General features: G+C 44.4%; 2 protein-coding genes across 2 annotated transcripts; one reads left to right on the top strand and one right to left on the bottom strand.

Moving 5' to 3' along the window:
- Positions 1 to 25,015: 25,015 nt before the first annotated feature.
- On the top strand, positions 25,016 to 96,957 carry CHPF (chondroitin polymerizing factor). The gene is made up of 4 exons (XM_089660624.1): positions 25,016 to 26,705; positions 73,745 to 74,309; positions 84,284 to 84,466; positions 92,826 to 96,957. The coding sequence occupies exons 1-4, from the start codon at positions 26,416 to 26,418 to the stop codon at positions 94,083 to 94,085; spliced, it is 2,298 nt and encodes a 765-aa protein (XP_089516750.1). The 5' UTR covers positions 25,016 to 26,415; the 3' UTR covers positions 94,086 to 96,957.
- Positions 96,958 to 111,019: 14,062 nt separating this feature from the next.
- LOC149437770 (uncharacterized) lies at positions 111,020 to 127,899 on the bottom strand. The gene is made up of 2 exons (XM_089660623.1): positions 127,285 to 127,899; positions 111,020 to 113,261 (listed from the first exon to the last, which is right to left on the bottom strand). Exons 1-2 carry the CDS (start codon positions 127,836 to 127,838, stop codon positions 112,538 to 112,540), a joined length of 1,278 nt encoding a protein of 425 aa, XP_089516749.1. The 5' UTR covers positions 127,839 to 127,899; the 3' UTR covers positions 111,020 to 112,537.
- Between the last annotated feature and the right edge of the window lie 16,280 nt (positions 127,900 to 144,179).

Here is a 144,179-nt window from a genome sequence, read left to right as displayed (position 1 = left end):
TACGTTACGGCGCTGCATTACTTTAACTGACAATTGCACGGTCATGCAACGCTGCACCCAAATGAAATGTACATCCTTTTTTCCCACGAATTGAGCTTTCTTTCGGTGGTATTTGATCGCCTCTGCGGTTTTTATTTTTTGCTGTATAACAAAAAAAAAAATTTTTTTGACTTTTTGCTATTAAACATGTCCAGTAAAAAAAATGTAAAAAAGTTTAAAAATCAAATTTCGTCATAAATTTAAGCCACAATGTATTCTGCTACGTCTCTGCTAAAAAAAAATCCCAATACGTGTAAATTAATTGGTTTATGTGAAAGTTATAGCGTTTGCAAATGGCGGTATAGATACTGGGATTTTTAATTTTTTTTTTAATTTTTACTAGTAATGGTGGTGATCAGCGACTTCTAGCGGGACTGCGGTGGGCATTCTGACACTGGGGGAACTGACTTGGTGTCACTGACTTCCCCAGTGACACCAATATAGTGATCAGTGCTAAAACAAAAGCACTGACACTGTACTAATGGCACTGAGCAGGAAGGGGTTAACATGAGGGGCGATCAAAGGGTTAACTGTGTGCTGTTATACTTGTGTCTGTGTCCCTGTGCTTCATTGTAAGGAAAAAATGTCACCAACACACCGAGGATCACCAATATGGGTCCAAAGGTTTTAATAAATGATCACATAGTTACAGCAAGGCAACGTTTCGGATGTGACATGCCTGATCAAGGGGTCCTGCGAGACTCCGAAACGTTGCCTTGCTGTAACTATGTGATTGTTTAATAAAATCTTTGGACCCATATTGGTGATCCTCGGTGTGCTGGTGACATTTTTTCCTTGCTGATTTTGTTCGGTTCCAACCGACGGTCGCTGCAGCACCCACTTATATACACAGCCATTTTTAAACGCAGGAACGTGTGCGTTTGGAATGTACACTTGTACTTCATTGTAAGCACACTGCTTTGCATGGCTGTGCTATGCACGGCCATGCAAAGCAGTGTTCACGAGCTAACAGGGAGGAGAACTGTTTGGTTTACAAACAGTCCTCCTCCCCATCGGAGATGCTCGGCAATCACCGGCAAGCAATCAGCTGTGGCTGCGAACAGCGGCGCTGGTACGGCGTGTGCGCCCCCTACCTGGGAATGCAAAATCATGTATATATATGTGATTTTGCGCACCCGTACTGCCCTGTAGCAATGTTTCTGCTATAGGGCAGGTGGAAGTGGTTATACAGTAACGCCTGGAACACACTACTAGGTTTTTCTTTTTTTTCGTTCAACCCAGCGGGCTGAACTGACAGCTCAGGAGGAGCCGCTAACTATCTGATGTTTGTACAGCGATCTGCCCCATTGTGCTATTGTGCTGACGGGGGTGCTGTCACCAGAACACTCCGGTCAGCGCGCTCAGCCATTGGCTCAGATTGCTGATCAGGAGCTGATTGGCAGACCTTTTTTCGTTCATGCCCTGTTCTTCCCTGGTTTCTGTCGGACCGGCTGCTGTACACACAGGCCGAATGTCGGCTGGTTTCTACTGAACAGTCTGATCTCGCCCGCCATTCTGCCCGTGTGTACCAGGGTTCAGTGTAAGTGTTTAGGATCCTAGGGAATCATTAATGTGTGAATCATTTGTAAAGATTTGCTGACTTGTGTCTTTCCTGTTCTTATCACCTTGTTGATTTCAATATACAGCCCCATAAAAAAGAATACTTTGGTATTTACTACATAACCGTATCAATAACCTTCTTTGTATTTATGGCTATGATGACAAGATCGACCAAATGATTATTTCCACAATAAAAAGGATTAGTACTGGCACCGTGCAATCTAAAAAGCAAAAGCTGTTCGTCTAAGAGCCCTTTCACACCACGTACAGCGGGATGCACTCCAAAATCCAGACTATCCTTTGGGCATAGTTCACACCACTGCAGTGCAGTAAGAAACAAATACAATAAGACTTCACTTCCGCAACATCTCCAAGATACACCCGCTGTTAACCACCGAAACCACTAAGGCCGGCCATACATGGGTTGAAATTCGACCGATTTTTCATCCGAAAATCGGACCTAAAAATGCTCTGTTAGTGGGTCAATGGCACTGACCAATTCTTGTGGGTCCTCCCCTTTTCAGTGATCGGGCATCTTGGAAAATTCGTGAAAAACGACCGATTTTCGACTCAATGATGGTCAAATCGTACGATCATTTTTCCGAAAAAAATATGCGCCGTGACCTGGAAGTTTCGCCTGTTATATTGGGTGAACTTTATTATTTGGTCGGTCGATTTTTGAAATCATTGATGGCACCATTGGATTACTGAGCGAACGACAATTTTGATTTTTGGATGAAAAATCGTTCGGAATTCGAACCATGTAGGGCCTGCTTAAGTAACTTATTCCCTCCCTTGTTATATCTCTTGACTATTGTAACTCCCTCCTCATTGGCTGACCTCATCGCAGGCTATCCCCTCTTCAGTCTATCATGAATGCTGCTGCCAGACTCATCCACCTTACTAACTGTTCTGTATCTGCCATCCCTCTCTGCCAATCCCTCTACTGACCTTCACTCAGTGTCCTCCACCCCTCTCTGCCAATCCCTCCACTGACCTCCACTCAGTGTCCGCCATCCCTCTCTGCCAATCCCTCCACTCAGTGTCCGCCATCCCTCTCTGCCAATCCCTCCACTGACCTCCACTCAGTGTCCGCCATCCCTCTCTGCCAATCCCTCCACTCCGTGTCCTCCACCCCTCTCTGCCAATCCCTCCACTGACCTCCACTCAGTGTCCGCCATCCCTCTCTGCCAATCCCTCCACTGACCTCCACTCAGTGTCTGCCATCCCTCTCTGCCAATCCCTCCACTGACCTCCACTCAGTGTCCGCCATCCCTCTCTGCCAATCCCTCCACTGACCTCCACTCAGTGTCCGCCATCCCTCTCTGCCAATCCCTCCACTCAGTGTCCGCCATCCCTCTCTGCCAATCCCTCCACTGAACTCCACTCAGTATCCGCCATCCCTCTCTGCCAATCCCTCCACTCCGTGTCCTCCACCCCTCTCTGCCAATCCCTCCACTGACCTCCACTCAGTGTCCGCCATCCCTCTCTGCCAATCCCTCCACTGACCTCCACTCAGTGTCTGCCATCCCTCTCTGCCAATCCCTCCACTGACCTCCACTCAGTGTCCGCCATCCCTCTCTGCCAATCCCTCCACTGACCTCCACTCCGTGTCCTCCACCCCTCTCTGCCAATCCCTCCACTGACCTCCACTCAGTGTCTGCCATCCCTCTCTGCCAATCCCTCCACTGACCTCCACTCAGTGTCCGCCATTCCTCTCTGCCAATCCCTTCACTTACCTCCACTCAGTGCCCTCCATCCCTCTCTGCCAATCCCTCCACTGACCTCCACTCAGTGTCCGCCATCACTCTTTGTCAATCCCTCCACTGACCTCCACTCAGTGTCCACCATCCCTCTCTGCCAATCCCTCCACTCAGTGCCCTCCATCCCTCTCTGCCAATCCCTCCACTGACCTCCACTCAGTGTCCGCCATCCCTCTCTGCCAATCCCTCCACTGACCTCCACTCAGTGTCCGCCATCCCTCTCTGCCAATCCTTCCACTGACCTCCACTCAGTGCCCTCCATCCCTCTCTGCCAATCCCTTCACTGACCTCCACTCAGTGCCCTCCATCCCTCTCTGCCAATCCCTCCACTGACCTCCACTCAGTGTCCGCCATCCCTCTCTGCCAATCCCTCCACTCAGTGTCCGCCATCCCTCTCTGCCAATCCCTTCACTGACCTCCACTCAGTGCCCTCCATCCCTCTCTGCCAATCCCTCCACTGACCTCCACTCAGTGTCCGCCATCACTCTCTGTCAATCCCTCCACTGACCTCCACTCAGTGTCCGCCATCCCTCTCTGCCAATCCCTCCACTGACCTCCACTCAGTGTCCGCCATCCCTCTGTGCCAATCCTTCCACTGACCTCCACTCAGTGCCCTCCATCCCTCTCTGCCAATCCCTTCACTGACCTCCACTCAGTGCCTTCCATCCCTCTCTGCCAATCCCTCCACTGACCTCCACTCAGTGTCCGCCATCACTCTCTGTCAATCCCTCCACTGACCTCCACTCAGTGTCCGCCATCCCTCTCTCCCAATCCCTCCACTGACCTCCACTCAGTGTCCGCCATCCCTCTCTGCCAATCCCTCCACTGACCTCCACTCAGTGTCCGCCATTCCTCTCTGCCAATCCCTTCACTTACCTCCACTCAGTGCCCTCCATTCCTCTCTGCCAATCCCTCCACTGACCTCCACTCAGTGTCCGCCATCACTCTCTGTCAATCCCTCCACTGACCTCCACTCAGTGTCCGCCATCCCTCTCTGCCAATCCCTCCACTAACCTCCACTCAGTGCCCTCCATCCCTCTCTGCCAATCCCTCCACTGACCTCCACTCAGTGTCCGCCATCACTCTCTGTCAATCCCTCCACTGACCTCCACTCAGTGTCCGCCATCCCTCTCTGCCAATCCTTCCACTGACCTCCACTCAATGCCCTCCATCCCTCTCTGCCAATCCCTTCACCGACCTCCACTCAGTGCCCTCCATCCCTCTCTGCCAATCCCTCCACTGACCTCCACTCAGTGTCCGCCATCATTCTCTGTCAATCCCTCCACTGACCTCCACTCAGTGTCCGCCATCCCTCTCTGCCAATCCCTCCACTCAGTGTCCGCCATCCCTCTCTGCCAATCCCTCCACTGAACTCCACTCAGTGTCCGCCATCCCTCTCTGCCAATCCCTCCACTGACCTCCACTCAGTGTCTGCCATCCCTCTCTGCCAATCCCTCCACTGACCTCCACTCAGTGTCCGCCATCCCTCTCTGCCAATCCCTCCACTGACCTCCACTCCGTGTCCTCCACCCCTCTCTGCCAATCCCTCCACTGACCTCCACTTAGTGTCTGCCATCCCTCTCTGCCAATCCCTCCACTGACCTCCACTCAGTGTCCGCCATTCCTCTCTGCCAATCCCTTCACTTACCTCCACTCAGTGCCCTCCATCCCTCTCTGCCAATCCCTCCACTGACCTCCACTCAGTGCCCGCCATCCCTCTCTGCCAATCCCTCCACTGACCTCCACTCAGTGTCCGCCATCCCTCTCTGCCAATCCTTCCACTGACCTCCACTCAGTGCCCTCCATCCCTCTCTGCCAATCCCTTCACTGACCTCCACTCAGTGCCCTCCATCCCTCTCTGCCAATCCCTCCACTGACCTCCACTCAGTGTCCGCCATCACTCTCTGCTAATCCCTCCACTGACCTCCACTCAGTGTCCGCCATCCCTCTCTGCCAATCCCTCCACTGACCTCCACTCAGTGTCCGCCATCCCTCTCTGCCAATCCCTCCACTGACCTCCACTCAGTGTCCGCCATCCCTCTCTGCCAATCCCTCCACTGACCTCCACTCAGTGTCCGCCATCCCTCTCTGCCAATCCCTCCACTGACCTCCACTCAGTGTCCGCCATCCCTCTCTGCCAATCCCTCCACTGACCTCCACTCAGTGTCCACCATCCCTCTCTGCCAATCCCTCCACTGACCTCCACTCAGTGCCCTCCATCCCTCTCTGCCAATCCCTCCACTGACCTCCACTCAGTGTCCGCCATCCCTCTCTGCCAATCCCTCCACTGACCTCCACTCAGTGCCCTCCATCCCTCTCTGCCAATCCCTCCACTGACCTCCACTCAGTGCCCTCCATCCCACTCTGCCAATCCCTCCACTGGCTTCCCATTGCCTAACGGATAAAATTCAAAACACTAACAATAACATATAAAGCCATTTATAACTCTGCCCCAAATTACATCACCGATCTCATCTCCAAATATCACCCAAACCGTCCTCTCCACTTCTTCTTCTGCTCTCTAGCTCCCTTGATTCCTCCTCCCATGTTCGTCTCCAGAACTTCTCCAGAGCCTCCCCTACGCCCTTTAACTCTCTACCCCCAATCTATCAGACTATCGCCTACTCTGTTCACTTTTTGGAGATCTCTGAAAACCTATCTCTTCAGGGAAGCCTATCCTGCCCTCAGCTAATAACAAAATCTTCTATTCCTTCTACCAGTCCATCCCCCACAGTTACTACCTTTTCTACCACTAGCACGTCCCTCTTAGATTGTAAGCTCCAAGGAGCAGGGCCCTCCTATCCCTCTTGTATTGAACTGTATTGTTGCTGTATTATTATTATTATTATACAGGATTTATAAAGAGCTAAAAGGTTTGCTCAGCGCTTTACATTATATTGTCTCCCTTTATTTTGTAAAGTGCTGAGCAAACTGTTGGCACTATATAAATCCTGTATAATAATAATAATATAGAGCATGCTGCATTTTCCCATACCACAAACAAGCAAATACATGTGCAAACGCAATGAAACGCATCACAGTGTACATAGAAGCCCAAGAAAAGGAAGGAGAAGGAAGTGACCTCAAAGGAAAAATGCTAATAGAAAAATGTGCGTCAACTGCATGCAAACGCACACCAACGGTATGTAAATGCGCATAAAAATGCACAGCAAAAGCACTCAGATGTGCAGTAAAAAATGCAGTAAATATGCAGTTTCTAATGAGCCCTTAAGCTGACATTGCCCATGGTTGGCAGTGTGGAGCGGTGAGTGGGCACACAATACAGAGCCCTGAGACCAGTTAGAAAACTGGAAAGAAGTGCTTACTGAAATCCATCAAAGCTGGATTCTCCTCAATAAGCAGAGCGGCCACTGACCCCTCAATGCAGGAAAGTCAGCGCTCAAGAATGCAGTGGTGAGATTCAACGGTTCTCTTTGGCATTTTGTGCAAGCATGCACAGCATATTTACACACAACAGAATACTTCTGACACCCTAAGGCCATGAAGAGAACAAGGACAGCCTTCAGGGCAGTATTAAACCCAAAAGCAAACATTTATTATATTGCAGCTTACCAATTCTCAGATGTGGTGGCTGCATTAGTTTTTTTTGTTTTGTTTTTAGGCTTGCTTTCTTTCTTTTATTTTCAACTGGTGATCTGGTCAATAAGTCTGTTGTTTTTCAACAGAACAAGTTGTCCTGTAAATGTAGCAGTTTAGAGTGTTGAGACAAACCATTTATCACTGACAGGGGTGTTTACAATGATCAGCATTTATTTATTCATTTAAAATCTTTATCCCAAAAGGAAAAAAAAACTTCCTTTTGTAACTGCAGTATGTGCTAGAGTTTGGCTTCAACTTGTTAAAGTATCTAAATCTGCTAGTACGTCTAACACTCTCCTCCCCCCCTGACTAACAATGCTGTTGTCCAAATGTGCCCCCTGTGCTCCTTCATCCAGAATGGGGGCGCTCTAATACAGGAGGTGTGTTACTGGGCAAATCACCAGGTAAAAACAGATGGTAAAAAGCCTAAAAAAAAGAAAACTAATGCAGCCACCACATCTAAAGATTGGTGAGCAGTAACATAATACATTTTTGGTTTTGGGTTTAATACCGCTTTAAGCTCACCTTTTCACATAAAATGAAAGGTCAACTAATACCCACTGTACTTGCCTCCATGGCAGATGAACTGTCAGTGCCCAGGCAGTGGGTTTGAAACCCCTGCTCTTCTTCCCTGTCTATCCTTAGGGCTTCTGAGACCAATCAGAGCAATTACAATTCAGAATCAGGAAGGTGGGGGGGGGGTTATTGTAGGAGAGACATGGCATGCTCATACAGTGGGGCAAAAAAGTATTTAGTCAGCCACCAATTGTGCAAGTTCTCCCACTTAAGAAGATGAGAGAGGCCTGTAATTGGCATCATAGGTAGACCTCAACTATGAGAGACAAAATGAGAAAAAAAAATCCAGGCAATCACATTGGCTGATTTGGAAAGAATTTATTTGCAAATTATGGTGGAAAATAAGTATTTGGTCAATATCAAAAGTTCATCTCAATACTTTGTTATATATCCTTTGTTGGCAATGACAGAGGTCAGACGTTTCCTGTAAGTCTTCACAAGGTTGGCACACACTGTTGCTGGTATGTTGGCCCATTCCTCCATGCAGATCTCCTCTAGAGCAGTGATGTTTTGTTTTCGCTGGGCAACACGGACTTTCAACTCCCTCCAAAGGTGTTCTATGGGGTTGAGATCTGGAGACTGGCTAGGCCACTCCAGGACCTTGAAATGCTTCTTACGAAGCCACTCCTTCGTTGCCCGGGTGGTATGTTTCGGATCATTGTCATGTTGGAAGACCCAGCCACGTTTCATCTTCAATGCCCTTGCTGATGGAAGGAGGTTTGCACTCAAAATCTCACGATACATGGCCCCATTCATTCTGTCCTGTACATGGATCAGTCATCCTGGTCCCTTTGCGGAGAAACAGCCCCAAAGCATGATGTTGCCACCCCCACGCTTCACAGTAGGTATGGTGTTCTTTGGATGCTACTCAGCATTCTCTCTCCTCCAAACAGGACGAGTTGTGTTTCTACCAAACAGTTCTATTTTGGTTTCATCTGACCATATGACATTCTCCCAATCCTCTTCTGGATCATCCAAATGCTCTCTAGCAAACTTCAGACGGGCCCGGACATGTACTGGCTTAAGCAGGGGGACACGTCTGGCACTGCAGGATCTGAGTCCCTGGCGGCGTAGTGTGTTACTGATGGTAGCCTTTGTTACGTTGGTCCCAGCTCTCTGCAGGTCATTCACTAGGTCCCCCCGTGTGGTCCTGGGATTTTTGCTCACCGTTCTTGTGATCATTTTGACCCCACGGGGTGAGATCTTGCGTGGAGCCTCAGATCGAGGGAGATTATCAGTGGTCTTGTATGTCTTCCATTTTCTAATTATTGCTCCCACAGTTGATTTGTTCACACCAAGCTGCTTGCCTATTGCAGATTCAGTCTTCCCAGCCTGGTGCAGGTCTACAATTTTGTTTCTGGTGTCCTTCGACAGCTCTTCGGTCGTCACCATAGTGGAGTTTGGAGTGTGACTGTTTGAGGTTGTGGACAGGTGTCTTTTATACTGATAACAAGTTCAAACAGGTGCCATTGATACAGGTAATGAGTGCAGGACAGAGGAGCCTCTTAAAGAAGAAGGTACAGGTCTGTGAGAGCCAGAAATCTTGCTTGTTTGTAGGTGACCAAATACTTATTTTCCACCATAATTTGCAAATAAATTCTTTCCAAATCAGCCAATGTGATTGTCTGGATTTTATTTCTCATTTTGTCTCTCATAGTTGAAATATACCTATCATGCCAATTACAGGCCTCTCTCATCTTTTTAAGTGGGAGAACTTGCACAATTGGTGGCTGACTAAATACTTTTTTGCCCCACTGTACTTTTCTAAATGTTAGGCTTAGCTATGCTTTAACTCAACAAATTCCCTTCTTTTGCTCTCAGCCTTCTCAAGATCTCCTAATTCCATTTTTTTGCTGCTGGGATCTAACTTCCTGTTAGAGCAGCGGTTCTCAACCTGGGGGTCGCGACCCCTTTGGGGGTCGAACGACCATTTCCCAGGGGTCGCCTAAGACCATCGGAAAACACATATTTCCGTTGGTCTTAGGAACCGAGACACCGCTCCTGTCTCAGGCGATCTGTGGGCGGGATGATATGCTGCCCCTGTCACCTGGCCACACCTCCGGGATCGCTCAACAGCTCCGCCTCCTCGCCGCTGATTGGCCACCGGAACTGTAGCTCAGGAGAGGCACACAGGCGGCCAATCACCGGCGAGGATGTGGAGCTTGGAGAGGAGGAGCCGAGTGGCAGCGCGGAGATCGAAGAAGATCGAGGGAGCTGCAGGAGCAAGTGAAGAGGAGAGCGGCCAGAGAAGGAAGACAGCTGACAGGTAAGTGCAAATTTTGCTGCTGCAGCCAGGTATGCTGGCTGTAGATGGGAGAGGGAGAGAGCGAGCCCAGGCTGGAGCAGGGGTCAGCAAGGTAAGTATCATTGGTGTCAGTGGGAGGGATAGTGCCCCATCATTGGTGTCACTAATACCAACGATGGGGCACTATCCTCCCCCCACTGACACCAACGATGGGGCACTATTCCTCCCCCCACTGACACCAACGATGGGGCACTATTCCTCCCCCCACTGACACCAACGATGGGGCACTATTCCTCCCACTGACACCAATGATGGGGCACTATTCCTCCCACTGATACCAATGATGGGGGCACTATTCCTCCCACTGACACCAATGATGGGGCACAATTCCTCCCACTGACACCAATGATGGGGCGCTATTCCTCCCACTGACACCAATGATGGGACACTATTCCTCCCACTGATACCAATGATGGGGCACTATTCCTCCCACTGATACCAATGATGGGACACTATTCCTCCCACTGATACCAATGATGGGGCACTATTCCTCCCACTGATACCAATGATGGGGCACTATTCCTCCCACTGATACCAATGATGGGGCACTATTCCTCCCACTGATACCAATGATGGGGCACTATTCCTCCCACTGACACCAATGATGGGACACTATTCCTCCCACTGACACCAATGATGGGGCACCATTCCTCCCACTGATACCAATGATGGGGCACTATTCCTCCCAATGACACCCACAATGGGGCACTATTCCTCCCACTGACACCCACAATGGGGCACTATTCCTCCCACTGACACCAATGATGGGACACTATTCCTCCCACTGACACCAACGATGGGGCACTATTCATCCCACTGACACCAACGATGGGACACTATTCATCCCACTGACACCAATGATGGGGCACTATTCCCCCCACTGATACCAACGATGGGGCACTATTCATCCCACTGATACCAACGATGGGACACTATTCATCCCACTGACATCAGTGATGGGGTGCTAGTCCTCCCACTGCAAAATTATAGTTATGAAGTAGCAACGAAAATAATTTTATGGTTGGGGGTCACCACAACATGAGGAACTGTATTAAGGGGTCGCGGCATTAGAAAGGTTGAGAACCACTGTGTTAGAGGGTTGCCACATTCATTCTCCAAAGTCCTACTGTATATAGGAACGTAGCCACCCTCCCTTGCTGGCTCCCAAGATTAATTATGAACAAAGGACTATGGGATTTGTAGTGTACTTAGAGCAGTGCACACGACTGCAACTAACATGCACAGAGGCTAAATTGTTAGCACTTCCCCTGGCAGTACTAGGGTCGTTGGTTCAAATCCCAGCCACGGCACCTCCTGCCTGGAGTTTGCATGTTCTCCCTGTGCCTACGTGGGTTTCCTCTGGGTACTCCCGCACTCCAAAGACATGCTGGTAGGTTAATTGGATCCTGTCTAAATTGGCCTTTGTATATGAATGTGAGTTAGGGACCTTAGATTGTACACCCCTTGAGGGTTAGGGACTGATGTGAATGTACAATATATATGTAAAGGGAAGCGTAAATTGCCAGCGCTATTTAAGTACCATAAATAATAAATAAACATGCACTGCTTGTTACAAATAAGCGGAAAAGTGGGGGGATAGGAGAGGTTTGGGAGCTCAAGGAGTAAGAGGGTGTTGGTACCTGTTTTGGCCACTAGGCAGTGACCTTTCTATAGTGAGTTACGTGAGGTGGTGGGAGGAGTTCAGGCATGAAGTTGACAGAACAGGAATGGGAGTCCGAAGTTGGCCCCCATGGGACTTGGTGGGGCCTATTCTACAGAAATGTAGTGTTCCCAATAATTGGTATTCCCCAGCTGGGAAGCTGGAGAGGCTCTGGTACCCTGGATAGGAAGGAGTTGGGGGACAGAACCTTGATGGCCCGACCTGGGAAAGTGCCGATGACTGCTGCCATATTGGTGAGAAGCTGTATGCCCTGCAGGAGATCCCTATAAAGTTATGAAAGTAAAGCTTTAAAAATGGATTGGCTTCCCCTCTGCTTACTAGTGATGGGCCAAACACCCCATCTGTTCGGTTTGAGATCGAACATTCGAACCTACCAAAATATCGACCGTGAACTTCAATCAGGAACAGTTCACTAAGGGATATCTTACCGCATCTGAGTACGTGATGATACCGCACAGCTACTAACTGGGTTATATTATTAAGTCATGCAGTTTTGTAGTAATGAAACATTCTTTCATGTTTCAGCTGTCAGAGGGGTTCGGCATTGCCTGGAAATTAAAAAAATTAAAGAAAAAAATGGTATGGATTTTGAGGGGAACCCCCATGCCAAAATTTTTAAAAAAATGGCGTGGGGGTCCCCCCAAAATTCATACCGGACCCTTATCTGAGCATTCAGCCCAGCAGGTCAGGCTAGCTGCTCACTTGCCCCCCCCCCCCCACCCCTGTACCATTGAACCATATTAGGAGGCCACATGCCCTCAACATGGGGGAGGTGCTTTGTGGCTGGGGTGCCCCCCCCAAAGCACATTGTCCCTATGTTGGTGGGGACAATGGCCTCTTCCCCACAACCGTGGCCGGTGGTTGTGGGGGTCTGTGGGCAAGAGGCTTAGCGGAATCTGGAAGTCACTTTAACAAGGGGGCCCCCAGATCCTGCTCCCCCCATATGAACAAATATGGAGTACATGGTACCGCTACTCATTCACAATAAAAACTGTAGGGTAAGAATGACAGTAGACAGTCTTTGACAAGTCCTTTATTAAAAACAAAAATAAAAAAAAATTTCCCCAAAGTAGATCCAACATCAATCACGATGTCCGCCACCGCAGCCGTACCAAAAAAAGGGAAAAAAAACGCTCCGCTCTAGACAATGGCTTTCGCCATCTGACAGCTGCGCCGGGATGACAGTTCTTAAATAGTGTGATGATGTCGTAAGGGGGCGGGGTCACCCCATCCCCTTGCAACGTCATCATGTGCTGTGATTGGCCAAAGCACAGGTCAGGTGTAGTGCTTTGGCCAATCACAATGCACAAGAACACATGAAAGGCCCATGTTCGACTAGAACAGGAGTAGGCAACCTGAGAGCCGCAGGACTACAAGTTCCATCATGCCTCTGCAAGTCAGAGCTTTAACTATCAGTTTTGTAATCTTTGCAATGCGTCATGGGAAATGTAGTTCCACAACAGCTAGAGAGCCACAGGTTGCCTACCCCTAGACTAGAACATGAAGCCCACCACTACATCTCACTACTGCTGACCTATCCTAGTAACTTGTACCTGCTTCCCCTGGGAGGTATGCAGGGTGAAGTGCTGGGCACGGTAATTTACCACTTGCCCTCCGGTAGATTTACCCCCCTCATGACCTTTTACTTTTTGATATAAAACAAATCCAATAAAAAAAATAATTTCTTCATACGCACGTTCCCAATCAGTGTATATTGATTGGTTTGGCATGAAAGTTATAGCGTCTACAAAAGGCAGTATACTGGAATTTTCATTTATTTTATTATTAGTATGGTGGCAATCAGCTGCTTATAGGAGGACTGCGATAGTACGGTGGGCATTCTGACACTAACTGACGCTGGGTGGGAACTGACTAACTGCCACTCACTTCTCCAGTGACACTTATATAGTGATCAGTACTAATAAAAAGCATTAACACTGTACTAATGATACTGGGTAGGAAGGGATTAACATCTGGGGCGATCAAAGGGTTAACTGTGTGTTGGAGAATGATCGAACTGTGCAACGTGTAGTGTATTACTAGGGAATGTGCTGGTCTTTATCCCATTTGCAGAGAGATAAATACTGGCACTTTCCTACTGAAAGAAAAGAGATCTGTGTTGTTTACATTCACAGACCTCTCTCTTGTCATGTGCTCTGTCGATTGCCATAAATCGCTGGTGATTGACACCTACAGGAGCCAGTGACAGCACAGATAGGATGTAGTTCGCCCCCCTACCCAGAAATGCAGAATCACATATATATACGAAATTTTGCACAGAGTGGCCGTCCTGTAGCATTAAAACTGATCGGCGAGTGATTAACTGTGTTGGTAAATGTAAGCTACAGTAAATCCACAATGTGTGCACCAAATGCCTCTGCAAACCCTGATATTACCTTGTAAAGGTAGCAGTGACACCACCACTGTGCTGTATATAGTCTATGTAGTGAGCAGAGCTGTGGGAGGGGCCCAGCAGGACCTACCCACTACAGGCTGCCAACAGAAAACTACAGGAGGGGGTGGAGACCAGACCAGTCACTCTGCACAAGGAGAGAGCAGCAATGAGCAGTCTTTGTTACAGGAAGTAAAGTCTCACACTGGATTACTGCACAGATCTGGAAGAAATACGCCAAGCACCCCATACACATGATGAATGTATTTAGACAATAGTTACTTATCCCAGAATTCAGCTTTAAAGAGCAAATCGCTTCTTGAGTCAAACTCCAATTACCAGCACAGAGGGGGTTAATTTACTAAAACTGCATGGTGCTAAATCTGGTGCAGCTCTGCATAGAAACCAATCAGCTTCCAGGTTTTATTACCAAAGCTTATCTGAAAAAGCTGAAGTTAGGATCTGATTGGCTGCCATGCACAGCTGCACCGGATTCTGAGTGCTCCAGTTTTAGTAAATCCCCCCCAGTGAGTTTATTTATTCAGAGTACAACTAGCCACATCAGTCTCTGTCTTGGTCTGTTAGCAGCTTATTACTGTCTACAATGATCATTTAACCTTTTGCTTTCTGTTGTCCTCCAGCATCCGTGGAACCACAAGTCCCAGCATTCCCAGCTAATTGCACACGCATATAAGTCAGCACTCGCCGTATAATCTAATATATGGCAATGGAATTGCAAAACTTGTTCAGAAACGTGTTTTCTCACCTGCCCTGCAACTTCCTCGCTTCGCCCCCTGCAGAGGAGTCTGGGAAATGTAGTCAACGGAATGCATGCTAATGTCATAGATCTTTTGCAATGGCTGATGGGAGATGTGGGCTGAGTGCAGATGTCAGCTTCAGAAGCAGAAAGGTTGTGGGGTTGATTTACTAAAGGCAAATCGACTGCGCACTTTGCAAAGTGCAGTTGCTCCAGAGCTTAGTAAATAAGCAGAGGCTCTGCTGACTTCCATCATCCAATCATGTGCAAGCAAAAAAGTTTTTTTTTTATTTTCCTTGCATGTGATTGGGTATTCTTTGCAAAGTGAAGCCTTACCTCATTTACTAAGCTCTGGAGCAACTGCACTTGCAAAGTGCACAGTCTTTCTGCCTTTAGTAAATTAACCCCAATGCCCTTGTATTCTGTAATATCTAAGGCTCCCTGTACACGGGACGTTTGGAAAACACTTCTGAACGATGGAAACTGACTGCTGGAAAACGTGGGTTAAAAAATGTCTGTTTAGCTGCGTTTGCATACCGCATTTATGCGCATTTGCGTTTAGAAGCGTTTTTTAAAGATAACCTCGGGAGACCTTCCCAAATGCCCAGAATGCACTGAAAAAAAGTAAAAAATTAACAATTTCAGACATTTTGAGAGATATAGAGAGAGCAGAAGCAGAGAGCAGTATGTGTTGAGATGACCTGTCTCTTCTGGTTGTATTCACTATGGATCCCATCATGAGCATAATGCGGCACGTTCTATCATTTTTTCCTTCACGCAAAACCTGGAACTGACTGCGCTGGTGTACCGGGTCCATTTGAATACATGGAAAACGCTTTGCATGCATTTCTGATGATGAACAAAGGCTCCGGACAGCATCTGGACATGGAACAGTTAAAAAACGCTTCTAAACGCAAACGCTTATAAATGTGGTTAGCCATGATTACAAGTATTTACAAGCGTTTGGAACGCTGATAAAATCTACTCCTGAATGTAAATTTGGTGTGTTCAAAATAACGATTGTAAATTCAACTGCCTGTAAATGAATGTGTACATGGACACATAGGAGAACATTAGGGAGAGTTCAGGGGCTGCTGAAAAAAATGCAGAAAAGCTCCTAAAGGTGAGTTTATCAGCTGCAGTGTACAGGAGACCTAAGAAATACAGACAAACCTCAATCAGAATACATGGTTGTCTTGCAGAGTTTACTAAAGGCAGAAAGACTGTGCACTTTGCAAGTGCAGTTGCTCCAGAGCTTACTAAATTCCAGGCACATAGCAGTGCCTGGAATGCAATATGCAAATTTCAAACAGTAAAGGATCATTATAATGAGAAGGGTTTTTTTTTTGCAAAATAAATACTATTAGCATTTCAAATGAAAAAGCAATGTTCTCCCCTTCTGTAGCAGACAGCAAGGCTATGTGATAACAAGGCTATGGACAGACACTGCAGGGGGGATTCAGATCTGAATTTGCTGATAATGGAGAACAATGGAGAGCAGACAGCCAGATGAAAGACTGATGGGAACACATGCTGCCATAGAGGGCTCGAAATTCAGATGATTCCTGTTAAATCAGTTAAAATCTGAGCTGTGGGTGGTCCTGTTCACTCTGATCTTTTAAGTGACTTTTGACACAGGAGATGGGAGGAAAATTGTCTGCTGAGCAGTAATTGTAACCAATCACAGGTAGCCACTGTTTGGGTATTTTGAGAGTCATCAGGGTCCCCATCATTATCATTGTCCCCGCTTCCATCATGGTCCCCATCATTGTCCCTGCTTACATCAGGGTCCCCATCATTGTCCCTGCTTACATCAGGGTCCCCATCAGATTTCCCCCCTAAATCAGGGTCCCCATCAGAGTCCCTCCTTACATCAAGGTCTTCATCATTGTCCCCCCTTACATTAGGATCCCCATCAGAGTACCCCTTTAAATCAGGGTCCCTCCTTACATCAAGGTCTCCATCATTGCCCCCCTTACATTAGGATCCCCATCTTTGCCCCCCCCTTACATCAGGGTCCCCATCATAGTCCCCCATAAATCAGGGTCCCTATTATAGTCCCCCATACATCAGGGTCCTCATCATAGTCTCCCATACACCAGTGTCCCCATCATTGTCCCCCTTTACATCAGGGTCTGCATCATTGTCCCCCTTACATCAGGGTCCCCATCATAGTCCCCCATACATCAGGGTCCTCATCATTGTCCCCCTTACAGCAGGGTCTGCATCATTGTCCCCCTTACATCGGGGTCCCCATCATAGTCCCCCATATATCAGGGTCCACATCATTGTCCCCCTTACATCAGGGTCCCCATCATAGTCCCCCCATACATCAGGGTCTCCATCATAGTCCCCCAATACATCAGGATCCCCATCATATGCCCCCATACATCAGGGTCCTCATCATAGTCTTCCATACATCAGTGTTCCCGTCATTGTCCCCCTTTACATCAGGGTCTGCATCTTAGTCCCCCATACATCAGGGTCCCCATCATAGTCTACCATACATCACTGTCCCCATCAGTGTCCCCCTTTACATTAGGGTCTGCTACATTGTCCCCCTTACATCAAGGTCCCCATCATAGTCCCCCATACATCAGGGTCCGCATCATTGTCCCCCCTTACAGCACGGTCCCCATCATTGTCCCCCTTACATCAGGGTCCCCATCATTGTCCCCCTTACATCAGGGTCCCCATCATTGTCCCCCTTACATCAAGGAACCCATCATAGTCCCCCCTTACATTAGGATCCCCATCTTTGTCCCCCCTTACATCAGGGTCCCCATCATAGTTTCCCATACATCACTGTCCCCATCATTGCCCCCTTTTACATCAGGGTCTGCATCATTGTCCCCCTTACATCAGGGTCCCCATCATAGTCCCCCATACATCAGGGTCTCCATCATAGTCCCCCCATACATCAGGGTCTTCATCATTGTCCCCCCTTACAGCATGGTCCCCATCATTGTCCCCCTTACATCAGGGTCCCCATCATTGTCCCCCTTACATCAGGGTCCCCATCATAGTCCCCCCATACATCAGGGTCCCCATCATTGTCCCCCCATACATCAGGGCCCCCATCATTGTCCCCCCTTACATCAGGGTCCCCATCATTGTCCCCCTTACATCAGGGTCCCCATCATTGTCCCCCATATATCAGGGTCCGCATCATTGTTCCCTCCCCCCGAAAGGGACCATAAATGAGCAGATTTTTAAATAAATGCTTGTTCAGTCATTTGTACCAAAATTCTTAGTACATTTGACAGCTCGATGAATGTCATTTGAAACGACTTCAAAATTTTTGTTTGCTTTCAACATTTCCTGATTAAACACCTCATACACTTAGAAAACGAGAAAAAGTTTCCGTCCTGCTCCTTTAAATTTTCTTATCCCTGCGGTCACAAACGAATATTGATTTGACCCCACTAATGATTAGAAAATCAAACCAATGTTCCTAAAACTTAAAATATCTATTGAAATTCTGCTAGTGTTTGGGCAGCCTAACAGCAAAGGAACCCAACCGATTTGTAACTTTTGGTCCATTTTAGATGAACACATTTAAAGTATAACTAATGGCAATTTTGTTTTTCAGTTTTCGGTAAAGTAAGGATTGGTGATAACCTCGGTAAGGTTTTTCTTCCTGTCAATAGCCCATTGGGGACACTTGCTTTCACTTACTGTCCAGCAGAGACAACAGGAAATAATAGGAAATGATAAAAGGTATTTATATAGCACCAACAATTTACACAGAGCTTTACATACTATTCATTCACATCAGACCCTGCCCTGAAGGAGTGTGTATTAAGAGTGTGGGAAGAAACCCATGCAAGCACATTGAGACCATACAAACTCCATGCAGATAGTGCCCTGGCCAGAATCAAACTGAGGACCCCAGTGCTGCAAGGCAGACATGCTAACCACTATAATCTCTCCTATGTGAAGGAAATCCCCTCTTATGGTGGCCATACTACACGCTCAGGGTGGACTGACAACTCATGGGGCCCCCGGGCAATAGGGTATCATGGGGCCCCTGGGTCCTTGCCCAAACTCAAAAAAGCCTATGAAAAAAATACCAGGGGCATCTCATGGGGCCCCCTACTGACCCCGGGCCCTCGGGCAGTGCCCGAGTTTCCAAATGGTCAGTGTGCCCCTGTACACGTTCTTAATCCAAACGATGTGCGATCTGATAAAAATGATCAAATCCACAATGGAATAGCTACACCTTCCCTTCTGATCGATTTTGACTGAATTCAATCATACTAAGTCAATCTTCCATGGCAGAATAATATTAATCATTTTGCATCAATCCGCAGCACTGAGATACTTTGTTCATGAATACGATCGTATTTTGGTTGATTGAATTTTGAGATTATATAGCAGAAGCAGAGATGTGATCGATCAATTATTAGTGTAAATTACAAATGTATCTTTACTGTCAATCAAAACCTACTTCCGGAGTGGCATATTAATTGAATGGTTTGTGTACTATGGATTCATTTTATCTATTGGAAGAGATCGATCAGAAAAGAAATTGATCAAAATGTATCCCCGCTTCAGTCGATCCTGAATACGGCAGCCAGACTCATTCACCTTTCCAACCGCTCCATCTCCGCCACCCCCCTCTGCCAATCCCTCCACTGGCTTCCAATTGCGCAACGGATCAAATTCAAAATCCTAACACTGACATACAGAGACGTCCACCACACTGCCCCGAACTACATCACTGACCTAATATCCAGGTACCACCCAACACGCACACTCCGCTCCTCACAAGACCTCCTTCTCTCTAGTTCCCTGGTCTCCTCCTCCCATGCCCGCCTCCAGGACTTCTCCAGGGTGTCACCCATCCTCTGGAACTCCCTGCCCCAACCCATCAGATTATCACCTACTCTCCTCTCCTTTAGGCGCACCCTGAAAACCCATCTCTCCAGGGAAGCCTACCCCACCCCCTGCTAACTTGCCGACCTCCTCCACTCTTCCTACCACTCCATCCCCCACAGCTATCTCCTCCTGTGCCACCATCCCCTCCCTCCTAGATTGTAAGCTCGAAAGAGCAGGCCCCTCGATCCCCTCATGTTCTGCGTTGTATTGGTATTGTTCTGTCACATGTTCTGTCCCCCTTTGTAATGTACAGCGCTGAGCGAACTATTGGCGCTTTATAAATACTGTATAATAATAATAATAATGTGTGTGTGTGTGTGGCCACCATTGGGCAGTTGTCACTGGAACAAGTGTCCCCCTAGGAAGATTAACAGTGGCTATACACGATTCGATAAATTATTGATTTTGGATAGATAAACCCGATTGATAGGAACCCATTCAACTGATATGCCACACACGAGCAAGTGGATTTCGATCGGTAATATGATTGATTAATGTAAATTATTGAGTATATCTGTTTCTGCCATGTAATCTCATAATCTGATCAATCAAAATACGATTGTATTAACGTGTATGATACAATCAGAATCTCAGTGCTGTCAATTGACGCAAACATACTACCTATATTCCACCCCGGCTCATTGACTCGGTTTGATCAAATTAGATCTAATCTGATTGGAAGAGAAGTTATGGCTATTCGACCTTTCTGGGTCCTTCAGCAGGCTGTGGTCAGATCATGGCGGCTCCAAGTCTACTGTCATCTTGTATGTTCACAGTGTCTGATTTCCAGGCATATAAAGCCATATTGTCTTCTCATCAAACCCCGACTCCTGAGGGATAGGCTCAGACCCTCTTCACATGCAAAAACTGTCCTATCAATGGAGATTGCTCTGATTACCCAGCAGATACGGTGGGGGTGGGGTGAGATAAGGCAAACTTGACCTGTGAGGGGTTCCCCATACACTCAATTCTGAATTATCATGCCCATTGTTACTAGGCCTAGTGTGTGGAATAAGGAGGATTATCATGCAATAGAGGTTTCAATTAGCATTGGGAAGGACATTACCTGATTTTCGTCAGAATAGCCCATTTATAGCTAACCTTTTGTTTCAGCAGATAGTAAATAAAGGAGCCCCCTCCCCCACTTCAGAGGGCCCAGAGTAAACTATGCAAGTGCTAATTGGAATCACTGGGACATCTTGGAGGACACCTGAATTCAGGTATAACAGAGTTTTTTAACAGTATTTTTTTTGGAAAAACAATCCTACGGTTTGACCATCATCGAGTCGAAAATCGGTCAAACATACCTGAGTTTGGAACTACCTGGGTTCAGTGATATCTAGGTTGAGTCATACCTGAGTTCATTCATACAGTATCTGGGTTTAGACATACCTAAGGTCAGACATACCTGGGTTCAGTCATATCCGAGTTCAGACATACCTCACATTAGTCATATCTGGGTTCAGTCATAGTTGAATTCAGTCATATCAATTCAAACATCCCTAAGTTCGGACCTACCTGGGTTCAGACATACCTGACTTCAGTCATATTTGGGTTCAATCATGCATGAGGTCAGACCTACCTGGATTCAGTCATACCTCAGTTCAGTCATATTTGGGTTCAGTCATACCTGAGTTTGGACCTACCTGACTTCAGTCATATTTGGGTTCAGTCATATCCGATTTCAGACATACCTGACTTTAGTCATATCTGAGTTTGGACATACCTGGGTTCATCATACTTGAATTCAGTCATACCTGAGTTCAGTCATATCTGGGTTCAAACATACCTACTTTCAGATGTACCTGACTTTAGTCAAATTATTATTATTATTATACAGTATTTATAAAGCGCCAATAGTTCGCTCAGCGTTGTACATTACAATGGGGGACAGAACATGTGACAGAACAATACCAATACAATGCAAAACATGAGAGGATTGAGTCTGGGTTCAAACATACCTGAGTTCGGACATACCTAAGTTTAGTCATACCTGGGTTCAGTCATATCTGGGTTCAAACATACCTGGGTTCAGTCATACCCGAGTTCAGTCATCTGGGTTCAAACATACCTAAGTTCAGTTGTACCCGAGTACAGTCATATCTAGGTTCAAACATACCTGGGTTCAGTCATATCTGGGTTCAGTCATATCCGGGTTCAGTCATATCTGGGTTCATTCATACCTGGGTTCAGTCGTACCCGAGCTCAGTCATATCTGGGTTCAGTCGTACCCGAGTTCAGTCGTACCCGAGTTCAGTCATATCTGGGTTCAGTCATACCCGAGCTCAGTCGTACCTGGGTTCAGTCATATCTGGGTTCAGTCATAACCGAGCTCAGTCATATCTGGGTTCAGTCGCACGTGAGTTCAGTCATATCTGGGTTCAGTCGTAACCGAGTTCAGTCATATCTGGGTTCAGTCGTAACCGAGTTCAGTCATGTCTGGGTTCAAACATACCTGAGTTCAGTCATATCTGGGTTCAGTCGTACCCGAGTTCAGTCATGTCTGGGTTCAAACATACCTGAGTTCAGTCATATCTGGGTTCAGTCGTACCCGAGTTCAGTCATGTCTGGGTTCAAACATACCTGAGTTCAGTCATATCTGGGTTCAGTCGTACTCGAGTTCAGTCATACCTGGGTTCAGTCGTACCTGAGTTCAGTCGTATCTGGGTTCAGTCATACCCGGGTTCAGTCATACCCGGGTTCAGTCATATCCGAGTTCAGTCATATCCGAGTTCAGTCATATCGGGGTTCAGTCATACCTGGGTTCAGTCATATCTGGGTTCAAACATACCTGGGTTCAGTCATACCCGAGCTCAGTCATCTGGGTTCAAACATACCTAAGTTCAGTTGTACCCGAGTACAGTCATATCTAGGTTCAAACATACCTGGGTTCAGTCATATCTGGGTTCAGTCATATCTGGGTTCAGTCATATCCGGGTTCAGTCATATCTGGGTTCATTCATACTTGGGTTCAGTCGTACCCGAGCTCAGTCATATCTGGGTTCAGTCGTACCCGAGTTCAGTCATATCTGGGTTCAGTCGTACCCGAGCTCAGTCGTACCTGGGTTCAGTCATATCTGGGTTCAGTCGTAACCGAGCTCAGTCATATCTGGGTTCAGTCGTACCTGAGTTCAGTCATATCTGGGTTCAGTCGTAACCGAGTTCAGTCATGTCTGGGTTCAAACATACCTGAGTTCAGTCATATCTGGGTTCAGTCGTACCCGAGTTCAGTCATGTCTGGGTTCAAACATACCTGAGTTCAGTCATATCTGGGTTCAGTCGTACCCGAGTTCAGTCATGTCTGGGTTCAAACACACCTGAGTTCAGTTGTACCCGAGTTCAGTCATATCTGGGTTCAGTCATACCTGGGTTCAGTCGTAACTGAGTTCAGTCGTATCTGGGTTCAGTCATACCTGGGTTCAGTCATATCTGGGTTCAGTCATACCCGGGTTCAGTCATATCCGGGTTCAGTCATATCCGGGTTCAGGCGCATCCGAGTTCAGTCATATCCGAGTTCAGGCGTATCCGAGTTCAGTCATACCTGGGTTCAGTCGTACCCGACTTCAGTCATATCTGGGTTCAGTCATACCCGGGTTCAGTCATATCTGGGTTCAGTCATATCCGGGTTCAGGCGTATCCGAGTTCAGTCATATCGGGGTTCAGTCATATCGGGGTTCAGTCATATCTGTGTTCAGTCGTACCCGCGTTTAGTCATATCAGGGTTCAGTCATACCTGGGTTCAGTCATACGCGAGTTCAGTCATACCTGGGTTCAGTCATACCCGAGTTCAGTCATACCTGGGTTCAGTCATGTCTGGGTTCAGTCATACCCGAGTTCAGTCATATCTGGGTTCAGTCATGTCCGGGTTCAGTCATACCTGGGTTCAGTCATATCTGGGTTCAGCCATATCTGGGTTCAAACATACCTGAGTTCGGACCTACCTGGGTTAAGGAAAAATAGAGTTCAGACATACCGTCTCTTGATTGACGCAGGTAGAAGGTGGAGGAATTCAGACTTAGGGCTCGTTCACACTTGATAATTTCTAACTCTCGCCTCTATAGCATTAGGCATTTGGGAAGTGCTTTTTAACGCTCCTCAAACACCCTATGTGAGGTTTTGAGACATTTGATAGGCGTTTTCCAAGCTTTAAAACCGCTCCACAAACACCTATAAAATGATGTTTAATGGTATTACTGCTCCACAAACGCCTGCCAGGCGTTTGAGGAGCATCACCATAGACTTGAATAGGAGGCTTCAACTCATCCTGATTTGACATGAGGCGTCAATTTTGCCGCGATGCGACCCTAACACTTCAGTGTGAACAGCACTGTGTGCTGCCATGTGTGGAATTTTCATAGGCATTTGAGGAGTGCTAAAAATGCTTCCCTAAAGCCTGCTAACAAAGCTAGTGTGAACTGAGCCTAACACTGTAAGAAGAGGATATCAGGTATATTACTGGGTGCAGGTTAGGCCTCGGTCACACCTCAGTGTGAGCATTTAGAGACAGTTTTGAAGCTTTTAGTTGTATTCAGGCTTTGAGTGTTTTTGTTTTAGGAAATAAAAAGCTAGTTATTGGGAGGAGGAGATGGCTGTCTGGGCTTGAGAAGCCCTAATTTTCAGGCGCTCCCATTGAAGTCTATGGGGTCACAGCTCACAATGGGGATTTGTACACTGAACACACAGGCCACGAGGCAGGCTGAACAGGGGTCTGCATTGGGCAAAGCAATGCATTATGGTGTGAAGGGGCCTAAAGTATAACTGAAGCCAACACTTTATTTTGTAGTTTTGGATGGAGTGCAGAGAGATGACAAGCCCTGTCAGGTTGTATTGCTGTCTGCACCTCCATTAGGGAGATTCATCCTATTAGTCCTGTTTACCATTATCACCAAAAAGGAAATTTGTGGTTGTCATCAGAACAGGAATAGAGGGAAAATCTTCCAATGGGGATGCTAGTTCTGGGGACAACCACAGATTTCCTCTCCCTTCCTGTTTTGGCTATGGGGCAGGAAGTGAAGGCTTTGCTTTATGTTCCATGTTAATGACATATGGACACCATTTGCTGTGTTTTGGATACATGACCCTTCATGGGGGGGGGGGGGGGATTCCATAAGGTACACCTGAGGGAGGTAAGTAGGCTGCCATTACAGGCCTCCACCTCTGGTTATGCTATGATTAAACCTGGCCAAGGTGACAATGGCGGCCCAGGGCACTGTATCTGTGTATCTGTAGGCTGACTGGTGTAATTATAAATAAAGATTAATTCTATCATCTCCCTCTCTATTCGTTCCCCTCGCACAGCTACCACCCGGACCACGCCCTCTCCGCCCGCTCAGCCAATCACAACCCACAGGCCGCCTCAGCCCCACGCTGCCCGGCTTTGCGTTCCAGGCCTCCCCATGAAGCCCGGGCTGGGCGGGGAAAAGGGACAATGACGCAGGACAGGGACTCGGGAAGGGGCGGGGCGGAAAGGTGACACGTCAGGCGGGTTGCTGGGAGCTGCGATTAGAAGAGGAGGAGGAAGAAGAGTGAATGGCACTCGGGCTCTGGGACGTGTGAGGGGACGGAGACATCGGGACTGACCGGCTGAGGGGCCGCGGGCTGAGGACACAACCGACACATGGACTGCTCCTTTTAGAGGCCATTCACAGAGCTGACTACCCCTCTGACCTCCTCCTGGACTGTTGTCACCTTCCTGCTGCCTGACTGCCACTTGCCTAGAGCCCAGTCTACCTCCTCTGTGTCTGTACAACGCTACTGCTGCTGTTTGCGCCATCCCTGCTCTCTCAGCTCCATCCTTCTCCTCTATCACTCCCTCTGCTACCTCATCTTCATCCTTTTCTCATCCATACAACTCTTAAGGTTGTCGTCTGTATCCTTGTCTTCTACTACATCTCTGATCTACACCTTCCATCTATTAGATACCCACTGTCCTCCAAACTACGACAACTGTCCACTCCATCCTTGTCTTCTTTGTCCCCGTCCTAGTCTTCTTCGTCCCCATCTTCCTTCTACATTTCTGATCTACGCCTTCCATCCTCGGCTTCGTCCCTCTATTTGTTGACCCTAGACAACCATTCACTTCATCCCCGTCCTCGTTCTTCTCTATTCCCATCTCCCGGCCTTCGCCTTTGTTCTGTTACAAAGTCTTTCCATGTAGATCCACCATCCTTTGCTTTGTCTTTTTATACTCTCGTTGGCCCAGGTCATTATACGACTCGGTCATCTCCGTCCTCTTCTACTCTTTTATCCTGTCCATCTCCTGGCCTTCGTCTTTGTTCTACTACGAAGTCTTTGGTCTTCTGACCTCCACCGTCCTCCGTTTCCTCTCTCCTATCATCCCTGGTTGTTCTACAACTCTTCTCATCTCCATCCTCTTCTACTCTATCCATTCTTGTTCTGTTAGGAAGCCCCTGGTCTTCTGATAGACTCCTGTCCTCTGCTTTCTCTCTCTTACCACTCCTGGTCCTTGAACAACTCTTGCCATCTCCATCCTCATCTACTCAATCCCCCCAGGTCTGGTCTTTGTCCTATTAGGAAGTCCTTGGTCTTCCGATAAACTCCTACCATCCTCTGCTTCATATCTCTTTGGACTCCCTCATCATTGTACAACTCCTTTAACTTTCCTCTACCTTGTAACGCCCATCCCTCTACACACCTCTTCTAGATTCTTCACCTACCTAGAGTAACTCCCTAACCCTTCTTGGGTCCTCTCCATCACTCAACTGTCCTACCTGCACTACATCTTTCATTGGGTTCCTCCAGTTAGGGATGAGTTTGGCGCAGTGACCGGTGAACACAGCCTACACAACGCAATTCTTGAGGTCCAGTACTGGTTGGAGCATCCTGGAGTTATCATTGGCAATGAGACTGTCCATGGTGCTGTCCCTGTTGCGGCCCGTGGGCCCTGTGGTGATCGGCATCTCCCTGGGCTTCACACTCAGCCTGCTAAGTGTCACCTGGGTGGAGGAACCTTGTGGAAGCGGCCCGCGGATACCCGGTAGCCCTGGGGTGGCCTCTGACTTGAGGGTCGATGTGAGTGGCATCAGGAAGCCCAATTCGGTCCCGGCCGGCATGGACAACGAGAGCTTTGAGCCGAAGATCATTCCATACAGTCCGCCGGACCCTTCGAAGCTTCAGAAAAAACCTGTCCGGTGAGTATGACTCTCGTTTTCCTATGCTGGTCTGCCCTCGGGCATTCCTTCTGTACTTTGAGGTGAAAGGAGGACAGGTTAAAGTCTTCTGTCTGAAGGTCTATTACTTTCTGTGTTGGGAAAGTTAAATTGCTTGTAATCACACTGTAAGCGATGTCTGGGGGATGACTAACCCTGTCCCTGGTTATGACTGCTTTCCAAGGGGATGTGAGCTGCAGCAAATGGCGATCTGTCAGCGCGGGCGCTCTGGTGCCTGGGTTCTGTCTGTATGACGCTTCCACTTCGGAGACGATGGGGATGATTTACTAAAGAGGCAGAGGCCTTCAGCTTTTGTATGTTCGCTTCACCAAACCAATCATGTTCCAGCAGATACCCTTTAGGCATTATTCACATTATTGCATTATGGGGACCTTCATGGTCCTATGAGCGTTTCTGCAGCACGAGGCACTGCATACTGCCTGTGATGGAGTGCCAACTATTCTGAATGGCACCTTGCCGACGTAGGTGCGCTGTTTGTCAGATGCAGGTCTGATTTCTGGGCCGCTGAGGTGCCTGACAACCTATGCATTTTGAATGCCTATCTCAGCGTGCATTAACATGCCCTGCACCTCCACAGGTTAGGTGTCCACCAAGCCTCAAAGCGAAGCCTTTACCATATTTTGAACAAATTCCCCTTATCTTGTCTCCTGATTTAACCTTCCACAGACATACGTGAACACCACACAACCTATTTACTAACATCCACTTTGCAAAGGGAGGAGCCTCTTTAATAAATCGACTATTTATTTATTACAGGTACTTGTATAGCGCCGTCAATTTGCGCGACGCTTTACATATATATTGTACACTCCCTATTGTAAAAACAGATGATATGCAAATCTTTGCAGTCACTTGCGCTAAACTTGAGTACTGTACTTCCTGTTGAGCCGCATTTAACACGTTAAGTGCAGCACCTACCTATTTATTTATTTCAGGTACTTATATAGCGTCATCAATTTACGCAGTGCTTTACATATATATTGTACATTCACATCAGTCCCTAACCCTCAAGGGGCGTACAATCTAAGGTCTCTAGCTTACATTCATACATACACATACTAGGGACAATTTAGATAGGATCCAATTCACCTACCAGCATGTCTTTGGAGAGTGGGAGGTAACCGGAGTATCCGGAGGAAACCCACGCAGGCACAGGGAGAACATGCAAACTCCAGGCAGGAGGTGCCGTGGCTGGGATTTGAACCAACGACCCTAGTACTGCCAGGTGGAAGTGCTCACCATTTGGCCACTGTGCTGCCCCACCTATATTCAATATAGAGGTTATCTGTTGCCTAAAGTAGCAGGTGTGTGTAGATGTCCATTTGGCAATGGACTCTAAAGGTTACATGTAGCGCCAAAGCCCTGACCATGTTCTTTGATGTTTAGCCCGGGTTCACATATATGCGGTGCGGTATATCGCATGTGATTCGCACAGGAACCGCACCGCATTCCTGTGCGTATCACATACGACTTGTGTGCGGTGCGATTGTAGCTATACATTTTGTATGGCTCTAATCGCACCGCACCAAAAAGGTACAGGACCCTTTTTTTTTGGTCTGCACTAGAATACTGATGCGATCCGATTCTACACATCGCACCGCGTTTTGCGGACCGATTTCAGGGTGTTGTTAACGTAACATACACATCCTGTAGTGGTTTGCATGAACAGGGTGCAATTCTGATGCATAATTCACACAGAAAACACTGCAGATTCCAGACTGCATCAATGTGAACCCGGGCTAAATGCAGCTTCGATTGGAATACCCTTAGGGCTCGTTCACACTTGACTGTTTTACCAACGCTTGCCAAACGCCCCTATAGCGTTTAGCAAGCGTTGGTCCGGCGCTTGCGGAGCGTTTTTTTTTAATGCTCAGCAAACGCTCTGCGAACGCCGCATGCGTGGTTTAGCGGTGGTTGCTAGGCATTTGCCGAGCGTTAAAAACGCCCCACAAATGCCTAGAATGAAGTTTGAATGGTGTTACCACTCCACAAACGCCCCGCAACCGCGCCGCAAACGCCGGCTGGGCGTTTGCGGAGCGGCACCATAGACAAGAATAGGAGGCTTCAACGCCTCCTGACTCGTCCAGAGGCATCCATTTTGCCACGCTGTGGCGCTACCGCTCCCGTTAGAACAGCACCATGTGCTGCAATGTGCAGAATTGCCAGAGGCGTTTGGGAAGCGGTAAAAACGCTTCCCATATGCCTCTCTGCCGCCTGCACACAACGCTAGTGTGAACGTAGCCTAAGTCTAAGTTCACACCTATGCTTTTTCTGCAGCATTTTGCGGAAACTCACAGTAGTCCATTTAACATGATTTCCTATGGGACAAACTCACATCTCCGCGTTTTCATCCGGTGTGTCTTTTGGAAAGGGTCAGGCACTTTGTTAAACGCAAAATGTTGCGTTTTTGGTTCTGGAGACTTCAATAGAGATGCTGCAGAAAAGCATGTAGTGCGTTTTTGATGCATTTTACGTTTTATTCTGCCTAGCAACAAGAAAAACCCCCTGCAAAAGGCATCAAAACTTGTCAAACGCACGTGCAAAGAACACAAAACACACTTCAAAAAGCACTGCAGAAACAGATCAAACGCAAATTGCATAGGTGTGAACCTAGCCTTAAGCAGGGTCTCCAAACCTTCTAAACAAAGGGCCAGTTGACTGTCCTTAAGATGGAGATAGGAGTTGTGCCCCATTGTTGGTGTCATTGGTTGGAGTTGTGCCCCATTGTTGGTGTCATTGGTTGGAGTTGTGCCCCATTGTTGGTGTCATTGGTTGGAGTTGTGCCCCATTGTTGGTGTCATTGGTTGGAGTTGTGCCTCATTGTTGGTGTCATTGGTTGGAGTTGTGCCCCTTTGTTGGTGTCATTGGTTGGAGTTGTGCCCCATTGTTGGTGTCATTGGTTGGAGTTGTGCCCCTTTGTTGATGTCATTGGGAGGATTTGTGCCCTTTCATTGGTGTCCATGAATAAAATAGCACCCCAAGGGCGAGATAAAAGCAAGCAAAGGACCACATCCGACCACTGCTCTAAAAGAAGGAACATACTGATGTTCCCTGACACCCACATGCATGTAGCAGGGCCCTCGAACCCCTCGTGTATTGTATTGTTATTGTACTGTTTCGTGTATTGTCTCCCATTATAATGTACAGCGCTGAGCGAGCTGTTGGCGCTATATAACTACTGTATACTAATAATAATGTAGCCTCATGCTGTCCTGAAACTGTTCAAAGTGTATATTTAGCCAAAACTTTAAAAAATTATATATATATAATTATTATTTTTTTTTTTTTGTTTGCTGCCTGTTTTCCTTTCGGGAGATTTATCTTCACTAGTCCTTCCCTGGAGACCCAACAGGAAGTGAGAGTTAATCTCTGAAAGGTGAAAAAAGTGAGGGGGGATTTCCCCTCTGACAGTTGTCAGCAGAACAGGTGCCCCCATTGGATGATTTACCATCACCCCTTATTTTAATGAAAACATTAAAGCGGAGCTCCACCCAAAAGGGGAAGTTCCACTTTAAGCTCTTGTCTCCCGTGCCCCATTAAGGATTGGCACCTTGGGGGAGTGGGTACCCGAATTTGACAGGTACCCACTCCCACCTTTGCTGCGATCGCCTAGGCAATCGGAAGCAGAAGTTGTCTTCCTACCCTCCCTCCCTGTAGTCTTCTGGGACACATGACAGGTCCCAGAAGATTACGGGGCCATTCACAAAGCGCACGCTTCTCGCACATGCGCAGTGAGGCCACAAACTGTCACAGCCGGGTGCCCACACTGAAGGTGCCGGGGCCAGGTAGAGAAGATGGCCGGTGAAACCAGCGGTTGTGAGGACACCGCTGGACCGAGGGACAAGTAAGTGTCGTATTTTAAAAGTCAACAGCTACAGTTTTTGTAGCTGCTGACTGTTATTTTTCTTTTTCCAGGTGGAACTCCGCTTTAAATTTTTGCATTTCCCATAACTTTTTCAGGGTGAAAACGGTCACACAGATAAATAGGGTGAATCTCCCCAGTGGGGGGCACTAACAACAATAAGAACTTGGCAAAGGGGTTCTAAGTCTTCCACACTCTAAAACTAAGAAAAAGGTCTGGCGTTGCATATCTTTTACAGATTAAAGCATGCCAACGCATCAAGAACTTCATGGTTTTTATAGACCTATTGACCAACCTGACCTAGGTTGCCTACTGCCAACAATTGTATAGCCTTGCCAAGTTTGGTCATAGATTGTGATGAAACATTTGGAGTTGGGTTTCCTTGATTAGTTTTGTTAGCATTGGGTTACCTTGATCAGATTGGTCAGATTCATTTCAATATTTTCAATAGAAATTATTACTGAATTGACCCAGGCAACCCTACCACCAACATTTTTCAACAGGTTACCTTGATCATTTTGATCATTGTTTCTATCGAAATTGTTGACCTTGGGTTGCCTTGGATTATAGTTTGGTCGTAGTTACTATCAAAATGGTTGACCTTGATCAGATTTCGGTCCTAGCTTCTCTAAAAAACTGTTTGTTGGGTTACTTTGCTGAGTTTGGTAAGCGCTTCTAATGCCAGCAGTTTCAGTAAAAACTAAGATCAATTCGACCAAGGCCAACAATTTCAATAAAACAATGGTAAGACTGATCTATTGCCAGTAGTTTCAGTAGGATCGATTTGGTCATAGTTCCTATGAAAATTGTTGGTCTTTGGGTGCCTTGATCAGTTTGGTCATAATTTCTGTTGAAATAGTTGGTGTTGGGTTGCCTTAATTGGTCTTGTACGCTGTTTCTAATAACATTGTAGGCATTGGTTTGCCTTGATCTGATTGGTCAGAGATTCTGATGCCTACATTTTCAATAGAAATTATGACCAAATTGATCTAGGCAACCTACTGTCAATAATTTTCAATAGGTTGCCTTGATAAGTGATCATTATTTCGACCAAAATTGTTGACCTTGGGTTGGATTAATTTGGTCATAGTTGCTATCAAAATGGTTGGCCTTTATCAGTTTTGGTCATAGTTTCTTTCAAAACTGCATGTGTTGGGTTGCTTTGCTCAGTTTGGTACGTGCTTCTAATGCCAGCAATTTCAGTAGAAACTATTCAAGGCCAACAATTTGGAAAGAAACAATGGCAATAGCTTTCCTGGTTCAGTTTGGGCAACAGCTTCTGTAGGTTGCCTTGACCTGTTTGGTCATAGTTTTTTATTGAAGTGGGTGGCCTTTGGTTCCCTTGATCAATTTGGTCAGTTTCCAGCGCCAACAATTTCACTAGAAACTATCATCAAACTAGTCAAGTCAACCCAAGGACAACAATTTTGATAGCAATGATGACCAAACTGAGTTCGTCAACCTAATACCAACAATTTCAATAGTTTAATGGTTTCTCTTTTTGACTTGATAGATTTAGAAACTCTAACCAAACTGATCAATTTCGGTGAAAAATATGACCGAACTGTTCAAGCCATCTAACGCCAACAATTTCTATAGAAACGATTGGAATGAGCAGTTAGTAGGTGTTTTTTTTTTTTTTTTCTTTAATGGCACGTTTTATAGTCCGTATCAGGGTGGATTTGATTTAAATCACTAGTCAGTAAGGCTTGATGTAAATCCTAGTTTTCTACATAAAGACTAATTCTTGCTGGTATAACTTTTAATATGCAAGTAGATGAAGATTTTTAGAATAACAACTTTTCATATTAGTTTTTTTATCCCCAGTTTAATAGGTTAATCATTCATATTTGGACAACTTTTCTGTTGTACTTAGGAAGGAGAAAAATAATCATTACCTTAATAATAACAATTTAAATAGTTTTAGTCAACTGAAACAATAACATTCCAGCATATGTGATTTGCTTAAACATCCATGTTTGGTAACTAATTTGGCTAAACAAAATATATATATTTTAAGAAACGTAGACTGTCAGCCCCTTCCTCCTCACACTTAGTTTCACTTTCTTCTTGTGCAGATCTATTCCACTCCAAACAATCAGAAAAATATTGTTTCTATTCTATTCACTGAACTTCTTGAAACTTAGCAGTGAAGGGGTTGATTCTGTATTCATAGGATTGTAGAAGTTAGGATGAAGGTCTTTTTCTTAACTCTGTTCATGTTATAACATTTTTGCTGTGAAGAAGAGGCATGTGATCTCCGCTGAGTCAAATTCAGTTTTGAGAACTGCAAAAGTAAACCAACATCTGTGATAATATCTTGTAGGCAGAGAAACTGCCCAATAATCTTACAAAAACCTCTGGAAGAGCATGACATTGTGAATGGATTCATGGAATTTATTTACCAAAAAAATTACACATATACAGCCTTATTCTACATAATTAAAAAACTAATCTTTATTTCATGATGGAATAACCTTTGGATGGTAATATATTTTCCTCAAAAAGCATTTTATTTAAAAAAAAATCCGATTTTTAAATTAAAAAAATCCGATTTAAATAAAAAAAATCGGATTTTTTTTTTTTTTTTTTTTTTAAATCATTGATTTTTATCCACCCTGGTCCGTATTAGGAATTCATATTTAATCTCCAATTTGGAGGAGCAGCAGTTCAGTATTAAGCCATGACCGTCTTCTGTTGCTGTACCTTCTAAAGTCTACTGTAAGAAATATAAAAATATTCTAAGGGGCAAATATTCTACGCAGCGATTTGGAAGTTGCTTTGGCATCTGGTAATTTTCTGTCGAAGTGGAACACATTTTCCAGCCGCCAGATCAAGTCCTATTTGTGCTGCATTTGGGTTTCCTTTTTGTTTTTAAAGGGAAATGGGATCAGGGCCGTGTTGGGGTTTCTGTAGATGGGAATTTGTCTCAAATGCATCCCTTTCCATATGAATGCAGAGCTACTTACAATTTACATTTAAATTCTAAGTTCAGCTTTTGATGAGAACAGGCTGTAATTTGATCTACTTTGCTGCAATTCAAATGCATGTGAGTAGGACCTGCTGAAGCACAAAGTAGATGGAACTCGTCCTCTGAGCTGACACTACTCCCTTGAACTCAATGGGACTTTAATGATCTGCATTTGATGTGAGTTTCAATCGCAGGAAAATGTCCATTTGCATGAGATAATATTGTATGGCAAAATGTTATGGCTGTTGGTACCGAACTGTCAGTGACATCTGTGAAAGTGCTCCAGATGTGGGATTGAGGCTCTAAATCTTTAGACATTGCATGTTTCCCTCTGGAACATTTCCAAAATCATCCTCTTTCTTACCAGTGACACCGCAAAACAACTTATCCATGCCTTGGTTTTATCCCGCCTTGATTACTGCAACTCCCTCCTCACTGGTCTACCGTTACACAGGTTATCCCCCCCCTTCAGTCTATTCTGAATATACACCTTACCAACCGATCAGCGACTGCTGCCCCTCTCTGCCAATCCCTCCACTGGCTTCCACTAACCCAGTGTTTCTCAACTCCAGTCCTCGTGGACCCCCAGCACGTCATGTTTTCAGGATTTCCCTCAGATGAAACAGCTGTGGTAATTACTAAGGCAGTGAAACTGATCAAATCACCTGTGCAAAATAATGGAAATCCTGAAAACATGACCTGTTGGGGGTCCATGAGGACTGGAGTTGAGAAACACTGCACTAACCCAACATATAAAATTAAAAATACTAACCACAGCTTACAAAGCCATCCACAACACTGCCCCCAGCTACATCACCAATCTCATCCACAGATATCGTTTACTCTGCTCCTCCCAAGACACCTTCCTCTCTAGCTCCCTCATTACCTCCTCCCTCGCTCGCCTCCATGACTTCTCCAGAGCCTCTCCCTTCCTCTGGAACTCCCTACCACAGTATGTTCGGTCAGCCCCCACCCTGTCTGCCTTTAGGCGATCTTTGAAAACTCACTTCTTCAGGGAAGCCTACCCCACCTCCACCTAAGAACTGTACTTGAATCACCTCCACCAGATCATCCCCCGCAGCTATCACCTTTTGTATCACCTCCCCTTCCTTTTAGATTGTAAGCTCCACGAGCCGGGCCCTCCTATTCCTTCTGTACTGAAATGTATTGTAATTGTACTGTCTCCCTTATATTGTAAAGCGCTGCGCAAACTGTTGGCGCGATATAAATCCTGTATAATAATGTTTCCAAATTTCAGGAATTGCAATAGATGGAAACTAGAAAAATCCATCTGGTGCCAAATTGCCAGCATATGTTTGCCAAAGTGTTAGCCCACATGTGCTCCTTGCAAGCTTCTTTTACATGAGCCTGCTGATGTGTCATTCCAATTTGTGACAAATTTGCTATTGTGTTGGTGTTCTGCTTGTACCAGCTGCTAGAGTCTCGTGGGAAATTGTGGCAATATGAAGATACAGATAACTGTAGACTGCTTAGTGGAGGCAATGACATTTACATATTTCCTGTTCGGCTTCAAAACAAAGTGTCTATTTTATTCTGAAGCCCAACTCCAGGCAAATTGCTCAGTAAACATACTGTACATGGGAGCTAATTTACCTGTCAAACTTGTATTTGTCCATCCAGTCCTGGGATTTACACTGCTCTCACACAGGACAGCCCTGTCGGGTAGGGCAGGGGAATTGAATTTTCTCTGCTGCAAATAAATTAAGTTACAAATCTGGTCCCTCTGCCAGCCAGTGATTGGACAGTGACAGGAGAAGTGAGACTGATAAGCTCATCTCTCTGTCGCTCTCCATCTAGAAGCATTTTCCTTGTTGGTGCATGAGCAACTGATTGGCTTTTGCTGCTTCTCACTCTGTCTGAGCTCTGCTGTACAGGGACTGCAGTAATCCGATACCAAGTCAATTCCTCGTTTCTAAAAACAAAGTTTTTATTATGCATTAATGAATACCGAGTTGTATTTGTGTGTTTTTTTTTTTTTTTTTATATTGGCTTGGAGCTTAGCCGTGAACTGTTCAGGTCACACAAATGTACATATAGCCATTTTGGGGTGAGGGTTCATGCTCACACGGCTGACACTGGTCTCCGCACATGTGGTGTACAGGCTGCCAAGCAAGCAATTGGCTGTACAAAGCTGTACTTTCATAAACACGGATGCGTCTTTGCGCATCCGACATATATTTTTGAATGCTATCCAATGTGCAAAACGTTTGCATTCAGAAAATACATTGAACACACATGCACTACAAGCGCATGGCCAAGTACAGCCACTCGCCCTGTATGCCAGGCTGTACCTGGAATGTGTGGGCTAGCGCCGGGAAATACCGCATCATGTAAGCCCAGTGTGCTTCAATTGTTAGATTAAAGACACACAAATCTATCTCTCAACCCCCCACCTCACCCCCTTGGTCTCAGCCCGAATCACACACCTACTGAGCGACATATCCGACTGGATGTCACTCCACTTCCTTAAATTGAACCTCTCCAAAACCGAGTTTGTCTTCCCCCCAGCCCGGACACCACCCCCCATTGACTTCTCCATCACATCCAACAACGCCACCATCAAACCCGCCCTGCAGGCCAGAGTACTTGGTGTCATTCTGGACTCCAATCTATCCTTCCAGCCCCAAGTCCAATCTTTAACAAACTCGTGCAGACTCCACCTCCGCAACATCGCCAAAATCCGCACGTTCCTAACCCCAGAAACCACTAAACAGCTCATCCACTCCCTCATCATATCACGACTCGACTACTGCAACTCCCTCCTCACTGGCCTGCCTCGCCGCTGGCTATCCCCTCTTCAGTCCATCCTGAACACGGCTGCCAGACTCATTCACCTTTCCAACCGCTCCGTTTCCACCACCCCCCTCTGCCAATCCCTCCACTGGCTTCCGATTGCGCAACGGATCAAATTCAAAATCCTAACACTGACGTACAAAGCCGTCCACCATACTGCCCCGAACTACATCACTGACCTAATATCCAAGTACCGCCCAACACACTCCGCTCCTCACAAGACCTCCTTCTCTCTAGTTCCCTGGTCTCCTCCTCCCTTGCCCGCCTCCAGGACTTCTCCAGGGTGTCACCCATCCTCTGGAACTCCCTGCCCCAACCCATCAGATTATCACCTACTCTCCTCTCCTTTAGGCGCACCCTGAAAACCCATCTCTTCAGGGAAGCCTACCCCACCCCCTGCTAACTTGCCGACCTCCTCCACTCTTTCTACCACTCCATCCCCCACAGCTATCTCCTCCTGTGCCACCATCCCCTCCCTCCTAGATTGTAAGCTCGAAAGAGCAGGGCCCTCGAACCCCTCATGTTTTGCATTGTATTGTTCTGTCACATGTACTGTCCCCCATTGTAATGTACAGCTCTGAGCGAACTATTGGCGCTTTATAAATACTGTATAATAATAATAATAATAATAAAGCATGTCATAAATGGATCGAAATTCAGTCAGTTGAGTAGGGACCGGTTGTGGGTTTTTTTTTTTTTTTCTTTTTTATAATCTGTGTCGATCTGTATCAACTTCAGCCCCAAGCTGTTTAAATCCGTTTTTTTTGTTTTTTTTGCTAGAAAATTGCTTAGAACCCCCAATCATTATATTTATTTATTCATTCATTTATTTATTTAAGCAGAGACCCTAGAGAATAAAAAGGCAATCATTACATTGTCACTGGGGCTGAAGTGTGTGTGTGTGTGTGTGTGTGTGTGTGTAAACATTCAAAATCAGCAGGGGATCAAATACTTATTTCCTGCACTGTACACACACTATATATACAGTGGGGATCGAAAGTTTGGGCACCCCAGCTAAAAATTTGTATTAATGTGCATAAAGAAGCCAAGAAAAGATGGAAAAATCTCCAAAAGGCATCAAATTACAGATTAGACATTCTTATAATATGTCAACAAAAGTTAGATTTTATTTCCATCATTTACACTTTCAAAATAACCGAAAACAAAAAAATGGCGTCTGCAAAAGTTTGGGCACCCTGCAGAATTTATAGCATGCACTGCCCCCTTTGCAAAGCTGAGACCTGCCAGTGTCATGGATTGTTCTCAATCATCGTCTGGGAAGACCAGGTTATGTCAATCTCAAAGGTTTTAAATGCCCAGACTCCTCTGACCTTGCCCCAACAATCAGCACCATAGGTTCTTCTAAGCAGTTGTCTAGAAAACTGAAACTGAAAATAGTTGACGCTCACAAAGCTGGAGAAGGCTATAAGAAGATAGCAAAGCGTTTTCAGATGTCAATATCCTCTGTTCGGAATGTAATTAAGAAATGGCAGTCATCAGGAACAGTGGAAGTTAAAGCAAGATCTGGAAGACCAAGAAAAATATCAGACAGAACAGCTCGCAGGATTGTGAGAAAAACAATTCAAAACCCACGTTTGACTGCACGATCCCTCCAGAAAGATCTGGCAGACACTGGAGTTGTGGTACACTATTCCACTATAAAGAGATACTTGTACAAATATGGTCTTCATGGAAGAGTCATCAGAAGAAAACCTCTTCTACGTCCTCACCACAAAAATCATTGTTTGAACTTTGCAAATGAACATATAGACAAGCCTGATGCATTTTGGAAACAAGTTCTGTGGACCGATGAGGTTAAAATTGAACTTTTTGGCCAGAATGAGCAAAGGTACGTTTGGAGAAGAAGGGGCACAGAATTTAATGAAAAGAACCTCTGTCCAACTGTTAAGCATGGGGTTGGATCAATCATGCTTTGGGGTTGTGTTGCAGCCAGTGGCACAGGGAACATCTCACGAGTAGAAGGAAAAATGGATTCAATAAAATTTCAGCAAATTTTGGATGGTAACTTGATGCCATCTGTGAAAAAGCTGAAGTTAAAGAGAGGATGGCTTCTACAAATGGATAATGATCCTAAACACACCTCGAAATCCATGGGGGATTACCTCAAGAGGCGTAAACTGAAGGTTTTGCCATGGCCTTCACAATCTCCTGACCTCAACATAATTGAAAATCTATGGATAGACCTTAAAAGAGCAGTGTGTGACAGACAGCCCAGAAATCTCAAAGAACTGGAAGACTTTTGTAAGGAAGAATGGGCAAAGATACCTCAAACAAGAATTGAAAGACTCTTGGCTGGCTACAAAAAGCGTTTACAAGCTGTGATACTTGCCAAAGGGGGCCGTACAAGATATTAACTCTGCAGGGTGCCCAAACTTTTGCAGACGCCATTTTTTTATTTTCTGTTATTTTGAAAGTGTAAATGATGGAAATAAAATCTAACTTTTGTTGACATATTATAAGAATGTCTAATCTGTAATTTGATGCCTTTTGGAGATTTTTCCATCTTTCCTTGGCTTCTTTATGCACATTAATACAAATTTTTAGCTGGGGTGCCCAAAATTTCAATCCTCACTGTGTGTGTGTGTGTATGTGTGTATATATTATTCGGGAGTGGACTGACAACTCACGGGGCTCCCGGGCAATAGGGGATCATGGGGCCCCTGTGTCCTGCCCAAACTCAAAAAAGCCTATGAAAAAGGTACCAGGGGCATCTCATGGGGTCCCCTACTGACCCCGGGCCCTCGGGCAGTGCCCGAGTTTCCAAATGGTCAGTCCGCCCCTGTATATAATATATGTGTGTGTACAGTGAAGGAAATAAGTATTTGATCCCCTGCTGATTTTGAATGTTTGCCCACTCACAAGGAAATGATCGGTCTAAAAATCGAATGTTCGGTGTATTGTAACACAGAGACAGAATAGCAACAAACAATTCAAAAGAAATGCATGTCTAACAAACGATGCACTGATTTCCATGTTCATGAGGGAAATAAGTATTTGATCCCCTATCATTCAGCAGGATTTCTGGCTACCAGGTGTCTTTCATACAGGTAACAAGCTGAGATTAGAAGCAGTCTCTTAAAGGGAGTGCTGCTAATCTCATTTTGTTACCTGTATAAAAGACACCTGTCCACAGGAGCAATCAAACAAATCAGATTCCAAACTCTCCACCATGGCAAAGACCAAAGAGATGTACAAGGATGTCAGGGACAAGATTGTAGACCTACACAAGGCTGGACTGGGCTACCAAACTATCGCCAAGCAGCTTGGTGAGAAGGTGACAACAGTTGGTGCAATCATTCACATAGTGTGGTGCAGGAAATCCGCGCACTGAAGTTGCAATCTGCTTGAGGTGTCAATATTCAAAACACGGGTCGTAAACGCAGTGCATTTGCCTGCACTGCATTGCATGGCACAGAAGTACCATGCCATCCACTTGCAGTGAATTTCCAAAAGTAGTGCATGCTCTACTTTTGGTGCACTTTTGGTGTATGATTTCAGCCCATTGTACAGAACTGCATGTGAATTGCAGTGGGATAAACCGCGCATCCTGTGCAATTCCCAGTGTGAAGTGGCCCTAAGAGCAGGGTGTACATCATCTAGGTCAGTGGTGGGCAACCTTTTTTTTCAACTGAGCCAAATCTCGCCAAAACCACGATTGAAATTTATTTTGAGAGCCACATTTTTAAAACTGAAAATACATCCCCCATATAGTAATTCATCCCCCCATATAGTAATTCATCCCCCCATATAGTAATTCATCCCCCCTATAGTAATTCATCCCCCCTATAGTAATTCATCCCCCCTATAGTAATTCATCCCCCACATAGTAATTCATCCCCCCTATAGTAATTCATTCCCCATATTGTGTCAATTCACTTACCTTTGCTCCGCGCGTTCCTCTCGCTGTGTTCCTGCGCCGTTCCGGTCTTCAGGGCGGACTGTGAGAGGAGAGGAGTTCGTCACGCTGCCCCGCCTACATCCTGACAGCCAATGTTTGCCACGCTCCGCGGGCCGGATTAAAAGGTCCGCCGGGCCGTAGTTTGCCCATTGCTGGGCTAGCTGCAGAGTCCTGACTTTTGGGGCGGCCGCCCGAGAGGAGGGAGGGGAGCGGGCGCCCGGCACACAGAACAGCCGCATTGAAGTGTGTAAAGAGCCGCATGTGGCTCGCGAGCCGCGGCTTGCCGACCACTGATCTAGTGAAAATAGAATGACTAGAGAGAGTCCTCCCAGGTATTCCCCCTCTGAATCATCATGCTACAGAGGAGACGCAGGACTACAAGCTTGATTTTAGCTGAAGGCTGCTGTGTGGTAACTTGAATAAAGACAGAAATTGTTTAATTGCATTAATTGAGAGAAAAGGTTTCATAACTTGTGAAGGATCACATGACTGATGGTTTGATGTTTGCACAACGCTTTTCATTAGGGGAGGAGGGACTGCTCGGAGTCCTGTAGGCTGTGTCCATGTATTCTGTGCAGGTTCGGTCTGCTGAGTGGTTTCAATCACAAATCTTCATAATGCTTCCTGAATTGGATCTCCTGACTTTGGGGACGCTGGTCTGCCCACTTCTCCCTGGTAAAGGATAAGATCGCTTCTGACGACTTCTGTGAGAAAGCTGCAAGTCATTTGTCACATGTGGTTGGTTTCGAAATGGAAAAGACATTAAACGTGCACTTCCCCTTCAATGGCTTTGAAGCCGGATATAAATTGAGGATCATTTTAGTGATAGATCACCAGTCACTTTGGCTCTGAGCTGGAGTAGAAGTCCAATCTCTGTATAAGTTGTGTCTGGGAATTCCTGGGGTGCGTGGTGCAAGATCTGCGGATTAGGCCACAAGATTGATGGATCAATTTTCAGTACAACCAGGCTGCCCATGGATGAATAGAATTTTCAATCTGTGGCCATCCATACATCATTTTCTTTCATTCAAACAGTGGGTTGGGAAAAAAAAAAAAAAGATTCCCCCCCATCAATACATTTCAAGGAGGATGGGGGAATCGCTTCCCCTGAGCTATTGTGTTCTGACAGCGGGGAAGATTTCCCTGATTTCCTGTCAAAATTCACTGATCAGTGCTGGCGACTATAGCCAGTGGCATTGATCCATCAGAAAAAACACAACAGGCTGGTTGTACAGAGGTTCATCAACCGATCATACATGGATCGATATTTGGCTGGTCCCTGCTGAATCAGCTGAATTTTGATCCATGTATGACTGGCTTTAATCAGAGTTCCTGCAGGGACCTCATGGTGCTTGACTAGTACCCTAAAAGTGATATTAAAGGGGGGCTGCTGCACACAGGTTTTTTTTTTTATTTTCTATAACCTTCATGCATAGAATACATGTAGGTAAACAATCTTGAGCCTTTCCAACCACTTTAATCACTTTTACATGTGTACTTTCTTTAAAGTGGACCTTCTTTCAGAACATTATTCTGGGTTTGGGTAGAGTATGGAAGAGTGAGGACCTCTATCCTATTCCTATCTGTGTCCCCATTGGGAACGATCAGTGATCATGTGGCCATTGTGATTGGCTGTCACAGTGCTCACATGATCAGAATCCAGTCCCACCAGCTGCCAATTGTTAGTGGGGACCGAGAGCTGTCCTTGACGCAGCGGACTCGGCACAGGAACATCGGCTGCCCAGTGACATATATATGCAGTGTGTGGGTGGTACAGCCCACCGTTTGCCATTGCCTGTATGTATTACACAGGTGGCAACAGGTTAAATTGGGCAACCCTTTATTAATAATCAGTCAAAGATAAAGTTTTGGATTTTTTGTTTGTATAAATGTCCTCTTAAAGGGGAAGTAGGTCCAAAGCTCTTTTGGCCCTACGTCTCTTGTAGGTCACAGGCGTGCATTTCATTCTGCACTCCTGTGACTCGTATTCAGTTGGTCTAAGCTCTGGAAATATCCCAACTTTAATGTCGGGATCCTCACAGATGCCTGAACCGGCATTTGATTGGCTTAGCCGCTGGGAGACTAAGCTAGCTGCTCTCATCCCCTCCACAGCCCATCGCTCCAGTGAGCATCGGAGGGGCAGAGCAGAGAGCCAGTGACTGTCGGTTCTCAATGAAGACCAAGAACCGAGTAATCAGCGGTCTTTGATCGCTTAGTTCTTGGTCTAGACGCGGTGAGGGACAGATGCAGCATCCACCTGGGTGGGTATATATTTGTTATGTTTTTAAGTCTCGGTTCACACCATAAAAAACGCAGTCCAGATGCGTTTTTTGCATGCGTGTTGTTGATGTATTCCAGTGTTTTTGTTCTGGTTTTTTTTTTGTTTTGTTTTTTTACGTGCGTTTCAGTGCATTTTTTTTATTCTAGTACAGTTCAATGTAGAAAAATGCAGCATGTGCTGCATTTTTTTTGTCTTTCTTCTGGAACGCATTGGGTCTGACTGCACTTGTGCGAACTGTGCCATTGGAAACCATACCGCCTGCTCTCCATGCATTTTTTTTTTTTATGCAGGAAAAAAAACTCGTACTGCATGTAGTGTGAACGAGTCCCAAATCCCAGACTTCTCTTCTGGCTCCTAAATTCTGCATTGATTGGACGGCACAGTGGCTTAGTGGTTAGCACATCTGCCTTGCAGTAAACGGGTCATAGGTTCGATTCCCGACCATGGCGCCTCCTGCAAGGAGTTTTCATGTTCTCCCTGTGCTTGCGTGGGTTTCCTCCTGGTGCTCCGGTTTGCTCCCACCTGCTGGTAGGTTAATTGGATCCTGTCTAAATTGTCCCTAGTATGTGTATGTATGAATGTGAGTTAGGGACCTTAGATTGTACACCCCTTGAGGGTTAGGGACTGATGTGAATGTACAATATATATATGTAAAGTGCTGCGTAAATGGACGGCGCTATATACAGTTGTGTCCAAAATTATTCAACCCCCACTGAAATTGAGTGTTTTGGCCAGTTTGACATTGCTTTTGATCATTCAGTCATCTTGCTTACATTTACATTAAAGAGGCACTTGTAGGTCAGACAAATATAACATAACAGTTATAATGAAATAACCACAAATGTCTTTTCTGTGCTCACAGCATTATCAGTTTTATTCAACCCCCAAGTGACATTCAATCTTAGTACTTAGTACAGCATCCTTTTACAGTTATAACAGCTTTTAAACGTGAAGCATAGCTTGACACAAGTGTCTTGCAGCGATCTACGGGTATCTTCGCCCATTCTTCATGGGCAAAGGCCTCCAGTTCAGTCACATTCTTAGGCTTGCGCACTGCAACTGCTTTCTTTAAGTCCCACCAGAGGTTCTCAATCGGATTTAAGTCTGGTGACTGCGATGGCCACTCCAAAATGTTCCAGCCTTTCCTCTGCAACCATGCTCTAGTGGACTTGGAGGTATGCTTGGGATCATTGTCCTGTTGAAAGGTCCAACGTCTCCCAAGCCTCAGGTGTGTGACGGACTGCATCACGTTTCCATCCAATATCTCCTGGTACTGAAGAGAATTCATGGTACCTTGCACACGCTGAAGCTTCCCTGTACCTGCAGAAGCAAAACAGCCCCAAAGCATGATTGACCCTCCACCATGCTTCACAGTAGGCAAGGTGTTCTTTTCATCATAGGCCTTGTTCTTCCTCCTCCAAACATAGCGTTGATCCATGGGCCCAAACAGTTCTAATTTTGTTTCATCAGTCCACAGAACACTATCCCACAACTTTTGTGGTTTGTCCACATGGCTTTTGGCATACTGCAGTCGACTCTTCTTATTCTTTGGAGACAGCAAGGGGGTACGCCTGGGAGTTCTGGCACGGAGGCCTTCATTACGCAGTGTGCGTCTTATTGTCTGGGCTGAAACTTCTGTACCCACATCTGACAAATCTTTTCTCAGTTCCTCAGCAGTCACACGGGGACTTCTCTCCACTCTACGCTTCAGGTAGCGCACAGCAGTCGAAGTCAGCATCTTCTTTCTGCCACGACCAGGTAGCGTTTCAACAGTGCCCTTTGCCTTGAATTTGCGAATGATGCTTCCTAAGGTGTCTCTTGGTATGTTTAACATCTTTGCAATCTTCTTATAGCCATTGCCCTTCCTGTGAAGAGAAATCACCTCTTCTCTTGTCTTCCTGGACCATTCTCTTGCCTTCACCATGTTTGTAACCACACCAGTAAATGTCTAGAAGGAGCTGAGTATCACAGTCATTTTAAAGCTGCCTAATTGGTGCTTATTATGCTTGATTGCTGCTCGGTGACATCCACAGGTGTTTTCAATACCTGATGGAAAGCACCTGTATGAACCTCTGTTCTTCAGAGTGGTAGTCTTTAAGGGGTTGAATAATTGTGGCAATGAAGAAACCACATAAGAACCATTTACTACTGTATTACATAAACAATTGATGTCATTTTAGTTGCATTTGGGTAGTTACAACGTCCTTGTAGGATTTGATTCTGAATACAATTCCAAATGTACACTATAGTCCCTAAACCCCTTTACAGCATTGGGGGTTGAATAATTTTGGACACAACTGTAAGTACCTGAAATAAATAAATACATTTCTCCTGTTGCTGCAGACGATTCCCAGCTTGCATGACGGGAGCGCGACGCGTGGGTTTCCTCCAGTGTACATTGTAGTTGTTACAAAGTGTAAACACGTTTCCTTCTGCATAGTTTCCCATATGAGCTGCTTGGTAATTTATGAATGAGCGCTGTCATCTCCAGACTAAAATCTGTGTGACAGATCGCTGGCAGCAGATCTGAAATCATTTCAACACAGCCTGAAATCACAGCCGCTATTAAGTGTCTTCCAGCTGTAAATATGTCATTAATATCGCTCTGGATACTTTTCCTTGCGGAGGAATGAAGCTTTGCACACAGCTGTATGTATTTTGTGAAACTAATTGCTTGTAGGTTGTGTTGCGAATCTGTCACATTTCCTCCATCCTACCTACATGAATCATGCCCTTGCCTGGTAACATACATGATTGTCCATATTCTTTATTCACATATTTTTGTATATATGAAATGTTGCAGTACTTCCAATTATTATGACCACTACCATTACTAGTAATATCACTAGTTCAAGCAAATATTCTGGCTAAATTGCCCACCCTTCATTTATAATTTATAAATCACTGGCCATTCTTGGTTCATGCAATTATGAGTTCCTCTTTCTCCACTTTTTATGTATCTCACCATCGGTCTAATCTATGTATTACGCATTTATATTTCACAAGCTGCATTTAGTAACAAATTATTTATTGTCATTTTTAAGCTATTTTTTATATATATTGTAATTATTTTATATTTGTTGAGTAATATCTTAATGACTAGACACTATACTCTGTTGACACCTTGGCCCCTCCTCCCAGCCTAAGACTGCCCAACCCATAGGGGAGGGCTTAATTTCAGTCTATGGGTATAAATGGGAACATACAATCTCAGTCCAGTCAGCTCTGAGGAAGAAGGTACGACCTACGAAACGCGTCAGATGTACTGAGTGTCTACCCCCATGATGGGATTCGCGCTGGACTCTTGTCTCTGAAGTCCCTTGGAGGACTTACATGCCCGTTTTTATTCGCTGTTTGTGAGTACCATTCCTTTACTAATAAATGTTGGTTACTGAGGTAATGCGCAAGGTTGGTGCGCTTCTTGTTTTTTTTCACTTTGCAGTATTGTTCGGGCTTCCCCAGCCTTGTTTTGCTGCACGACCTTTCATGCTCTGGTGGTCGTTTCGTTTGGGTTTGATTTCACCTACTCGCCACCGGCCTGGGTCCTGGAGCGCAGGAGGAATTGTATTTTGTCCACTGTCACAAGCGAAGCCACACATCGTGTTGTTGGGCAGATGGAGACGAGGCACTTTTACTTTTTTTTTTTTTTTTTTTTTTTTGAAAGCGTTGGGTACTGAGTAATGTGGAGTCCGGAATCGTCAACTCTTCTTTTCCTTTTTTTTTTTGTCCATGCAGGGCAAAGCGACGGGATTGCCGGAATGCTTGTCTGTAGCTAGATTCCCGGCATTTGCTCTCCACTGCATCTTCTCAGCACAACTAGGTGCCGGAGTGAATGTCTATGTATGGGAGTTACGTCATTAAGACCTGCCAATGATGCCAGACCAAGACTGGGAGAAGACCTTGTGCTGTCCAAGAAGCGAGGGGAGTTTAGTTTCATAGTAAAAGGGAACCTGCAAGTGATCCTGTTCTTTGGGGAAAGCTACAGGTTCAATAAAATGCTGGCCTGTTGCTTACCCTTACCATCCCTTAGTTGGAGAAAGAAGGGAGTCATGTGTGCCCCCATACCCATGTACCAGGTATGCCATCCTTTCAGGAGGACCAACGGAACATCAAAAGAACAAATGTGAAGGAGAGCAAATGCCGGGAGTGTATTATAATAATAATCTGGAACAGGACTTTTTGTTTTATGTTGGGACTGCGGGGTAAGCAGAATTCTCAATACATGTCAGTGCAAGGCAAACGTTTGAGTCCAGCCTTTTCCGTGTTCGCCTGGGTAGCAAAAAGCTGCATGGATTTGTCGCTCCGGACATTAGACGATGATTACCAAGTTTTGTTTCAATACTGTGTTTTGTGAACAGTCGTGGGGCAGGCTTCCAACAACCTTTCAGAATAGACGGTCAGCAATGAGGGCTGTTTGCAGCTGTCATCAATTTAGGTTTCTCTGGAAGCAGCTGAACACTTTTATTGCATTCTACAGAATAAAGAGATTGCCTTTCTGAGGCCATATACAATCAGGATTCAGTGGGGCGAGTGTTGTGCGTTCTTTACTAAAGCTGGCCATGCATGGAGCACAAATTTGTCCGGTTCAGCGGGGACTAACCGAATTTCAATCTGTATATGAGCAGGCTGATTGTATCGATCGACATGTGTACAACCAGCCTTTTAGAAAATTTTCCTCTTGATCAGCACTGGCAGCTATGGCCTGCGGTTCTGTTCCGTGTGTTCTGACGGTGGGGAAGTTTCCCCATACCATACTTGCTCCTTTTTGGGCAACAACCTTAGCGCAATAATATTTTATTTACTATATTTTTCGTTCCATAAGATGCACTTTTTTCCCCCCCAAAAAATGGGGGAAAATGTCTGCGCATCTTGTGAAGCGAATATAGAGCGCCCGGCTTGGAATTCCCACTGCCGCCGTGTTAGAATACCGGGCCGGCCGTTCGGCTCTTCTGTGCTCTTTGGTAATACCTCTTCCTCACTCCAGGGCTGTCCTCACCGTCCTTATCCCAAGGCCAGCATTTTTAGTGTGGGCATCCGGCTGTGACAGCTTGCAGCTTCACAGCCAGGTGCCCACTGCACATGCGTGAGAAGCGCTGCGCTTTGTGAATGGTTCAGCAGTCTTCTGGGACCTGTCGTGTCCCAGAAGATGGGGAGGGAGAACAGCAAAAGTGGGAGCGGGTACCTGTCAAATTCGGGTACCTGCTCCCCAAAGGTCCGCAGTGTTTGTTCCTCTCCTGGACTGTGTCCGCAGTCTCGGGTCATCTCCTGGACTGTGTCCGCAGTCTCGGGTCATCTCCTGGACTGTGTCCGCAGTCTCGGGTCATCTCCTGGACTGTGTCCGCAGTCTCGGGTCATCTCCTGGACTGTGTCCGCAGTCTCGGGTCATCTCTAAGGGCAGCACAGTGGCTAAATGGTTAGCACTTCCGCCTGGCAGTACTAGGGTTGTTGGTTCGAATCCCAGCCACGGCACCTCCTACCTGGAGTTTGCATGTTCTCCCTGTGTCTGCGTGGGTTTCCTCCGGGTACTCTGGTTTCCTTCCACACTCCAAAGACATGCTGGTAGGTTAATTGGCTCCTGTCTAAATTGTCCCTAGTATGTGTAACCCTTGAGGGTTAGGGACTGATGTGAATGTACAATATATATGTAAAGCGCTGTGTAAATTGACAGCTCTATAATAAGTACCTGTAATAAATAAATAAATCTCCTGCACTGTGTCCGCAGTCTTGGGTCATCTCCTGCACTGTGTCTTCAGTCCATAGGTTCAGAATATTTTTTTTTTTCTTGGTTTTCCTCCTCTAAAACCTAGGTGCGTCTTATGGTCAGCTGCATCTTAAATACAGTAATTTTTTAACCTAGTGTTTTGCTGCACAATTCTGTCACGTGACCGTTGTGCCAGAATCGCTCCATATTTGGAATGCCAATGAAGAATAATAGCACCCAAAGTTGTGTGCATTCTGCTGCGATTTTGGAATTGCTGCGATTCAGCCCACGATTTCAAATTGCCTTATGTGAAATGGGGGCCTAAAATCTCAAGCAGTGGTATCGGTAGGGTTGCACCAATACCATTTTTTTTTTTTTTTTTTTTTTATTAATCGGGTGAATACCAGTACTGATATTTGTGCTCAAGTACTCTTCCAGACCAATTACCAATACTTGCAGTGCAAGTACTTGTGCTAATGCTCCCATTCCTGAACTGATACTTTTTTGTGGTGTGATCTGAGCTCATACAAAAAGAATGGCTCAAATCGCACTGTACCCGCAGGGAAAAGGCATGTGATTTGGAGGGGAAACGGCATGTGATTTGGACAGGAATCCCAACCGCATTCCTGATCAAATGGCATGTGATTCTCTGCAGTGCGATTTGAGCCCATTCACTTTGTATGGACTTAGACCGCACAGCAAAGGTATCTGTTTCAGGTAGCTGAGCATTAGTACTTGTGCAAATGCTTAATATCGACACCGATATCCGTATCAGTGCAACCCTAGTTATCAACCCTGCCCGGATCTCTGTGAACTACAGAACACCTACTCGCTATGTGATGATGATTGATCTACATTGTTTATTTATTTCAGGTACTTATAGTGCCGTCCATTTACACAGCGCTTTACATATATATTGTACATTCACATCAGTCCCTAACCCTCAAGGGGTGTACAATCTAAGGTCCCTAACTCACATTCATACATACACATACTAGGGCCAATGTAGACAGGATCCAATTAACCTACGAGCATGTCTTTGGAGTACCCGGAGGAAACCCACGCAGGCACAGGGAGAACGTACAAACTCCAGGCAGGTGGTGCTGTGGCTAGGATTCGAACCAACGACCCTAGTACTGCCAGGCAGAAGTGCTAACCATTTAGCCACTGTGCTGCCCTACGGTGACAATGTTGCACTATAGATACAGTACAGCAAGTGAGTGTTGTCACCCTAAAGTGTGTGTGTGTGAGATCACAAGGTGAAAATTAAAAAAGGGGGGGGGGGAATAGAAAACTAATGCAGCCACCAATATGTAAAGACTGGTGAGCTGCGATTATTTTACATTGGGTTTAGCTACACTGTAATAAAATCCTGAAAGCGTCAGTATGATGAATGCTGACTTCTTCTCACACTTGTGTGTTGGATACATCCGCTCACTTCCTATAGCTCCGTCACTCTCCCTTTTTGAGCCTCTGACATATTTATTTGTCCAGCCGGTGGCATGCACTTCAGGAAGCCATTTGTGAATGAAACATTTCCTTGTATCGAGTATACAGGGGGTCCCGCATTTAACTCCTACGAGGAAGACGCGTGCCCCTGAGATTTCCAGTGCTGGCGGAGTGACCTCCGCATGGAGCCACGTCAATGTGGAGTCTGTTTTCCTGTCACTGGGGGCCTCTTTAGTGGAGTCCTGAGCCCAGGATGAAGATGGTGCTCGTTAGCTTTAATTACTTCCTGTTGCAGACTCCTCTGTACCGTGTGAGAGGCCGAGCCGTCATTCTGCGCACAGGAGGTGGTGGGATTTCATGTCATGTTGCATTGACTTGTACATGAGTGTTCGGTCGCAGTGCAAAGAGCAATGATCATGTGTCATCTGCTGCTTTCATTTTTATTCAGTCTCCATTCTGCATGATGACTTCTGATTGGCTGCCAGGAACGTCTGCTCAGTTCTCAGCCCTGTGGAATGCGCCAAGGAGGATCTACAGTAAAATCCATGTCCAGCCAAAACGGGGAAGGAGCGAAACCCCTGCCAGGGTTTTTTTTGGATATCCTGGGCTCCTTTTTTTTATAGAGATTTCCTGTCCCGGTGACAAATTATTTCATGTGAAAGGGAGTGAAGGAAAATCTTCAACTTGACCTTCAGCCTTCCCTCCAGTCTTGCACAGTTGTACCAGCTCTTCTCCTGGACTGAAATGGCTTATTCTGATTCCACTGCACACTGTGGGCTTCTCACAGTGTGCAATAAAAGCAGCTGCAAGAACCAACTTCATTTCCTGGCTGAAGGATGTCCAGCTTCATCTAGACCAGAAGTGTCAAACTCAATTTCATTGTGGACCTCATCAGCAATATGGCTGCCTTCAATGACCAGAAGTATCTGTAAGATACGATGACCATAGCATCCCCACCCTCCCCTTACATCAGATGTCAAGAGTTCCCTCACTGTCAGAAGTCAAGAACCCCCCCCCCCACACACACACACACACACCTTCCCTTACATCACAGTATGCCCCCCTTACCTTGTGCTGCTGCCGGGAAGAAGCTGGGGCAGAGCCAGGAAGCAGAAAGTGCAGGGTCTGGAGCAGGACCAGAGGAGGGCTGGAGTCAGCTGTCAATCTGCTGAATGCTGAGACTAGGGGTGGTGGAGATGAGGAAGTGCTGCACAGGGAGGTGCAGGAAAGGTAGGAGGAGTTCTGGCCTCCTCTGCTGCAGACTGCTGAGACAAGGTGGGTGCTACAGCTGCAGGAGAGGTGCAAGAGCCACATGAAATGACTTGGTGGGCCGTATTCTGCACGTGTGAGCTAGCCTGCCCTTTTCATTCATTGAATTCAGTTTTTTTCAATAATGGAGGGTCAGCTTCACATACGGGCACGATCTAGGATTGTCTGAATGCAACTAACAGCCTGCCTAGTCCTCCAGACTGGCATCCTTCCCATCAAGGCATTTTGATATTGGCATAACTCCTTCCAAAGACCCAGTCCACTCTTTGCATCAGGGCTGAGGGCTTTTGAGACAAGTACTGAAGTAGGGTGCTGTGATGTTTTCTGGATGCAGTGATGTTTTCTGGATGCTATGGACTCCTCCCACCAGCCATGGTCTGCCTGTGTTACATAGAGAAGCACAGAGACCCAGTGATGATGTTGCGTCCATTTCTCTCTATCAATCTCATGAACAGACCTGGATAGCAAAAAAAGCCTTACATGGCTCTAATCCTTCTTTTTCCCATCTTTGTTCAGATGGGATTGTGAGAAGTTTTTTGAATTGTAGTGAGACACCATTGCAAATAATCTCAATGGCCAGGCTGCCGTTTGTTCTAAAAGATCACAATGTGTCACCATGGGGGAGATTTTACTAAAACTGGTTCACTCAGAATCTGGTTCACCTGTGCTTGGTAGCCAATCGGCTTAACCGCAGCTTGGTCAGTTAAGCTTTGGCAATAAAACCTGGAAGCTGATTGGTTTCTATGCAGAAGTTCACCTGATTTTGCACTCTCCAGTTTTAGTAAAATAACCCCCTTATGACAATTTATCAAAATGTGAAGTGCTCTGGTCACTTTAGGCAACACTTGCGTCCATAATGAATATTACAAAGTTTTTTTTTCCTGACCAGCAGGTGGTGCTCTTAGGCTCTTTTCCCACTTCTCCCACCTCCTTCTTTGCCTCTGTTGTAGCAATTCCAGAATATACTTCTGCACTGAGAATGCAGCTCAGTCAAACTGATAATAAAATTGTGCGATCCTGTGAAGGAGCATCTTGACTGTCTAGGACACCTGTTTTACCAAAAATGAGTACTTTATTTGTACAACCTAAATCCCAGGTCTTGTTACAAATTCAGACGTCTCTAATGCTTTCAGAGAGCCAGAAAAAGATTTCTCTGAGATTCCTGAGGCTGCTATAGGCAACACCTTTCTTCCACATTATTTATTTATTTTATAATGTAGACCCTGTCTGAAGTTCAAAGGTGTTGTGAAAAGCCTGTATTGTAGAAGTTTTACAACTTCCCCATAACATTAGACATTGAAAGCTGCTGCAAAAGACAAGAGGCTAATACCCAGACTTGTATTAATGTGTTTGAGGCTTTCCGACACATGTAATTCATCATCCTGGAAGCCCTCTGAGGACTGACTCATTAGCAGATGCTTTCTCAATCCACTGATCATGGTGGACAAGCTGCTAGTCAGAGGTTCACATATAAGTGAGAACATCTGTACAGTGCTGGGTAAGGTAATTCCAGGAACCGTCTCCGCTGCTGGATTTCTGCATATTGAGGAGACACTATAGGAGTCCTTCACAGGAAGGTTTAAAAAAAAAATTTTTATTTATTTTTTTTTCCCAATACATCTCTGCAATAGATGCGCATCTCCCCATGTTTTATACTTTTAAAAATGCTGTGAGTATTATTATTATTTATTTATTTCAGGTACTTCTATAGCGCCATCAATTTACGCAGCGCTTTACATATATATTGTACATTCACATCAGTCCCTAACCCTCAAGGGGGGTACAATCTAAGGTACAGAAGAATAACTGTTGATCTGGCCCTATGGTAGTTGGCTAATGCTGTGTTAGGCTACGTTCACACTAGCCTTGTTAGCAAGTGGCAGACAGGCGTTTGGGAAGCATTTTTAGCGTTTCCCAAATGCCTGGGAAAATTCTGCACATTGCAACACATAGTGCTGTTCAAACTGGAGCGTTAGCGTCGCGGCAAAACGGACGTCCCTGGTTGAGTCAGGAGGAGTTGAAGGCTCCTATTCAGGTCTATGGTGCCGCTCCGGCGTTTGCGGTGCGTTTGCGAGGAGTTTGCGGAGCGGTAACACCATTCAAACTTCATTATAGGCGTTTGTGGGGTGTTTTTAACGCTTGGCAAACGCCTAGCAACCGCCGCTAAACTGCGTTTGCGGAGCATTAAAAACGCTCCGCAAACGCCGGACCAACGCTTGGCAAACGCTATAGGGGCGTTTGGCAAGAGTTGGAAAAACAGTCAAGTGTGAACGAGCCCTTAATGTTATACATTCCCCAGCCCTCCACCCTCAAACCGTGTTACCTGGGGACCCCCCCCAATCACATCTATTTTTTTACATTTAGCACAGCTTTGCGTAGCTCTGCCCTCCCAGCTGTGTCTTGGATTCTTGGGGATCTGTGAATGGGAAGACCCATCTGACAGAACCGCAGAGGGATTCCCAGGTTGCAGCGGCAGCAGGGCGGTGAATCCCTCCTTACCTCTGTACAGACCAGGAGCCTGTGCATTGCACCAGTGATGCCCTGATTGCGGTTTTCCTTGCTCTACAGGTCTTGCTGAAAAAATTTCAAGTGGTTGTAAAGGTAGAAGGTTTTTTTTTCCCCTAATGCATTTGATGCAAAAAAAAAAAAAACTTTGTGCAGCGCCCCTTCCCCCACCATGCTTACCTGATCACGATTCAGCTCTGTGCCCAAGAACTGGCGCTCTCTGCTCCCTACCCTCATTGGCCATGGATGCAGCAGTGGGAGCCATTGGGTCCTGCTGCTGTCAATCACAGCCTGTGAGGAGAGAGGGAAGGCGGGATCAAGCTCGCACAAGTGCCCCCATAACAAGTGGCTTGGTATGGAGGCACTCGGTAGGGAGGAAGAGCCAGGAGGAGCCGGAAGAGGAGGATCGGGGCTGCTCTGTGCAAGCATAACCATTGCACAGAGCAGGAAAGTATGAAAGATTTGGTTTAAAAAAAAACAAAAACTTTTTCCCTTTTTGGAAACATTTTAATAAATACACATTTAATTAACATCCCCCCCCCTTTTTTTTTTTTTTTTTAATCTAAATCCACGTGTGAGCCCCATTTTATTGGCAATAGTGAAAGGAAAGAGCTGTGAACTGGAGCTCCATTCTCCTACCTAGGAAACTTGCAGAAGGAGTACAGTTCTGCATGTCACCCACCCTAAACTGGAAGTCTGGTTGACTCATTCTTTAAATTACAATTTCTAGAAGTCGCCAGGTCTGTATTTAGGATCCATTTTATTTCTGTTCTTTCTTTATTCAGCTGATGATATAAATAGCTCATTCCACATTTGGAGAACGTGGCCGGTTTCAGAGCAACTTCCAGAAGCCGGTATTTGAGTATAAGGTTCAGTAATAATTATTTTATAACTGTCTCTCTTTTGAGGAGGAGGAGGAATTGTGCAGAGAGACGTGAAGAGCTTATCCTTGTAACAAGGGGAGCCGCTCGCTCTTCCTGCCTGCTGAAGAGAAGCCGCCACTTAGCCGGTCAGTTAATAAGCACCTCTCAGCCCTCGTCACAATTCCGTTTGTATAACCAGCATTTTTCAGAGTACGTGAGGGCACGGCTACTTGGCAGCTATTTTGAAGGACCTTTTTTTTTGTTTGATGGAGTGCCTGCCATTACCTGCTGCGCATTTTTCTTCCTTTCACCTACAGGATTAACCTGGCGATGGCCCCATCTGCGGTATTACAGCACCCTGTAGCTAAAAGGTACAAATCCTGCCAACTTGCTTGTTCAGGCAGCCAAGGAGTGTTGATAGTCTCACAAATATTAGCTGATGGCTGGTTAAATGTTCTTCCAGCGAACAGCGCATGCTGGGCAGTACTGACCACAAATACTTAGTCTTTTGTATATACTTTGTGTGTGTAATGGTTTAATTTATCTTGGGAACCTTTTAAGGTGACATGAGAGGAAGAAAAAAATATGTTACAACGCATGTTTAATATACAGTGCATATTTAATTTGTGTTCTTGTTTGCTCTTCAGTTCTTCTGTCTTGTAACCCAAACAGCGACGTCCGCTTCTATAGCCTATGTATTAAAAGGTGCAGCGCTAAAACCCAAAGTAAATGTATCAAGTGGAACAATAAAGTGCAACATATAAATATATAGAAAACTTGCAAATCTATAAAAACAGAAAATCAGCAAACGGTAGGAAAATAATGTCTGTGAGTAAAAGTGATAAGTGCAATATAATGAATTGATAGTAATATAAATGATATTCACGGTTGCACTTAATTGATTTGTGTAGTAATATAATCCTAGGTCCATCAACAACTGCTTTCAGATAATGTCCTTATATTTATAAAGTGCAGGCTGTGAACATGAGATAAATCACACGGGAATCCACCACCTTGGACGGATGTACACTCACCAGACGGTATATGATAACAGGCATAAGGTATATCACATCTGGAGGTGAAGAGGCAGTCAGGGGGTTAAACGTACTGCTCCATCAAAGGCATAGGTGGAAGGAGGAACCCTTGTCCTAGGGAAGATAGCTCAACCACAAGAGCTAGAAATTCGTATATAGTGTAGTAATTTATTGAATTCGCAAAGCAGTGATAAAGGTAAAAATAACAGGTACCAAAATGTCCGCCGCTCCGTCCTTCGGCACGGGCAATGTGACGTCAGCAATGTTGCTCCACCCGACGCGTTTCGTGCGCGTGCACATCCTCAGGGGTACGCCCATTCCCTTCTATAGCCTACCGCACTTCACTGTTGGTTATGGCAGTGTTTCTCAACCAGAATGCTTCGGCACTCTGGGGTGCCCTTTTGCCTCCCCCCAGGGATCCAGTTTGACCTGGATCAGTGTCATGAGTTGCAAGTGGGCAAGCTGCTAACACCATAACAATCAATGACGCTCTAGGGCCAGGATTTAAAGTGTTACTAAATATTTTAAAATGAAAATAGCAAACATGTTCTACTCACCTGCTCTGTGCAGTGGTATTGCACAGAGTGACCCCAATCCTTCTCGGGGGCCCCCCACCAGTGTTCCTAGCTCCTCCTCTTCTTTGTGTGTCCCCATACCAAGCCGTTTGCTATGGGGACAAACGCTGCATGCTCACTCCCGAGCCGTGCTCCATAGATGCACACAGCGGGACATGGCCCAATGGCTCCTGTTGGTGGTCGAGTCCCTGTGTGAAGAGGAAGTGAGGGGAGAATAGATGTAGCTGTGCACAGCGCTGACCTCTTCTCTCCTCTCTTCCCCTTCCCACAGGGAACTTAATGTTTTTTTACCTTAATGCAAGCAATAAAAAACATTTTTAGGTTTAGTATCATTTTAAGGTGTCGTGTTGCTATGGCGTTTTGGCAGATAGCTCACCTGCACCGTGGCAGCTCATGATGCTGATTCAGGGCAGGCAGCATGTCTGCCCATCTCCAGCATTTAGGAGAGGACAGAATCCACCTCCTCCAAACCTGCCCTCTGCTGCGTCACTGGAGCCAAAAGGTAGGGCTCTGATGGGAAAAGGGGACTGACAGCGGAGGCACTGATGTGAAGCCAGCTATAGATGGATCGAATCTCATCTGGTTCAGGGATTGGGTGAAATTAAACCAATGGGCAGGCTGATTGTACCCAAGTCAATTCATCAATCGACTTGGGTACAACCACCAGCCTATTGGATTTTGACATGTAATTATACCCTCCTAGCAGTAATCATTGTGTTCTGCAGGCTAGGAAAGATCCCCACCAGCACAACACTGCTCTGTGTGAGGGTCACACTATAGAAACGCAGTCCAGATGCATTTCCGCATGCACGCTTTTGATGCATTCCAATAGTGTTTTTTTTTTATTTTATTTTATGCGTACTGGTACATGTGCGTTCCAGTGCACTTTTGGTGTGTTATGGTGCATTTTTTATGTGGTTTACCGTGTTCTAGTACAGTTCTGTGCAGGAAAAATGCAGCCTGTTCTACTTTTTCTTTTTTTTTTTTTTTTTCCTGCAACCGGATCGCACTGTAACTGCAAGCACTGATGTGAACTGTGACATTGGCAACCATATAACCTACTTTCTGTGCGTTTTTGAATGAAGAAAAAAAAAAAAAGCAACTGAAACGCATGTAGTGTGAACTGGCTCTGAGGCTGTGTTGAAGGTGCAATTGATCAGTTTTGTTTTTTTTTCCCTGCCACCTGAAAGAAACTCAAATCTTGTATATCTCCCTAAATTTCATCAAGGTGGTTGTGTGCATCTTCCCAGGCTGGTGGGGAGGAGGGAGGTTTGGGTGCAGAAGTTTTTACCACCCCATACCCCCCCCAATTAAACAAGCCCTTTAATTTCTCAGTTTCTGTTTTCTGTTGAGATATCTGCCACACAGGAAGTGTATTATTTTTCTTTTTTTTCTCTTAGACTTGCATTGTGGGAGAAAAATTAAAGCACAACCATAGAGAGTCAATATGGCTGCCCCTGTGTAAAGTACAATTTAGAAATTCTACATCACAAGTACACAACTTAACATTTAACACATTGATAAGCAGTTTTAAAACAACAGTAGGTAAGTGGTTACTAATCCCAACCATGGCACTGCCTGCCTGGAGTTTGCATGTCCTCCCTGTGCCTGCGTGGGTTTCCTCCGCGTACTCTGGTTTCCTCTCACACTCCAAAACATGCTAATAGGTTACTTGGCTCCTGTCTAATTTGGCCCTAGTATGTGAATGTGAGGTAGATACCTAGATTGTACCCCCCTTGATGGTTAGGGACTGATGTGAATGTACAATATTAATGTAAAGTGCTGCGTAAATGGACAGTGCTATAAAAGTACCTGAATAAATAAAACAAATCTTCTAGAGCTTGGTGGAGCCAAATAGAGCTGACCACATTCTGCAGACACATGTCTTTCTATTGCAATTGCTGATTGTGACTGATAGGACTCTAGTTGAATGTGTGAAATGTTTGATTGCTTTGTACTTCCCCCCACAGTGACTTGGTGCTTGCCCCACAATGACTTGGTACATCCCCCACAGTGACTTGGTGCTTGCCCCACAATGACTTGGTACATCCCCCACAGTGACTTGGTACATCCCCCACAGTGACTTGGTACATCCCCCACAATGACTTGGTGCTTGCCCCACAATGACTTGGTGCTTGCCCCACAATGACTTGGTGCTTGCCCCACAATGACTTGGTGCTTGCCCCACAATGACTTGGTACTTCCCCCACAATTTTATTTATTTATTTCAGGTACTTATATAGCGCTGTCAATTTACGCAGTGCTTTACATATACTGTATATTGTACATTCACATCAGTCCCTAACCCTCAAGGGGTGTACAATCTAAAGTTCCTTAACTTACATTCATACATACACATATTAGGGCCAATTTAGACAGGATCCAATTAACCTAGCAGCATGTCTTTGGAGTGTGGGAGGAAACCCACGCAGGCACAGGGAGAACATGCAAACTCCATGCAGGATGTGCCATGGTCGGGAATCAAACCCATGACCCATTTACTGCAAGGCAGACGTGCTAACCACTAAGCCACTGTGCCGCCCCTGACTTGGTGCTCCCCCCACAATGACTTGGTGCTCCCCCCACAATGACTTGGTGCTGCCCCCACAATGACTTGGTGCTTCCCCCACAATGACTTGGTAGATCCCACTGTGGACATATTGGTGAGGCTCAGCATACAATAGAGGAGTGAAACAACATAAACATGGCGACTATTCCCATTAAAAGCTAAAGCAATTGCTGATAAATGATCTGGCCTTCTGCGACATACACACAGTACATTTTATTGGAGTTTTGAGTAAGAAAGGTTTGGGGGCTGAGGATACATAGTGATGGCTGGCGGCACAGTGCCACAGGGTTGGCGATGAACTGTGATATACACTGGATGTGCTTGGGGAGGAGGGGGCCGAAATGTAGAAGTGCAATAGAAGCTCACTTTTCCTTTAATCAATGCAAATTACATTTGACTAAACCTAGTGGAGTTGCATAAGAACTTCAGAAAGGCTATAGAGGCCTCTTAAGTTCTGAACCGCTATAAATCTATCATCAGATTCTGTTGCATCGGCATATATAAACCATAAAAATAATAAGTGTCCTGCGAGATTTCCTCTCTCCCTAATGATCATCTTCTGTACAGACTGAAAGCAGACGAGCCCCGGGTAAGATTGCCTCCTTTGATCTTTGCGTTTTAAGAGCTTATTGTTAAAGTCCGCCCTGGGCGCTCCAGGTATGTTCGCATACCATCATATGTTCATCTTGTAGAACAGACAGGAGGACGCATAGTAAATCATTGCTAACTATTACACTGACTACGTCGAAGCTTTTATTTTTTAAAAAATTGTACTGGAAAAGGGTATAATTTAGTAATGGCAGCCCAACCAAAAGAGGTTCTGTAAACTGTCTGCTTATATCTTTTTAAAGAGTCCCTGTCACTGATTGTCCAATATCACTGCCCATTTAGGGCTAAGTGATATAGGGGGCAATTTACCAAAACTGGAGCAGACAGACTCTTGAGCAGTGGTGCATGACAACCAATCAGATTCTGTCTTCAACTTTGTTCATTTGTTGAAAATGAAAGCTAGAAGCGGATTGGTTACCATGCAGTTGCTTCAGCCCCACCTCCATTGTATTTCTAAAAGAAATGTTTGCTCATGTTTATGGTGGCTCTCTAGGTGCCCACGGAAAAGCCTAATATGTTACTGAACTCAGGACCCTGCATTCACTCTCTATGGTCTCCCACAGTACACAGGACATGGAGATGCAGTTATTTTAGTAAATATAAACCGTGAAATAAATATATATATATATATATATATATATATATATATATATATATATATATATATATATATATATATATATATACATTTTAATTTATTTGTATATATTTTAATTTATTTATTTTTTTAAAGCGGAGGCCCTAGAGAATAAATTGGTGGGTTTTCAAACAGTTTTTTCGGTAAAAATACACTTTTTTTTCATTCTAATCTAAAAAAACCACAATTTTATAAACCCAATTTTTTTGGAAAAATAGAAAAGATGTTACTCTGAATAAATAGATACCAAACATGTCACGCTTTAAAATTGCGCATGCAGCTGCAACAAACGTAAATTTTACTGTAGGCGATGCTTTGAAAGCCTTTACAGGTTCCCACCTTAGCTTTACAGAGGAGGACTGGTGCTAGAATTACTGCCCATTGAGCTGACATTTCGGTGATGCACCACATGTGTGGATTGAATGCTGTTTGCAGGACCGACACATTCGCTTACCTTTGCACACAGGGATGGGGGCTATTTAAAACCTTTTTTTTTTTTTTTTTTTCGTTTATTATTTAAAAACTGTTTTAATTTTTTTTTTCTTTTTTGATACCTTTTTATTGCTGTCACAAGGAATGTAAACATCCCTTGTGAGAGCAATATGCAGTGACAGGTGCTCTTTATCGAGATCCTTCCTCTGCCCTTAAAAGCACGGGATGGGGGCTATTTAAAACTTTCTTCTTTTTTTTTTTTTCCATTTATTATTTTAACACGGTTTTAATTTTTTTTCTTTTTTGATACCTTTTTATTGCTGTCACAAGGAATTTAAACATCCCTTGTGACAGCAATATGCAGTGACAGGTGCTCTTTATTGAGAGATCTGGGGTCAATAAGATCCCAGATCCCTCCTCTGCCCTTAAAAGCATTTGATCACACAAGATCGATGTGATCAAATGCTTTCCATTTTTAAAAATACTGCCATTTACATCTCATCTCTTCCTGTTTCCTATATCATAGAGGCGGACAGAGCGGTTCCGATTTTTGCCCACCTTTTATGATCAGCCGGTGGAAGCACCAGATGGTTGATCGGGTGTCCTGGTGCGACAGGACAGCTCATGCTTGTATAAGCGATCCAGCCGCTCGGATTTCTTTTACAAGAGAACCGACCGTCCGCTCTAATTCCTGCTGCTTCCCCGCAGCAGGGCTAAATATAAGGAAAAACCTTGTGCCCGGAACTGCATGTCCCGAGTATCAGCTATAGGACTTGCACATCCCTGTACTATCAATGCGTTTTTGATAAAGAAAAAAAAAGCGCACTGGACTGCATGTGGTGTGAACTGGCCCAATTCAGCGTGGGATCATCTCAATGACAAAACAAGCAAGATTCTGCAGCCCCGGGGGTGGGGGCAGTTTTTTAAAAAATACTTTTGATGAGCTGCAGTGGTGCGAGCAGACCCCTCGTGGTACCTGCTTTGCTCTTGTTAGTTTAAAACTATTGAAGTGAAACTACAAGTTCACTTTCAGAGCTGTGATAATACGACGAAGAGACGTGGAATCTAGTCAAGGAATGGTTGGTGGGTATTAACGATCCCAGGGACGGTGTGGAAGTACATATTATTATACGGGCTCTCTATACGAAGGCATTTCAGCTCGCTCTTCATGTCATCAATCTCTCCGTGACATTTATCTCACTATAAAATCCCTGGATATCACTTGTCTGAACTTCCCGTACTTAATAAAAATATCCTTTATTGCTGCAGCGCCTTATTCACTGATCACGTTATCCGACATTATCTTTATATAAAACCACCGTTTAACCTTGGATATCTGTGGGGACCAAGAAGGTTTCCTTCTTTTTTTTTTTTTTCCTTTTTCCAATGATTCTGTGAGTACCGGGCTTGAATAATCAAATTACTAAGCCTGAGAGTGATGCCCACATGGCAGTCAGGGTGTATCAAGGCAAAGTGGAGGGAAAAAAAATCATTTTGTACATTTCAGAAATGCATGCACATTTCCCTGTGATCTATTCCCATCTATGGGGAAACTTAAAGATGAGTATTTGCAGGGGTTGTACCTGCACTTTGATGGTTATTTGCATGTTTAGGTCTTGGAGACATAGAACAGTTGACCTGCTTACCTGATCTTGGCTCCTATGTTGCTGGAATGTTCCCTTCACTGTCTTCTCTCCCATGCTTTGTCAATCTTGATGTCGTCAAAACCATTGCAGGGTCCATAGCCCTCCAATGGACGATGATAATGCTGCCAAGTGATAGTCCACTGCTGGAGCATAGGGGAGCAGAAGTTCAGGTAAATTTTTAAAGTGCTTCTCCTCTCCCCTAGACTACGCTGAGCCCATCAAAGTCCCCCTTTGAGCCCCCATCAAAGCCCCTCATTTATTTGAAGTTCCTCTTACATCAGGGTTGGCCTCTCACCCTTTTCCTTTACATCTTGATCTCCATAAGATTACCCCCATTATCCAGGTCTCCATCAGTGTCTCCACCCTGAACCCCCCCACTTAAATCTGAGTCCTCATCTGGATCTCCATCAGAGTCCTTACATCTAGGTCTCCTTTAGGGACCCCCCACCCCCCCTTTCCCTACATACGATTTCCATCAGAGTAAAAAGCTGTCCTCTCCCACTCTTTACATCCAGGTCTCCATCAGAGTTGCTCCCCTAACCATAGCTCCCTCCTTTTTACATCCGAGTCTCCATCAGTCTCATTCCCCCCCCCCCATCCCTTACATCCAGGTCTCCATCAGTCTCATTCCCCCCCCCATCCCTTACATCCAGGTCTCCATCAGTCTCATTCCCCCCCCCCCATCCCTTACATCCAGGTCTCCATCAGTCTCATTTCCCCCCCATCCCTTACATCCAGGTCTCCATCAGTCTCATTTCCCCCCCCGTCCCTTACATCCAGGTCTCCATCAGTCTCATTTCCCCCCCCCCGTCCCTTACATCCAGGTCTCCATCAGTCTCATTTCCCCCCATCCCTTACATCCGAGTCTCCCATCAGTCTCAATTCTCCCCCATCCCTTACATCCAGGTCTCCCATCAGTCTCAATTCCCCCCCATCCCTTACATTCGAGTCTCCATAGATCTCAATTCCCCCCCATCCCTTACATTCGAGTCTCCATAGATCTCATTTCCCCCCCATCCCTTACATTCGAGTCTCCATCGATCTCATTTCCCCCCCATCCCTTACATCCGGATCTCCATCAGTGTCATTTCCCCCCCATCCCTTACATCCGGATCTCCATCAGTGTCATTTCCCCCCCATCCCTTACATCCGGATCTCCATCAGTGTCATTTCCCCCCCATCCCTTACATCCGGATCTCCATCAGTGTCATTTCCCCCCATCCCTTACATTCGAGTCTCCATCAATCTCATTCCCCCCCCCCCCCCATCCCTTACATCCTGGTCTCCATCAGTCTCATTTCCCCCCCCCCATCCCTTACATCCGAGTCTTCATCAGTCTCATTCCCCCCCCCCCCCCCCCATCCCTTACATCCAGGTCTCCATCCATCTCATTCCCCCCCCCCCCCCCCATCCCTTACATCCGAGTCTCCATCAGTCTCATTTTCCCCCCCATCCCTTACATCCGGATCTCCATCAATCTCATTCCCCCCCCCCCCCCCCATCCCTTACATCCTGGTCTCCATCAGTCTCATTTCCCCCCCATCCCTTACATCCGAGTCTCCATCAATCTCATTCCCCCCCCATCCCTTACATCCGAGTCTCCATCCATCTCATTTCCCCCCCATCCCTTACATCCGGATCTCCATCAATCTCATTTCCCCCCCATCCCTTACATCCGAGTCTCCATCAATCTCATCCCCCCCCCATCCCTTACATCCGAGTCTCCATCCATCTCATTTCCCCCCCCCCCATCCCTTACATCCGGATCTCCATCAATCTCATTTCCCCCCCCCCCCCCCCCATCCCTTACATCCAGGTCTCCATCAATCTCATTTCCCCCCCATCCCTTACATCCGAGTCTCCATCCATCTCATTCCCCCCCCCCCTCCTTACATTATAGGGCTGCATAAAATCTTGCAGCGGGCTGCATTTGGCCGATGGGTTTCGGTTGTTCCCATTGGATGATTTTGTTTTGGTGACAACTCAATGTAGCATTTTGTTTTCCTCACTTTTCAGGTGACGGGTCATAGATAGTGAAGAAGAAACTCTCTAATGGGGACACCAGTTTAAAATGGATCCCACTCCTTCCCACTATTTCAAAGAATAAAGTCTTTAGGTGCTGAGATTTCAGTAGGTCTGATGGCACGCACACATATTTAGGACATAGATTGTTCCCTTCGAGATGAGAGAGAACCCTGCGGGCCCCTGCTTCTGTCTTGCGCAGGCAGCATTAATGACGCATTTGTTGTGATCTAGTTAGGCCTATATCATAGAAACAATGACTATCATGTGTCAGATGTGACCTTTTTATTTGCAGCCCTTGAGCACTTTGTTCCATCTATTAATAACTTTCACTGTGGTATTGAGTAAATGACACGTTCCCCAACCAAGCCTGGAGCTGAGAACAGCGAGGAGTCGGCAATGGCAGCTACAGGACTCCACGTCAGATATGTTTTCTTGTTAGGTTTGTGCATGCTCAGTAATGTCAGTGTAACACTTCCAGGTATTGCCTCTCAGAGGTCACCCTACTCCCCCTGACAATGCCTTAATCTACCTTTCTCTCCAGAAGAATGATCTCATTATTGTTCAGGCATGATCTGGGATCTCCCTCTACCTCCTGGACTGGGGTGCTTTGCTCCGAGATGAAACCGTCACGTTAATCCTGGTGCCTGTGCATTTCTTGGTTGTGTTCACGAATGTTTGACACAGATCAGGCCCTGTATCAGCCTATCACCTTGTGAGTTATACAAGGTTACAGTGTTGCTACCTGATCTTTGGGGAAGGGGAGACTGATGAAATGTCTCCTCTTGCCTGCAGCACACTGATGACAGCCTCTTGGCCTTGATATAGTCGCTTGATTGGAGCTCAGGGGTTGCTTTTAAGGCTCCATTCACGCTTGTGTGACTCCAAAGTTGTGTGATTTACATTGCGACTTTGATGCAACTTTGGATGGGTGTGACTTTGGCTTTGACTGTTGCACAACGTTCGCATTGATAACATTAAAGTGGAACGTCGCCCTCTCAGTCAACATTGACTATTTTCAATCCTTCTGTTGCTAGCATTAGTGCATAGATAGGAAAGTATATCATTTACTTGTTTTTAAACCCTTTTTTTTCAGTTACTTTCTGGTTTCCATGCCTAGGCAAATGATGTCATACATCCTAGGAGCCTTCAGGATGGGAGGAGGGGTTTTCTCAGCAAAGCACACCCTCCTGTCTGCATGGATGAGCTAAGGGCAGATAGATTTCAGGAAGTAAATGCTACACGAATCATCTGCCCTTACTCAAGATGGCCACAGCCAGAAATGTTAGGGTGTGTTTTTCAGCATTTCTCGGCAAAATAAAGCATGGAGACATGGGTGGATGGGGAGTTTGCATTGAATATTAAAAATGAATTAAACTGCGTGTTTGGTTTGATGATCAGACAAAGTGAAGTTCCACTTTAGGATGCAACTTTCATGGGACTTTTGAGAGTTTACATTGCAGTCCATGGCATTCAGGTCGCTTGAAAGTCACATTAAAGCGGAGTTCCACTCACCCTGTCAAAAAATAAGTCAGCAGCTACACAAACTGTAGCTGCTGACTTTTAAAAACAGCTACTTACCTGTTCCTTGGTCCTGTGGTGTGTCCCCCGCAGCCCGTTTCACCAGCCATCCTGTATTCCAGGAGGCCGGCATCTTCACTCTGGGCACCCGGCTGTGATAGCTTGCGGCTTCACAGCCGGGTACCCACTACGCATGCGCGAGTAGCGCTGCGCTTCATGAATGGTCCTGTAGTCTTCTGGGACCTGTCACCTTCGTTTCCGATCGCCTAGGCCAGGGGTAAGCAACCTGCGGCTCTCTAACTGTTGTGGAACTACATTTCCCATGAGGCATTGCAAAGATTACAAAACTGACAGTTACAGCTATGACTTACAGAGGCATGATGGAACTTGTAGTCCAGCGGCTCTCAGGTTGCCTACCCCTAGCCTAGGCGATCGGACCGGAAGTGGGGACAGGTACCTGTGAAATTCGGGTTACCCATTCCCTCGCCCCGCAAAGGTGCCAATCCTTAATGGGGAGCGTGGGAGCAGTCCTTAACCTCCCTAGCAGTATTCCCGAGTGTAGCTCGGGGTAAAATGTCAGTACCAAAAGCAGTAACCCCGAGCTACACTCGGGCTTACCATGCGGCACTGCATAGGGATTCCCTGCAGAGCTTACCTTGTCCTTCGCTCCCGCGATGTGTCCCCTGCAGCATCCCCGGCCATCTCCTCCGGCCGATGCCGGCATCCGGCTTCTGTGTTCCGGTCCCTGTGACGTCGGGACGTACAGGCGCCGCCGGCAGCGGGAAATTTTAAAAAATTTCATTTTTTTCCAAACAAATTTTACATAGTAAAACATTGCTGTTTCAACCCATTTCACATACATTTTGTCCCGAGTGCTTTGTCCTGCGCCCTGCCTGCATTTTTACTGTTCTTTCTGCCTGGAAACTGAGAAACGTCCATGGTGTCCAAAAACTGTCCCTTTAGGTCAAAAGCGGGTTTAGATCAGCTAGAGAACAGCGATAGTAAATCAGAACCACTTGCAGAATTGAGTGATAATGATTCGTGGGGGAAATTCGTCATCAGACACTGAAAACGATTTTGCGACTGAGCACAGCGATGTGCGAACTTGGCGCTCTATTTCAAACTTCAGTGTTTTTGGTTTGATTATATTATTGAATTAAATTTATTATTATTATATTGTTGTTTTTTATGATTATTTATTAAATTATAATTTATGATTTCGTGTTTCAAATTTTATCATACCCGGGATGTTTACTAGACTCTTTTTCGGACAGATTTCAGTGAGTTATTGCTAAAAATTACAGCCTACAATAAAAAAACGACATATTTCCATGCAAAATAATGGTACCGCTTTCAGCACCAAAAATCCTGAAATAATCATACCGCCAGGGAGGTTAAAGTGAAACTTCCCCTTTTGGGTGGAGCTCCACTTTAAAGTCGCACCTTTTTAAAGTCACTGCAACTTTGTTGCATAGATTCGAACGGCTTCTGTTGAAATACATGGGCTGCGACTTGTCATGCGACTGTGTCCAGAATCACATGACCGGTTGCTCAAGTGTGAATGGATCCTTGATAAAAGTGGACCTTTTTTTCAAAAATGATTATTGTTCCCGTATTGTGATAGCGTGGGAACAAATGGATTCAGACTTGTACGGTTACTGAATGTCCATTATAAATAGCTGTGAGGTAGTTGTGCTGGTCCAGTTAATGTAATGGATCGGTGTGTACGCCGGGATCGGTGCTCCGGTACTGTTTCTGCCAACGCACACCCAGGGCATGCATTCAGCGTGTCTACTGGTGTGAACGAGCCTTTAGATGGGGGATTGTGGATGTGTACAATGTTGACAATGGGCACCTATGTATGTTGATGGATCTGAACTCCGCTTCTAAATTTAGCGGCACAGGGTTAAAGTTTACTTCAGGTCCTCTACAAGCAGGTGATTGTTCTGCAGTGGGGGAGGGGGGGGGTTTAGCTCTGCCTTATGGTGGATGCCTACCATTCCCCTCCCGCTCTCAGGACTGCGCTCTGCAGCTTGGCTGCTTCTCCAACTAAAAGACACTATTTACAGCCAAGACAAAACGCAGATGGCAGCCGGCCTTGGGAAGCGATAAAAGGAACAAAACACAAACTGTTATTGTTAGAGCTCGCTCCTGATTTTGGTAGACTTCTCAGGCCTTCCAGCTTAATGGATACCTGTACTGACGCCAAGTGTGCCCTACCAGCAGAAACAGTTCAAGTGTATACATCAGAAATGGGGGAAATGTGGGGGGAGGCCCCCCAGCCCCTATATCGCTACTGTCTTCTGAGCCCAAAAGTACCACACTACTCACTTGATAATAGTCGAGATTCAGCGAGTTCATCCAGAAGCGGATGATTTATTGAGCGTATAAACTCAAAAATTGTTTGAGCCACGGTTTTGCCGCTGCCCTCCCCTTCCTGTTCACCCATCTAAATTTGAGCATTGTGGCCAGACAGTGCTGTACACATGCCATGGCAAAATTAACCACTTTAAAGCCATGCTTTTCTAACTATTTGTTTACATGTAAAAATCTGTTGTTTTTTTGCTAGAAAACTATTTAGAAACCCCAAATATATTTTTTTTAAAGAAATTTTTTATTTAGAGAATAAAATGGTGGCTGTTGCCTTTTTTTTTTTTTGTTACACGGTATTTGTGTGGCGGTTTTTCAAATGCAATTTTTTGGGGAATCTTCTTTTTTGAATCTTCATGCCCAAAAACGCAATATATTATCCTTTGAAATGTTAAGTTCATCTTTTGATAAAAAAATGCATTTATTTTTTGTTGCAGTAGCCTGTAAAGCATTACACCAGTGATCAGCAGATCGCTGGTGCCATGCAAGTCTCCTGCAGACCTGTCAGAATATCTGCATGCTCATACAGAGCAGTGGCTGCAGTATTGTATTGGGAACATGGTACATGTTCCACCCTAAAAATAGGTGGAACATGTAACGTTCCCAAAAGATATATTAGGCTGAGTAACTAGATACCAAACATATTACACTTTAAAATTGCGCACACCCATGCAGTGGCAACAGATGTAAACTTTATTATTCACAGGTGACACTTTAAAAGCCTTTAAAAACAAAACTAAAAAAAAATGAAAAAAGTGTCTCGGATGTGTTTCTGCATGCAAATTTTTGATGCTTTCCGGTGCATTTTTTTTACCTCCTCCATTTTTCTCTTTTTTTTCTGAACTTTAAATAAAGACGTGCGATTTGGTGCATTTTTTTAAATGTGTTTTTACCACGTTCCAGTAAAGTTCAGCACAGAGAAAATGCAGCATGTTCTATTTCCCCACAGCAGATTGCATTTTTGGTGCAATAGACTTCAATGGAACCGTGCCAAATGCTCAAGTCGCTGTGACTTTGAAATTCAAAGTTGCATCAAAGTAGTGCAGGAACCTTTTCAGAGAGTGTAACTTCACACTCATTACTTGCAGTGGCTAAATGGTTAGCACTTCCGCCTGGCAGTACTAGGGTCGTTGGTTCAAATCCCAACTACAGAGCACCACCTGCCTGGAGTTTGCATGCTCTCCCTGTGCCTGCGTAGTACTCCGCTTTCCTCCCACACTCCAAAGACATGCTGGTAGGCTCATTGGCTCCTGTCTACATTGTCCCTAGTATGAGTATGAATGAATGTGAGTTAGGGACCTTAGATTATCCCCCCCTTGAGGGTTAGGGACTGATGTGAATGTACAATATATATGTAAAGCGCTGCGTAAAGTGACGGTGCTATATAAGTACCTGAAATAAATAAAATTACTTTCCTATTGGCCAAAAAAAGAAAAAACATGTCAAAAACACAAGACGTATAGCTGTGAATCAGGCCTTACACCTGACTGCCCTCTGATCTGATCTGCCCAGACTGAGGGGAACAGATCCTCTTGGCTTTTGTTTTTTTTGGATCAGACGGGCAGTAGGCGGGTGTAAACGGACACAAGCCCATTTACATCTGCTGGCCCATAGAGGTGAATAAACTGTCCAATCAGGTCTGCCTGAAAAACTGACAGGTGGACCTGATCAGACCCTTGAAAGGGGCCTTACTTGTGTTTAGGTGCAGTTCGTTTAGCTGGTAAAAAGACAAAATAGAAGTCTGTGTCCAGAACCCGATTAGAACCTCAAAACACATGTAAACGCATATAAACATGCCTAAAAGCAACACGCAACGCAGGAAAAAAGTGATCTGGAGGCACAAAAGTTTACTTCCCAAATAACTATTCCTCCATTTAGAAAAGATAAACCAGTGTGAATGAGACCCAAGAATGCCACCAAACAAGATCTATTGTAGAAAGAAATTGCATTTTCCTTTCCTCTTGATGCACTTTACATAATTGGCTTCTCTGATTAGCAGCTGGACATGAGGAAGCTGCTTAATCTGCTCTTGCAGTATCTCTTGGAATAAGCGGCTTTCTCTGCCTCTGCTAGTGTTGCGTTGGGGTTTCGCCATCATGTAGAAGTTGCAGGCCTGGGCTGTTGCTATACAGTATTGCATTTAACTTTGTAATGTAGCATCAAATTCCCCCGTCTTCTGCCAGCAGGCGAGCGGGAGATGGATGGGTAATAGCATTTGTTATCAGAGCCTCCTGGATTGCAGCTTGTGTCTCTTGGCTTGCAGAAAATGCCATCGGATGTGATGGCTCACTGGCATGTGGAAGAGGAAATGCCATATATTTCACAAGCCCATTATCCTGCTGAATTAACAATGACCAGGAATGTTTGCCAACCGTCTTGGTGCATTCTGAAGACTGGCATTGGTGCAATCCTCATGGATTAGTGAACAGAATGGAAGGGATCATTTGAATGTGCAACATTTCTATTTCATAGCCTTGTGTGTACTTAGGTGAACGTGCTGAAAATACTGAGAGGCAGCAAGAGCGGGGCTCAAGTTTTTTACATTTGTATTCTCTGGATTATGATGGGTTTTGGTGCATTTTATAAATATTATATAGCTAAAGTAGAACTATACATATTGTTATTAACAATGTCAACAGGCTTTCTGGAATGGATAATAGGAAGAACTGAAATGCTTCCCTTTTCCGGAATTAATTCCAGGTATGGTATATTTTTACATGGTTACATTGGTGCAACCGTGGCGTAATGTAACTGAATATACCATACATGGCTGATGTCCCTGAAAGCTGGAAAGTAGATACCGCTACTCCAGGGATCTCCACTATCTTCCGGGTCCAATGGTGAGCAGCTGCCCTGCTACATTCTGAATACAGAAATTTGGCCACTCCGCACAGGAGACATCCAGAGAATGCTCTGCATTTACTGAAAGAATGTAAAGCATTCTCTGATTGGATGAGGTGGAGAGGCTGGGTGGTGAATGCATACTCTCCTCGTCCAATGGTAGAACATTTTACATTTTTTTTTTCAGAAAATGCAAAGCAATCTCTGAATGGTGTACAAATAAAAAGTGCGCTAATTATTCACAAAACATGCAAGGATAAATAATAAAAATAAATACATTCATAAATATAAACATAAGTCCAGCCACCATAACAGTGATAGTCCAATATCAACTTAATGTCAATCTTGAAAACAAGCACCCATGTGCAAATCCGACACCAGATGAAATGAATACACTCACCAGAGCTATATGCTGATTATATTATAAACCAGCATGATAGCATTTTGCTCTGGGAGCGATGATCTGCAGGATATCCCAGTAGAGGAACAGCAACCAATAGTGATCCAATCAGCACATATGGAACAGCTAAGCAGCAAATGATCTTCCAATAACATGGGCAAAGCTCGAGGAATAAGAAGAGATATGATGGTGCAGTACGTTTAAAACCAGTAAAATTTTATTACTAAAGTATTGCACTCACAAAGGTGTCTAGCCGACACCAGCAATGACAGCCTCTAAAATGCCACATCCACAAAGGAAAAACCAAGGGACGAACCTCCTGCACTGCGATCAACACAGTTGACAGCTGGGAGGAACGTTCCAACGTCACGTCCACTAGGCCAGGCCCAACGCGTTTTGTCACTTGACGTCCTCAAGGGGCGGAATCTCTGGTGCCTGTGCCAAGCAGACCACCTCCAGTGTTCAAAATGCAGGAAAGTAGCTGGGGCCTGGAAGCAAATGGCACTCACTAGAGTAGCAGTGTCTACTTAAGTGATTTCCAACTTCCACGGGGCATCAGCCAGGTATGATATATACATAGTTACATTAATCCGGCTTGGACCAATGTAACTATGTATAAAATACCCATACCTGATATTTCTCTTTAAAGTACAACTAAAGGCTCCTATATGACCGTTTTTAAACAAGCCTCAGGTCCAGTTACTATGTGATGCACAAGCCTCATAAAGTTACCATAAAACATAATGTACCTTTCCTGGCTGAGCTAAATCCTCCTTTATTTGTGTCTCATACGTTTCCCCTCCCAGACACTGCAGCTCATAGTGGGATGGTTTCAGCAACCAAGGGATCGCTGTCAATCTGGAAAGCAGTGGGTGGGGCTAGGTGCTGATTGACAAACTACAGGCTTCTAAATCAGAAGTGACAACATTGATAGCCAGGCCCCTGTGACATGAGAGAAGGCAGAACTGCAGCATGGAGATCCCTACATAGTAGTCTAAGCAATCATGGATTAAATTCTTACAAAAGGGGACCTTTCATTATCACACAAATCTTTGTAACAACCAGAAAAAAGTACATTTTAGTTGAATTGTTCACCAGGAACTATCGTTCCATCTCTAGGAATAGTCCTTTGGTGAAATCGGCTTTTGGAAGAAAGAAACAACCATCTCCTAGATTGTAAGCTCCCAGGATCAGGGCCCTCAAATCCCTCTTGTATTGTTGCTGTATTATTGCTGTATTGTCTCCCACTATAATGTAAAGCGCTGAGCAAACTGTTGGCACTATATAGATCCTGTATAATAATAATTATAAGTATGTGTAAGAAGCTGCTTGGTTGTTTAGTCTGCTAGGATAGTGGTAAGGTAACCTATATCTGTTTTTTAGTTTGCTTTTAGGCCATGCCCACTCATCTAAATATGCTCAGTCTTTTGTGTATGAATATTATCGTGTTATTGCTAGAAAGGAACTTTGCCAAAAAGTTTGACATCAGTGGTCCTGATTATTTGGGACATTCTCCATTTCCAGAAGGGGTAGATAATTCCATTAACCCAAACATTTCCATGCTACCCATTTAATGTAAGGAAACATCCAGTCCATTTATATCTGGTTGGGCTCTTCTCTAATGGGTTCCCTACCAGTATTAGTTGGTAAAACCATCCCTTTCTTGGCACGTTTTGTTGCTTGTTTTGTCCTTTATAGACTTGGTGTCCCCTTTTGGCCTTTGTATTCACCTAGCACAAACAGTTGAAACTTTATAAAGACCTGATCGGTTTTATACATATCTATGAAGTCCCCTTTTTGAAGACACAAAAGGAACTAAATCGGGCTTCATTATCATTCTGTCCTGCTAGTTCTTGCTCTGGTCTAGTTCAGTGGTCTCCAAACTTTGGGGCTGGATGCCACCCTTTACTTGCCTTTATCTGGCCCTTGAGGCACTATTCCTCCCACTGACACCAACCATGGGGCACTATTCCTCCCACTGACACCAACCATGGGGCACTATTCCTCCCACTGACACCAACCATGGGGCACTATTCCTCCCACTGACACCAACAATGGGGCACTATTCCTCCCACTGACACCAACAATGGGGCACTATTCCTCCCACTGACACCAACAATGGGGCACTATTCCTCCCACTGACAGCAACAATGGGGCACTATTCCTCCCACTGACAGCAACAATGGGGCACTATTCCTCCCACTGACAGCAACAATGGGGCACTATTCCTCCCACTGACAGCAACAATGGGGCACTATTCCTCCCACTGACAGCAACAATGGGGCACTATTCCTCCCACTGACACGCAACAATGGGGCACTATTCCTCCCACTGACACCCACAATGGGGCACTATTCCTCCCACTGACACCCACAATGGGGCACTATTCCTCCCACTGACACCCACAATGGGGCACTATTCCTCCCACTGACACCCACAATGGGGCACTATTCCTCCCACTGACACCAACAGTGGGGCACTATTCCTTCCACTGCCGACATAAATGAGTCACGACTCCTCCCACTGACACCAACTGTTTCTCCTCCTAATACCAAAGATCGGGCATTGTTTACTCCCACTGGGTACAGTTTGGCCCCCTTAAAGTCTGAAGGACAGTTTGGAGACTTTCGGTCTAGCTGCTTGAAGTTGACTTATGGTCTTTAGTTTCCTTCAGTTCTCTTACATTTTGGCTTTTGCTCTCTCCTTGCAGATCTCGTTATATAAGCACAGAACTTGGAATTAGGGAACGGTTGTTTGTTGGGGTCCTGACCTCCAAGACCACCCTGAACACTCTGGCAGTCGCTGTAAATCGGACACTCGGCCACAGGTTGGAGAAACTGATGTACTTCACAGGTATGCGAGGCCGGAAACTGCCCCATGGAATGACAGTGGTGACCCACGGGGATGACCGCCCCATCTGGAACATGTACCAAACGATTAAGCATCTTCTGGATCACTATATTCAGGAGTATGATTGGTTCTACCTGGTACAGGATGACACGTACACCGAGGCCCACAGAATCTCCCGTCTGGCCGCTCATCTCAGCATCGATGCTGATCTGTACCTGGGTAGACCAGAGGAGTTCATTGCAGGCGACACTAATAGACTATACTGCTATGGCGGGTTTGGTTACTTGCTGTCTCGAAGTCTTCTGAAGAAGCTGCAGCCCCACCTTGAGCACTGTCGCAACGATATCCTGAGTGCCAGGCCTGACGAGTGGCTGGGAAGGTGCATCATTGATTACACCGACGTCAACTGCGTGGAGGAATACGAGGTAACAGACTGAACTGTGTATTTGTTCTCCCTCTAATATAGGATGAATTCTGCTTCATGTGAATATGCTTTATCGTTCCTAAGACCTCCTAAATAGACAAAGGTTAACTTTGTCTTTTATATTTTATTCTTGTACCGTGTAGGCCAGCAATGGGCAAACTACGGCCCGCGGGCCGTATACGGCCCGGCGGACCTTTTAATCCGGCCCGCGGAGCTAGGCTCCTCTCACAGTCCGCCCTGAAGACCGGTGTAGCATGAAAATCTGTCTCCTATGAGGATCTGTCCCCCTCGACGTATCTGCGCATGTGCCGGAGATCGCCGATCGGCTGCTAATGCCTGAAACTGGCACATGCGCAGATACGTCGAGGGGGACAGATCCTCATAGGAGACAGATTTTCATGCTACACCGGAACGGCGCGGGAACACGGCGAGAGGAGCGCGCGGAGCAAAGGTAAGTGAATTGACACAGAGGGGACTTGGGGACTTAATATGGGGGATGAATTAATATGGGGAATGAATTACTATAGGGGGGATAAATTACTATAGGGGGGATGAATTACTATAGGGGGGATGAATTACTATAGGGGGATGAATTACTATATGGGGGATGAATTACTATATGGGGGATGAATTACTATAGGGGGGATGAATTACTATAGGGGGGATGAATTACTATAGGGGGGATGAATTACTATAGGGGGGATGAATTACTATATGGGGGATGAATTACTATATGGGGGATGAATTACTATAGGGGGGATGAATTACTATATGGGGGATGAATTACTATATGGGGGATGAATTACTATGGGGGATGAATTACTATGCTTACTATGGGGGAATATTACTATACTTACTATGGATGACACATACACATCATTCATCTACTCTTGGTCCGGCCCCCGGGTCCAATATATGAACCCATTGCGGCCCTCAAGTCAAAAAGTTTGCCCACCCCTGGTGTAGGCTGTAGGTTCTTTAATTTATCATTTATTTACACATCTCCCTGGTTATAATAAATATAACACGGAGTCTATGGTTGAACTGGATGGACTTTTGTCTTTTTTCAGCCAGACTATGTAAGACTAACTATGAGTCTGGGTATTTTAAAAGCCTATCTAAACTCAAAACAGAATATATTGCAGCTTACCAGTCTTAAAATGTGTTGGCTACATTAAGTTTGATTAGGGCTCATGCACAAGGGCAAATGAAATCATGGCAACCGGTATGCAGGATTTTGCTGGCAAAAGTTGGCAGCAAGATGCTGTGAAAAGTGCTCTGTAATAAGTAAAGTTTGATCAATGGTTACATGCGTACAGTGCAAAGATGTAGGCTTCTGCCTAAAGTCCTTTTGCTGCTAGGACATGAGTGGTTTCTGTAGGAATCAGCTAGAGTCCTTCTGTTGCTAGGATGCAGGCAGCTTCTGCCACCTAGCATTCTTATGTTGCTAGGATGCAGACTGCTTTCTGCTGCCTAGTGTCCCTCTGTTGCTAACATATAGGAGGCTTCCTACTGCCAAGCATCCGATTTACTAGAACACAGGTGGCTCTCTGCTCCCTGGCATCCCCCCTATTGCTAAGACACCAGTGGCTATTGCCTATTGGCATCCTGTGGGGTCTAAAAAAAAAGTGCATATTCAGCTGCCCTGCATTGTAAATCAGGGTGCTAAAGGCCTATCCACCAACCTAGAGTCTCATAGAGAAGAGGAGGGCACCTGCTGTCAGAGGAGCAAGGGATAAGGTAAGTAAAACTGCTTTTTTATGTTCCGCTAGACAAAAATGAGCATTTAACCCTTACAGTATAGGGGGAGCCCAACTGCAAGAATACCTTCTTTTTTTTTTTTTTTTTTTTTAATGAAATTTCTTTCTTTCGGGAGTTTGGCTTTAACCATAGAGCTTTTAATGATCCCTGGGGAATTTAATTATGACAGGTTCATTTTTGCTGTGCAGTTAATGGGTTAATCTAGATAGTGGTACTGTTGGATGGGGTGTCGGCATGTTCCTCGGTCTAACAGACAGTATGTGTAAGCAAAATATAGGTACGTGTGCTCCTGTGTGTATGAAGAAGAGGAGTCGTGCTGTTCCCGGGTCCTGTGGCCTCCCAGCCGCTCCTATATAAGGCCAGCTTTGTATACTCTGCTGACGGACTGCAGCTACGATGCCGGGTCTGCTGGAACGGTATGATCTGGAGTGGCCAGGAAGGAATACAGATGTCCTGATGCAGACTAAATGGAGCACAGATGAAACGGTTTGATGGTCAGGATTTTTTTTTTTTTTTTTCTTTTTTTTTATTTAGTTTTTCAGCTTTCAATTTAAAAGGTGCTCTGTTTTTGCTATAGGCACCAGCTCCACTATTGCTTCAGCCTTCTATCAGTCAGTATCACTTGCAGATGCATTTCAAAGTGTGAAACCATGAGATGATCATTGCACAATTGCTCTGGCCGATTTCCCATTGGGTTCCAGCAGCAGACGCCTGCTGGCCGGCTGGCTGCTCTTAAAGAGAAAATGTGATGAGAGTTTTTAAAATGTGCAGTTGTTGTGGATTCTGCAGAGAGCCATTGCCGGAACTTCTGCCCTCTTTTCTCTGGTCTCTCCTTTCATTTATCCACGTGAATACCAGACTGTATATACGCCTTCATTATCAGTACGTGTTTCAGGGCTGCGATCATTTGATGATTACTCAGTCATGCAACACTACCCAAATTAATTTTATATCTTTTTTTTTTTTCTTTAAGCAGTTGTTAAAAACTACTTCTTTTACTATATAAAGGGGGTTAGAGTTTCCCTTTCTTTATATAAAAAAAAATGCCAGGACATTTAAAAAAGAAAAGAAAAAAAAAAAACCTTTTTTGGAAAAGTAGACCAGTTAGAGTTTCCCTTTCTTTAAATAAAAAATGCCAGAACATTTAAAAAAGGAAAAAAAAAACAATATTTTTGGAAAAGTAGACAATCCAAGGTGATTTTTTTTTTTTTTTTTTTTTTTTTTTTTTTTGCCACAATCACCTTGGATTGTCTAGTTTTCCAAAAATATTGTTTTTTTTTTTTTTTTTTTTTTCCTTTTGTAGCCTCCTTGGCGGTATTCCCGAGTGTAGCTCGGGATAACATTTCAGTACCACAAACGGTAACCCCGAGCTACACTCGGGAATACCATGCGGCACTGCTCCGGCATTTGTTCTTCACTTACCTTACCCTGCACTCCTGCGATGTATGCCCTGCAGCGTCCCTGGCCATCTCCTCCGACCGATGCCGGCATCCGGCTTCTGTGTCCTGTCCCTGTGACGTCGGAATACGGGCGCCGCTGGCGGCGGGAAATTTAAAAATGTTAAAAAATGTTTTTGTTTTTTTTTTACATTTTACTTAGTAAAACATTGCTGTCTCAACCAATTTCACATACATTTTGTCCCTAATGCTTTGTCCTGCGCCCTGCCTGCATTTTGTCTGTTCTTTCTGCCTGGAAACTGAGAAACGTCCATGGCGTCCAAAAAGTGTCCCTTTAGGTCAAAAGCGGTTTTAGACCGGCTAGAGAACAGCGATGGTAAATCAGAACTACTTGCAGAATTGAGTGATAATGATTCGTGGGGAAAATCGTCATCAGACACTGAAAACGATTTTGCTCAGTGATGTGCGAACTTGGTGCTATATTTCACATTTCAGTGTTTTTGGTTTGATTATATTATTGAATTAAATGTATTATTATATTATTATTTTTTATGATTATTTATTAAATTATAATTTATGATTTTGTGTTTCAAATTTTATCATACCCGGGATGTTTACTAGACTCTTGTTCGGACAGATTTCAGTGAGTTATTCCTAAGAATTACAGCCTACAATAAAAAAAAACATATTTCCATGCAAAAAAATGGTACCGCTTTCAGCACCAAAAATCGGAAAGAATCATACCGCCAAGGAGGTTAATGTTCTGGCATTTTTTATTTAAAGAAAGGAAAACTCTAACTAGTCTACTTTTCCAAAAAAGTTTTTTTTTTGCCACAGTTTTTTTAGAACTGAAAAAGCATACCGTATTGAATTGGTTAAAGCAGTAGTAAAGTTCATTGTAATTTTTTTTTTTTTTCTTTTTAGGTGCACCCTGCAGGTATAAGCCATAATGGGCTAGTATGCACTGTATATTCACACATTATGGCAAACTTGCCTGTCTAAGAAGCCCTCAAGCACTGCGGTGTTATTAGTCTGGTGGATCCCAGGCATTTTAATCTTTGCCCGGTCTTCTTTCTGGATTCTCTGTCTTCAGCATCTTAAATAGCTGGGCTGCAATGATGTCACTGCCGTGCATGCTTGAAGGAGTCGCATTGCCACAGCACAGATCCGGGGACATAAATGTACACAGAGCTGCACATGGGCAGATCTGTGTACACGGCGACTAACAGGCAGGAGGAAGCCTTTAAGAGAGAAGAGGGCCAACAGGGTCTTTTATGTCTTTTAAATGTCCTGTCTGTCAGAAAATGTTGCAAAACCTGGCTTTGCTTTCATTTTAAAACACAGAACTTGGTAATGGTGCACTAGGTTGCTAAGTGGGAGGATGGTCATAAAGGGAATTTATTTGTAGGGTTAGGTAGGTGATTGGTTAATAAGCAGGCCACATAGAGAGGCAGGATGGAGATGAGCTGTACAGAAGAGGGAGTGAAGAAATAAACAAACCTAGTTAGTTAAAATCCCCAGCATGATTCTGCTGTCTATAATATCTTGATTCATCAATCCTCAATTACATTTTCCCTCCGCTTCCTCCATTGTGAGGGAAATGGGAAGGCTCTTGGATGTAAACGCAGGGGAGTGTTTACATTTGCGATTGCTGTCTGGTCATCATGGCAATCACAAGGTACAGGGCTGCTTGGATCTGCTCTGTACACTGTGCCCTCTGATCTGAGCCATCCTATGACAGCTCAAGTCATAGCCATTCAAAGGAGTGCTGGCTGCCCAAGGGTGTTTTTCTGAGCGCCGTTTTTATAAGCAGTAACGTGCTCAAGGTGTTACTAAACCCAGGACCCTGCATTCACTATATCCGGTCTCCCCGGACCCTGCATTCACTATATCCGGTCTCCCCGGACCCTGCATTCACTATATCCGGTCTCCCCGGACCCTGCATTCACTATATCCGGTCTCCCCGGACCCTGCATTCACTATATCCGGTCTCCCCGGACCCTGCATTCACTATATCCGGTCTCCCACAGTACACAGAACATGGAAATGCAATTATTTTAGTAAATATAAACTGCTACATACCTTTTTTCTTACCTTTTCTTATCAGCAGTTCGAGTAGTCTTGTGACTTCTATCGGTGTCCAGCCGAGCACTGGGTAATCTTGAAGGAGAAGTTTTCATTTTTGCTCTAGGAGGACGCAGAACACTTGACCTCTGTCTGGACAGTGCTGATTGGCCCTGTGCTGATTACATGCACCCTCCCAAGAAAAACAAAAACTCTCTAGCAATACACATCAAACCTAAGCATGTGCAGAGTGACTCCACACGATCTGTCTTATCCAGAGATAAGAGGGGGACACTAGAAGAAGGGGAGGATCAGAGAAGTCAGGATCAAACCGTTTTTACACAATGCAGAGGATTAACCCCTTAGGTTCCACAGTCAGTATAACAAGCATGCTGCATTACTGTGTGTTTGTGACAACATAGAATGATCAGAGGATGATGAGATCACATTTAATGCTTTTAATGTGTTTCTAAACCCAATATTTATTGGAGTTTTTCTTGTCCTTTAACCTGAAAAGTAAAAACGACTGCAGCCATAACCTCTGAGAACGTTTTCAGCAAGTACAGAAAATACCTGTTGATTGTGCTGAGAAATAGTGTCCCTTTTCACTTGTGAGCTTCTCTTTATTGTTTAAACTACATCCATTATATGATGGATTGATGGGATTAGTAAACAAAGGCAGACATGCTGGAAGTCCATGACAGCCATGGCTCCCTCCACAGTGGAGGAAAAGCATAGACAAGAAGAGAGAGGAAGTGTGTTTCTGGCAGGATCATCAGGTGTAAATAAAGGAGAAAAAGCTTGAAAAAAAAGCAATCCTAATGCAGCCACCACATCCAGGGACTGGTAAACTGCAATAGGTTGGAATGTTATGCTTGAGTTTAGATATAATCAAGCATATGATCACCATGGGAAAGGAAACCTTATGCAGCCTCCTTGCAGTGGTCTCACATTTTATTGGATGCCATCGGTGTAATGTATCTGCTTATTGCAGATGTCCAATTTGTTCAGCTAGGGGGTTGGGTGTGCCAGTGATTGTAGAGTATAGCCGGAGTTCTCTGCTCCGCCATCCCTGCAATTGAACGTTTGCCATATATAGATTTCCTATGGCTGTGTGTATGTCCAGCCCTCTGAATGGGGCACATTGTCTCTCTGTGTATAGGAATGTGCTGCTGACTCTTGTGGCGGAAGAGATGCTGTTACACGAAGGATCTGCATTCCTCCTGGCGCTGTATATCAGCCCTATACCTTTCACAATCCGGTCTTTCGCACTACTCCTGAGAATGATGCCGTCTGCAGCATGCATGGATGATTTTCAGCCGCAGCAAACATAAAAATGTAGCTTTGATCCTTCCATGGGTAAGGAGCAAGAAGTCATGTAAGCATCACTGCTAGGTCCTGTATATTTGTTAAGACGGCCATAGATTGATTGAATCTCAGTCAGACTGGCCGAGATTCAACCCATTTATGAGTAGGCTGATTGTACCAAAGTCGATCCATCGATTTGACTTGGGTACAACAGCCTGTTGGATTGTTTTTCAACAGTAACCAGAAACCGGCGCTCAAATCTCTTTGCTGCACTCAAAATGGAATAGTGCACTTGCTGAGGTGCTGCCCTTGATAGATCGGGGAATCTTTGATACTAGCAGAAAAAAACAAAACAGGGCGCACTCTCCTCATGCATTAACGCAAAAAACTAAAATTTATTAGATGCAAAAACATACTCACAAGCCATAAAAGTAATAAAAACAGACAAGAAGTCAAAGGTATCAATAAAAAAATAGTGCAGCGCTAAATGAATAATGAGTGTCATCTCCCAAACGCATGTGTATGATTGATGTGTTTTGTGATGCGAATAATACTGAGAAATATTACTCAGAAAACGAGCATATTAAAATAATGCAAATACCTATGAGAAACATATAGTCGTGACAAGTACAAAGATATAAAATGTCCAAAATTGTATGAACTTCTTAAAGCTGATGATATCTTCAAAAAACTTCTATATAGTCCCAGAATACTGATTCCATTTGGATGAATATACATAGACATATAGATTGCGCACTCACGGAAGCGCTAATGAAAAGCGCGTTGTATCATAAGCTCCTGGACATGCCCTGGTCCCTCAGGTATAATCAGGTGCGTAGCCGGGGATTGGGTGATCTTCCCAGTGATACTAAGAGTTGATAGCCAGTGCCAATAATCAAACTTTTCCGGGGTGCTGAGAAACTATTGAACGATCCCAGCGCTGGGCATAGAGCATGCGTACAGCATGCATCCTCGGATTAAAGTGCTACCGCGTTTCGGGAGTCGAACTCCCTTCCTCAGAGCAATAGATGAAGGTCCACACATGCTGCCCATGATTGGCACCTTTTGACTTGTCTGTTTTTATGACTTTTATGGCTTGTGAGTATGTGTTTTTTGCATCTTTTTAATACATTTTTGGTTTTTGCGTTAATGCACGAGGAGAATGCGCCGTTTTGTTTTTTTCTATGTTGGATTTTTTTTACCTGCTACTACTGCCAGCTGCTAGCAGTAATCATTGTGTTCTGGTGGCAGGAAAGGTTCCCCTCATTAACTGTTGATGGGGAAACGGAGCAATTTTTTTTCTTCTTGCAGCCCGTTGCCTGCCTCAGTGCACAGTTTATCTGAAGAGATGTACAGGATGATACTAGTTCAACTAATGATAGTCAGGGTGACATAAACCAGTCTGTATAGGAAGGATCAGTTAACGTGCAGATAGATAAATACAATTCTAGCTACCGTATATTCTGCATTACATTAACCCAGTGTTTCTCAACTCCAGTCCTCATGGACCCCCAACAGGTCATGTTTTCAGGATTTCCCTCAGATGAAACAGCTGTGGTAATTACTAAGGCAATGAAACTGATTAAATCACCTGTGCAAAATAATGGAAATCCTGAAAACATGACCTGTTGGGGGTCCATGAGGACTGGAGTTGAGAAACACTGCATTAACCAAACTTCAATAGAAAAGGGCCCATAATGGTCTACAAAGCCAATTGTATGTTCAAATTTTGATTAGAGTAGGGAAGGGTTAAAGGGGTCCCCATTGAAAGATTCCCCTCTATTCCATATTTCTGTTCTGGTGACCGCTTAAAATTTTGGTCACCGGCAAAAAGAGCAATTTTTCTCTAGCGGGGACACGGGACAGCCATAAAGACCTGATGGGGGTTCCAGACCTTCCACACTGGCCTTCGCTTCATTCATTTAAATGTGGATCTTGCACCTCAGGCAAGGTCTGCAACTTCAGTGCGCCCCTTTTCTTAAAGTGGAACTACACTGCAACTGAGCACCACAAACTAAAAATGCAATTTATTTCATTTTTTTTTTAATATTCAAAACAAACTCCTCCATCCATCCATGTCTCCATGATATATCTTGCTGACAAAACACTTTGAAAAACATTCCCCAGCATTTCTGGCTGCAGCAATCTTGAGTAAGGGCAGTAGGGTTTACTTCCTGGCATTCATCTTCCCTGTACTTGGGCATGCCGGCAGGAGGGTGTGCTTAGCCAAGAAACCCCTCCTCCACTCATGAAGACCCCTGGGATGTATGACATTATTTGCCTAGGCATGGAAACCAGGAAGTAAATGAAGAAATGTGGGGAAAGCCGTTAAAGTAAATATGACATACTAATGCTAGCAGCATAGAATATTTTTTAAATTCCGTGTTTTTTGGTAGAGTGACGTTCTGCCTTTAAATGGGGGGGCAATATTTAATATACTTCCGTCTCCCCAACTTCCCTGGTGGATGGGGTGATGTCCTTTTTCCTACCAAAAGATCCCAGGAAGCACTGAGTATCCCGAATCTCAGGCGAAGATGGCGCAGTACAGTGAGCTACTCAGCATTCTCCCGAGATCGGTCTTGAAGGAGGGGATATCCCCATTGCCTAGGCTCTGCAAGGAAAAGTATAGCATCTAACTTCTCCCCGACGATTAAAGGAGAAGTGCAGCAAAGCTTGTTTGGCTGTTCGTCTGTGGATCTCAGGAGTGCAGTCTTTGTACACTCCTGTGACCCATTTTCAGATTTAGCTCTTTCATGAAGGCGCTTGACCAAAGGCCCAAGCCGCTGGGAGCCTGAACCTGAGCCAGCTGCCCCCTTCACATCCCTGCACCCCAGTGAACTCTGGGGGGAGGGGGGGGGGTTAGGGTGGCTCAGGTTCAGGCTCTCAGCGGCTTAGGGCTTTGGTCCTGCGCCTTCAGAGCGGCGAGGAGAACTGAGCAATCAGTGGTGTCTGATCATTCAGTTCTCGCCTTTAGAGCCAGAGAAGGACAGATGCAAATTCGGATCGATGTTGCATCCACCTAGGCAAGTATGATTTAAAAAAAAAAACTTCTCTTAAAATTATTCACCATTTTGGGCAGGTGGTGGGGGGAGGGGTGTACTTTGAATAAGCAGACTTTATCACTGAGGTCCAAGATCCGCTTTACATTTCCTTGCTGAGGACTCTGATCCTGTTGCATGGCACTTACCTCTACTGCACTGCAGAGCTCTATGCTGGGTGGAATGTTGCAATGGACTGTAGAGGCAGGTGGACTCCAATCCTTACGAAATAGTAGCCTGAGTTCTTCTCCAGCCATGTTGGAAGGCATTGGAGAACTTGAGTGTCCTATACAATATATTTTTCTAGGTGGTACAATATTTCCATTTAACTTTTTACTCTGCTGTGCGTTGTCTTCCTATAGCTATTGGGGGCCTCAGAATCACTTTTTTCTTTGTAATTTCTGCAGGGGGTCCGATACCGCTACTTTGAACTTGGGAAGAATGCAGACCCTGAAAGAGAAGGTGACCCCCGCTTCAAGAACGCATTCACAGCCCACCCTGTTCTGGACCCTGTACAGATGTATCGCCTCCACAAACACTTTGCACAGGTGGAGCTGGAGAAGACGTACCTGGAGATCGAGCAGCTGCAGGTGAGCAATGGCGAATGTAACTTGAGCTTGGAAAAGGAGGGTTCCTGCCGGAAGTGAGCGATCCTCATTTGGCTTATGTTTTTTTTCACCTACACAGAAAAAATGACAGCCAGCTTTAGATTGCTCTGGACATCACCTTCATTGTTCTCTGCTTTGGTGTTTAAGGCTTGAGCTCCTTTCTACCACCAGTTTTTTGAGTGGGAAGCAGTGGCAGCCCCTTAGCTTCACTTAGTTTTAGTTGCTGGCCTGGAACAAATAAAGATGTGTATGCAAATTTTGACTCCAAAGTCTCAAGCCTGCCACACCCCTTTTGCGGTGCAAGCCTGCCACACCCCTTTTGCGGTGCAAGCCCGCCACACCCCTTTTGCGGTGCAAGCCCGCCACACCCCTTTTGCGGTGCAAGCCCGCCACACCCCTTTTGCGGTGCAAGCCCGCCACACCCCTTTTGCGGTGCAAGCCCGCCACACCCCTTCTGCGGTGCAAGCCCGCCACACCCCTTCTGCGGTGCAAGCCCGCCACACCCCTTCTGCGGTGCAAGCCCCCCACACCCCTTCTGCGGTGCAAGCCCGCCACACCCCTTCTGCGGTGCAAGCCCCCCACACCCCTTCTGCGGTGCAAGCCCGCCACACCCCTTCTGCGGTGCAAGCCCACCACACCCCTTCTGTGGTGCAAGCCCGCCACACCCCTTCTGCGGTGCAAGCCCGCCACACCCCTTCTGCGGTGCAAGCCCGCCACACCCCTTCTGCGGTGCAAGCCCGCCACACCCCTTCTGCGGTGCAAGCCCGCCACACCCCTTCTGCGGTGCAAGCCCGCCACACCCCTTCTGCAGTGCAAGCCCCCCACACCCCTTCTGCAATGCAAGCCTCCTTGGTGATCTGAAAGGCTGAGCTTTGATGAATGGGTCTGCTGACCTCCAGCTTGGTGCCAGCAGCTTCCATTTGTAAACAGAGAGCCTGTTGACTTCATCGTATACCCTTGACTTCATTGTTTGCTGTGTAACCCTCAGAATCCATTTGCTGTATGTAGCCAGGACACACGTGGCGTTCAGTAGGCCTGAACAATCTTACAAGACAGGGGTGACATCATCAGCCCACATAAGTTTGAAAAATGACTATTTTGCTGCTGTTGTGGTGGATGAAGGATCAGTGTGGGAGGGTTGTGAAGGTGAGTGTTAGGTGGTGAGGGGTGGGCTTTAAAGAGAGCCTGTCTTTTTAGCTGTGATTGGACAACATGACATGGTCTGATTAAAACCGAACTCCAGGTTTGATTTAAATTGTTTGCTTGAGCTAAATTGGTCCAAACGATTTCCTTCACTAACCCATGTGCTTGTTGGGAGCATTGTATACATTATAAGTAGTATCCGCTACATGAGGTATACAGCACTGTGTTCTAGCAGTGGGATGGCGATTTCCTATCCTGTTGCAGGAACAAAATTGAGCTGAGCTAAGCACCGCTCAGTCATTCAGAGGAAGCTTGGTATTTTCTGAATGAATACAAGGCTTCCTGTGAATAAAGAGGTGGGCAGATGACATCAGAATCTCTACCTTAGCCAATCGGAGAAAACTCTGTATTCTTTTTTTAAAATTTAAAGCTGCTTCTGAATGGCTGAGGGGCACTCAGCCTGGCTTGAGTTTGTTCCGGGAATGGAATGGAAAGTCTCTATCCCGCTGCTGTTACAGAGCACTGCATACTGTATAAAGCTGATGTTACATACAGTTTGTATACAGTGCTGACAGCGGACGCATCTATTGGTGAAGAAGAGGATTCATTTGGACCAAGCTGATAAAAAAACAAATTAACTTTTTAAAGTTAAGTCAAACCTGGAGTTCCTCTTTAAAGTGTGTGGGTCATGTGACATGCTCTCTTTAAAGTATATGTACGCCCTGTATACAATATATGTACTCCCTGTATATGTACACCCTCTATACAGTATATGTACGCCCTGTATATGTACACCCTCTATACAGTATATGTACACCCTCTATACAGTATATGTACGCCCTGTATATGTACACCCTCTATACAGTATATGTACGCCCTGTATATGTACACCCTCTATACAGTATATGTACGCCCTGTATATGTACACCCTCTATACAGTATATGTACGCCCTGTATATGTACACCCTCTATACAGTATATGTACGCCCTGTATATGTACGCCCTGTATATGTACACCCTCTATACAGTATATGTACTCCCTGTATATGTACACCCTCTATACAGTATATGTACTCCCTGTATATGTACAGCCTCTATACAATATATGTACACCCTGTATATGTAAGCCCTGTATACAGTATATGTACTGTATATGGAAGCCTTGTATATGTACTGTATATGTACGCCCTGTATACTGTATATGTACGCCCTGTATATGTACGCCCTGTATACTGTATATGTACGCCCTGTATATGTACGCCCTGTATACTGTATATGTACTGTATATGTACGCCCTGTATATGTAAGCCCTATGTACTGTATATGTACGCCCTGTATACAGTATATGTATGCCCTGTGTATTGTATATGTACTGTATATGGAAGCCTTGTATATGTACTGTATATGTACGCCCTGTACACAGTATATGTACTGTATATGTACGCCCTGTATACTGTATATGTACTGTATATGTACGCCCTGTATATGTAAGCCCTATGTACTGTATATGTACGCCCTGTATACAGTATATGTATGCCCTGTGTATTGTATATGTACGCCCTGTATATGTACGCCCTGTATATGTACGCCCTGTATATGTACGCCCTGTATATGTACGCCCTGTATACAGTATATGTACTGTATATGTAAGCCCTGTATATGTACGCCCTGTATACAGTATATGTACTGTATATGTACGCCCTGTATACTGTATATGTACTGTATATGTACGCCCTGTATATGTAAGCCCTATGTACAGTATATGTACGCCCTGTATACTGTATATGTACTGTATATGTAAGCCCTGTATACAGTATATGTATGCCCTGTGTACTGTATATGTATGCCCTGTATACAGTATATGTATGCCCTGTGTACTGTATATGTACGCCCTGTATATGTAAGCCCTATGTACTGTATATGTACGCCCTGTATACAGTATATGTACGCCCTGTATACAGTATATGTACGCCCTGTATACAGTATATGTACGCCCTGTATACAGTATATGTACGCCCTGTATACAGTTTCCTTAAGCAAATGATCATTTGTGAATCTGTTGCATAATTTCTGGAGATGCTGACAATGTTAAGCCACTACCTCACAAATGGGGCAGCATTGTCTGTCTGTCATGCAAGCTGCTTCAGTTGGCCTTTGGGCTGCCTGACTGATAGATCAGACAGGCAGCCCAGTGTACAACTGAATGGTTGCACATGTCACCCTGACAACACTGCTGCAGTTTGTAAGGCAGTGAGTAATCGTTGTCATCCTGCAACAGGATGTGCGGTGACTGGCAGGTTCTCCAGAAAATAAACTTTGCAACAGATGCACAGAAATGACCTTGGACCGAGATTAGAATGCCGCTCAAAGCCAGGGATTCCATTCCCATGATCCAATGGTGAAGGGGTGCCAAGATGTCAACAGGCCCATCCAGAGCAATGTGTGAAGTAACTCTCCCAACCAGCCACCATAACCTGTGTATAAGGATTGGCTTCGGCCTACGTGTCATCGCCAAGAAACCACACCCCACATAGGCTGAAGCCGATCCTCATACATGGGCTACGATGGTTTGGGGAGCGGAGTTCTCTCTGTTTACTAGATTCACGTAAATGCTTTGGTTTAGAAAACAGTACAGAATATGGTTTGATGCCAAACATACTGAAAAAAAAAAAGCTTTAGTGCTTACATACACCTTAATAAAAGAAGCTTGCATAAGGGAAAAGCTCTTATGTTTAGGCACACTGGCTTCCTGACACCTTGGAATTCTTCATTTCTGTCCCATGTCTCTTTATAAAGTGTTGCCCTGATATTAAAGTGTTACTAAACCCACAACAGTACAATCAGTCTGTAGATGCAGTAAAGCATGCTTGTTATACTCACTGTGCAGCCTAAGGGGTTTAATCCTCTGCATTGTGTAAAAACACTGTTTGAGCCTGACTTCTCTGATCCTCCCCTTCTTCCAATGTCCCCCTCTAATCTCCTGATAAGACCTATATTGTGTGGAGTCACTCTGCACATGCTCAGTTTGGTGTGTATTGCTAGAGGTTTCTTTTTTTTTTTTTTTTTCTTGGGAGAGTGCATGTGATCAGCACTGTCCAGACAGGTCAGAGGTTCTGCATCCCCCTAGAGCAAAATGAAAACTCCTACAAGCTTTAACTAGTGATCTGCTGGGGTCCGGGGAGACCGGATATGGCGACTGCGGGGTCCGGGGAGACCGGATGTGGCGACTGCGGGGTCCGGGGAGACCGGATGTGGCGACTGCGGGGTCCGGGGAGACCGGATGTGGCGGGGTCCGGGGAGCCCGGATGTGGCGGGGTCCGGGGAGCCCGGATGTGGCGGGGTCCGGGGAGCCCGGATGTGGCGGGGTCCGGGGAGCCCGGATGTGGCGGGGTCCGGGGAGCCCGGATGTGGCGAGTGCGGGGTCCGGGGAGCCCGGATGTGGCGAGTGCGGGGTCCGGGGAGCCCGGATGTGGCGAGTGCGGGGTCCGGGGAGAGCGGATGTGGCGAGTGCGGGGTCCGGGGAGAGCGGATGTGGCGAGTGCGGGGAGAGCGGATATAATGAATGCGGGGTCCTTGGTTTAGGAACACTTTAAAGCTAGCACCCAAGGTGGTAGTGACTGAATTGCTTCCAACCATTTGTCACACGTGTAGGATGTTTGGTATTTTTTGTAACCGTGTTCTAAAGAAAAGGTCATATTGGCTTTAGGTAGTACTCGATGGCCCTCTCACATGGCTCACCAACACCCAGTAATGTTCACCTGCTATAGAAGAGAACCAGTATGACTACATACCATTACACGGTGATATGTACAACCTGTCCACTGTCAGCATCGGGATTCTTCGTAATGTGTGCGTTGTTAAGGTGACTAACCAGCTAACCTCGTACCTCATCTAAAAGTGAAGGTTAAAGAAGAATGAAAATACCTTTTTTACTTTTACCCCGTCAGTCAGATCCTTCAGAGGTCTCCCCTCAGTAGATCTTTGTAATATTTTGTGATGTCAACAAAATGTTGTCCGTCTGCACACCGGCACCGACTCCCTGCTGTATAAATGTAATGAGATGGCTAAAGATGGCTTCAGCTCCTGTTCTCCACCTGTATTGTTTTGGGCAGTTGTGTTCGAGGTGGGCAGTTGTATGGCTAGTTGGGTGTAGGCTGGAATTCCACTTTACCTAAGGAGCTCCTGGTGCCCCTGTACTGGAGTTGGGGGCAATTTTGCCCATATTCATAATGCTTTAGCAGATTGATGTCCAGGAGTGGCTGACATCCAGCTTTTCGAGGCGCTGTGCCCGGCATATGTACCCCCTATTAGTCTTGCTGTTGATGGAGGCATTTTAGGCTCCCATAGGAAGAAGGACTTTTTGCACCATTTTCCATCTTGCGTACAAAGATTTTGCAGCAGGAGGAGCGAGACGCCCTTATTGGGCTTTCCAAAAGACGACGGATCTAAAAAATGTGGCCTCTAGACCCAGAGTGACATAAACAGAGTGGGGTAGTTGGCTTGCCTTCCTCCACCTATAACTGAAATATCAGTTTTTTTTACGAGACGTCCATGTGAGCTAACAATCTGGCAGTTGTATTTGGTCAGCTGGCTCCAGTTTCTCACGTAGAGTCATTTCTCGGCATCTTGCAGTGTAGTAGGCCCAGAGACAGTAGCAGCTCTGTCTTCGCCATTCCGCTCACTGAAGGTGGTCAGTGCTGCCCCCCACTGGCCAGTTTAATGAACTTTTTTTTTCCTTTCTTTTTTTCGCCTTCTGAAGCGTCTGCCATGAATTTTATGCTCTCGTGTTTTATTAACTCGTCCGTTTTTATCTCTGTGTTCCGAGGCGTTCCAGCAGAATGTTCACTGTACTCAGGAAAATAAATTGATATTGGAAGGGATTGGCACAGAAACACTGGCTAGAGTATATGTGAAATCACAGAAAAGGGAAGAAGAAAATGTTATCACTGTTAGCAAGTGTTTTTCTCATTGTGTCTTCCTACGTTCATGGATTTGTGGAATGAATAATAATTGTGTTACAAGTAGCATGAAGGATAGGCTCCCCCACACACTGTATAGAAATCTGTTCATCGGTAGATCTATAGTGCCACCTTGTATCAGTCTGAGGGTACTGCATGCTATGGAAGGAATATGGAACTCCATTGTGTGGGCAATTAGCTTCTCTGCCAGCAAGAATTCACATCAGGGAAACTTCGACCCCCCCCCCCCCTTCCACACATTGGGGGAGATTTATTAAACCTGGAGCACACAGAATCTGGTTCAGCTGTGTATAGCCACTTGCCACCAAATCGTGTACATGTCCGTGATTGACTACAAGTGTTTAGCCATAACCCCAGTATTGTTTTCCTCAGCCGGCGATGCTGTACAAGGTAATGGCAATACTAGTGGCTAATTAGCTGCTGGCTTGCTTTTACAGCATCGGAAGTGGGTCCCCTAATCCCCTGTTATCGTCGTCGTCTTACCCCCCCCCCCCCACCACCACTGTCTGGGCTCTCTTGTCCCAACGGGGAGCCTTTGATCTGATCCTGTAGTTGCTCCAACCTACAATAGAGGTGTTCGGAGACCAGATAATTTCCGATCACCCCTATGGCCTATGAGACCGGAAGCAAAAAGCATTTTCGGCATTTCCAGTTAGGGCAAATTTAAACACTTTTTTTTTTTTTTTTTCTGGAATGAATAGTTTTTTGGGGGTTTTTTTTTCCTTTTTTTTTTTTTTTTTTCCCATCTCATGTTTTCCAAGGTAGAGGAGAGATCTGTGGTCACCCCAGATGTCTCCATAAAGAGGACCTGTCATGCCTTATTTCTATCACAAGGGTTATTTACATTTCTTATGATAGTCATAAAAGTGAAAAAAAAAAGCAAAACCCATTAGTAAACAGTGTAAAAAAAAAAAAATAAAAAACATTTTTTTTCTTTTTAAATAAAACCATATTTGTTTTATTTTTAAAACGCCCCTGTCCCCTTGTGTTTTTGCACAGAGGCGAATGCATACGTTATTTTTGTCTGCAGGAGCCTGAAAGCATTGCACCAGTGATCAGTAGATCGCTGATGCCATGCAGGTCCCCTGCAGACCTTCAGAATTTCTGCTTGCCGTACCGGTTTTATGAGCAAGGAGATATTCTGACAGGAAGAATGAATGAACTACCACGACGCTGTGAAGTTCATTGAGGACTACAAACTGACAGCCGCTAAGGCTTTTGGGAATTGTATTCTCTCATTCACAGATGACTGTGAATGAATGACGCGGCCGTGTGGGCAGAACCCCCGTGCGTCCACGGGTTTTTAAAAATTTGACAGCTAGTGAGTGGGAAGAAGATCCCCCCGCTAGCTGTCAGAATGGGGGGGGGAGCCAGGGCCGGTTTGAACGGAACATGTTACACCCTGAATATGGATCTAATGCAGGCCATAGACGGGTCGTTTATCGGCTGAATTTTCGTCCACACAAAAAATCGTCCGATAATCATGCCGTTAGTGGGGCCAGCCCGTTGCCTGTTTTAGGTGGATCTCCTCATTTATTTTTATCGGTCATGCTGAAAAATCCGTGAAAAACTGCCATTTTTCATGGACATGGGTGGCAGCATCGGCAACAGGGCCGACCGATTATTTTTCATTTATTGGCCGAAAATTCGGCCGATAAACGGCCCGTCTATGGTCTGCCTAACATGTTACGAAAGGTGAACTTCTCCTTTGAGCAAAGCATCACTGCCATGGCATGTGCACACCACTGAGCATTGTCTTCCCAGCTAAAGGAGGAGCGGGTGAAGAATGGTAAAAACTGCAAGTATAAATGAGACCTAAACCTGCAGTGTGTTCCTGCATTATTTCTCTTTTATTGTGTTCCTGTATCGGGAATCCACTTTTATTGCTCCCTGTAATATTATCACCAGGCATATAAAATTCTTGAAGGGGTTGCTATTTGGGGGTCAGTTCCTAACATGGCCACACGCCCAGAACTACATCTCCCAGGAACCCTTTCCCTACATACTGTCTGTGGGTGGACTCATGGAAGTCAAGGCGTTGTTTTGCTGGCAAAAAATGTGTGTACATATAGAGATGGGTAGGGGAAAATGTTATATATTTGTCTGGATTTGAACTTTGTATGGAGTACAGGACCAAAAATGTCTGTATGAACTGTTTTTAATGTGCCGTTACCTGTTAAGTGGATAAGTAAATCTTACATCTGTTTTCTCTTTTTCAGCGGGAGATAAAGAACACCAGCAGCCTGTCTGTGGAAGGAGAGCAGTCTGCCACCTGGCCTCTTGGGATCAGTGCCCCATTCCAGCCCCGTACGCGTTTTGAGGTCCTGCGCTGGGATTACTTCACCGAGAATCAGGCTTTCTCTTGTATCGATGACTCTCCGAAGTGCGAGCTGATTGGAGCTGATCTTGCCGATGTCACCGATGTCATCAGCACAGCTGTCGATGAGCTCAACCGCAAGTACCAGCCGGTGCTACACGTGCGCAAGCAGCAGCTCCTGAATGGTTATCGCCGCTTTGATCCAACACGTGGCATGGAGTATACACTGGACCTACAGCTGGAGCTGGTGACACAGAAGGGCCACAGCCGTTCCATCACCAAGAGGGTCCACCTGGTACGTCCGCTCAGTGAGGTGGAAATCATCCCCATGCCATATGTGACCGAGGCCAGCCGTATCAATATCATCCTACCCCTAACTGCCCAAGACCGAGAACATGCTGGGGCCTTCCTTAAGGCCTTCACAGACATCCAGGGCAATGAAAATTCTCTACTCACCCTGTTGTTTATATATGACCCCTTCCAGGCCCAGCAGGTCAGCCAAAATGATATTTTCAGCCAAGTCAAAAGCCAAATTGCAGAGTACGAGCGCAAATACCGCGACATAAAAATCCCATGGATCAGCGTGAAGACAGACGCGCCTTCCCAAATCCGGCTTATGGACATCATCTCCAAAAAGCACCCTGTGGATACTCTATTCTTCCTGGCCGGTGTCGGGAGCCACGTCAGCTCCGAGTTCCTCAACCGTTGTCGCATGAACACCATCAACAACTGGCAGGTCTTCTTCCCCATCCACTTCCAAGGTTACAACCCCGAGGTGTCTGAACATGGGCAGCAGTCTCCCTCCGGTACCCTGGAACTGTTGCGTGATGCTGGCAGATTCGACAGGGACGTCTTCGATGAGGCTTGCTTCTACAACGCCGACTACATGGCAGCGCGCACCAAAATGGCAGCCGACGCTCAGGAGAATGAGGATATCGTGGAAATGCTCGACATATACGAGATGTTTATTCGCTACTCGGGGCTCCACGTCTTCCGGGCAGTGGAACCAGCCCTGCTTCAGTCCTACCGTACCCGTTCTTGTAACCCACGCCTCAGTGAGGAAATTTACCATCGGTGCGTGCAGAGCAATTTAGAAGGACTGGGCTCTCGTTCCCAGCTGGCCATGCTTCTGTTTGAGCAGGAGCAAGGGAACAGCACCTGACCAGAGCCTTAAAACTGACGGCTTTGTTGAGATTGTGGGGCCTTGTTAGAGACCTCGGACTCCTTTTTACATACCAGGACACCGATGTAGGTGCCAGAAACAGAACTTTACTGGCCTCATTACAGTACAGCACCAAGTGTGTGTGCTTCATCTTGAATCAAGACTCTATAAAAACTTGAAAACTCTTACCGTTGGACGTGAGGGGACCTCCCCTTCAACATGGACTGCTGACAGTGTTGTCTTTTTGTGCTTGTGCAGCACCCCACTCTGCAATAATTGCTGAACTGTCAATGATTCTGTTGACGTTGCTCCTTCCTGGAGAGGGGCTGCAACCCTTGGGCTCCTCCTTCATGGTTCCTCATCCAAAGAACTCTTGAACAAACATCCCAAATGGTCTATTGTCTTGTTTTTGTTTTCATGAACGTTTTAATTTAACTCTGTGGTCCATTTGGTTTTACGGGATAGATTTTATTTTATATAGGTGATCGGAAATAATAAACTTTTTGTTGTAAACCTTTGCCGCCCCGGTGCTGTAAAGTATGTAGCACCATCTCTGTTTGTAGAGTACGTAGTGGTGTCCTTTTTTAGTTCTTCAATTCATGGGGAGACAAGGGCTTGTGACTTTGCTGCTCCAGGGGCTCAAAAACAATGTCCTCAAATGTAATCTGTTCCATTGTACAAATGGTTCATCTGACTTCTAACGGTTTTTAGCCTTCAGCTTATAAATTGGTTTCCTTCACGTTTTTTCACATCTACAGATGTCAATACCAAGTCAGGCTGGATGGCACTTATTTCTCATCTCTGTTCATTCATCTCTTGGCCCTCATTCACTTCCAAACTGGCAACTTCAAGTGTAAAGTTTGTTCTAAGAGATGTAATCTGCTTGAAACACTCAAACCCAACTCTAAGTACGGTACTGCTCCAAGGTCCTCAGCTGTATCTGTCTCAGACGCCACCTCCGGGATTCGGTACTTAAGGTAACAAACTTGAGTAAAAGCACAAAGCTGCATACTGCCAGTTGGAGCGGCTTAAAAACAACTTTATTGATCCAACAGAAATGAGGACACTCCATCCACGCCTCCCTTTAACTCCTTCTGCCCCCTGCTGGGGCTTAACTGATAAGCTCTATGATTAAGCCTCAGCAGTGGGTGAAAACATGTAGGTGTGGGTAAAGTGTCCTCATTTGCAGGATCAATAAAGTTTGTTTTTATGCAACTCACTATTTGCGTGCAGCTTCCTGCTTTTCCTACCTTGTATTTGTTATTTGATAGAGATTCTCCATATTCTATCTGTTTTTTGTTTGTTTTTTATAACTGTTTGTGTCCATATTGTGGAAAATTTGCACAGACATGGCAGTTGAAAGCTGAAGGAATCCTTTCCCCACTCATATTGGTGTCTGTCTGACCACTGGAAAATTCCCTTCACTTGGTGTTGTCACCAAAACAGGAAGTAGGCAGTTGGGAGCGCCAAAAAAAAAAGTGTACGGTTCTTAATCCTTTCCAGCTCTTTTTTTTTTTGTTAGTATGGTGTTTTTGTTTGTTTTTTTTCTCTCTAGTTTCTTTAAGGGTCCATTTACACCTCTGTGGTGTTTTCATGTGTTTAAAGTGCAACAAAACTCGCTGCAACAACTGTTTTTTTTTTTTTACTTTATTTCTCCCTCTCTCGCTTACACCAAAGCTAAAACATATTCCATTTTTTTTTCTTCATTTCTTTTTGTGCACTGCCAGTTCTCTGGCCTAGGCTGGGCCCTGCTGCCTTCTAGAATTGTTACACTTATCCCAGGAGGCAGTGTGTTCCTAAGCCACAACTGTGTGGCACGTGCTCCCGGGTGGTATAGTGGCAATCCTCTAGAAGCTGGCAGCGCCTGTGCGTGCATATGCACCATCAGTCTTTGCCAGGTCCTTTTATACCAAGAGGATTCCAGGCATGCATATGTGCACATACACGTGCGTTTTTAGGATGACGGCGTGGAAGAAAGGCCATTTCTTCAGCAGTTTAGTTCCACTTTATTATGTGTTACGGCAGACTATTATAGTGAATGGGCTGGCAACGCACCACAATGTCCCCAAAGATGAACAATCTCCATTTTTACAATTCAGCTCACCACAAGGCATGGTAGAGCATTACTGCGCTGTTTGGTGTGCTAAAACGCACGTGCGTTTGGGTGTCAATCAAATCGAATTACCATACCAAACCACAAAGGTGCGAATGGGCCCTAAATACATTCAATTACAGTGACAACATCAGTAATCCGTAAACTGGTCAGGATTGTTAGCAGGAGGTACAGTAGCCCATAACAACCAATTAAAGTTCACTTTACTGATGCGTGAGCAGTACATGATGGAATTTTGTTACTGGTGACAACTGCTCGGTTCAGGAGAACAAACCAGAATTCACAGCAGCCAACCCCACGTGCAGCTTTCAGCCCTGTTAATAGACCAAGCCTGATGCAATTGCTGTGTATGACCTGTCAGTCCCTCATCCTGCATTTCTCTAGCCCTAGATGTGTGTTCTGTGTTCCGGGCTGCGGGCGACACATGTTTTAGGTTTGTCTTTTCTCTACACTTGAATCCATCCTTGACGTTCGTTGCCTGCTGCAGTAGTTGGCCTCATTGCCGTTCCCTCGAGTGATGTGGAGGCCCATCTGAAACTGGCTGTATTGATCTTACACTGGGGACGAAGGAGGTGCCGGCCTGCTTTCCTGAATCAGAAGGAGATGATTATCCCGAAGATTTTTTTTTTTTTTTCCTACTACAAATCTGAAACACCGCAGGCGCCTCTTGGAAGCAATTGTTTTTATATTATCTATTTAATATTTTGGGGTTTTGTCAATTGATTGAAATATACTACTTTAATAAAAATGCAACAAATACTTACTGATCTTTTTTGTTTATTTGTTGTTGTGTTTAATTTTTTTTCTTCTGTTTTTGCTATTGAACAAGATTGATGTACCGGCTCCTCTCCTGGACCCTAAATAGCTTGCTCTGATTTGACTGCATACTGGGAGCTGCTCACAATGTGCATTAGAAGCTGCAGCAAGTCAGAGCCTGTCTTATTTTCTGGCTGGAGGATGTCCAGCATAGTCTAATCCTTTCCTTTCCAGGCCTACTGTCCTTGGCTTATCTCATTCATTTATTAGATCTTGATTCTTTCAATCATGGAGGCTCTGGACCACGTGTGACCCATTCTACATGCAAATGCAGCCTTTCCTAGGAACACCCACTCCTCCAGACCTGGGGCGGACTGACCATTTGGAAACTTGGGCACTGCCCGGGGTCAGTAGGGGGCCCCATGAGATGCCCCTGGTACCTTTTTCATAGGCTTTTTTTAGTTTGGGCAAGGACACAGGGGCCCCATGATCCCCTATTGCCCAGGGGCCCCATGAGTTGTCAGTCCGCCCCTGGTCCAGACTAACGTCCACCCTCTAAGGCATTTAGATATTTGCAGAACTCCTCCCAAGAGCCAGCTCACTGCGGCAGGGTGCTGTAATGCTTTCAGGAAGCGATGTATAGCATCCAGGAAAGGCAAAATATAAGTAGATGAAAGTGGTTCTAAAGGCAAGCGAATTTGTGGTTGTGCGTGTGTCTTTTTTTTCTTCTTTTTGTCATGCCATCCATGCTCACTGCAGTGGTTTTGCACAGACCAGCCTTGACCCTCTGCTGGCACTCCTGGCTCCTCCGCCTTGCCGAGTGCCCCCATGGAAAATGGCTTGCTATAGGGGTACTCGTGTGCATGCTCACTCCCAAGCTGGCTCTGTGTGTCCATTGATACACATTGTGGCGTGGCCCCCGCCCCCTGCTCTATCTTCGCTGGCTGTGATTGAAAGCAGCGGGAGCCAATGGCTCCCACTGCTGCCTCTGTCCAGTGGGGTGGGAGAGAGCCACTGCTCTCGTATTCGGTGATTAATTGAGATTGGGCTCAGGTAAGTATTTGGGGGTGGTGGTGGAGGAGGGGGGCTGCACACAGAAGGGTTTTTACTTTAATCCATAGAATGCATTAAGGTTAAAAAAGAATGCCTTCAGAATCACTTTAACATTCAGCTTTGAATTTTACACAATTTGTTTTTCGGTTTATAGGGTGCAATTTTACCTTTTCTTTAAATATTTGTGTTCCTGTTCATGGTTCTTCCTCCAAACCCAATAAAATCTTTGTAAAGAGTATGACTGAAAACCATGAAAATAGTATGACTAATGTCAAATAACTGGAGAAGGGATCATGTAGCAGTGCGCACAAATAGAATATTCTCTTTAACCTGAAGTTAGGACTGAAAATGAGTGAAAACGCTCCCAAACAAATTTTTATGTTTTCTGAAAGAGGACATCCTGAAGAATAAAATAGAGACAGTTTCAAGTGTTTTTCTTCATACCACACAATGTTAGTGGCCATGATTATTAAACACGTTTTTCAGTAAAACATTTTATGGTACACAAACACAATGTAAAACCCAATTTTTTGTAAGCACATGCCAGAGAAAAGGCAACAGATTTGCCAGAAGGCAATGCTTTGAAAGCCTTTAACCGTGAATGATGGCCCTTATTGCTGTCATTCTGGCAGCTGTGGAGTAATCAGGAGGTCATGAGGCCCTTTGCAGGGCAAGCTCTAACCACTTGCTGCCTTCTGAATGTATAAAAGTGGCCTGAATGCAAGTCCTTATAACAAGCTCATGGCTTTTTGTTTTTTTTTTTTACAGACGGCAATCAGCTCTTCAGTAAAATGGATCTGGGCAGCTCTACAACTACCCGATCACTTTTACTGTAGTTAGAAGAGCCAGACCCCCTTCCCTGCTACTGCCTGTGGTAGTTCCTGTCGGGATGCTCCTTGATCTTCTCTTTAGCTCGCTATTCTGGCTATTTCCTCTGTAACTAATGAATCCAGAAGTGAGAATGATTTTGTTACTTCTGGTTTCAAAGCTGTCATTCACTGGCTGTTACAGCCAGGGAAGCAGCTAATTAAGCACAATCGGTGCTTGGTTAGCTGCATCGGAGGACAGGGGAGACATTGGGATCTAATAGACCCATGATGCCTCCATAGAGAGTACCTGTCACTTACCCAAATCTATAACATAAGGGGCTTATTAGCTCCCTTGTGATCCCAATAAAGTTAATTGAATAACACGAAGTATAAAAAAATTTAAATTACCATGCCCTGTGTTTAAAGTCCTGTTTATAGATGATTTAACAAAAAAAAAAAATTTCATACTTACCTGCTCTGTATAGGGTTGTGCACAGCGCAGCCGTGATCCTTCTCTTCTCGGGTCCCCCGCTGAATGCTCGTGGACCCTCCCTCCTGCTTAGTGCCCCCAGAGCAAGCAGCTTGCTATGGGGGCACCCAAGCAGGCTTGCTGCTGCTTTGCGTGTCCATTCCCACACACAGCTGCATCTTGGCCTCACCCCCTCTCTCCTCATTGGCTCCCTGGCTGTAATTTGTAGGTGCTGTAGTTATTGCCATTTCAAGGGCACGCACAATCTTGAGTCCTAGCATGTTTGGTATCTTCATCACCATGTCATCTTTTATGTTTTACTGTTTCTGTACACGAACATTAATTTTGGTGTATTTCTTCCTGAAAATTTGCATCTGTTAAACAGCTGTGCAAATATCATGTGACATAAAAAAATTCCAACAGCCACAATTTTATTCTCCAAGGCCTTTGGTTTCAGAAAATATACACTGCTCAGAACAATTAAAGGAAGACTTTAATCAGAGTATAGCATCAAGTCAATGAAACTCCTGGGATATTGATCTGGTCAGTAAGTAGCAGAGGGGGTTGTTAATCAGTTTCAGCTGCTTTGGTGTTAATGGAATTAATAGGTGCACTAGATGTGCAACAATGAGACGACCCCCAAAACAGGAATGGTTTTACAGGTGGAAGCCATTGACATTTTTTTCCCTACTCCTCTTTTCTGACTGTTTTTCACTAGTTTTGCATTTGGCTAGGGTCAGTGTCACCACTGGGTAGCATGAGACAACACCTGGACCCTACAGAGGTTGCACAGGCAGTCCAACTCCTCCAGGATGGCACATCAATATGTACCATTGCCAGAAGGTTTGCTGTGTCTCCCAGCACAGTCTCAAGAGCATGGAGGAGATTCCAGGAGACAGGCAGTTACTCTAGGAGAGCTGGACAGGGCCATAGAAGGTCCTTAACCCATCAGCAGGACCGGTATCTGCTCCTTTGTGCAAGGAGGAACAAGATGAGCACTGCCAGAGCCCTACAAAATGACCTCCAGCAGGCCACTGGTGTGAATGTCTCTGACCAAACAATCAGAAACAGACTTCGTGAGGGTGGCCTGAGGGCCCGACGTCCTCTAGTGGGCCCTGTGCTCACTGCCGGCACCATAGAGCTCAGTTGGCATTTGCCATTGAACACCAGAATTGTCAGGTCCACCACTGGTGCCCTGTGCTTTTCACAGATGAGAGCAGGTTCACCCTGAGCACATGTGACAGACATGAAAGGGTCTGGAGAAGCTGTGGAGAATGTTCTGCTGCCTGTATCATCGTTCACCATGACTGTTTTTGTGGTGGGTCGGTGATGGTCTGGGGAGGCATATCCATGGAGGAATGCACAGACCTCTACAGGCTAGATAATGGCACCTTGGCTGCCATTAGGTATCGGGATGAAATCCTTGGACCAATTGTCAGTCCCTACGCTGGTGGAGTGGGCCCTGGGTTCCTTCTGGTGCACGACAATGCCCGGCCTCATGTGGTGACAGTATGCAGGCAGTTTCTGGAGGATGAATTAATTGATACCATTGAATGGCCACCACGCTCGCCTGACCTAAGTCCAATAGAACGGCTCTGGGATATCATGTTTCGGTCCAACTGACGCGGCCAGGTTGCCCCTCAGACTGTCCAGGAGCTCAATGATGCCCTGGTCCAGATCTGGGAGGAAATCCCCCAGGACACCATCCGTCGTCTCATTAGGAGCATGGCCCGACGTTGTCAGGCATGCATACAAGCACGTAGGAGCCATACAAACTACTGAGGGCCATTTTGAGTTGCTGCAATGAAATTTCAGCAAAACGGACTCACCTGCTGCATCATTTTTTCACTTTGACGTTCGGGGTGTCTTTGAATTCAGTCCTCTGTAGGTTGATAATTGTCATTTCCATCAAATGATGGGGCATCCTTGCGTTCCTAACACATTACCCCGTCCATATCAGTATAGAGATCCAGCATGATATTTTTCCCCATTGAGATCTGACGTATTTTCAAAGTGTTCCTTTAATGTTTTTGAGCAGTGTATAACGTTTTGGGCTTCTAATTTTATAGCAAAAAAAAATCTGATTTTTATATGTATGAATATTTTTTATAAATTTCCCTGGACAGCAAGTGGTTACAGTGCAACTCCAACCAATTTTTTTTTCCTACAGGGGAAATGTGTAGAATTCCTGACAGGTTTTTATTATTGTGATCTTCAGGTCTAAAGAGACAAATCTGCAAACTCCATCCCCAGCTAAACAGACTTGGAAAACAATTTTTTATTTTCTGTGACCCTATCTGGAAAATTGGACTTTGCTTCTTGTCCCTTGGACAGCCTGTGGCAGGAAACAGTAATAACCTGAAATAGATTCTAAACCTTCCCCAATTCACTGGAAAAAAAGGTTTTATTGCAGTCTGTGTCCCAATGGGAAATCTCCTCAATATGAACACACAATGCAATAACAAAAACTTGACGGGGGTTTCATGTGTTCCCCATGTCTTATAAAAAAAAAAAGAAGTTTTGGTTGGAGTTGGGCTTTAAAGGGTTAGTGCACCTTTTCACAAATAATGAAAATGTGAACTAACTCTAAATATCCTGGCTGCCCCTCTGGAGATGATGCCATTTGCTGCAGGCTGTATACCACAATCCACAGCCCTGAAGTGAGTGTCTATCATAATGCTCACAATGACCAATGAGAAGCATATCTGAGGCAGCTTCTTCCAGTAAGGCGTTGCAGAGGAGAAAATCGCTTCTCATTGATCATCATGGTCACATGATTGCACCGACCAACTAAGCGCTTGCCATTGCACGTGTGGCAGTCTGCTGCCCTCTGGTGTCTGTAATTGTAATTACCTGTGTTTTTAATATATGCACTTAATTATAAATGCGCTTCATGTCTCTGGGAGGCAGAGATAAAAAACCCCAGAGGAAGGAAGTAGATAGAGGTTTTTGGAGACCTCATGTCTACACCCAGGAGCTGCATATACAAGAGTAGTCTGAAAACTTCATGGCCTGACACGGAAGGAGTGTCCACACAGACATGAAATTTTATCACCACACCGCCACTCTTCTGGATTTTCATAGCTGAAAATTACGTATATGCGCTATATGGTTTCATGCACTCTTTGCAAACAGTTGGCACCCCTGTAGTCAAGTTGGAAATGGTGAAAGTGGAAGAAGGCTGGAAGTGTTCCATCAGCGGGCAAAGTGATGGCAACAGTCTTCCAGGGATTCCGAGGGTGTGCAGCAGAAGACTGTTGCCATCACTATGCCTGTTGATAGAACACTTCCAGTCTTCTTCCACTTTCTCCATTAACACTTTCAGCCTTCTTCCACTTTCTGCATTAACACTTCCAGCCTTCTTCCACTTTCTCCATTAACACTTCCAGCCTTCTTCCACTTTCTCCATTAACACTTCCAGCCTTCTTCCACTTTCTCCATTAACACTTCCAGCCTTCTTCCACTTTCTGCATTAACACTTCCAGCCTTCTTCCACTTTCTTCATTTACACTTCCAGCCTTCTTCCACTTTCTCCATTAACACTTCCAGCCTTCTTCCACTTTCTCCATTAACACTTCCAGCCTTCTTCCATTTTCTCCATTAACACTTCCAGCCTTCTTCCACTTTCTCCATTAACACTTCCAGCCTTCTTCCACTTTCTCCATTAACACTTCCAGCCTTCTTCCACTTTCTCCATTTACACTTCCAGCCTTCTTCCACTTTCTGTATTAACACTTCCAGCCTTCTTCCACTTTCTTTATTTTTAACTTGACAATGGGGGGGTGCCAACTGTTTGCAAAGAGCGTATTAAAACCATGAAGCCTGCATTCACCATTTTTAAGCACTGAACATTTGGAAGAGTGGCTTTGTGCAGTGATGAAGTTTCATGTCTGTGTGGCCAATCTTTCTATGTTAGGCCGCGAACTTCTCAGACTACCATCATATTTCACCCAGACCAAAATATATTAGGCAACTAATCCTATGTTCTAATACAGTATTTTAACTGCAGCTCCCATAGCTTCTTGATTATCTAAATCCTTGTGATAGGCGAGTCGGTTCTATTTTTATTATCTCACACACAGCACCAGATAGCTACGTCTGTTCTACTATATGTGTGTATTGGTAGGTGAATCTGTTTATTGCAGTAGAGTTTATGTACAGCTCCTGTTATTCTAGTTAACCCTGTCCCATCTGGTCTGGGATTCTATAGCTAGTTTTGGCTCAGGGCTCAATAACCAGCATGGGCTACAGCCAGATTAGGCATCCAACAGCTACTTATGGTAGTTACTTTCGGTTGCATGACAGATTAGAAACTACTAGGGACTGCATAGTGCATAGTAGATTGACTGAGTTCCAATGTTACACCACAGTTCCTGCTGAAGAAAAGCTGCTTGGGTAACAGCTGGAGGGTCTCCTCATCACTGCAGATTTTGTCTTCTGGTTTCCTGCACCAAGACAAATGCCATATTGTGATCATCCTTATGGACCCTTTCACCTGAACTTTGCTGCAACATTTGGGGGTATCTCGATTATAATATACACACACTCACACACACAACCCTGGGGTTGGATAAAATTTTACAAACACCAGGTAAAAGAACAAAATCATTACCTAATATGCTGTTGAACTGCCTTTGGCATCCAAGATGGCCTGAATTCCCCTGGGCATTGACAAATATAAGTCTTGGACGGTGGATAATAGAAGCTGATACCACTTCTAATGTAAAAATCGTTCCATTTCTCACAGAGATGCCGGAAAACGAGCCAGAACCTCCCCAAAATTGACCATAGTGGCTCTATGATACTGAGGTCCAACGACTGTGGTACCCAGGGGAGGTGCGAGACTTTGTCTGCATGCTCGTCAAACCAGGAAATAACTACCCCAGCTGTGTGAATTGGTGTATTATCATTTTAATAAATGGCCAAAATTTGAACATAGTCGCTTGCAGTGACTACCTTTCAAGTTGACGATGGGGTGTGCAGAATACCGAAATATGGCTGCCCAAACCATGATTGCACCACCACCATGCTTTACCCCTGGCACAAGACAGTCCTGGTCGTATGCTTTGGAGGGTGTTTGCTACATGTAAACACATCCGGTGGTTGGGACCAGTGTGAAGCACGAATCATTGGACCATATTACAGTTTTCCATTGATTGATAGTCCTCGATTTATGGGTATTGCACCACTCTCTCCTCTTCTGAGCATTAATATCGGTCACTAATGGTTTGAAAATTGCAGCTCACCCGAGAAAGTTTTGCTTATGGAATTCCCTCCACATAGTTTTTGTGGATACGGGCTTTGGTCTGTAGTCGCTTTTGCAGTACATGTTTTCTTATTTCGGGTCACAACCCTGTACAATGTCCTTTTGTCTCTTTTGGTCAGTTGACCATGTCAACCGCGCTTATGCTTATCAGACATTTTCCCAGAAACTGTATATTCTGTCATAACCTTTGATACTGTATCTCATCACACGGCAAATAATTTGGCAGCTTCAGTCACACAGACACCAGCTAAGCGGCACCAACAATTTGCCTTCTTTGAAGCTCAGTAAACTCTGACATGACTCCATATTACTAGCAGCACACACAGTGAATGATAAAAGTGAGGCTTCCCACCTCTTAGTCCGTAGGGTTCAATATTGAGTTGGCCCGCCCTTTGCAGCTATAACAGCTTCAACTCTTCTGGGAAGGCCGTCCACAAGGTTTAGAAGGGCGTCTATGGGAAGGTTTGACCATTCTTCCAGAAGCACATTTGTGAGGTCAGGCACTGATGTCGGACCAGAAGGCCTAGCTCGCAGTCTCCGCTCTAATTCATCCCAAAGGTGTTCTATCGGGTTCAGGTTGAGGTGCAGGTCAGTCAAGTTCCTCCACCCCAAAATCGCTCCTCCATGTCTTTATGGACCTTGCTTTGTGCATTGTTGCACAGTCATCTTAGAACAGGAAGGGGCCATCCCCAAACTGTTCTTACAAAGTTGGGAGCACGAAATTGTCCAACAATTTTAAGAAAAAAAACAATATTTTTGAATTTTTGCTATTAAACATGTCCAGTAAAAAATTTTTAAAAATCACATTTCGTCATAAATTTAGGCCAAAATGTATTCTGCTTTGTTTCTGCTAAAAAAATCCCAATAAGTGAAAATTAATTGGTTTACATGAAAGATATAGGGTTTACAAATGGCGGTATAGATACTGGGATAGCGGTGCAAGTAGGGCACACGCGTGGCTTGCGCGTGCCCCCTACCCAGAAATGCGAAATCACGTGTATGTATACGTGATTTTGACCACCCCTGCCGCCCTGTTGCAATATATCTGCTATAGGGAGGAGGGGAAGCGGTTAAGAGTTCCCTTCACTTGTGCTAAGGGGCCATCCCAACCCCTGAAAAACAACCCCACACTATAATCCCCCTCCACCAAACTCTACACGTGGTACCAAGCAGTCAGGCAAGTACCGTCCTGGCAACTACCAAACCCAGACACGTTCATCGGATTGCCAGAGTAATGTGATTTGTCAATTCTCTCTCTCTCTCTCTCTCTATATATATATATATATATACACACACTATATTGCCAAACGTATTGGGCCAGCCCTCCAAATCACCGGATTCAGGTGTTCCAATTACCTCCATGGACACAGGTGTATAACATCATCACCTAGGCGTGCAGACTGCTTCTACAAACATTGGTGAAAGAATGGGTCACTCTCAGGAGCTCTGTGAATTCAAGCGTGGTACCGTGATAGGTTGTCACCTGTGCAATAAGTCCATCCGTGACATTTCCTGGCTACTAAATATTCCACGACCAACTGTTAGTGGGATTATAACAAAGTGGAAGCAACTGGGAACAACAGCAACCAAGTGGTAGGCCACGTGAAATGACAGAGCGGGGTCAGTATATTCTGGAGCGCACAGTGCACAGAAGTTGCCAACTGTCTGCAGAATCAATAGCTAGGGACCTCCAAACTTCATGTGGCCTTCAGATTAGCAAAACAACAGTGTGTAGAGAGCTTCATGGAATGGGTTTTTGTGGCCAAATCCAAGCCTTACATCACCAAGTGCAATGCAAAGCGTCAGATGCAGTGGTGTAAAGCACGCCGCCACTGGACTCTAGAGCAGTGGAGATGTGTTCTCTGGAGTGACCAATCATGCTTCTCTGTTTGGCAATCCGATGAACGTGTCTGAGTTTGGCGGTTGCCAGGAGAACGGTACTTGCCTGACTGGAATGTGCCAAGTGTAAAGGTTGGTGGAAAGGGGGATTATGGTGTGTGGTTGTTTTTTAGGGGTTGGGCTTGGCCCCTTAGTTCCAGTGAAAGGAAGTCTTAAGGCGTCAGCATACCAAGACATTTTGAACAATTTCATGCTCCAGACTTTGTGGGAACAGTTTGGGGATGGCCTCTTCCTGTTCCAACATGACTGCGCACCAATGGACAAAGCAAGGTCCATGAAGACATGGATGATCAGAGTCCTGACCTCAACTCCTTTGGGATCAATTAGAGTGGAGACTGTGATCCAGGCCTTTTGGTCCGGCATCAGTGCTTGACATCACAAATGCCCTTCTGGTCAAACCTTCCCATAGACACCCTCCTAAACCTTGTGGACAGCCTTCCCAGAAGAGTTGAAGCTGTTATAGCTGCAAAGGGCGAGGCCAACTCAATATTGAACCCTACGGACCAAGACTGGGATGCCATTAAAATTCCAAGGGAAGGGTGGAGGTCAGCTGTAATCTGTCAGTGTATTAAAGTGGAGCTCCAACCAATAAGTTTTCCTTCAGAACCTCTATAGGGTTCTTATTGTTGGGTTGCTTCCCCACACAGATCAATAGCCAATGTCAACTTATATCTGCAAGTTAGATACACCTCCCATGAATATATAAAGATAGAACACACAATTGTGCCCATATTGGCAATTTCACATTTTTTTATTGATTTATTCCTCACACAATAATAAAGATTGTCAGAAAATACACATTAGTTGTACAAAATGAAACCTTCCTACTCAACCCCTGAACACTGCTACCCCTCTGTCTGGAGGGGGTCAGTTGTGATTTTCTATTTTCCTGCAGCCTTTGTTAAGATGCAGGTTGTGGGGTTCCTGATACTTTTACATCAAAAATTCTCCTTTTTCACCATTTCTATTTGTGATCTAACTATTCATTACTATTTTTATTGCTAGGCGTTTTCTTATTTCATTAATTATTGCCCCTTGTTTTTTACTTTTATGCATCTTGACTTTACTAACTCAGATTTCATGATCATGCAGGAATGCTCATATGTAGGGCCAGGACAGGGGGGACATTGCATGCTTTATATAGGTGGTTGATAACTAGCACACTGTGACCTCCCTTCCAACAAGTCATTGCTTGGTCTGCTTTGACTGCTACCGCTGTCACACTGCGGTCTAATATGCCGACACAGCTCCTTGTTCACAACCGATGCAGAAGAACTCACTGCGTATGCACAACCACCCACCACCCGGCTGTTAGAAAGAAAGCAAATGGGAATTTATGTGCAGTTCGCCCTCCATGTGTGAGATGGGGAAACACCCCTCATTGTTTGAACACTGTGTGGAAGTAAATTGATGTTTTGACTGACATTCTGCGGTTTAGCCACAAGATGTCACTGTTTTTCTAACACAGGCTCAGACTGCATAGATATTTGTATATTCATGAAGAGGTGGGGTTTTCACACAGAGTTGGAGTTTTAGTGAACAGGAAGAAGAGACTGCAGCCATGTTTTGGACGATGCTGAATGAAGGGGCCGTGTGAGCTGAGAATCCGATGACATCCAGGTGTGAATGCGTCCCTCACTAACCAGAGATTGCTGCCAGGAAGCTGATGAGATTGTTGCCAGGAATACTGATAAGATTGCTGCCAGGAAGGCTGATGAGAGCAGAGGAACTAAGCAACATTTGTTCTGTTCAGAGTCACCAGCGGATGCAAAGCAGACCCGGGTCGGTAAGATCGTGCACGCACCTCATTTCAGTGTTGGCGCCTTGAGACTGAGTCCAGGCCTATAGTTAGTTATAAATATAAATAAACAGCGCAAACATAGACCTCTATATCAAATCAATATACAAAGTGCAAACATATATAGAAAATTATATTAATAGTGAAGTCCATCATGGTTAATAGACAACAAAAGTTCAGAATCTCAAAAAATATTTTGTGCAAAAAAATTTTTTTTCAAATTCTTCTTCTAATGTAAAGAAAAAACTTCCACCTTCCACCCGTGCAAACCAACATCAAATGCACTCACCAGATTTAGGTGAATGAAACGCCTTTTAGGAATTTATATGGGATCCTAAACCCTCTTTCGCCGAGCGGTGCGTTCCAGCGGCCATCTTTTGGGATCTGTGCATGTTTGGTCTCTGTGGAGCTTCTGCTGTATCCTGGAGCTGTGATGTGAGATTCCGTGGGAGGTTGTCTTACATTCATTGTCCATTTGGAAGAAGCTTGTCCTAATAAATATGCCTTTTTAAAGTGATTTAAATGTGAGTGGCCTTAATCCTTGATTTTATTCCTAAATGGTATTTTGCAATATTACACTATCTGAGATTTTTCTCTCCCCGGTTGTATGGTGGAGCCTACACTGAAGGTGAGGATTCCTATAGAGTGGATACAAAAGAGGGTTTAGGATCCCATATAAATTCCTAAAAGGCGTTTCATTCACCTAAATCTGGTGAGTGCATTTGATGTTGGTTTGCACGGGTGGAAGGTGGAAGTTTTTTCTTTACATTAGAAGAAGAATTTGAAAAAAATTTTTTGCACAAAATATTTTTTGAGATTTCTGAACTTTTGTTGTCTATTAACCATGATGGACTTCACTATTAATATAATTTTCTATATATGTTTGCACTTTGTATATTGATTTGATATAGAGGTCTATGTTTGCGCTGTTTATTTATATTTATCACATTTTGTGTTCACCACATTGCACAGCGGCAGGATAGATCCTGTAGTAGGGTGTTTCACTTGGCGCAGGAAGAATTTTTTAGTTTTTTTCTATAGTTAGTTAGTTAGGGTCTCTGTTTGTGTCAGGCCACAAGTGTTGTTACTGATTATTGGAAGGACTCCACAACTTAAAGTGACATTTCACATTGGAGAGCTGATAACATCCTACAAACTCAAGCCAGACTGGCGTTTTGCTCAGAAGGAATACTCAGGCACGTGCTACAGGACCAGTTATGGGAGGGGTAATACTGTAGATTTGTGTAAGATTGTAAGCTGTTGTGCTGCACCGCAGGCTAGCCCATACCATACACCCATACACTGATTCCTGCTCTTTTAGGGTAATAACAGGTAAGGTGTGGCAGCTTAGTTGTGCCCCCCAGTAGGTAAATTACTTCACTTTCTACCTTCATCCATCAGGAGGCGCCGTGCTGTGCAGCACAAGGGTCTCAGCCTTTGGGCTGGGTGGATGTAAATTTATTGTATGTTTCCAGCATTTGTGGTTGTGTTTATTTGCCACATCTAAGTAAAATTCTGTTGTGGCAAAAGCTGGTGTTGGGGTTGCTTTCCTCGTTCCTGACTTCACTGTATCCTGGGGAGCCCACCCCGGTACACGGCTTACACATGCCTACTTAGGGCAGGACTGTATGCCTATCTAAGCCAAGCGTTGATGGAGAGGAGATGGCACCATTCCGCATCTTGGAGATGGAACCTGTCCGGGCACTTCTTCTTTGTGTACAGTTGAATTGACTAATGGAATCAAACAAATCTGACTGTAAATGATGGGCAAGCACAATGCAGCTTGCAGAGTCTCAGGAGAGAGGCTGCATGTGAAGTCTGAACCCACACTCAAGCTTGCAAGCCAGACCACGGTACGTCTGTGTAGAAGCATTTGCTATTGTATTCCCAGCAAAACTGTAGGGGTCGGTTCACATGAGGAGGTACGACTGAACTTGCACGCTTTTTTTGTACTTTTTCGTGCTTTCCATTTTGGGCAGTCTATTAATTTCAATGAGCTGCCCTATGTGCAAGACAGTGCAATAAAAGTGCCCGCATGATACATCAAACCACATAGTACCACAGTATCATGCCTTTCGACAAATGTATGCGTGTTTTCAGGTTGCATGGGGGTGCCATTAAGAATTACCCCCGGTTCACATATCCGCATTCCTGCGGGCTGCGTTTTGCGTGGGCACGAGAGCCCATTCATTTGAATGGACTCCCGTGCCCCAGGACACACAAGTCCTTGCACTTCTTCTGAAAACGCAGCCCACACAAGAACCTTGGTTCCCAGTACGGTTGCAATTTCCAGTACGGGCGGCATACCTTTGAAATTAATGGCACCAGCCCACGGGTCCGCATTCTTCTGTGTGGGTGGTGCGGCTGCACGGATTTTTGTGCGGATCCGCACATATGTGAACCTACATATGTGAACCTAGCCTTAATGGTACCACATGTCTGCAAAGGAGCAGTGCATTTTTGTAGGCAATTGCACAACTTTCCTGCAATGCACTGGTGTGAACGAACCCCTAAAGCAGCTTTTATTTAATAGCAAAGAGACCGAAGGGAGGAAACAACATAAAAGAAGTCGGGATAATATTTACTATATTTTATCTTATGTACCTTGATTGATTTTTTTTTTCTTCACATTTACACACAGACGTAGCTGCCCAGCAAAGTGGCATTTACAGGAGGTTGGGTCAAACCATGTAACACTACTTGGGGTGCTCATAATGGGCACCTTTTATTCATGTGGTTCCAACCTTTTTACCAAAAGAAATAAAAACTGCTGCTGTTTAAAGATGTTTAATGATGAAGGCAGATTTAAAAGGCACAAATGAATGCGGTGCTGTAATCATTAATGCATCAATAAATTTATTCTTGAAATGCAAGCAGTGTAAGTACCTAAATTGGATTGTGCATCAGCCTTTTGTAGTCCTTGTACAGCAGAACCAAGACTGGGATTGGAAGAGGCAGCATAAGTGCCCATCAGTTGTGCCGCAGCACTCATGTGCCAACAAGGAACACATTGACAGCTAATCAGTTTGCTGCTTCTGTCCAATCACAGTTTAGGGGAAGGACAAGACCTGTGAGAGTTACTAAATGGCAGCAGAGAAAAATCAAGTGGTCTCAATGGTGGTAATGCTAGCGACAGAATACAGCATTTTTTCATGTGGCATTTTTTCATTCTCCCATAGTTCTACGTTAATGGTCTTCTGCAGTCTTCCTTCTGCATTTTCAGCTGTGTGTGAGGCAGAGTAACTGATTCATCCTTCATGGAGCTGTGCAAAACAGGAAGAAGAGTGGTTTGTGGGAACCAGGCTGAGTCAATCTTGCTTAAAAGTAAGTATATCGGGGGTGCAAAGTGATTGTTGTACAGAGGTAGGCCTAGAGACCAGCTGGCCTAATTACATTGTTACACCGTCTGTAAATTTAAAGGATGACCACAGAAATGCAAATCTCATGGGTCTGGTGGATCTATTATATATATCACAAATCTGGTGAGTTTATGGTATCCTACAGTTGTGGTTGGTCTATGGTGTATCACAGGTCTTGCTGGATCTCATAGGCCTGGTGGGTCTGTGGTATCTCAAAAGTCAGGTGGGTCTATAGTATCTCAAAAGTCAGGTGGGTCTATAGTATCTCACAGGTCTGATGAGTCTATGGTACTGTTCCTCTGAATTAGTCTGATTATAACAATCGGTTCCTAGTAGTTAAATGGATCATCCTTTCACAGATGAGGGAACCTTCTAATTGATATGAAGATGAGCTTTCTCGAACGAACCTGTAAGTAGCTGAAACTCTTTTACTTTCTGGAGAAAGTACAGGAGGGTCTCTAATGCCCCAGAAAGATATGTTTGATGTCCATTCATAAGGTCGTCTAGCCGCACCTCTAGTCAACTGGATTCTATGAAGTTCTTCGTACTTTGATATGACAGAAGTCTTGTTTGGTTTATCTAATCCAAAGCTTGAGGCCCCGTTAATACCTTAACAGGGGCCTTCAGGGTATTGGAATAGTAATTAGAATAGCGTGATTCCAGAATTGCAGCAAAACGTGCAAAGCGCTTGCAGCACCATTATTTCTTCATGGCACTCCAACATGGTGTGATTTTGCCGAGATTGTCATGCAACAAAACACACAACACCAAACACACGTTACTCAGTGCCAAACACTGGTACAGGAGCTTCTTTGGCACGTTTTAGAGAGATGCCCAATCAAAATAAATGGTGCTGCCACTAAAACACGCAAAAAAAGCATGAAAAATGTGATTCGGGGCCTTATGGTCTTTAGGTTAGCTTTATCTTGTCTACAAAACATCCATAAAACATAAATGTAGTTCATTTAAACACGCTCTCATAACAGAGTTTTTGCACACCGAGTTTCGAGCAGTCTCCATACAACAAGTGTATGATCCATCCTCATAGTTTCCCTTGTGCCTCATCCATATTTCAAATGCAGCACAAATTGTATCTGCTGTGTTTTTGCATTTACCAGGGGTCTCAGATCTGTTGAACAGTGAGTCTCCAATGTTTGAGGGGGTGGAACTTTTTAAGGTAAGAGGTGGTCCTTTATTATGATTGTGAATATTTTTGTTTAGGGTTTCTTGATGTTCCAATGTTGTTTCTGTTGTAATGTCTTGGGTGGCACCATCAAAAAGATGTGGGTATCCGAGCAGTTGTGCCATACAAAGGATTATTGTGCCTGGACGGGATCCTAAGCAGAGGTAATCTTTTTCTTCCCAGAAGAGCTTGCTCACATAAATGACGTTCCCGGTTCTGGGATCTGTGTAGGCTATCTTGATACAGTCAGCTCTGTTGTCACATTTAAATTTGACTTCTTTAAGCTTACTTAGGAGCTCTTTCACCAGACTTGTCGTGATGATGGGGAACTCGGGTAAGGCCAGTAGACCTGGTGGCTCTTCTGTAAACTCCACCAGGAGGCATTTCTTTTGGCAGTCCCTGAGGATATCCAGAGTTGCCTGCTTTAGGTCTGTCTCATCAGATTCATTCATATAGGGAAGCAAAGAATGGCTAAAGAGAAAACATAAGTCATTTAGTTTATTACAAGTTCTAATATCGCAAAAATAATTTATGCAGCGCTTTACATTTGCGTATATTGAACATACACATCAGTCCCTAATACTCAAGGAGTTTACAATCTAAGGTTCTTAATTCACATTCCTACATATACTAGAACTATTTACCTACCAGCATGTCTTTGGAGTGTTGAAGAAAACCACACAGGCACAGGGAGAACATGCAAGCTCTACTAAGGTAATGCCGTGGTTGGAATTCAAACCAACAACCCTAGTGCTGCTAGGTGGAAGTGCTACCCAGTTAGCCACTGTGCTGCCAATTTAGTACAATAAAAGCTCCTGTTTATAATTGTCAGATTTGGCATCCTTTTGCTATGGTTGAAAGCTATAATGGAACTCCACCCCATTTTTTTTTTTTTTTTTTTTTTTTTTAACATAGGGAAGGATTAGCCTAGGCAGGTCCTTGACCAAGCTACATTGCTTTCATACTGGAAGAAAGTGTCACGCCTGGACTATTGCAACTCCCTTCTCACTGGCCTACCCAAACGAACGCTATCCCCACTCCAGTCGATCCTAAACTCAGCGGCCAGACTCATCCACCTCACCAAGCGCTCCACATCTGCCTCCCCCCTCTGCCAATCCCTTCACTGGCTCCCGATTGCCCAACGCATCAAGTTCAAGCTGCTAACCCTGACCTACAAAGCCATTCACAATGCCGCCCCAAACTACATAACTGACCTGATACCCAGATACTACCCTACCCGTGCCCTCCGCTCCTCACAGGACCTCCTGCTCTCTAGCTCCCTGGTCTCCTCCTCCCACGCCCGATTGCAGGACCTCTCTAGGACTTCCCCCATCCTCTGGAACTCCCTACCCCAATCCATCAGAATGTCACCTACCCTCCTCACCTTCAGGCGCACCCTGAAAACCCTCCTCTTCAGGGAAGCCTACCCCACCCTCACCTAACACCCGACCTCACCTAACAACTAACCTCCTCCACTCCACCCACCACTCCATCCCCCACAGCCATCTCCTCCTGTGCCACCTTCCCCTCCCTCCTAGATTGTAAGCTCGAAAGAGCAGGGCCCTCGAACCCCTCGTGTATTGTATTGTTACTGTCTTGTCTCATGTTATGTCCCCCTGCTACTGTACAGCGCTGAGCATACCCTTTGGCGCTATATAAATACTGTATAATAATAATAATAATGTCAGGTATCTGAGTAGAAAAGCCTTTGTCTTACCAGCATGCTGCAAAGTGGGATGCTAGCTCTATGTGGGTAAACAGTAATTTCTCTGCAGAGGTCCAACACACCCCTGCAAAGTCAAAGGCTGACCTCTCCAATCAGCAGTGAGCATTAGATTTGCTGATTGCAGAGCTATAGGTCTAACTCAGTAGGGGACCTCTGCAGACAGAACACTACTTACCCACTCAAGTCCCTGCTCATATTTTACATTCTTTATGAACAGAAATTTTAAATTTCTTCTGGGGCCCCTCCTTAGATGAAAAACAGAAAATGCTGACAAATCCCCCCACCACCACCAACAACGTCTTTTGTAGAGCCTAGAACAATGTAGCGAGGATTTGGAAGAACTCAAAAAGAATTAAAACCAGAGAAATATATGTATGGTCTGATTTACAGTTGCAAGAAAAAGTATGTGAACCCCTTGGGATTACGTAGAGTTTTGCATGAACTGGGCATAAAATGTGCTCTGAACGTCATCTAAGTCACAACAATAGAAGAACACAGTCTGCTGAACATAATACTACACAAACATTAGATGTTGCCATGGTTGAATTGCACATAACATGTAAACATTCACAGTGCAGGGAGGAAAAAGTATGTGAGGCCCTAGCTTAATGACTTCTCCCAGAGCTAATTGGAGCCAGGAGTGAGCCAACCTTGACTCCAATCAGTGTGATGATATTGGATGTGTTGCTGACAGCTGTCCTGCCCTTAAAAAACACACACATGTTTTGGGTTTACTGGTTTCAAGAAGCACTGTCTGATGTGAACCATGCCTCGCAGAAAAGAGCTCTCAGAAGACCTACGATCAAGAATTGTTGACTTGCATGAAGCTGGAAAGGGTTACAAAAGCATCTCCAAAAGCCTTGATGTTCATGTGTCCATGGTAAGACAGACTGTCTACAAATGGAGAAAGTTTAGCACTGTTGTTACTCTCCCTAGGCGTGGTCGTCCTGTAAAAATGACTGCAAGAGCACAGAGCAGAATGCTGCATGAGGTAAAGAAGAATCCCAGAGTGTCAGCTAAGGACCTACAGAAATCTCTGGCACATGCTAACATTTTTGTTGACACATCTACAATAAGGAAAACATTAAACAAGAATGGAGTACATGGGAGGACACCACGGAGGAAGCCATTGCTGTCCAAAAAGAATATTGCAGCACGTTTGAAGTTTGCAAAAGAGCACCTGGATGTTCCACAGCACTACTGGCAAAATATACTGTGGACAGATGAAACCAAGATTGAGTTGTTTGGGAAGAACACACAACACTTTGTGTGGAGAAAAAAAGGCACAGCATACCAACATCAAAACCTCATCCCCACTGTAAAACATGGCGGAGGGAGCATCATGGTTTGGGGCTGCTTTGCTGCCTCAGGGCCTGGACGGATTGTTGTCATTGATGGGAAAATGAATTCCAGAGTTTATCAAGACATTTTGCAGGAAAACGTACGACCATCTGTCCACCAACTGAAGCTCCGCAGAGGATGGGTGATGCAACAGGACAATGACCCAAAGAATACAAGTAATTCAACAAAACAATGGCTGCAACAGCACAGAATACGCCTTCTGGAGTGGCCCAGTCAGAGTCCTGACCTCAACCCGAATGAAATGCTGTGGCATGACCTTAAGAGAGCGATTCACACCAGACATCCCAAGAATATTGCTACACTGAAACAGTTTTGTGAAGAGGAGTGGTCCAAAATTACTCCAGATCGTTGTGCAGGTCTGATCTGCAACTAGAGGAAACGTTTGGTTGAGGTTATTGCTGCCAAAGGAGGGTCAACCAGTTATTAAGTTCAAAGGTTCACATTCACAATGACGGCCGAGTGGGATCCCTATTGTACAATGACGGCCGAGCGGGATCCCTATTGTACAATGACGGTCGAGCGAGATCCCTATTCTACAATGACGGCCGAGCGGGATCCCTATTGTGCAACAACGTCCGAGCGAGATCCCTATTGTACAATCACGGCCTAGCGGGATCCCTATTGTAAAATGAGGGCCGTGCGGGAACCCTGTTGTACAATGACGGCCGTGCGGGAACACTGTTGTACAATGACGGCCGTGCGGGAAAACTGTTGTACAGTGACGGCCGAGCGGGATCCCTATTGTACAATGACGGTCGTGCGGGAACCCTATTGTAGAATGACGTCCGTGCGGGAACCCTATTGTAGAATGACGTCCGTGCGGGAACCCTATTGTACAATGACAGCCATTGCTGTGGTGTTCAGACAGGGTAGTGGTAGTCAAGCAAAGCAAAGTACCCAAGCAAAGCCTGGGGTTTGTTCCGTTACACCTATTGTACAATGACTGCCGTGCGGGAACCCTATTGTAGAATGACGGTCGTGCGGGATCCCTATTGTACAATGACGGCCGAGCGGGATCCTTGTAGTACCATGACGACAGAGTGGGATCCCTGTTGTACAGTGACAGCTGAGCGGGAACCCTATTGTACAATGACGTCTGAGCGGGATCCCTATTGTACAGTGACGGCCAAGCGGGATCCCTATTGTACAATGACAGCCATTGCTGTGTTGTCTGTTGTCGGTGTTCGGATAGGGTAGTGGTAGTCTAACAGAAGTACCCAAGCGCAGCCTGGATTGGTTCCATTATACCTATTTTACAATGACGGTCGTGCGGGAACCCTGTTGTACGATGACGGCCGTGTGGGAACCCTGTTGTACAGTGACGGCCGTGTGGGAACCCTGTTGTACAGTGACGGTCGTGCGGGAACCCTATTGTAGAATGACGGCAAAGCGGGATCCCTGTTGTAGAATGACGGCAAAGCGGAATTCCTATTGTAGAATGACAGAAAAGCGGTATCCCTATTGTAGAATGACGGACGAGCGGGATCCCTATTGTAAAATGACGGCCGAGCGGGATCCCTATTATAGAATGACAGCCGCGCGGGATCCCTATTGTAGAATGACAGCCGAGCGGGATCCCTACAGTAGAATGACGGCCGAGCAGGATCCTTATTGTACAATGACGGCAAAGTGGGATCCCTATTGTACAATGATGGCCGTACGGGAACCCTATTGTACAGTGTCAACCGTTCGGGAACCCTATTGTACAATGACGGCCGTGCGGGAACCCTTTTGTACAGTGACGGCCGTGCGGGAACCCTATTGTACAACGACGGCCGTGCGGGATCCCTATTGTACAATGACAGCCGTGCGGGAACCCTATTGTACAATGACGGCCGTGCGGGAACCCTATTGTACAATGACGGCCGTGCGGGAACCCTATTGTACAATGACGGCCGTGCGGGATCCCTATTGTACAATGACTGCCAAGCGGGAACTCTGTTATACAATGATGGCCGAGCGGGATCCCTATTGTACAATGACGGCTATACGGGAACCATATTGTACAATGAGGCCTATACGGGATCATTATTGTACAATGAGGGCCGTGCGGGATCCCTGTTGTACAATGAGGGCCGTGCGGGAACCCTGTTGTACAATGATGGCCGTGCGGGAATACTGTTGTACAGTGACGGCCGAGCGGGATCCCTATTGTACAATGACGGTCGTGCGGGAACCATATTGTACAATGACGTCCGTGCGGGAAGTCTATTGTACAATGACGGTCGTGCAGAATCCCTATTGTACAATGACGGCCGAGCGGGATTCCTATTGTACAATGACGGTCGAGCGGGATCCCTATTCTACAATGAAGGCCGGGCGGGATCCCTATTGTGCAACAACAGCCGAGCGAGATCCCTATTGTACAATGACGGCCCAGCGGGATCCCTATTGTACAATGACGGCTATACGGAAACCATATTGTACGAGGGCCGTGCGGGAACCCTGTTGTACAATGACGGCCGTGCGGGAACCCTGTTGTACAATGACGGCCGAGCGAGATCCCTGTTGTACAATGAGGGCCGTGCGGGAACCCTATTGTACAATGACGGCCGTGCGGGAAAACTGTTGTATAGTGACGGCCGAGCGGGATCCCTATTGTACAATGACGGCCGTGCGGGAACTCTATTGTACAATGACATCCGTGCGTGAATGTTTACATGTTATGTGCAATTAAACCATGGCAACATCTAATGTTTGTGTAGTATTATGTTCAGCAGACTGTGTTCTTCTATTGTTGTGACTTAGATGACGTTCAGAGCACATTTTATGCCCAATTCATGCAAAACTCCACGTAATCCCGAGGGGTTCACATACTTTTTCTTGCAACTGTATTTACTATTGGCCCTCAGATATACACTATGGTCAGTGGAATTTGACGTTTGCTGTTTTATCAATCTTGCTTGAGTTCTTCCCTGGTGGACAACAGAACACCTCCTCTGTTATGGAAATGAGGAGAGGAGGAGGTGATCTGTAATGCGGCAGGGATGACAACACTGCTCGGAATTTCAGTCCAGCGTTGTCAGCTGACTACAGGAAATTAGCAGCTCAACAAATCTTTGGCAGGATATAAAAGTATTTTTTCTGTACTTGTGGCATCTTTATTAGGAAACAACATAGGGAAATGTGTATGAATTGTACAGAAAGATGCTGCATGAGTTTTTTTTTAATTTTTACCCAGGCATACACTTTTTTAATATACATTCTGTTTATTAAGGTTTTTTCAATGTTATATTGGTGTACACCCTAGAAATACACATTGAAAAAAGTTAGCAAATGTGACATCAAAAAGATATCAAAACCAACCAGTGCCTAGAAAAGAGAATGGAATATAACATGTCCCCACAAACTCTACACTAGACAATAAAGCTGGCCTTGCACCTGTAGAAATTTGTTTGAAAGTTGTCCTTTTCATTGATTTATTTATCTAAGAGTTAAAGTAACATTAAACCTTCAACTTTTTTCTTAAAATAATAAACTTGTTATATTTACTGTCTGTGTGCAATGGTTTTGCACAGAGCAGCCCCGATCCTCCTTTTCTGGGGTTCCCCACCGGTGCTCCAGGCTCCTCCTGTTCAGGGAGTGCCCCAATAGAAAGCCACTTTCTACGGGGGCACTTATGCATTGACACAGACCGGACGGCTTGGACCTGCCCTCTGCTAGGCATGTGATTGACAGCATTGGGAGCCAATGTCTCCCACTGCTATCAATCTGCCCAGAGAGGCGGGAGTCAGCAGCAAGAGCCGCTGCTCTCATATACATCGCTGGATCGGGCTCAGGTAAGTTTAAGGGGAGGAAGGGCTGGGAGGATTCTGCAGCACAGAAGGTTTTTTACCTTAATGCATAGAATTAATTAAGGTAAAAAAAAACCTTAAGACTTTAGAACCACTTTAAAGTGGGCGGTTCGACAAGCGATTTTAAATCTGAGCAAACAAACAAAATCAAGGGACAAGGATGGAAAATATTTGTTGAATGTAACGGGAATTAACAAACTTCTAATTGTTGCACTTATCCAAGAAAAAATTGTAACTAGTCTTGTGAGCATGCATTTGTCAAATTTAATCCGGAAGTAGAAAGTTCGTTCTACGAAAACTTTTTACAAAAATTATTGACATGGCACTTGCATATCTGAATGTTCAAACAAAATTCTACAGGTTTAAAGCCAACTTATGTCCTCCTCAATACTGGAAAAACTAGCCTGTGTCTCTCAACTAGATACAGTTTGTCCCACAGGCAGCAAGGCAATGATGGAGAGAATTGGAAGAGCTACACCCCTGTCATGTCTTGTAAATCCTCATCATTTAAACCCAGTGTGGCTATTCTCCAGCTTGCAATATATTTGAATGCCACAATCCGGTAGGTCTGCAGCCCAGTCCAGGCATACAGTGGAGAAAATAATTATTTGATCCTGTGCAAATTTTGTTAGTTTGGCCACTTTCAAAGAAATTAAAGGTCTATATTTTTTATCATAGGAAAGAGACAGAATATCAACCAAAAATCCAGAAAAAACACACGATACAAATGCTATAAACTGAGTTGCACTTCAGTGACTAAAATAAGTATTTGATCCCCTACCAACCAACAATAATTCTGGCTCCCACAGACTGGCTATGTGCTCATGTGGTACACAGATTAGTCCTGTCAATTTAAGAAGGTGCTCTGAATGACTCGTTATGTGTATAAAAGACACCTGTCCTGTCTTTGTTCCATTCAAACCTCACCATCATGGGCAGGATCAAAGAGCTGTCAAAGAATGTCAAGCACAAGATTGTAGACCTGCACAAGGCTGGAATGGGCTACACAACCATCAGCAAGACGCTTGTTGAGAAGGAGACAATTGTTGGAGCTATTATTTGCAAATGGAAGAAATACAATATAACCATCAATCGCCCTCGGTCTGGAGCTCCATGCAAGATTTCGCCTCAAGGGGTGAAGTTGATCATGAGAAAAAAGTGAGGGATCAGCATAGAACTACACAGTAGGAGCTTGTGAATGATCTCAAGGCAGTTGGGACCAGTTACCAAACAAACCATTGGTAACACAATACGCCACCATGGATTGAAGTCATGCAGTGCCGCAAGGTCCCCCTCCTCAAGAAAGCACATGTACAGGCCTGTCTGAAGTTTGCCAATGAACATCTAAATGATTCAGAGAAGGATTGAGAGAAAGTGCTGTGGTCAGATAAGACCAAAATTGAGCTTTTTGGCATTAACTCGACTTGCCGTGTTTGAAGGAAGAAAAATGCGGATTATGGCCCTAAGAACACCATCTGTACAGTCAAGCACGGAGGTGGAAGCATTATGCTTTGGTGCTGTTTCTCTGTTAAAGGTAAGGCCGACTTTGCTGCATTAAGGGGCCAATGGACAGGGACATGTGTTGTAAAATCTTGGATGGGAACCTTCTTCCCTCAACCAGAACACTGAAGATGGGTCATAGATGGGTCTTCCTGCATGACAATGACCCAAAACATACCACCAAAGCAGCAAAGGAGTTGCTGAAGAAGAAGCACATGAAGGTCATGGAGTGGTCCAGCCAGTTTCTAGACATTAATCCTATAGAAAATTTATGGAGGGAGATGAAACTTCCAGTTGTCAAGTGACACCTAACAAACCTTAAGGATTTAGAGAAGACCTGTAAAGAAGAGTGAACCAAAACCCCTCCTGAGATGTGTACAAACCTGGTAACCAACTACAAGAAACTACAAGTCTTACCTCTGAGCTTGCCAACAAGGGTTTCTCCACCAAGTACTAAGTCATGTTTTGCTTGGGGATCAAATACTTTTTTTACTCACTGAACTGCAACTCAATTTGTAACATTTGTATTATGTGTTTTTTTTCTGGATTGTTGGTTGATATTCTGTCTCTATCATTTAAAATACACCTATGATAAAAATTATAGACCATTTATTTGTAAGTGGGCAAGCGTACAACATCTGCAGGGGATCAAATAATTATTTTCCCCACTGTGTAAAAGAACTGTACCAAAAGTAATGCAAAAGTGGGCATAACCTTTTTATTAACATACATAGGTCATTCACATTTCACATGTTGGTAGAGTAACTCCTCCTCTATAGTGATTCTTCTTTTTCATTGCAAGTAAATATTAGATTTGAAGCAGAAGCAAAATACCAACACTGTATTATTGACAAAGGAGGGTTGCAAGCTGTCCGACATCCATAGGAGGCTACAGAATGTTTGCAGAGATGATACCACTGACAAGAGTCACCAATGACAAGATGTTGCTCTTATCAATGGTGTCATGTCTGTAAACATTCAGTAGCCTTCTGTGGATGTTGGAGAGCCTGCACCCTTTCTTTGTCAAGAACTCAGTGGGGTTTACTAAAGGCAAATAGACGATGCACTTTGCAACTGCAGTTGCTCCAGAGCTTAGTAAATGAGATGAAGCTCAGCTTTCATTTTCCAATCATCCATCCCAATGACGGCACCTCTGCTACTGCTCAAAATCTATTATTTACCTGCAGTGAAAAAAGAAAAGGCATTACTATAGAATTAAAATGATATTAAAGGCATTTTTTAAAATAATAAATGTGTTATACTTACCTGCTCTGTGTAATGGTTTTGCACAGAGCAGCCCCGATCCTCTTCTTGGGTCCCCCACCGTCATGCCTGGCTCCAACCTCCTGCTGAGTGCCCCCATAGCAAGCAGCTTGCTATATGAGCATCCAAGCAGGCTCACTCCCAAGCTTCTGCTCTGCTTGTTCATTCACACAGAGCAGCAGTTTAGCCCCACCCCCTGCTCTCTCCTCATTGGCTTACTGGCTGTAATTGACAGTAGCAGGAGCCAATGGCCAATGAGGAGGGAGATTCCTGGGAGAGCCGCTGCTCTTGTTCACTTCGCTGGATTGAGAGGGGGATCAGGTAAGTATTGGGGGGGGGCTGCTGCACACAGAAGGTTTTTTTTTTACCTTCATGCCTTTACAACCACTTTAAGTTGGCCATAGATGGATTGAATTGGCCAATTCAGCAGAGATCGGCCTAATTTCCATCTATGTGTATCCACTGCAGTTGAGCAGAAGTTACTCTACCGATTAACTTCTATTCGGCCACCCTGTCGGATAATAGCCGCTCGATCCACTGCTGAAGCACTGCTCTGTTTATTCTGACAGCAGGGAAGTCTCCCCCCTGTCAGAACGCAATAGCACAGCGAGAAGAATCCTCCCCATTCACCTCAGATGTATGGATGGAGGAACAGCTGAACTGGCTGAACGAAAAGTCCCTTTGAGAAAGTGTACTCACACGAAACGCGTTAGGGAGGTGCCCCTATGCAGTGACCACATTCCGCACGGCTCATATGGACGACCGGTGGCCATCTTGGATATTATTGATGTAAGTCTATCCACCTGTTTTTATCTATTATATTTCTCAATAAATTACTACACTATTGGAGACTTCCCTCTTGGGCTTGTTTATTCTGCAAGCCCCCCGTCTCCTAAGGTGATATCTGCTGACCTGATGTATGAGAACGCATAGGGGTTTATTTACTAAAGCTGGAGAGTGCAAAATCAGACTCACTTCTGCCTAGAAACCAATCAGCTTCCAGGTTTCATTGCCAAAGCTTCATTGAACAAGCTGAGGTTAGAAGCTGATTGGTTTCTATGCAGAAGGGAGTCTGATTTTGGACTCTCCAGCTTTAGTAAATAAACCCCAGATGGTCCCCCTGGTGGCTGATGACTGTATACCTGGAGATGGGTTATCCTCCTCTGACATGTGTTGCCTGGATGTTGCTGGCCTGATGACCCTTCATGTTGCAGTGTTCCAGATCCAGATGACAGGAGTAGGTATTAATATACTCCAATGCGCAAGAGATTGCGCTATCTGGTTACTGCAATCAACATCCATTTTTCAAAGCCACAGGAGTCACAGATTTTTCACCATGCCTTATTACTATTGGCTAGATTGACTTTGTCACCAATGCACCTTGGACATTGTTTCACATCATTTGTCTCAGCGCCATTTAGCACCATTTACACTTGGCACGTTTTTAATCGATAATCATGCATCTATATGGCTAATATTTTTATTTAATACTACTGTTGTTTTTAGCGCTGCCTATATTTATGTCTATATATATTTTGAAGAGGTCCCAGACGTTCACCTTTTATGCAAGTAGCTATCCTACACATATTCATTCACCCAGCGCTCGTTTATTTAATTTTGAACGAAAAAAGCTGTCTGCTATTCTCTACCAACATGTGAAATTTAAACAACTAATATCAAGTGATAAAAAAAGGAAAAAAGGTATGCCCACTTTTACATTACTTTCGGTACAGCCATCATACTATAAATAATTATACTGCTAACCCAGGGACTTTCCAAGGGAGGAGAAGTGGTTGTTGGGACTTCCCGTCACGGGACACCGAAACAACCAGAACATCGTTAGTGAATATTTTTCATTGTTACATCACTCTATAAGGAAGTACAGTATGATGTGGAGAGTCTCCTGCAGTGTTTACACACACTGACACAATACATTATGTGGTAAATTGTAAAATGTGTGCAGTGCCGTGACAAGGTCATCCAGCGCCCAAGGCAAAGATGCCAAACTGCTTTCCCAGTTCATGATGTGCAAGCTTAGGGGATCCTACGCCCCTCAGTCACTCGCTTGTCAAAATCACTTCCAACTGTCACCATTCCTTTCAGCCTTGTAACAAGAATGGCGCCCCCTATCCCTACAGAAAACCATTGCGCCCAGGGCGGCCGACCCTTCTGCCCACCCCTTGTCCCAGCCCTGTCTGTGTACCTCATTAAATTATTTTTTTAACGGGCCCAACACTAGTCAATATTTCATTTTGTTATGAATATAGTAGGGAAGTGTTAGAGCCCCTCTAATGTATTACTGATTTTTCTGGCTGCTGCATCACTAAGGTTCTGACATTGTGGAAGGGACCACAGCACACACTAGGGAGAGAGGCATCCAATACACCCAAAAGTGTAAGATGCTGAAGATGCTTTGGCCAGCATAGCTCTGCAAGGGGGTAAAGATCAGAATCACCCAGGGCCAGGAGGGAAGGTATTAAGACTCCTATTACAGCCATCTTTTATGTTTTTAGCTTACATATTTTCCATTTCCATGTGACAGGACCATTTAAGGTCTATACTGCCTTATGTCCCTTATTGGGGCAGCCCAGGAATGTTAAGTGTCCATAAGTCTCATTTCTCATGTCTCATGGATGCCATAATGCTCTCAGGGCCATTTAAAGTGGATGTAAACCCTTAGCCCTCATGCACAAAGGATGTTTTGAAATCTCTCCTTGAATCTCCTGGCAGCAACGTTTTTGCAGAAAGAACGCCTAACGCTTGTAAAAGTGTCTTTTTGGAGCATTTTGGTGCATTTACAGGCGTCAAGCGCTTGGGTGTTAATTCATTTCATTGGCTAGAATAATAAATTATTCTGGTCATTGAAATTAATTAGCTCTCATGTGCGTAACGTGCCTAGCATTAACACGCGTTTAGATACATTTACAAGAGTCAATTGTCTGCCAAAATGCTGCTGCTCCTGGATGCACAGGCTGTGTGTTTTTTCCTGCCGCTAAACACTGCTAAAAGTCTATGTGTGCATAGGCTAAACTGGAGGGACATTTGGCAGCAGGAAAAAAAAACGCCTGACTCCTATAAAAGTGGCAGTAAAAACACGCTGTGTGCATGAGGCCTTACATATACCTAGTGAAGTGACTGGCCTCAGGTGATGCACAGAGATGAAACAAATTCTCCTACATAAGTTGTACCTGTTTATCTGAACTCTTCTCTTCTCTACATCAATTCAAAGTACAGAATTTATAAAGCTTATCTGAGAAATCAGAAAAAAGGCTGCAGAAAGATAAAGTTACGCTCTGCAGAGCCCAGTGAGGAGACCTCAGAGCTGATTGGAGGAAAGAGGCACACCCCCTTCACACAGCTCACAGGAACAAAGCTGAGGCTGTCCGTCTGCTGGAGGTCCCTCCCCAGTCACCATTTTTCTCTTGGTGTCAGGAAAACTTGTCAGCAGTGACTCATGCTGATAGCAGAGGAATGAGGCGGCAGACAGAATGTGTTCTTATTTGAGACAAGTACACACTCTAGAGGGATATGCTTTGTTCATGTTTCAAGGTTAACAACCACTTTAAAGCCCAACTCCACTTTTTGTGAACCGTAATCCCCGTGCTCCCCCCTCATTCCCAAAGCCTCTCTACTGCCTAAAAAATCCCTATATACCTGCCTTTGTACCTGTCAGTCCATTGATGTCAAGGGTATTTCCTCTTCTCTGGTAACCACCATGGGTGGTCTTTACTCCTAGACAGCACAGAGCTCACATAATGATGTTAGCACTGTGCTTTCCAGGAGTACTGTGAGCCTCTGCCCATGAAGACCATTGTCCATGAAGGCCATAGCTCACAGGAAATAGATTGGATGATTCTTAAAAAAGTCCTTAATCCTTATATATACAGTATTTACTGAGACCAGGTCAGAGACTGAAACATAAAGCCAGGGGATAAGCATGATAGCATTTTGAGGAATGTCAGCCTCCATGTGTTTCTATGATATGTATCCTTTAAATTGTAGGAAATGTATTCACTGTTCAGTTTGGTAAACATGTTCTAAGTGGGTCCATGGTGCTATGCGGTCATTTTTGTTTGTGTTATAGGAGTACTGGTTAGTTGTAACGTTACATGTGGTATGCAAGCTTGGAGGTCCTACTGGACCCTCAGAGGAGTTTGCTAAAAATTTTAAAAGATAGGGGCGCCACAATAGTTTGAACAGTCGATAAGAAATTGTATTCTGCAGCAAAAGCCAATGTGTTTCGGGGTCTCGACAATCTCCCTTCATCAGAGCTAAAACTGAGATGATAAAGAAAAGATTATATTTTATATTTTTTTTATATTTCTTTCTTTATTGTTTTTTATTTTAGCCCTGATGAGCGGAAAGTGTTGAGCACCCGAGACGTGTTGGATGTTGTTGCAGAATAAAATCTTTCATGGACTGTATGAACTAATGTATCATCTCCTAGATTGTAAGCTCCAAAGAGCAGGGCCCTCGAACCCCTCGTGTATCACATTGTATTGTTTTCGTACTGTCGCATGTTCTGTCTCCCTTTGTAATGTACAGCGCTGAGTGAACTGTTGGCGCTTTATAAATACTGTATAATAATAATAATAATTTCCAACTTTTTACATTTTTTTAGCTAAAAAAATAGAGGGAAGGACAAACTGTTCTGGCTCAGCAACCTGGAAGTTATTTTTTAAAACATTGCCATTTGCCATTGCACAGCGTTCCTCCCTAGTTGCTAAAGCGTTATACACAGCACAGCCCATGTCATCTTTGTAAATAGGCACATTAGCGGATAATATAAGCATTAAAATTGTATTTCTTATCTAAAGAAGTAACTCTTACATGGAACTTTTTTTTTTACCTCATTGAAGACTCCTCACACACAGAGTCCTGGACAACCTCCCCACAGCAGGTATAAATGCCATTTCTGTAGACGCCATTATGGTTCATCCAAATTTCAAAAGCAGCATGAATGTCAGAGGGGGTTACAGTAGCAACACCCTTTGTGGCCAATATATTTTGCTTGTAGCCCAGAATTTGGCTAGCTGACATGATCAAGACACCAGGACGAGACCATTGATCCAGGTATTCTTTTCTTTTCCAGAACAATGGGCCGAGGACAACATTGACACTGTCTTGATATGGATAGATGGCAGCCTCGTACTCATAACCTACACCTTTTAGAAGTTGGACCTCCTTTAGTTTGTGGATGAGATCCAACACCAGTTGTTGGTGGAGGAATGGACAGTCGGGATTTAATTCCTGCCTCTTCTCATGTTCAATTTCTTTGTCCAGCAGCAGCCGGTCTTTTTTCTTCAGAGCATCTTCCAAGAGAACGAAAGCCCGTACATGAGCTTCCACTGCCGCTGTGTCCTCATCTTCAGTCATATTAATGATCTTAATGTTGAGGGACATGTTGTCTAAATCTATGTCTGTAGTATTCGAGTTGTTCACAGATCGCTCTGAGCTTCACATCTCTGCACACTCACATGGTTTATAAAGCTCACAGTTTCACTTTCCTGTTCACCACGTCACATAATTTCTTATAAGTAGTTTACTTTAGTTTCTGATTCCTGGGTGGACCTTTTCTTAGATTTGCCTTGTAGTATTGACAGCAAGTCAGTTGGAATTTTTAGAAGGAGGTCAGCAAAGTTAGCCACATTTATTTCAGAGTACAGGCATCATTCAACTGCTTTGAAATACAGTACCTACTCCTGTCTTCTAAGGACATTTTATTTAATAGAAGGCATTATACATATATATAGTGCAGCGCTGAAATATGATAAAATTAATATAAATTCATAGAGTCTTTCTTGTGACAATAAAACCAAATATGTGCAGGTCTTCTCCTCATTAGGTGACTGGAAAATAGCAAAAATGCGCACTCACCGACCGCACATTTTAAATGCGCCTGTGTATAATATAATCCAAAAGACCAGCCAGGTATGCAGCTCCAGAGACCACACGGATCCTCCCTCTCCACCACTAACATCCGCCTTGGGTGTAGCAATATCTCCAGATCCAGAGGCCCTCTCGCCTCAGGTAGATAGACAGGGATCCCCCTTCTGGTTCCAGACACCCCAAGAATGGAAGATGTATATCTGCACCCTCCAACAGGAGAGTCAAGAAAAAAGGGGGAACGCCAATAGTGTGGTAGTTTCAAAACTTTATTGGAGCAATAATGCCTGGGTCATGTGCACATACACATCCATACACCATTAGCCAATAACGGACAGGTAGGTATGAAAAAAGAAATTGTACTAACCCGGCAATGGTATAAAACAAAGACCACTGGACCTCCTCGTGGTCTCAGTGGTCAGGAAGTCACACTTGCTAATTGGCTCCTCCTCTCAGGAGCAATTCCACAGGGGAAGGAGGGGAGGAACCAAAATTAATAGATACAGGAAAAAAGAGGAAAGTATAAGGAAGGATGGGATCTTCAATCTTAGTAAAGTCACCTTTTCTCAACAGGAGGTACAATTACTAAATAATGGTCTTAAATTTGCACCAAGTAAGAAATTGGACAAGTTTCAAACATATATAGATATTCAGAAATTTTCTAGACGATTGTCCCTGAAAAGATATTTCACATCCAACCCTATCACTCATAATGACATAACCAGTTCAGTATATTCCAATCTCAAGAACGCATCTACCTACAATCCCCCACCTCAGGCACAATCCTATGTGCAATTGTTCAGAGATATGACTTTGAGAGATTTAGACAAAATGACCATCAAACCAGCCCCACGGACACAAATGACTAATGCCATGAAAACCCTTTTGGATCATAGAGATCTGGTAATTAGACCTGCCGACAAGGGGGGCGGAGTAGTCATACTTGATAAGTCTGACTATATTAAAGAGGTCTATAATATCTTAGAAGATAAGACTACTTATATTGTTTTATCTAAAAATCCTGTTTTTACTTTTAAACGAGTTTTAAAGAATATCATTAAAGAAGGTTTTACCAAAGAGATTATCAATAAGAAAGAAAGGGATTTTCTATGTCCCATAGCCCCTAGGCTTCCGGTTTTATACATCCTTCCGAAAATTCACAAGGACCCCATTAATCCCCCTGGGAGGCCAATCGTAAGCGGCATAGGTTCATTATGTTCAAGGATTGGACAATACATTGATTTTTTCCTCCAACCGTTGGTCTCCCAGACACCAGCTTTCCTAAGAGACACCAAGCAGATGCTGAATGATATCAAAGATTTGTCCATCACTCCCCATACGTTTCTCGTGACTGCTGATGTGTCCTCTCTGTACAGTAATATTGCACATAAGGATGGGTTAGAAGCCGCAGAATATTATTTACGTACTTACAGCACTTTATCTTCTCCACATACAGATTTTATTTTAACTCTACTCAATTTTGCCATTAATAACAATTATTTCTGGTTCAACCAGAATTATTACCTTCAGACGAAGGGCGTAGCGATGGGGGCAAAATTTGCCCCCAGCCTCGCTAATCTGTTCATGGCACATTGGGAGGAGATGATAATTTTTTCCAGGGAATGGCCTGAACTCGCTTTCTATAGACGCTACATTGATGATGTCTTCCTTCTTTGGAATGGGGAAGAACAATCCTTGATCAATTTTTTTACCACACTTAACCACAACGACCTCAATATTGAGTTGTCTTATAGTTATAGTACTAAGGAAATAAGTTTTCTTGATCTAACATTGATCAATTATCAAGGTGGAATAGTGACAAAAACATTCTTCAAAAAGACAGACCGCAATGGTTACATACCCAAAAATAGCTGCCATCACCCCAGATGGTTGGCTAACATTCCTAAAGGGCAGTTCATTAGGCTACGTAGGAACTGTACTGACTTAGAAACATTCCAAGAACAATCCTTAATATTAAAAAATCGATTTTTAGAAAAAGGGTATGAAGAAAAAACTCTGGAGGATACTATTGACTCTGTAGCTCAGCTAAATAGGAATGACCTCCTTATTGATAAACAGAGACCTAAGAAAAGCCAGATATGTCCGTTTGTTACGACATTTTCGAGACAATATAAAGAAATTAACCACATCATTCATAAGAATTGGAAGGTTTTAAAATCTGATCCAGTACTCGCTAATATATTACCAGAGAAACCAGAGATTGTTTTTCGGAGGGCAACTAATTTACGCCATTATCTTGCACCAAATGTGATAGACCCTCCCAAAGAGGTCTCCTTGTTTAATGATCTAAATGGCTACCATCCATGTAATAAATGTATAGCTTGCAGATGTGATAACACTAGAAAACGCAAACAAACCACCTTTATGTCACACATAACGGGTAACACCTATAACATTAACAAATGTATTACTTGTAATAGTAAATTTGTTGTTTATTTGCTCGAATGCCCGTGCAAATTGCAGTATATTGGACGCACCACCAGGAGATTAAGGGACAGGTTGCGGGAACATGTCAACAACATTAAACGTGGGTACAGAGAACATTCGGTTTCGAATCATTTTAGGAGGTTTCACAATAAAGATCCCACTTCACTTAAATTTACGGGAATAGATTTAATCAAACCCCACTGGAGAGGAATGCACAAAAAAAGAGCTGTGTCGCAACTAGAAATGAAATGGATATACGAACTCCACTCTTTACAACCTAAGGGACTTAATATAGAGGTAGACATTAATTGTTTTATTGAAAACAGTTAATTGGGTAATAGTTTGTCCTTATCACCTGTCCTCTGTTGTTCTATATGAAGAAATATATTTAGGATAAGGGTGTCCTTATCACCAGCCCTCTGTTGTTTTATATGAAGAACTATTCATAGTTCCTTTGATTTTAGGGTCTTCATTTATTTTAACTGATTTTTATCTTTCTATTATTTTATTTTTGTTATTTCATGCTTTCACTCTATATATGTGTATGTGGGTTTATACATATATATATACATTTTTAACATATTTGCAGTTTTATACAATTTTGTTAGTTTCATCTATGGTCCTAATAATTTGATACTTCATTTCTGTTTCTGTCTTTGTGAGATACCTCATATCTATATGCAAAGATTCTATAATATTCTGTTTTTATGAGGGCCATATGATGTTACATCACCTCCATTTGGAATATTTGGCCGACTTGGAGGTGGCTGGTACATATTATTCGGTCTTTTACTGATGTCATTATTGATCTTGATTTTATTATGTTTGTTTTGGATTAGCACATGCGCAGTAATCACTTTTTATATGTAGCACTGATTATCCCTATAACTCCTTCATTAGGGGGTCACATATACCATTCCAGTTCTTTCTGCTGGGGTATAGTCATTTTCATGGTTTTAATATCTTTACCCAACCTCTGCTCAAGGGCGTTATATTCTTCGCCCTATGTAGTCTCAGCAGTTTACAGTATATACAGACAGTTTTGCCTGTATTGCTTATCTACCCGGGGAGACCAAGGGAAAATGGCGCGCGTCTATTCGCGCATGCGCAGTTTGTTCTGCACGTCCCGTCAGGCTACACCTCATTGCGCATGTGCGCACTTCCGTTTAAATACAAGTGACGGACGGCATGGCGTGTTTGGCAACCCCCCTCTGAAGACGTGCTGGAGCACGACACGCGTAAGGAGGACGCCATAACACGCCGTGAAGTCACGCCGTCAGAGCAACGCGGAGCTCTGGTGGCCATTTTATCATTCCAGACGGTTAGTTGTGTACTATTGACTGTCTGCAACGCTGTATACCTAAGCTCAATAAAACCATATCTTATTACAAAATACTACACTATGGGAGTATCTTTGTTACCCCCTGGGGGAGCATTCTAATTTGCAGACCTACTCCTGGACACACCGGAGGGACCCAGACCAGATCTCTACACGTCCAATATCAGGGGGACCCCTAAGTGGAGAGGATCATCAGCCTCATACACAGCTGAGGGAGGACCACCCAGTATCGGATGACATCTGGATCACTTATACACAAAGGCGCATATTTGATGCGGGTCTGGTGAGTGCGCATTGTTTATCACTTACGTGCACGGATACCAGAACCAAGTCACTTGAATACCTGAGCACCTACTTTTTGTCATCTAATTAAGGAGGACTTTTGTACTTGGATCGAACTGATTGTATATATGTCAGTACCTATACATGTTTAGCGCTGCACTTTATTCTATGTCTTAAAAAAAAAAGTTTCCCCCTGCAAGGTAATATCATAATGAGCTAGTATGCTAGAGCCACCCCAAACAACGTATGTGGCGCCACCCCAAACGACGTCAGAATGACGTCACACACCCCTGGCTCACCAGTGCGCCTGATGGAGACCCAGAAATCCCAGACAGACAAGCTGGAACTACACGCAAAAGTGAGATAGAGGACCGTCCTGCTAGTCCCCATCACAAAAGGAGACCTCCCCACTGGACTGTGGATGAACCTTGGCACTCCAGGTGGAGATCATTCAGACCAGCGAGTTCAGAATAGTACCCCTGCATGGGGAAAACACAGAAGGCAGACCAGCAACCTCTGTGATGCAACACAGATTATAATAAATACAAAAAAATCACACATTTAATAAAAAAAATTAATAGTACATATACATATTATGTTGTCTGCATATATATGCAGATTACCAAGAAAATAGAAATCAATATAATTACAAAAACAAAATTACACAAATTGCAGTACACAAATACTGTATATACACAATACCCATATTTGTAAATATTGGGATAGGGAGAGGAGGAAACAGAAACAAAGGGGACCAGTGACATGCAGTGTCTAGGTCTCTGCATATATGTCCAAATTAAACTAAGCTGCAGCAAAAAAGAAAGTTTTTTTGGAAACAGTTGTCAGGACAATATGTGTGGATAAAGATATAAGACTATCAGATAAAATAGACCAATATACATAACGGGAAGAATGATGTCCCAAAGTTACGAGTTGATTGTTCAATAATAAAGTTATTATTGTTGATCCTTGGTGGGGAAGGCTTGAGCATATCGAGTAAAGTGGTCGGTTACCACAAGAACAAAAAAAGGAGGGATTAAATAACGAAGGAATTTATATTAGCAAAGCCACTTTGTGTTTCAAAGAGGTAAATATTTTAAACTTAGGTTTGAAATGTGCTCGTAAGAAATCAATAGAAAAATTTAGTGTATATGTAGATATACATAAATATGTCAGACAATTAAATTTGAAAAAGTATTTTTTGAATAATCCAAAAATCATTACTTCTAATCATCACACACAAGTAGAGGTGATTAACAGTGGTTTTAGGAATAAGTCCACTTTCAATCCCCAGAATCCAGGTAATCAATGCTTGGAAGTATTTAGGAGTTTAGTGTTGAAAGATTTGGATACTATTATCCCACATATACATGTCAATCCCACATACAGTCAGGTCCATAAATATTGGGACATCAACACAATTCTAACATTTTTGGCTCTATACACCACCACAATGGATTTGAAATGAAACGAACAAGATGTGCTTTAACTGCAGACTGTCATCTTTAATTTACATCCAAATCAGGTGAACGGTGTAGGAATTACAACAGTTTGCATATGTGCTTCCCACTTGTTAAGGGACCAAAAGTAATGGGACAATTGGCTTCTCAGCTGTTCCATGGCCAGGTGTGTGTTATTTCCTCATTATCCCAATTACAATGAGCAGATAAAAGGTCCAGAGTTCATTTCAAGTGTGCTATTTGCATTTGGAATCTGTTACTGTCAACTCTCAAGATGGGATCCAAAGAGCTGTCACTATCAGTGAAGCAAGCCATCATTAGGCTGAAAAAACAAAACAAACCCATCAGAGAGATAGCAAAAACATTAGGCGTGGCCAAAACAACTGTTTAGAACATTCTTAAAAAGAAGGAACGCACCAGTGAGCTCAGCAACACCAAAAGACCCGGAAGACCACGGAAAACAACTGTGGTGGATGACCGAAGAATTCTTTCCCTGGTGAAGAAAACACCCTTCACAACAGTTGGCCAGATCAAGAACACTCTCCAGGAGGTAGGTGTATGTGTGTCAAAGTCAACAATCAAGAGAAGACTTCACCAGAGTGAATACAGAGGGTTCACCGCAAGATGTAAACCATTGGTGAGCCTCAAAAACAGGAAGGCCAGATTAGATTTTGCCAAACGACACCTAAAAAAGCCTTCACAGTTCTGGAACAACATCCTATGGACAGATGAGACCAAGATCAACTTGTACCAGAGTGATGGGAAGAGAAGAGTATGGAGAAGGAAAGGAACTGCTCATGATCCTAAGCATACCACCTCATCAGTGAAGCATGGTGGTGGTAGTGTCATGGCGTGGGCATGTACGGCTGCCAATGGAACTGGTTCTCTTGTATTTATTGATGATGTGACTGCTGACAAAAGCAGCAGGATGAATTCTGAAGTGTTTCAGGCAATATTATCTGCTCATATTCAGCCAAATGCTTCAGAACTCATTGGACGCCGCTTCACAGTGCAGATGGACAATGACACAAAGCATACTGCAAAAGCAACCAAAGAGGTTTTTTAAGGGAAAGAAGTGGAATGTTATGCAATGGCCAAGTCAATCACCTGACCTGAATCCGATTGAGCATGCATTTCACTTGCTGAAGACAAAACTGAAGGGAAAATGCCCCAAGAACAAGCAGGAACTGAAGACAGTTGCAGTAGAGGCCTGGCAGAGCATCACCAGGGATGAATCCCAGCGTCTGGTGATGTCTATGCGTTCCAGACTTCAGGCTGTAATTGACTGCAAAGGATTTGCAACCAAGTTTTAAAAAGTGAAAGTTTGATTTATGATTATTATTCTGTCCCATTACTTTTGGTCCCTTAACAAGTGGGAGGCACATATGCAAACTGTTGTAACTCCTACACCGTTCACCTGATTTGGATGTAAATACCCTCAAATTAAAGCTGTCAGTCTGCAGTTAAAGCAAATTCGTTTCATTTCAAATCCATTGTGGTGGTGTATAGAGCCAAAAATGTTAGAATTGTGTCGATGTCCCAATATTTATGGACCTGTATATCTCAGAAGGCATAAAAAGCCTAGAGAAACGAAATGACATCATAATAAGACCAGCAGATAAGGGAGGGGGTGTAGTTGTTATGGATAAAGAGTATTACACATTCCAATTACAGGAGATGCTAGCAGATGTCACCACTTATAAAGTGTTAAAAAAGGATCCCACTCATAATTATGAAGAACAATTAAAATTACATATAGAAGAAGGATATCGAAATAAATTTATTTCGAATAAAGAGATAAAATATATGGTGCCCAGCAGTTTGAGAGTTCCTTTTATATACACATTGCCAAAAGTACCTAAAAATGCAACACGGCCTCCTATAGTGAATGGGATTGGTTTGGTAATGGCTAGATTGGGGGAATATTTGGATACGTATTTACAAAAAAGTGCTTTAGGCACTAAAGCGTATTTGAGAGATATGAAAGATCTATTACAACATCTAGAAGTTATGCAACTAAAAGAAAAGAAAGATATATGGTTTGTAACTGCAGATGTTAATTCATTATATACAATCATCAGTCATGATGATGCTCTGTTGGCCCTGAATTGGGCACTTAGTCAGAGAGTTGATGTTCCTCATAGTAATAAAGTGTTTCTGAGTAAAGCCTTAGATTTTTTCTCATCACATAGTTACTTCTGGTATAATAATACTTTTTACCGACAACGGAGTGGGTAGCTATGGGAGCAAAATTTGCTCCCACTCTGGCCAATTTTTGTATGGCAGAATGGGGGGATAGATCAGTTTTTCTCCAAAACCCACAAGAGTTGTTATTTTACAAAAGATATATAGATGATCTCATCCTAATTTGGGAGGGATCAGAGACGTCTTTACGTACCTTTATGACTAAGCTAAACAATAACAACAAATCCATTAAATTGGACCATCAAATGAGCACAGATACTATCAATTTTGTGGATGTTACAGTACAGAGGGTTAATAATATGGTCACTACTAAAGTATATTTCAAGCCAACAGATAGGAATTGTTACCTATCAATTAGGAGTGGTCACCATCCAATGTGGCTTAGAAATATACCTAGAGGGCAGTTTTTGGGGGTTAGAAGAAACTGCACTCTAGAAGATGACTATAAAATGCAGTCCAAGGTTATTGAAAAAAGATTTTTGCGTAAAGGTTATTCAGAGGAATTTATAAAATATAACATACAGAATGCATTGAATGTCCCCAGATCTTCATGTTTAAAAACTAAGATTAAGGAGGTTAATATCACACATCAGTGAAATATTTGATCCATCTTTCATTCACAGTATAAAGAAATATAAATATTTTTCAGAAACTTTGGCATGTACTTTTGATGGATAAAATATTAGGGCCGGTATTACCAACGAGACCCAGATTTATTTACAGGAGGGCACCAAGTATGGGGGAAAGAATTGTTAAGAAGATTTTAGATGCCGCTAAAACAGTTTCCATGTTCCCATCTGAAAAGGGATTTAAAGCCTGTAAATAGTGTAAGGCGTGTCGAACAGCCATGGGCAATGTAGTTAAACAGGCTTCTTTTTATTCAACCACAAATAAACATGTATTTAAGATAACTGAATTCATATCATGTGATACAACCCACGTGGTATATGCCATTAAGTGCCCCTGTAATCTTATTTACATAGGCCAGACTAAGAGAGCTCTTAAAGTGAGGATTGCTGAACATATAAAAAAATATTAAAAAGGGATACACTTATCATAATGTGTCAGATCATTTTGCTAAGTTTCACAGTAAAAATCCTAAAGTACTTGAATTTTGGGGTGTTGATTGGGTCACTCCTAACTGGAGAGGATCAAACAGAGTAAGGGATCTATCTAAAAGGGAAACAAAGTGGATTCATGCACTTCAGTCTCTAGTACCAGGAGGGCTGAATGTGGAAGTGGATATTAACTGCTTTATTAGTGATGTATAGGAGCACATTGATTTTTACTAATAATAATATTTTTATTTTAATCCTATTTTCTATTTTTGTATTTTATTTATTTTCATTTTCATTTATTTTTCTTTTATTGAATTTCTTTTATTTTTTATTTTTAAAGTTTTACATTTCATTTAAAATAACTCTGGATAAAATTATGTATCTGGCATGGACATATATATAATTATGTGTGCATATTTCCATTGGTATTATAGAAGCTAAAGAAAAGTTTTTTAATAAGTATATAAATCAGTGAAAGAGTAATTAATAAATTTTCTATAAAATCCTATAAAATTCTAAATGTTAACAATGGTGTTTATATATATCATGATGTATTCAATGAAAAGTAATGTATGATCGTATACACATTGTTTTAATATGAGTAGTATCATATAGTAGGTTGTCATTGTATATGACATATGATATTGCCATTAAGGTTACATTGTGTTATTAGGGAACTGAATAATGTTTTTGATGTAAAATATTATAATGTTTGTACACCCATGCAGTACACCCATAGCATGTGGTAAAAAGCTGGAAAACTCGTGGGCAAATGTGAGTGTAATACTTATTGTCGTTTTAAATTTGATGCAATAAAAACCGGTTGCACTATGGAGGGTCTCTGTTTGTGTCTTATCATGATCCTGTGAGGAGCTGGCTGTTAGTCTGTTGGAGGCTGGAGACGTGAGGGGAAAGCCTGAGAGGGACCCATTCTGACAGGATCACTTGATCCTCAAAGCGTGTTGACCCTGTGGGGTCTAATGAAGGAGGTGAGGGGGTATTTTGGCTGGTAAAGGATTGGCACGTGTGTACCATGTATACGGCACATTATATATTCTTGCATGAAGAGTGAAGTGTGAGGATCACCACAATTTATCGTATTACTATTATTATATCATTTTGGACTTTTTGAATTGATTATTTGTTCACTAATTTTGTGCACCAGTATACATATTGTTTCACAATGTGCAAATAGGAGTGTGTTTGTCACTTTTTTCACTAAATATTCCCCGTGAGGGAATTCACGTATGACACAACTATTTTATTATTTATGTATTGATTTATCACCTTGGATATATATATGTAGGGGATGTATATAGAGTTTGTGCATTTTAACATGTAATTGTTAGTATTATTAGCGCTACACTATTTATTTTTAATTATAATGTGATTGTTGTTATGTGTTTTTCCCTCTTTTGAGTACAAGTATGGAGCCTAGTAGTTGCCAGTAACATACATCACTTCCTGCAAGATGGAGGTGAATTAATTAAGCATGATTATTATACTGGTGATTCTAATTATTGACTACTGATATAAGCAGTAAGCCGCACTGCACCGTCACCCCTATGAGTAAGTCAGAATATGATGAAATGCATCAGGGCGTGATGGTGCGGCAGACCGGAAGAGACGTAGATCCGTAACCGGAAGTGACGTGACAGCGCTCTGTCCGACAGTTCCGGAGGTGGTGAGAGCACCATGCGATATCTGCTGGTCACAAAAACACACTATTTGGGCTTGTTGATGTTTTTAACATTGTAAGTGCATTACTTGGAGTAAACAAAGCCATTTATCTTGGGTAATATACTATTGGAGTGGATTCTTTGTTCTTCTCTTTTCATGATATGGTGGACTGGAGTTTTGAATTATCCTGGCAATCAATCATTGAGTGGGCTGTTCTTGGAGGAACCTCCTGGTCTAATTAGTGGATATCCTCTTGAGTATGCTTTAACAAAGGCAATATCTGGTGAGTGCACACCTGAGTGGGGGTGCACGGTGGGCACTGAACAAGGTTTTCTGTACCTTCAAGTTTTTCGCCACATGACGTTATTTCATCACTGGACTTTAATTTCTTCTTCTTTGTTATTATTATTTTTCATCACAGGACTTTTTTAATTTATTTCATTTATTATATATAATTTCTATGTCACAGGACTTTTTTTTGGGATATCACATTATGTGTTACATTTATTAATATATATATTTTTTATTTATTTGTTTATTTATTTTTGGTTGCCCTCCAGAGGATTCCCCCCCCCCCCCTTACTGACCAGGCCATTTTTTGCGATACAGCTCTGCTTTATTTTAACTGACAATTGCACAGTCATGCAATGCTGTACATAAATGAAATTTGACATTTTTTCCCACAAATAGAGTTTTCTTTTGGTGGCATTTGATCACCTATGAGTTTTGTTTTTTTGTGCTATAAACATAAAAAGACCGAAAATTTGGAAAAGAAACCCCAAAAATTTTTACTTTCTGCTATAAAATATATCCAACAAAAAATAAAAAAATCAAATTGCTTCATAAATTTAGACCAATATGTATTCTGCTACATATTTTTGGTAAAAAAAAATCCCAATAAGCGTATATTGATTAGTTTGCACCAGGGGCAGGCTGACCATTTGGAAGGGCCCGGGGTCAGTAGGGAGCCCCATGAGATGCCCCTGGTACCTTTTTCATAGGCCTTTTTGAGTTTGGGCAAGGACACAGGGGCCCCATGATCCCCTATTGCCCGGGGGCCCCATGAGTTGTCAGTCCGCCCCTGGTTTGCACAAAAGCTATAGCGTCTACAAATGGCGGTATATATACTGGAATTTTTATTTTATTATTCTTTTATACTAGTAATGGCCGTGATCAGTGACTTATAGCAGGACTGTGATATTGTGGCGGACAATAGGACACTAACTGACACTAACTTGCACTTTATGGGAACCAGTGGCACTAATACAGCGATCAGTGCTAAAAATATGTACAGACACTGTACTGATGACACTGGCTGGGAAGGAATTAAACATCTAGGGTGATCAAGGAGTTAACTGTGTGCCTAGCTTTGTGTAATGTTTACTGTATGTGTTTTTTTCACTAGGCAATGTGCTGGATTCTCCTTGCTTGCTTGCAGAGAAAGAGAAACCAGCACATTGCTGCTGACAGAACACAGCTCTGCCTAGTTTACATAGGCAGAGCTGTGTTCTGTCAGTCTCCTAGACCAGGGTTCTCCAAACTTTCTAAACAAAGGGCCAGTTTACTATCCATGAAACTTTCAGGGGGCCGGACTGTGGCCATTGGGAGTAGAAATTGTCCCAGCATCAGTGGGAGTAAACACTGAATCTTTTGGTATTAGGGGGAGTCAGTGGGAGGAATAGTGCCCAGTTGTGTCAGTGGGAGTATTAGTGCCCCATCATTGGTGGCAGTTTGAGGAATAGTGTCCTATTGTTGGTGTTATGGGGGAAAATAGTGCCCCACCGTTGGGGTCGGTGGCAGGAATGGTGCCCCATCATTAGTGTCAGTGGGAGGAATAATGTCATCTTGGTGTCAGTGGGGGGAAATAGCTCCCCATCAATGGTGTCAGTGGGTGGAATAGTGCCCCATTGTTGGTGTCAGTGGGAGGAATAGTGCTCCATCATTGGTGTAAGTTTGAGGAATAGTGCCGTACTGTTGGTGTCAGTGGGAGGAATAGTGCCCCATCATTGGTGTCAGTTTAAGGAATAGTGCCCTACTGTTGGTGTCATTGGGGAGAAATAGTGCCCCATCGTTAGTGTCAGTGGTAGGAATGGTGCCCCATTATGGGTGTCAGTGGGGGGGAAATAGTGCCCCATCAATGGTGTCAGTGGGAGGAATAGTGCCCCATCGTTGGTCTCAGTGGGAGGAATAGTGCCCCATCGAAGGTGTCAATGGGAGAAATAGTGCCCCATCATTGGTGTCAGTTTGAGGAATAGTGCCCTACTGTTGGTGTCATTGGGGAGAAATAGTGCCCCATCGTTGGTGTCAGTGGTAGGAATGGTTCCCCATTATGGGTGTCAGTGGGGGGAAATAGTGCCCCATCAATGGTGTCAGTGGTAGGAATAGTGCCATGTTGTTGTTCTCAGTGGGAGGAATAGTGCCCCATCATTGGTGTCAATGGGAGAAATGGTGCCTCATCGTTGACGTCAGTAGCAGTATTTAAGCCCCATTGTTGGTGGGAGGAAAGGAATAGTGTCTTGTATCTGTGGAAGGAAAAGTGCCCCGAGGGCCAGATAAAGGCAAGCAAAGGGCTACAGTTTTGAGACCACTATCCTAGACGATCGGCGGGTGCCAGCACTCATCCATTGGCCGGTACCCAGTGGTCGGCTTCTGCTGTGACCAATCATAGCAGAAGCGGCTCGCCAGCATCGTGCACCTGTGACTAGGAAGTGCAGAATCACGTTTTTATACCTGATTCTGCACAGTCCGGGTGCCCTGTAGCAGTACATCTGCTATGGGGCGGTCGGCAAATGGTTAAACACTAGTGTTGTATCACCTTTCGGTAGTGCAAAGGATTATTTTGGAAGGATTCTATAAATATTAGGATCCTGCATCATATGGAGTGCACAGTGTGGGATTTTGCTTTCCTTTGAATGACTTCATGAATATTTGGTTGTAGTCGCACTGTTTCTGAGAACTGCTGTACATCTGTGTTGCATGGAGTCACCCAACTTCTGGCCCCTGTGATCAGGTATTCCAGCCCAGGATGATTGGACCACATTCCACAGTTCTTCTCTATTTCTTGGTTTTGCCTCAGAAACTGCATTTTTGATGTCACCCCACAAGTTTTCTATTGGATTAAGATCCGGGGATTGGGCTGGCCACTCCATAACGTCAATCTTGTTGGTCTGGAACCAAGATGTTGCACGTTTACTGGTGTGTTTGGGGTCATTGTCTTGTTGGAACCCCCATTTCAAGGGCATTTCCTCTTCAGCATAAGGCAGCATGACCTCTTCAAGTATTCTGATGTATTCAAACTGATCCATGATCCCTGGTATGCAATAAATAGGCCCCACACCGTAGTATGAGAAACATCCCCATATCATGATGCTTGCACCACCATGCTTCACTGTCTTCACAGTGACTGTGGCTTGAATTCAGTGTTTGGGGGTCGTCTGACAAACTGTCTCCGCCCACTAGACCCAAAAAGAACAATCTTACTTTCATCAGTCCCCAAAATGTTGCGCCATTTCTCTTTAGGCCAGTCAATGTGCTCTTTGGCAAATTGTAACCTCTTCAGCACATGTCTTTTTTTTCAACAGTGGGACTTTGCGGGGGCTTCTTGCAGATAGCTTGGCTTCACATAGGTGTCTTCTAATTGTAACAGTCCTCACAGGGAACTTTACACCTTCTTTCATCTTCCTGGAGCTGATTGTTGGCTGAGTCCGCGCCATTTTGGCTATTCTTCTATCCATTCGAATGGTAGTTTTTCTCTTTCTTCCACGTCTTTCAGGTTTTGGTTGCCATTTTAAAGCATTTGCAATCATTTTAGCTGAGCAGCCTATCATTTTCTGCACTTTTTTATATGTTTTCCCCTCTCCAATCAACCTTTTAGTGAAGGTATGCTGTTCTTCTGAACAATGTCTGGAACGACCCATTTTCCTCAGAATTTCAGAGAGAAATGCACTGTAACCAGCATGTACAACATTTGCTGCCTTCCTTCCTTAAATAAGGGCAATAATTGCCACCTGTTTTTCAAAGAATGAATGACCGCACTAATAGAACTCCACACTGCTATTATTTTGAACATGCCCCTTTCAATGAGTGATTCAATTACACAGAATCAGCAGCATGCATGTCATGACTGTTGGGTCTGTTGGATTTCTATTACTCTACTACACCTGCTAGGAAATTATTTGCCATGTAGAAATATCATTTATACCAAAAACAGTGATTGATCCGGTTAGTGATGTCTGACTGCTTTATTATTTTGAACACAACTGTACTTTCTGACTGCTATTATTTTTAACACAAGTGTACTTCCTGAAGCCTGGCTAAAAAACTACCAGAGATGGCTTCATCCTGTCCTACCTTGTTGGTAGATGTTGCTCAGCCATTATTCATCATCCCCTCCATCACAGGAGCGAGTTCCCCTACATTTGCAAATGTGTGGCCCAATATCTCCTCCACTGCAACATCTCTGAGCTCAGAGCTGCTGTGACAGAGAGAGAGTGAATGCAAGGGAGTATGAAACAGCTGGGAATGTCTTAGCAACATCCTAGTTACAAGGCGGGACAGGATAATGCCATCATTGGGAGTTTTTTGGCCAGGTTTTAGGCGGTACATACAGTGCTCAGCATAAATAAGTACACCCCAAAAGATTTGTCAGAAAATCTTTACTTTCCTTTCAGAATCAACATTTTCTATGGGACACTATACTACAAATACTCCCACAAATGCCGGCCATTGATTGCAAACAAGATTTAATTTGCACACACAAAGTATTTTTCCTAACAAATTCATTCAAGACCGTGTTGCAAAAATGAACACACCCCAATGAAAGTTTAGCTGCAAAGCTAAATTTTAGACAACACAATCCTGATTAACAAGAATTCAACTACAGGTGAGTCTAATTATTCATTAAACAGGTGTAGACAGTTGATTATAAAAGGCCTGAAAAAGAAAATAATGCCTTTACATAAGAAAGGTGAAGACTGCAAGAAAATCAGAAAAGCTTTACTTACCTGTCAAGATACTGTAGCAAAAATGATACAAAGGTGGAATAAAGATGGAACTGCAACCATCACACAGAGACTTCCAGGCCGTCCATGGAAGTTAACACCTTGACAGGTAGGTCTTCTGATGAGAAGGGTTGAAGAAAATCACCATGCAAATTCACTGCATTTAGCTAAAGAAGTAGAAAGTCAAACTAGGGTGATTGTTTCCTGTGACACAATACGGCGGACACTCCAGAGGAATGGCATGCATGGGTGTCGTCTATGAAGGAAGCTTCTCCTAAAGACCATGCACAAACTAACCCGTCTAGAATTTGCCAGGACCCATGCTGAAAAAGAAGAAGACTACTGGGACTCTGTACTCTAGAGTGATGAGACCAAGATAAATGTTT

Source organism: Staurois parvus, unplaced genomic scaffold, assembly GCF_062004578.1.
Source record: "Staurois parvus isolate SC_StPar_1 unplaced genomic scaffold, SC_StPar_1.0 ptg001255l, whole genome shotgun sequence".
Lineage (NCBI taxonomy): Eukaryota > Metazoa > Chordata > Amphibia > Anura > Ranidae > Staurois > Staurois parvus.
The sequence above is the reverse complement of the archived record's forward strand: the minus strand, read 5'-3'. Positions and strand labels throughout refer to the sequence as shown.

What these genes read in the sequence shown, in the direction of transcription:
- LOC149437770 (XM_089660623.1), bottom strand. Translation starts at nt 127,838, where the DNA reads ATGTCCCTCAACATTAAGATCATTAATATGACTGAAGATGAGGACACA. An exon ending in TGTGAGGAGTCTTCAATGAG is followed by an intron (nt 113,262 to 127,284) that starts GTAAAAAAAAAA and finishes TTTTCTCTTTAG; the next exon opens with CCATTCTTTGCTTCCCTATA.
- CHPF (XM_089660624.1), top strand. Translation starts at nt 26,416, where the DNA reads ATGAGACTGTCCATGGTGCTGTCCCTGTTGCGGCCCGTGGGCCCTGTG. An exon ending in CTTCAGAAAAAACCTGTCCG is followed by an intron (nt 26,706 to 73,744) that starts GTGAGTATGACT and finishes CTCTCCTTGCAG; the next exon opens with ATCTCGTTATATAAGCACAG. An exon ending in TGGAGATCGAGCAGCTGCAG is followed by an intron (nt 84,467 to 92,825) that starts GTGAGCAATGGC and finishes TCTCTTTTTCAG; the next exon opens with CGGGAGATAAAGAACACCAG.